The sequence below is a fragment of the Carcharhinus amblyrhynchos genome, chromosome 2, assembly GCF_965287045.1.
Source record: "Carcharhinus amblyrhynchos chromosome 2, sCarAmb.v2.hapA, whole genome shotgun sequence".
In the NCBI taxonomy this organism is placed as follows: domain Eukaryota; kingdom Metazoa; phylum Chordata; class Chondrichthyes; order Carcharhiniformes; family Carcharhinidae; genus Carcharhinus; species Carcharhinus amblyrhynchos.
The window spans coordinates 141,528,098-141,672,276 of record NC_137325.1 but is presented as its reverse complement, the minus strand read 5'-3'; the positions used below and the strand labels follow the sequence as shown (position 1 = coordinate 141,672,276).

General features: G+C 48.1%; 1 protein-coding gene across 1 annotated transcript; it reads left to right on the top strand.

The window, feature by feature from the left end:
- The first annotated feature begins 78,702 nt into the window (after positions 1 to 78,702).
- On the top strand, positions 78,703 to 143,005 carry LOC145359915 (vasoactive intestinal polypeptide receptor-like). Its single transcript, XM_080214781.1, is given in 12 exon segments — positions 78,703 to 78,829; positions 86,310 to 86,410; positions 91,904 to 92,001; positions 95,283 to 95,415; positions 105,336 to 105,489; positions 111,347 to 111,407; positions 112,638 to 112,704; positions 114,664 to 114,755; positions 116,848 to 116,977; positions 121,414 to 121,455; positions 126,406 to 126,691; positions 142,830 to 143,005. Coding segments are annotated over 12 exon segments (1,467 nt in total).
- The last annotated feature ends 1,174 nt before the right edge of the window (positions 143,006 to 144,179 follow it).

Below are 144,179 nucleotides of genomic sequence, written 5' to 3'. Positions count from 1 at the left end.
CTCTACACCCTAGTTACGGCTGTAACACGACATTCTGTGCACTCTCCTTTCCTTCTCTACGAGCGGTATGCTTTGTCTGTTTAGCACACAAGAAACTTTTCACTGTATGTTAATACATATGACAATAATAAACCAAATCAAATCAGAATGTTCCCTTTTGTGCTATAACAGCACTTAAAATCCCCCAAAAGTTTATACTTCCCTCATCAAATATATCTGGGTTTTAAGTCGTAACTATTATTCTTAAGTTGAGGGGTGGTAATTATAGGACGGATGTCGGAGGTAGGTTCTTTACTCAGAGGGTAGTAAGGGCGTGGAATGCCCTGCCTGCAGCAGTTGTGGACTCGCCAACTTTAAGGGCGTTCAAATGGTCAGTGGATAGGCATATGGATAACATTGGAATAGTTTAGGTTAGAGGGTCATTAGATTGGTTCCACTGGTCGGCGCAACATCGAGGGCCGAAGGGCCTGTACTGCGCTGTTATGTTCTATGTTCTATGTTTCATGCGTTGGTGCAGACTCGATGGGCCAAAGGGCCTTGTCTGCACTGTGATATTCTGTGATTCTATAAATTCTCCCTCAGTGTACCCAAACAGGCGCCGGAGTGTGGCAACGAGGAGATTGTCACAGTAACTTCATTGCAGTGTCAATGTAAGCCTACTTGTGACTAATAAATAAACTTTAGCTTTACCTTGGACACATTAGAAGGTGAAACACCATCAACCTTTTATATTAATATTGGTTTTATATTAAAAACTATGGAATAATGGGGAAAAATATAATGCACAAATATAAAATTAGTTTTTCGGACGGAGAGCACTTGGCCCATAGCCCTGAATGTTATGATGTGTCAAGTGCTCATCCAGTACTTTTTAAAGGGTGTGAGGCATCATCCCGCCCCCACCACCCTCCCAGGCCACGCACTCCAGACCGTCACCACTGTCGTGCCTGTCGCACAGTCTGTTTTAACCCTTATACGGTGGACAAGTAGCTGTGAGTAGACGTCTTGTTAGTACAGCCAATATTTATTTCAACCCACACAAGCAATAATCACCCACCCAACCAACAATAAGTCATCTTTACAGAGAATATGAGAGTTCAAGTCCAATATTAGACCTTGACTTAACTTTGCGTGACTGGCAAGTACCCAAGTAGATATTGGCCTTTATCTGTGTGTTGGTCTCGGTTGCCCTCTGTGTCGTCTGGTCCTTTGGTCTGGTCTGGCACCCTGGCTCTGGTCTTCCTTCCTTCTCGGGTGTGGTGGCTCTCCTCGTGCTGGTCATTGCGATGGTCACCGGTGTTGTGGTTCGTTCGTGGGGTCAGAGACAGAGACAGAGATACTTGGTTGTGCAGCACCCTTTATACCCCGTTGGGTTTTGCACTCCTTTTGGCCATTGCCCGTCAATCGATCTGGACTTGATCACCCTGATCGATAAAGTCCAATCGGCTTCTGCCACACCGATCTCTGGGTGTGTCTCCAACGGCCATGTCTGCAGGTGCTGGGGGGGGCACAGAGGGTTCACATTTCCCTCCCAAATAAGGGGTTACTCACCCTTATGTCTGGTAAACAACCCAGTTTGACCAGAAAGTCTCTTTCGTCCTGGAGATGACCCATATCCTGTGTATTCACTCACCTGGGTTTCAGCCTGTTTATCTTTTAGGCTCTAGCCTGTCATTTTAGTTCTTGGCCAATTGTCCCAGAGTGCTTTACACATCGCCATTTTAAATGGCCCATTTGGACACAACACTCTCTCTGGGTCAAACAGGCTTTCCTCAACTCCTCCCTAAACCTCCCACCCCTCACTTTTTACTTGGGTCCCCTCGTAACTGACCCTTCAAATAAGGGTCTGTCCACTCTGTCTGTGCCCCTCATAATCTTATACACCTCAATCAGGTCACTCCCTCAGTCTTCTCTGCTCCAGAGAAAGCAACGCAAGTCTACCCAACTTCTCTTCATAATTTAAATGTTCCATCCCGGGCACCATCCTGGGAAATCTCCCCTGTACCCTCTCCTGTGTGTTCACATCCTCCCTATAACGTGGTGATCAGAACTGCACACTGTGCTCCAGTTCGCCAAACTTCTGTACAACTCCATCATGGCTTCCCTGCTTTTGATGGATAAAGGCAAGTGGCCAATCCAAATGCACATCTTTGAACTGTGGGAGGAAACTGGATCACCCAGTGGAAACCCACGCAGACATGGGGAGAATGTGCTGAATGCACGCAGACAGTGACCCGAGCCGGGAATCGAACCCGGGTCCCTGGCACTCAGAGGCAGCAGTGCTAACCGCTGTGCCACCCTGCTGTCCTTATTCCCAAACAAATTATCAAAAGTGCATGATAGTCAGTGTGTTTTACTTGCTGCTTTGCTGTCTGTGAGAACTCCTTAATGTAATTGGCTGCTGGTCTTAACTCATGTTTACTTACAGGGGAGAGATGAAAGGATGGTTCCTACTGTTCCATCCCTCAATGACTGCAACAAGGGGCAGGATTTTCCGACCCCGTTCACCCCAACAGCGCAAAATCCCACCCAAGGTCATTTGCAAGAACATAAGAACATAAGAAATAGCAGCAAGAGTAGGCCATCTAGCCCTTCGAGCCTGCCCCGCCATTCAATAAGATCATGGCTGATCTGTCGCTGCTCAGTTCCACTTTCCCGCTTTCTCCCCATAACCCTTAATCCCCTCTCTTATCAAAAACCCATCAACCCGCGTCTTAAATATATTTAGCAAGGCAGCCTCCACCACTTCAACGGGCAGAGAATTCCAGAGATTCACCACCCTTTGAGTGAAGAAGTTCCTCCTCAACTCCGTTCTAAACCGCCCCCCCTTTATCTTGAGGCTGTGCCCCCTAGTCCTACTGTCCTTTCTGAGCGGGAAGAGTCTCTCCACCTCTATCCTATCCATCCCATTCATCATCTTATACATCTCAATGAGATCTCCCCTCATTCTTCTAAACTCTAACGAGTACAAGCCCAGTTTATTCAGCCTCTCCTCATAGCTCAACCCCCTCAACTCCGGCATCAGCCTAGTAAACCTCCTCTGCACTCCCTCCAAGGCCAAAATATCCTTGCGTAAGTGCGGCGCCCAAAACTGCACACAGTACTCCAGCTGCGGCCTCACCAATGCCCTATACAGCTGCAGCAAGACCTCCCTACTTTTATATTCAATCCCCCTCGCTATGAAGGCCAGCATCCCATTCGCCTTCCTGACCACCTGCTGCAACTGCAAGCTGGGTTTTTGCGACTCATGCACAAGGACCCCGAGGTCCCTCTGCATCGTCGCCTGCTGCAGTTTTTCGCCCCGTAAGTAATAGTCCTTCCTACCATTCTTCCTACCAAAGTGGACCACCTCACACTTGCCAACATTAAATTCCATTTGCCATTTCCTGGCCCATTCGCCCAGCCTATCTAGATCCTTCTGCAGACTCTCCACACCCTCCGCACAATTTGCCGTTCCCCCAATCTTGGTGTCATCAGCAAATTTCGACACCATACACTCGGTTCCCTCCTCCAGATCATCTATATAAATGGTAAAAAGCTGAGGCCCCAGCACCGACCCCTGGGGCAGTCCACCCCACCCCCGCACCTGCTATGATTCCCATTCGGAATTCGGAAAAGTTCTGCCCATGGTGTGTTTCAAAGAAGAAGTGCTTTAACCCCTTGAGTGCTGTGACTGTCAAGAACAAGACAGGTTTTCTCAAATGTTTAAGAAAATTAGTAAATGTATATTTCTCCACTCGCAGAATGTATTCTCAACAGAACCCACTCAACACAGGACACACACATATACACACTAAGGAAAAGTGATTGCAAAAGAGATAGCGTGCATTTAGTTTTTAAACAACTCCATAAGGTCACTATTACACGCGAGCCTTTTAAGATGGAAGCTGGAAGTGTTGCCAGGCTGATGAGTCTCTTGATTCAAAGTGAAACAGGTTGGAAGTTCCTGGTGATAAATCTACAGTGGCTTATCTCTAACAACAGCACATTTCTACTGAATTCACCATCTGCCATGGTGGGATTCAAACCCAGGTCCCCGGAGAATTACCCTGGATCTCTCAATTACAAGTCCACCTCCTTATGTGGACATTCGGACAATAGCAATTGTTAAATCCACTGCACGTTTAATGTCTTCTCAATGGGATGTTCCAATAGGTCAACAGACGAGATGGTTATGTTCCAGCCTTGGGCAGTTTCATATATACAAAGGGAGGAAAAAGGTCAGAAACCTCCCAATTCCATTTTGTTTCGAACTCCATTTCCCTTTCTGTCTTTAAAAGTAATGTGTCCATTTTTTATTGGATTAACTGCGTTGACATGTGACATGTAGCACGCTGGCACAGTGGTTAGCGCTGCTGCCTCTCAGCGCCAGGGATCCGGGTTCAATTCCAGCCTCAGGTCACTGCCTGTGTGGAGTCTGCACCTTCTCCCCGTGTCTACCCGGGTTTCCTCCGGGTGCTCCGGTTCCCTCCCACACTCCAAAGATGTGCAGGTTAGGTGGATTGGCCAGGCTACATTGCCCCTTAGTGTCAGGAGGATTAGCAGGGTAATTATGTGGGGGCTTGGAGGATTGAGCCTGGGTTGGATTGTTGTCGGTACAGATTCGATGGGCTGAATAGCCTCCTTCTGGACTGTAAGGATTCTATGATGCTTCGATTACTGACACAGGGGCTGGTATTTTATGACGAGGTCCATAAAATCCCCCTAGTGGCCAACGGAAAATTCCAAACAGGTGCCGATAAAATTCCGGCAAAGGTCTCTGGCGATCCCATTGACTGGCATCAGATTACTATAATTTTGTGGGAAGTTTTCTTCGAGGCCAGTGGTAAATGGTGGCACTGTTTGTAACTTCCTGTCCAATGTATCAAATCAGCCATGGTTCGGTAAGCGTGGAAGAATATACATTGGCTGTGAAAGACATCTAGCCATCCTGAATCCCTGGAAAACGTCACAAAATTCCAAGTCCGCAGTGTCCTTCTTTCATTCTTTCTCTTACTTACTCTCTTCCTTTCTTTATTGGGTGTAGCGATGACCTGGCTTGGTTGTGATGCCTCCCACAGTCGAACAGTTGTTGTCAGCAAAACTAGCAGCCTGGGCTGAAAGGGTTAATCATTCATACAAATCACACAAGCTGCTGTGGAAGCGACCTTTATCAGAGTCAACCTACCTAAGCATCAAGGCCTAGTTACAAGGGAGGGAACCGTAGACGATGAGGGCTAGGGGGAGAGGGGTTGGGTCGAAGCTGGGCCCTACATGTCCTGGAGACCCGCGATCAGGCTGTGGGAGAGTGAGAGGGCTGGCACTGTGGGGGGTCAAGGGGTTGGCCAGCTATCAGGAGGTCAGAAGTGTGGGAACACTGCGCGTGTGTCAATCTCCGCTATGACAGATCAGCACATGTGCAGTGGCCCGCTCAGCGCTATGCTGACAGGATCTTCCATGGGGATAGATCCCGCCCATTCATTTTCAATGGGATTCACGCTAGTGCACTCTGCAGTGCACAGGATGTGAGATTCATTTTTAAACTCTCACTGAAATTAACAGTGGGATTTACTGCTGTTTTTGCATGAATTTTTCACTTAGAATCTTTTTGAGCCAACCACCCACAATGGGTGGAATATTCCCGTCTCACCCACCACGTGAATCATAGCGGGTACGGGGATAGACCACGCAAACATCCGTTGATCTCAGGCAGGATTTTCCAGTCCTGGTGCAAAGACAGCAGGAAAGTCCCACTCCTTGGGTTCATTTATCTAATAAAAACCCATAGTCTGAGAGAATTTATTAAATACTCGATGGGCCAAGTGGCCTAGTTCTGCTGCTATGTCTTTTGGTCTTAATCAGACATCTGGGCTTGGGAGAAGTAATTGGGACTATCAAATCCAGAAAGTAGCTCGGATGTCAAGGTCAACTTTTAGCAATAATGAATTAGATCAGATAACATGATTAAGTCTTCAAGTTTATTGGATATTATAATTAAGCAAATAGTACTGACTGGTGTTTAATATTTGTATCTTATGCATGATACAAATATTAATCAATAGTTGTGAGCGGATGGAGATAAATCCGAGACGATGATTGATATAAGTTAATTGTTGCAATTGAATTTGAAACTATGTCTGCTTATGTACTCTTGGATTTTGAGCTCTGGTTGGCCACAGCTAACCTTCTTCCATAGTTCCAGCTATATAGCTTGATTAAAAAACTGTTGTGAAAATTCTGTGAGTTTGTCTAACTACTTCAAGGGGGGTAAAGCTGTGAGAAATCAAAAGTCTGGACACCAAAAAGCCTCACAACAAAGCTGAAGAAAAGCAAAAGAAGTTGTTCTTTGAATCAAAATAGCGAGACAATCGGAAGGAGCCAGGCAACAGCTACACAGAGCGAATTTTGTAAAGACAATTTACCGTGGCCAATTTGAGTGATGCCCAGCACTTAAATAAATGCATTAATTCCCCATCAAGCTTAAGGACGAAAGAGTCCGGCAATCGTTTTTCCACAGCATTCCATCCGGTTTGTGTCAACAGAATCATTATCTGTGATCCCTTCCAAACTTTAATGGATTGTGATAAATCTCACACAGGAGAAAGATGTTTTTCATCCAGACCTGACAGACATTCTCAATCATCAGATCCCTATCAGGAGCTGATTCGTGGGTCGGAGACGAATGCGAGAACATGCTAATGCCTCGGGAGGCTGGTGACTTTTGAATCCCTACCGTACAGAAAGAGGCCATTCGGCCCACCGAGTCTGTACTGACCACAATCCCACCCAGGCCCTGCTCCCGTAATCTTCACTTACCCTGCTGATTCCCCTGATACTAGGGCTCAATTTAACACGGCCAATCAACTTAACCCGCACATCTTTGTACTGTGGGAGGAAACCCATGCAGACATGGGGAGAATGTGCGGACCCCCACAGACAATGACTCAAGCTGGGAATCGAGCCCAGATCCCTGGTGCTGTGAGGCAGCAGTGCTAACCACTGTGCCAGATCTGCCTGTAGCTGCTGTGACTCCTGATTCATCTGTACAGTAAGCAATTGTGTCACTGAATCCCTACAGTGCAGCAAGAAGCCATTCGGCCCATCAAGTCTGCACTGACTCTCGAACAGAACATCTCACCCAGACCTTATCACCTTAACCCCACATAATTACCCCACTAATCCCCCTACCCTACACATCTTGTGACAATTTTAGTATGGCCAATCCACCGAACCTGCGCATCTTTGGACTGTGGGAGGAAACCAGAGCACTCGGAGAAAACCCACGCAGACACGGGGAGAATGTGCAAACTCCACACAGACAGTGACCCGAGGCTGGAATTGAACCTGGGACCCTGGTGCTGTGAGGCAGCAGTGCTAACCACTGGACCACAGTGCTGCCTGCAAATTCTTTGAGCTATGAACTGATTGAACCTGGGTTCAGGATTGAGACCATGTTGCAGGAGAGCACTGAGGACGAGAAGCCTGGAGGCTTACCGCTCCCACCAGGGGGAGCCATGATCACAGCGGAGTGGGGGGGGGGGTGAACAATTTATTTTTAACCTTAATTCTGTTGACATCGCTGGGCGTTATTGCCTCAGAATGGTTCCCCTCCAAATCAAACTAGTTTTGACACGACCGAACAGGTTGTTACGTCACTCCAGAGGACAGTTAGGAATCAATCACACTGGTTTAGGGACCTTGGAGGCATGTTAGGTCAGACCGGGTGAAGATGGCAGATTTCCTTCCCTGCTAATTAACCAGTTGGGTTTCGGGGACAACCCAATAGCTTCATTATCGCTTTCGCTGATGCTAGCTTCACGTTTCCCGCAAACTTTCAAACCGCATTTAAATTCTCGGTTGTCCATGCTGAGTTTTCAACACACATTCCCTGGGTGATTAGTCCAGGCCTCTGTCTACACTTCCCGCTGCCTTGGAAAAGCAGCCAGCATCATCAAGGATTCCACGCACCCCGGACATTCTCGCTTCTCCCTTCGGGAAAAAGTCTGGGGTCACGTACCAACTGACTCAAGAACAGCTTCTACCCTGCTGTAGACTTTTGTAGTCTGTAGTCAGACTTTTGAATGGGCTTACCTCGTATTAAGTTGATCTTTCTCTACAACCTAGCTATGACTGTAACACTAGATTCTGCACTCTCTCCTTTCCTTCTCTATGAACGGTATGCTTTGTCTGTACAGCACGCAAGAAGCAATACTTTTCACTATATGCTAATACATATGACAATAATAAATCAAATAACATCAAAATTGTTGATTGTTATAAAAATTGGTTCACTGATGCTCTTTAGGGAAGGAAATCTGCCGTCCTTACCCGGTCTGGCCTACATGTGACTCCAGATCCACAGCGATGGGGTTGACTCTCAGCTGCCCTCTGAAACAGAGGCAGCAAGGGACAGGCGATAATAATTCGAATCAAAGCATTTTCCAATCTTGTTTCAGATTCCAGCATCCGTAGTATTTTGCTTTTACCCCACCCCTGTCCCATGGCTGGCAAGTTTACTTCCATCAAGCCACCCTCTTTTTTGAATTCATCGATCCTCCCCACCTCCGCCACCCTCCTGAGCAGCTAGTCCCAGCTTATCGCCAATAGCAACGTCGAAAATTCTTCCTCACCGTCCCGGCGTCTTGCTCCTCCCCACCCCACCCCACCCGGCCGCACCCACCCCCCCGCCCCCCCCCTCCTCCACACCCACATCCCCTCCACCCCCACGCCACCCCACTTCATAGCCAAAGTCTTCAAACTGTGCCCTCTCGTCCCTGTACTATCAGTGAATGGGATCTGCTACTCCTTGTCCTCTGCTGTGTAGAGTGACCCAATTCGGAATAACGCGGAATAACCGATACCCCTCCACAAGCCCAGCATCGACGTGATTCCTGGCCGGGGTGAGGAGAGGGAGTGTGGGGGTGGGGTGGGGTGGGGTGGGGGGGGGGGAGCGGGGAGTGTGGGGGGGGACGCAGGGGTTGTGAGACGTCTACCGTTTAGCTTGGTGAAAAAGTGAACGCTGTACCTTTCATTCTCTGTGAGACGGATTGCCTCATTACAGACAATAAAAGCTGACACTTTGCCAAGTGCGTCAGCCAAGGTGAGATCAGTGATATGGCTTTCATTCCCGTATAAATCTTACATAGAAAATAGGAGGAGGAGGAGGCCATTTGGCCCTTCGAACCTGTACTGCCATTCATCACGATCATGGCTAATTATTCAACTCAATAGCCTCGTCCTGCTTTCTCCCCATAATCTTTGACCCCATTCGCCCCAAATGTTATATCTATTGAATACATTCAATGTTTTGGCATCAACTACTTCCTGTGGGAATGAATTCCACCGGGTGAAGAAATGTCTCCTCACCTCCGTCCTAAATGGTCTACCCCGAATCCTCAGACTGTGACCCCTGGTTCTGGACTCCCCCCACCATCGGGAACACATGGGGCGACACGGTAGCACAGTGGGTTAGCACTGCTGCTTCCCAGCTCCAAGGTTCTGGGTTCGATTCCCGGCTCGGGTCACTGTCTGTGTGGAGTTTGCACATTCTCCTCGTGTCTGCGTGGGTTTCCTCCGGGCGCTCCGGTTTCTTCCCACAGTCCAAAGACGTGCGGGTTAGGTTCATTGGCCATGCTAAAAATTGCCCCTTAGTGTCCAGGGATGCATAGGTTAGAGAGGATTAGTGGGTACCATGTATAGGGATATGGGGGTAGGGCCTGGGTGGGATTGTGTTCGGTGCAGACTCGATGGGCCAAAGGGCCTCTTTCTGCACTGTAGGGTTCTATGATTCTAACATCCTCCCTGCATCTACCCTGTCTAGTCCTGTTATGCAAAGAGGATATCCCCAATGTGGGGAGCCCAGAACCAGCGACCACTGTCTGAGGATCCGGGGTAGACCGTTTAGGATGGGGGTGAGGAGACATTGACTGACAGGTGACAGTGCGGATTTTTGAATGGGAGATTTTGTTGACTGCACTGTCAATTATACAAGGCATTGGTGAGGCCACACCTGGAGTATTGTGCACAGTTTTGGTCCCCTTGTTTGAGGAAAGATGTAGTGACACTGGAGGCAGTTCAGAGGAGGTTCACTAGATTGATTCCAGGGGTTTGTCATATGAAGAGAGATTGAACAGTTCAGGCCGATACTCTCTGGAATTTAGAAGAATGAGGAAAGATCAGATTGAGGTATTCAAGATGGTAAAAGGTATGGATAGAGTAGACGTGGAGTGGATGCTTCCTCTTGTGGGACATTCTAGATCATAGTCTTAGGATAAGGGGCAGCAAATTTAAAACAGAGTTGAGGAGAAACTACTTCTCCCAAAGGATTGTGAATCTGTGGAATTCGCTGCCCCAAAGTGAGGTGGACACTCGGACAGTGAGTAAATTTAAGGAAGAGTTAGACAGATTTTTAATTGGTAAAGGGTTGAAGGGTTATTGGGAGAGGGCAGGAAAATGGGGATGAGGAGCATATCAGCCATGATCGAATGGTGAAGCAGACTCGATGGGCCAAATGGCCTAATTCTGCTTCTATATCTTCAGAAGTTACCAACAAAGGTCTTGTTTCGAGCTAGTCTTTGACGGGCAGCAAAGATGGGCCTTCCTGTTCCTCAGGGCGGCACCTTCCATTCATCTCGGTTTACAGGGAGTGATCGGGGGCAGCTCCAGTGATTAATGTGTCTCTGGCTGGGATATTCCAGCTACGCTAGCACCCAGGAGATTCCCACTCAAGGTCAACGGACCTTTGCATGGTTCGCCCCTGCCCGCTATGATTCCCATGGCAGGCGGGATGGGAAAATATCGCTTTTCTCCAATACACAGTAAGAGCCCACTCTTCAATCTCAGGGTAAAGGGGTTGCCCAGAGATGAGGAGGAATTTCTTCTCTTGGAGGGTAGTGAATCTGTGGAAATCTTTACCACAGAGGGTTGTAGGGACTGGGTCACTAAGTAGGTTCAAGGCTGAGACAGGAATTTTTAGACAGGAAGGGAATTGAGGGTTATGGGAATAAGGTGGGAAAGTGGAGTTAAGGATTATCACATCAGGTCAGTCATGATCTCATTGAATGATGGAGTAGACTCGAAGGGCTGAATGGGCTACTGCTCCTAGATCTTACAATCGTAGAATCCCTATAGTGCAGAGGGAGGCCATTCAGTCCATCAAGTCTGCACCGACCACAATCCCACCCAGGCCCTATTCCCACGACCCTACATATCCACCCGGACAGTCCCCCTGACACTAAGGGTCAATTTAGCAATGCACCTAGCCCGCACGCCTTTGGACTGTGGGAGGAAACTGGAGCACCCAGAGGAAACCCACGCAGACACGGGGAGAACATGCAAACTCCTCACAGGCAGTGACCAAGCCAGGAATCGAACCCAGCTCCCTGGCGCCGTGAGGCGGCAGTGTTAACCACTGTGCCACCGTGCCATGCTGTGGGTGGACAGTGCACAGACTCTGTAAAACAGAAGGTCTACACGGGTGCAGGAAAAGTTAATCCCAGCAATGAGAAAAATCAATTAGGATAGATCGGAGGAGACCTTGAACTGTCTGTGTGGAGTCTGCACATTCTCCCCGTGTCTGCGTGGGTTTCCTCTGGGTGCTCTGGCTTTCCTCCTACAGTCTGAAAGACGTGCTGGTTAGGTGGATTGGCCACAGTATATGTACAGGGTTACGGGGATAGGGCGGCAGGGTAGGGCCTGGGTAGGCTGCTCTTACAGAGAGTTGATGTAGACTCAATTGCTAGTGCTGTTGGGGAGGGTTTAAATTAATGTGGCAGGGAACCGATTCAGGAAGTCAGTGGGACAAAGACAAAAGACAGTAAGGGGAAAAGTGGAAAGTAAAGAAATCAAACACAAAATTAAAAAGAGCCATAGTACAGAGTACAGAGACTGTGGGGAACTCAGTGAATGGGTCCAGTCAGGCTAAGAGAAATAAAACACAGGGAAACTGCACAAAACATGACAGATTGTCCAAAGTGTGTTTGCTTTAACACTAAGAGTATGGCAGGTAAGGCGGATGAACTTAAAGCTTGGATTACTACATGGAACTATGATGTTGTGATAATTATGGAGATCTGGATGAAAGAACGGCAGGTCTGATAGTTTAATATTCCAGGATTTAGATACTTCAAGTGAGATAGAGAGGGTGACAAAAGAGGTGGGGGGGTGGGTTATTTTACTGATTAGGGAGAATGTCACAGCTAAACAGGGGGAGGACACCTTGGTGAGATTATGCAATGAGGTCGTATGGGTAGAACTCAGGAACAGGAGCGGTGCAGATACACTGTTGGGGTTGTACTACAGACCTCCCAACAGCCAGTGTGAAGTGGAGGAACTGATATAGCAGCAGATTATAGTGAGATGTAAAAACAACATGGTGCTGTGATGGGTGATATTAACTTCCCCAGTTGGGCTTCCTTTCGTGCCAGGGGCTTGGATGGGGCAGAGTTTGTTCAGTGTGTCCAACAGTGCTTCTTGAGGCAATATGCAGATAGTCCAACTCGGGAAGGGGCTATCTGAGACCTGGTTTTGGGAAACGAGCCTGGACAGGTGGACAAGCACTCAGATCCTACGCGGATCAGTTGGCGGGGATACTCACAGACATCTTCAACCTCTCTTTGCAGCAATCCGAGCTCCCTATCTGCTTCAAGAAGACAACCATCGTTCCAGTACCTAAGAAAAACCAAGCAGTGTGCCTTAATGACTATCAGCCAGTGGCTCTAACATCCATCATTATGAAGTGTTTCAAAAGGCTAGTCATGACACGAATCAATTCCAGCCTCCTGGACTACATTGATCCACTACAGTTTGCCTACCACCGCAACAGGTCCATAGCCATCTCCCTGGCCCTGCACTCAACCCTGGAACATCTAGATAACAAGGACACCTATGTCAGACTCCTATTTATTGACCACAGCTCAGCCTTCAACACCATTATTCCCACAAAATTCATTTCCAAACTCTGTGGCCTGGGCCTCGGCTCCTCCCTCTGTGACTGGATCCTGAACTTCCTAACCCACAGGCTACAATCAGTAAGGATAGGCAACAACACCCCCTCCACAATCATCCTCAACACCGGTGCCCCACAAGGCTGTGTTCTCAGCCCCCCTACTATACTCCTTATACACCAATGACTGTGCGGCCAAATTCCCCTCCAATTTGATTTTCAAGTTTGCTGGTGGCCTGAAGTGGGTCAGATTTCAAACAATGACGAGACAGAGTACAGGAATGAGATAGGGAATCTGGTGAACTGGTGCAGCAACAATAATCTCTCCCTCAATGTCAATAACAGGAAGGAGATTGTCATCGACTTCAGGAAGTGTAAAGGAGAACATGCCCCTGTCTACATCAATGGGGATGAAGTAGAAAGGGTCAAGAGCTTCAAGTTTTTAGGTGTCCAGATCACCAACAGCCTGTCCTGATCTCCCTATGCCGACACTATAGCTAAGAAAGCCCACCAATGCCTCTACTTTCTCAGGAGATTAAGGAAATTTGGCATGTCAGCTACGACTGTCATCAACTTTTACAGAAGCACCATAGAAAGCACTCTCTCTGGTTGTATCACAGCTTGGTATGGGCTCCTGCTCTGCCCAAGACCACAAGGAACTACAAAAGGTTGTGAATGCAGCCCAATCCATCACACAAACCAACCTCCCATCCATTGACTCTGTCTACACTTCCCGCTGCCTCGGAAAAGCAACCAGCATAATTAAGGACCTCACACACCCCGGACATTCTCTCTTCCACCTTCTTCCATCGGGAGAAAACTACAGAAGTCTGAGGTCACGTACCAACCGACTCAAGAACAGCTTCTTCCCTGCTGCTGTCAGACTTTTGAATGGACCTACCTCACACTAAGTTGATCTTTCTCTACACCCTAGCTACATTCTACACTCTCTTTTCCTTCTCAATGAACAGTATATTTTGTCTGTGTAGCACGTAAGAAACAATACTTTTCACTGTATGTTAATACATGTAACAATAATAAATCAAATCAAATCATAAGTGACTGATGTCTCAATGGGGGACCATTTTGGGAACAGTGGTCACAATTCTATAAGTTTCAAGATACTTGTGGAAGAGGGTAGAAATAGTCCCAGGGTGAAAGTAATAAATTGGGGGAAAGGTTAACTACAATTGTGTTAGGCAGGAGCTAGGCAATGTAGACTAAGGGCGGCTGTTTGAGGGTAAATCCATATCTGAAATGTGAGAGTCTTTTAAAAGTCAATTGTTAACAATTCAGGATAAGTATGAAGGAGGCATACATAAATTTCAGGAAATGGAAAATGGATAAGGTTCTTGCGAAATACAATCATAACAGGAAAAAGCATAAACAGCGACTTAGGAGGCCAAAAAGGGGCCATAAAATGACCTTGGCAGGCAGGAGTAAGGAGAATCCCAAGACGTTTTATGTGTATATAAGGAAGAAGAGGGTAGCTGAGGAAAGTGTAGGTCCACTCAAGGACAGTGGAGGGAATTTGTATGTGGAGCCAGATGAGGTGGGTGAGGTCCTTAACAGATACTTTATATCAGTTTTCACACAGGAGAAGGATGTGGTGAGTGCAGAAAGGAGGATGTTGACATTCGAAGACATGTTGAGATAAAAAGGGAGGAGGTATTAGAGGTTTTGAGAAACAATTAAAGTTGACAAGTCCCCAGAGCCAGATAGGATCTGTCCCAATTCTGGTTGTCAAACTACCAGAAGGATGTGGAGACTTTAGAGAGGGTACAAAAAATAGCAACATAGAAAGTAGAAGAAAGAGTAGGCCATTCAGCCCTTTGAACCTGTTCCGCCATTCATTACGATCATGGCTAATCATCAAATTCAATATCCTGATCCCCCCCACCAACCCCCGTCCTCCCATATCCTTTGACCCGTTTAGCCTCAAGTTTAGCTATATCTAATTTCTTCTTGAAATCAGCCAATATTTTGGCTCCAGCTACATTCTGTGGGAGTGAATTCCACACATTCACCGCCCTCTAGGGTGAAGAAATTTCTCCTCACCCTCAGTTATAAGGATGTTGCCTGGTTTGGAGGGCATTGGCTATGAGAGGTGATCGGACAAACTCGGTTTGGTTTCACTTGAACGTCAGAGGCTGAGGGGAGACCTAATAGAAGCCTACAAAATTACGGTGGCATGGATAGAGTGGATAGTCAGAGTCTTTTTCCCAGGGTAGAAATCTCAACTACTGATTTAAGGTAAAAGGGGGAAAGTTTAAAGGAGATGGGAGAGGCAAGTTTTCGACACAGAGGGTGTTAAGTGCCTGGAATACGCTGCCAGAGAAGGTGGTAGAAGCAGATACAATAGCAACGTTTAAGAGGCAGATTGACAGATACATGATTAGGCAGAGAATAGAGGGATATGGATCACATGGAGGCAAAAATGTCTTTAGTTGAACAAAACGTCATGTCTCAGCACAAGCCTGGTGGGCCAAAGGGCCTGTTTCTGTGCTGTACTGTTCTTTCTTCTTTGTTATTTCACTAAATAAAGCAAAGAATTAGTTTCATTGCCCCATTTCTTTGCCCTTTCTCCTGAAGGAAGGAAAATGGTGACAAAGGGTAGGGAAGACAGTGTCAGAGGCAACAGGGAGGCGATGGCTGAGTGGTATTGGAGCTAAACTATTAATCCAGGAGCTCAGCTAATGTTCTGGGGACCCGGGTTCGAATCCCACCACAGCAGATGGTGGAATTTGAATTCAGTGAAAAATATCTGGAATTAAGAATCTACTGATGACCATGAAACCAGTGTCGGAAAAACTCATCTGGTTCACTAATGCCTTTTCGAGAAGGAAATCTGCCGTCCTTACCCGGTCTGGCCTACATGTGACTCCAGAACCACTGCAACGTGGGTGACTCTCAACTGCCCTCCAAGGGTAACTGGGAATGAACAATAAATGCTGGCCAACCCACGTCCCACGAATGAATAAAAAAAAGACTCATTAACATCCACATTTAATCGTACAACTCTGATAGTTTAAATAATAATCAGAGGGGATTATTTTCACAGAATCATAGAATCCCTGCAGCGCAGGAAGAGACCATTTGGCCCATCAAATCTGCACTAACCACAATCCCAGACCCTATTCTCATGACCCTGCTGTTCCCCCTAAGACTAGGGTTAATTTAGCACGGCCAATCCACCTAACCCGCACATTGTAGGACTGCGGGAGGAAACCGGAGCATCCGGACGAAACCCACGCAGACATGGGGGAAATGTGCAAACTCCACACAGTAAAAAGTCTGACAACACCAGGTTATAAAGTCCAACCGATTTATTTGATAGTAAACTCACAAGCTTTCGCGGTTTGTCCCTTCGTCAGGTGAATGGAGAGTTCTGGCCTCAGGCAGAGCATATAAAGCTCTGACCTTCGGGTAAGCATTCTCCAAGGCGGCCTTCACGACACACGACAGCGCAGAGTCGCTGAGCAGAGACTGATAGCCAAGTTCCGCACACATGAGGACGGTCTCAACAGGGATCTTGGGTTCATGTCGCACTATCTGTAACCCCAGTGACTTGCCTGGGTTTGCAAAACCTCATTTACTGTACTGTCTGGAGACAATACACATCTCTTTAACCTGTGATCAGTGCTCCTTCCACTCACATTGTCAGCCACTTTAGGACTTGAACAGCAGGTTAGGTATAAAGATTCGCATTCTAATCATTAATTTGTAAACTGTCTGTGCTGTTATATGCTCTGCCTGAGGCCAGCACTCTCCATTCACCTGACGAATGGACAAACCTCGAAAGCTTGTGAGTTTACTATCAAATAAATTGGTTGGACTTTAACCTGGTGTTGTCAGACTTCTTACTGTGTTTGCCCCAGTCCAACGCCGGCATCTCCACATCATCAAACTCCACACAGGCAGCGAGCCGAGGCCGAGGCAGCACGGTGGTGCAGTGGTTAGCACTGCTGCCTCACAGCACCAGGGACCCGGGTTCAATTCCGGCCTCGGGTCACTGCCTGTGTGGAGTTTGCACATTCTCCCCGTGTCTGCGTGGGTTTCCTCCTGTTTCCTCCCACAGTCCAAAGATGTGCCGGTTAGGTGGATTGGCTGCGCTAAATTGACCCAAGTGTGAGGGGGACTAGCAGGGTAAATGTGTGGGGTTACGGGAATAGGGCCTGGGTGGGATTGTGGTCGGTGCCGGCTCGATGGGCCGAATGGCCCCCTTCTGCACTGTAAGGGGGTTTCTACCAACCCAGGCTCCTGGTGCAGCGAGTTTCCTTCCCTGGAGGGACATCAGTGAAACATTAATAAGCAGAAATCTTCAAACAACAGGGAAACAGCCACCGAGCTTAATCGCAACAAACAATGATTCATTAAACATCATCCACGTTTAATTGCACAGCTCTGACAGTTTAAATAATACTCACTGGCCACTGATTTCCTTCACTTTGATAAGGGATGCGGCAGCAATTGGACTTTTCCTGCCTTATGGAGCTCGGCATGCCGTGTTTCCTGGTGCTGGATTAGCAGTGTTGTTCAGTTCTCGAGCTGCTGTCTGGTAGTGTCAGATACCGCTCAGAGGGAAACACGTGTGCCTGGAGAGGGTCCATTCCATCCAGCCGTAATGAGGGGCTACTGATGATCACTGGTTTACGCGCTAACACACCAACAGATAAAGAAAGAGGCACCAGGTAAAGCCCTGCGCTGCCCATTTTAACATTCAGTGAATGCCTCATTCCAATCCTCCTTCTACCTGGGACTTTTGTCTACGCCTCTTGGGTGCAAATTTAGGGAATTATATGCGCGCCAGATTAAGGGAGGTCTAATTTAGGGACAATTTGTTGCACCAATCAGCCTGGGGTGTAGGAGGGAACCGGAGCACCCGGAGAAAACCCACGCAGGCACGGGGAGAATGTGCAAATTCCTAGAGTAAAGCTTAGACTAGCATTTGTTTGGCGTTTATCGTGAGCCCTAGCCACTAAATATGGTCCTTTTCGATCCACATTAAGCCCACGGCAGACGGGTGAATGCGACGCTTCCCTCATCCTTTCCCAACATCACCCCATTCTCAGACTTGACAAAAGCAGATTACTGCGGATGCTGGAAACTGGGCGGCACGGTGGCACAGTGGTGGGCGGCACGGTAGCACAGTGGTGGGCGGCACGGTAGCACAGTGGGTCAGCACTGCTGCTTCACAGCTCCAGGGTCCTGGGTTCGATTCCCGGCTCGGGTCACTGTCTATGTGGAGTTTGCACATTCTCCTCGTGTCTGCGTGGGTTTCCTCCGGGTGCTCCGGTTTCCTCCCACAGTCCAAAGATGTGCGGGTTAGGTTGATTGGCCGTGCTAAAATTGTCCCTTAACGTACTAGGATGCTTAGGCTAGAGGGATTAGCAGGTAAAATGTGTGGGGTATGAGGGTAGGGCCTGGTCAGTGCCGACTCGATGGGCCAAAGGGCCTCCTTCTGCACTGTAGGGTTCTATGATTCTATGAAACCGAAAGAGAAAGCGCTGGAAAATCTCAGCAGGTCTGGCAGCATCTGTAAGGAGAGAAAAGAGCTGACGTTTCGAGTCCAGATGACCCTTTGTCAAGCTTGGCAATTATGCTGGAATTTTACCACCTCATCCACCCCAGGCAGAATGGCATTCTCTGTTGGCCTCGGATGGGAGTTTACCAGCCTCGGGTGGGCGAGGTGGTAAAATACCAGCCTAGTGTGATGCCAGAGACCAGGGAAAATAAAGTGGCAAGGAAGCTAACTCAGTACATAATTATTAATGCTCGCCTGTTCGATTAAATATGAAATATTGGACAGCAATGGGCCAGAACAAAGAACAAAGTATAGCACAGGCTCTTCAGCATCTCCAGACCTGCGCCCGCCATAACTAAACTAAGAAAAAACCTTCTGCCCTCACTCAGTCCGTACCCCTCTACTCCCTCCCTATTCATGTTCCCATCCAGATGCCTCTTAAATGTGCCTGCTTCCACCACCGCGCTCCAGGCACCCACCACTCTCTGCGTGAAAACCTTCCCCCCACACATCTCCCTCCAACCTCCCCCCTCTCACCTTGAACCTGTGCCCCCTTGTAATTAACACCCCCACCCTGGGAGGAAAAAAGTTTCTGACTATCCACCCTGTCCACGCCTCTCATAATTTTGGTAGTAGCCTAGCTGCATTAATCGCGAGGCTATTCATCCAGAAACTCAGCTCATGTTCTGGGCACCCGGGTTCGAATCCCGCCACAGCCGATGGCAAAATTTGAATTCAACAAAATATAGGGGACTTCCTCCTTACCCCACACCGCGACCTGGCCCTCCAGCTGGAGGAGGGAGGGGGCGATGGAGGTGAAGCCTCTCAATCTGGACTTGCAAGCTCCTAGCTCGGAGACTGGCACCGTGTATATCTGAGAGACGGTTGGGTCTATAACACAATGCCTTGGTCCCTGCCTGTGGAGAGGCGACCACATCAGCATGGCATTCAAACTTCCCAGCACTAGATATCTCCAACATTGCTAAACGCAACTGGCTCAGGTCCAAACGTAAGGACATTTGTACTTGGTTTTGTTTGCAAGCTCCCGCTGGGAGTTGACTAAACTCACTGGCATCTTGTACATTCAGCACAGAGCCAGAGAATGTTCAGGCCCAGGGGTCAGAATTGATGGGACAGCAGAATAATCACAGACTCTACGGTGCAGAAGGAGGCCATTCAGCCCATCGAGTCTGCACCGGCCCACCCAGGCCCCATCCCCATAACCCCACATATTTACCCTCCTAATTGCCTAAGTGTCAATTTAGCATGGCCAATCAATCTAAACCACACATCTTTGAGGTGTGGGAGGAAACCGGAGCAGCCAGAGAGAACCCACGCAGACACGGGGAGAATGTGCAAACTCCACACAGGCAGAGGCCCGAGCTGGGAATTGAACCCGAGTCCCTGGCGCTGTGAGAAAGCAGTGCCACCATGCTATTCACACTTTCCCCCTGTCTACACATGCCCCATCACCCCAAAATTGTAAGATCTTCCTCCAACAGGGCTTTGATTTTGATTTATGGTCATAGATGTTTACAGCATGGAAACAGGCCCTTTGGCCCAACTTGTCCATGCTGCCTTTTTTTTTCAACTCCTAAGCTAGTACCAATTGTTCGCGTTTGACCCACATCCCTCTATACCAATCTTACCCATGTAATTGTCCAAATGCTTTTTAAAAGACAAAATTGTACCTGCCTCTACTACTACCTCTGGTAGCTCGTTCCAGACACTCACTACTCGTTGTGTCCCTCTGGACCCTTTTGTATCTCTTCTCTCTCACCTTAAACCTATGCCCTCTAGTTTTAGACTCCCCTACCTTTGGGAAAAGATATTGACTATCTAGTATCATCTTAGTACATCTTTTCTGCACTCTTTCTAGTTTAATAATATCCTTTCTATAATAGGGTGACCAGAACTGTACACAGTATTCCAAGTGTGGCCTTACCAATGTTTTGTACAACTTCAACAAGACGTCCCAACTCCTGTATTCAATGTTCTGACCGATGAAACCAAGCATGCTGAATGCCTTCTTCACCACTCTGTCAGCCTGTGACTCCACTTTCAAGGAGCTATGAACCTGTACCCCTCGATCTCTTTGATCTGTAACTACTTAAGGGGTGGTAGTTATAGGACGGATGTCAGGGGTAGGTTCTTTACCCAGAGGGTGGTGAGGGATTGGAATGCCCTGCCTGCTGCAGTTGTAAATGCGCCTAGTTTGGGGGCGTTTAAGAGATCCGTGGATAGGTTTATGGATGGAAAGGGATTGGTTTAGGTTAGAGGGTCATTGCTTTTTAACTGGTCGGCGCAACATCGTGGGCCGAAGGGCCTGTTCTGCGCTGTAATGTTCTATGTTCTATGTTCTGTCCAACCCCCTACCATTAGTGAGTCCTGCCCTGCACCAAAATTTGATTTGATTTGATTTATTATTGTCACATGTATTAGCATGCAGTGAGAAGTATTGTTTCTTACGCACGATATACAGACAAAGTATACCGTTCATACAGAAGGAAATGACAGGGTGCAGAATGTACTGTTACAGTCATAGCTAGGGCGCAGAGAAAGATCAACTTAATGCGAGGTGGGTCCATGTGACAAATCAGCAAACTGTCAGAAGAACAGAAGACCTCTAGAAGGTGGGAGTGCAAAGAAATGTCAGTCAGCTCATCATCTTGACATTTCAGTCCATTGACAACCACTTCAGTTCATTTCCACCCCCCCGCCCCGCCTCACTGATAATAATGTGCTGTTCTGCAAAATATATAATTACGCTAAACCCTTCAATTAGATGTTACAGGATTTGAGGATAACTTTGGGGAGAGTGCTGAGTCTCGCAGCTTGCAAAGGCGGTTGACCAAAGCACTTTGTCCTCCTCTTCTGATCGTTTGTCTGTCTGTAAGCGACTCAGGGGCCACAGCTTTGAGCTGTCGAACAATGCCCTGAAGGTCTTGCTTGAAGGGAAAGACCGTCCGGTCTTCTGCAAAGACTGTGTCAGGGAGAAAGGTTCTGTCAATCAAACTCCCCATTCATAAATCAGATTGCACTCCGTAAAAACAAAATGAAGCAGCAACTTCTATCAAACTAAACTGAGGAAAATAACCTGGCAATTGTTTGCGTTTGGCCCATATCCATCCATACCCATCTTACCCATGTAACTATCTAAATGCTTTTTAAAAGACAAAATTGTCCCCGCCTCTACTACTACCTCTGGCAGCTCATTCCAGACACTCACCATCCTCTGTGTCCTTCTGGACCCTTTTGTGTCTCTCCCCTCTCATCTTAAACCTTTGCCCTCTAGTTTTAGACTCCCCTACCTTTGGGAAAAGATATTGACTATCTAGTATTATCTTAGTAAATCCTTTCTGCACTCTTTCTAGTTTAATGTTATCCTTTCTATAATAGGGTGACCAGTGCTGTACGCAGTATTCCAAGTGTGGCCTTACCGATGTCTTGTACAACTTCAACAAGGCGTCCCAACTCCTGTATTCAATGTTCTGACCGATGAAACCAAGCATTGGTTGGTTGTGAGAAGAAAGACTTACAGAGACTTAATAAGAAGTCTCACAACACCAGGTTAAAGTCCAACAAGTTTATTGGGAATCACAAGCATTCGGAGTACTGTTCCTTCCTCAAATGATGGAGGAGCAGTGCTCCAAGAGCTCGTGATCCCAAATAAGAACATAAGAAATAGGAGCAGGAGTAGGCCATCTAGCCCCTCGAGCCTGCCCCGCCATTCAATGAGATCAAATAAACCATTCGAATAAACCTGCTGGACTTTAAGCTGGAGTTGTGAGACTTCTAACTGTGCCCACCCCAGTCCAATGCTGATATCTCCACGTTATAGAGATGCCAATTAATTTAATTTAATTTATTTAATTAATTAACTTAATTTGAAACTAAATTAGAAATTAGAAGCAGGAGTAGGCCATTTGGCCCTTCGAGCCTGCTCCACCATTCATTTTGATCATGGCTGTTCATCAAATCCAATATCCTGATCCCTCCCTTCCTCCCATATCCCTCGATCCCTTTAGCCCCGAGGGCTAAATCTAATTTCTTCTTGAATTCAGACAACGTTTTGGCCTCAACTCCATTCTGTGGGAGTGAATTCCACACATTCACCACCCTCTGGGTGAAGAAATTTCTCCTCACCCTCAGTTCTAAAAGGTTTACCCCCTTATCCTCAAACTATGACCCCCTAGTTCTGGATTCTCCCCACCATTGGGAACATTCTTTCTGAATCTACCCTGTCTAACCCTGTTAGAATTTTATGGGTGCGTTACATTGCATTTGCACAGCCCCTCAGGATGTCAGAAAGTGCTTTACATACAATGAAATACTTTATTGAAGCGTGGTCACTGTTGTGATGCAGAGAGCATGGCGGACAATTCACGCACAGCAAGATCCCATAAACAGCAATGTGGTAATGAATGATCTTGCGATGTTAATTCAGGGATAGAGATTGAGAGAGTGATTGTTGAAGGTGGCAGATGGGTGTCGTCAAGCGGGGCTGCTTTGTCCTGGATGGCGTTGAGCTTCTTGAGTGTTCTTGGAGCTGCACCCATCCAGGCAAGTGGGGAGTATTCCCTCACACTCCTGACTTGTGACCTTGTAGATGGTGGACAGGCTCTGGGGAGTCAGGAGGTGAGTTACTCCCCGCAATATTCCTAGCCTCCGACCTGCTCTCGAAGCTACAGCATTTATATGGTTGATCCAGTCCAGTTGGTCAATGGCAACCCCCAGATACCGATCACATTAGAATCATAGAATCCCTACAGTGCAGAAGGAGGCCATTTGGCCCATCAGGTCTGCACTGACCACAATCCCAGCCAGGCCCTATTCCACAGATTTACCTGAGCTAATCCCCTGGCACTAAGGTTCAATTTAGCATGGCCATATCTTTGGACTGTGGGAGGAAACCGGAGCACCCGGAGGAAACCCATGCAGACACAGGGAGAATGTGCAGACTCCACACAGTGACTCAAGGCCTGATTGAACCCGCGTTCCTGGCGCTGTGAGGCAGCAGTGCTAACCACTGTGCCACCATGCCGCCTTAGATGAGCTAGGTGGTGAGGTGGCTAATTTGAAGCACGGATACCAGCATGGACTAGATGGGCCAAATAGCCTGTTTCGGTGCTGTACATTGTATCTCACTCTAACAGTGAGGTATTTAATGTCCCTCCTTTCGGTTCTCATCCTTCAATGAAAACATTGCACACGCAACAGCAGAAATGTCTGAGAGTTACGTCCAGAAGGACAGCATGTGCTCTGAAGGAGAGGATTACTCAGAGAAAACCTTCCACGTTTACAGGGTGGTCCCCAGTGTTTCACAGTCAGAGAATCATTTTTGAACTGGTGTTAAGCGAGCATTCTATGCAAGGCACAGCTTCAGGGGAAGAAAGGAGATAAGTGACTCCATCAGCCTTTTTTTAGCAATATTGATTCAGGAAGAATTGGGAAGGGAGAGTCGGAGAATCCTTACAACACTACAGGGGCTTGATTCTGCTTTCCTATTAATAGCAGTGTGGACTTTATGCTTTTACACCCATCGCCACAGGCAGGCGGCGTGATGGCACAGCGGGTTAGCACTGCTGCCTCACAGCGCCAGGGACCTGGGTTCGATTCCCGGCTTGGGTCACTGTCTGTGTGGAGTTTGCACGTTCTCCCTGTGTCTGCGTGGGTTTCCTCCAGGGGCTCTGGTTTGCTCCCACAGTCCAAAGATGTGCGGGTTAGGTTGAACGGCCGTGCTAAATTGACCCTCGTGTCAGGAGGATTTGTCGGGTAGTTCCAGAATAGAGCCTAGGTTGGATTGCGGTCAGTGCAGACTCGATGGGCTGAATGGCCTCCTTCTGCCCTGTAGGAATTTTGCGTTCTAACCTCTCAGCCGACAGATAAGAACGTGGGAATGCTGGGATATGGGCTAGGAATAAGCCAATTGGGCCCCTCAAGCCTGAAACTCTTGTGAACACAGAACCAGTCGACCCAATCTCCCCTCACAAGATAATCCCACCAACCCCAGTATCAACCAAAGAACAGTCCAGCACAGGAACAGGCCCTTCGGCCCTCCAAGCCTGTGCCCATCATGATACCCTAACTAAAGTAAAATAACCTTCTGCCCTCACTCGGTTCGTATCCTTCTACTCCCTCCCTATTCACGTACCCATCCAGATGCCTCTTAAATGTTGTTAATGTACCTGCTTCCACCACCTCCTCTGGCAGCACGTTCCAGGCACCCACCACTCTCTGTGTGAAAAACCTCCCCCCGTACATCTCCCTTAAACTTTCCCCCCTCTCACCTTGAACCTGTGCCCCCCCGTGTAATTGTCACTCCCACCCTGGGGAAAAAGCCTCTGACTATCCACCCTGTCTCATCATTCTGTAGACCTCTATCAGGTCTCCCCTCAGCCTCCGTCTTTCCACTGAAAACAATCCTAGTTTATTCAACCTCTCCTCACAGCCAACACCCCCGAGACCAGGCAACATCCTGGTGAACTTTCTTTGCTCTCTCTCCAAAGCTTCCACATCCTCCTGGTAGTGTGGTGACCAGAACTACACGCAATACTCCAAATGCGGCCTAACCAAGGTTTTATATAGCTGATTTCTCAACTCTTGTGCTCAACGTCCCAACTGATGAAGGCAAGCATGTCATAGACCTTCTTCATCACCTTGGCCACCTGTATTAACAATCTTAGGGATCTGTGGATCTGCCCAGATGCCTTTGTATGTTAATGTTCCTAAGGGTTCTGTCCTAATAAACATCTGCCACACTCACTCTATGTCAAGCATAACCTTTCTTAGGGAGGGAGACCAACACTGCACACAATACTCCAGATGTGGTCTCACCAAGGCCCTGTATAACTGCAGTAAGAGATCCCTACTTCTGAACTCAAATCCTCTTGCAATGAAGGCCAACACACCATTTGCTTTCCTGAGTCCTTGCTGCACTTGCCTCTCCACTTTCGCTGACTGGTGTACAAGGACACCCAGATCCCTCTGTACATCCACACTTCCCAATATATCACCACTTACATAATACTCTTCCTTTCTGTTACCCACACTGAAGTGGGATAACTTCGTATTTACCCACGTTTTACTGCATCTGCCATGTGTTTGCCCACTCACTCAACCTGTCTACATCAACTTGAAGCCTCCTTACAATTCCACCCCATTTTGTGTCTTCAGCAAACTTGGAAATATTACACTTGGTTCCCTCATCCAGGTCACTTATGTGTATTGTGAACCGCTGGGGTCTAAGCACTGATCCCTGTGTTATCTCATTAGTCACTGCTTACCACTCGGAAATAGCACCATCTATCCCCACTCTCAGCTTCCTGTCTGTCAACCAATTCTCGATCCACGCCAATACATTACCCCCAATCCCACATGCTTTAGTTTTGTCCATACCCTTAGTTTCTTTATTACGTAGTAATCTATTAATCTCTGCCTTGAACGTAGAACATTACAGCGCAGTACAGGCCCTTGGGCCCTTGACGTTGCGCCGCCCAGTGGAACCAATTTAACCACCCTCTAACAACAGATTCCACAGCCCGTCTGGAGCAGAGAATTCCAAAGACTTACCACCCTCTGAGTGAAGAGATCCCTCCTCGTCTCAGTCCCAAGTGGCCAGCTTTTCATTCCCCGACTATTCCTCCTGGTGACAGCACATCATTCCCTCGGAACCGCTCACACAACACAGTGTGGGGGGGGCGCGTCTCAAACTCACAACCCTCTGGCTCCCACTCTGACTGAGAAGTGGCACCTTATGTGGCCCGGTGTCCCAAAGCATTTCACAGACAATGAGTGAATTCGAGACGAGGTCATTGCTGTAGTGTAGTAAACACGGCAGACAATGCGTACACAGCAAGCTCCCACAAATAGCAACATGCTAATTGTAATAACTTCAAGGAAGTGATGGATTAGTAGTATTATCATGGTTGGTGGTGGAATTCAAATTCCATATTAAAAATATCTGGAATCGGAAGTCTACAGAAGACCATGAAACCATTGTCAATTGTCGGGAAAACCCATCTGGTTCACTAATGCCCTTTAGCGGAGGAAATCTGCCATCCTTACCCGGTCTGGCCTACATGTGACTCTGATCCAAAGAGTACAAAGAGCAACCCAGCACAGGAAACAGGTCCTTCAGCCCAACAAGCCCGCGAGGCCACCTCAACAAAGCATTTTCCTACACCAATGGTACCCCTAATGTAGCCAGATTCAGGGGAGAATAGTGTAGGGTCAATTTGGTACACCAATCAGCCTGAGAGCACGTCTTTGGGGTGTGGGAGGAAACCGGAGCGCCCGGAGGAAACCCACGCAACCACAGGGAGAATGCGCAAACTCCCGCAGACACAGGCCCAAATCCATGTATCTGCACAGCTAGCAGTGATAGTCACTGAGCTGCTGTGGTGCCCATCTGCTGGTCCAGGTTTAAGCACACACACCGACACGAAGTCCTAGGCCACTCTCGAAACATCCAAGAGCAGCCCACGCACTGCCCACCGTGAGCATGCCCCTCGTTTGACAACAAGGTGGGCCGACACCTGTGGATTAAAAGATACAAAACATTAACATGTAGTATTACATTTCCAGTATCGACCCGAGGCTCTGACCCTATTTAATACCCCCTACTATAACCCTCCATCCCTGTTTCGCTCATGTGTCTGTCTAAGTAAACCTTAAACAAGTCCAACGTGCCTGCCTCCACCACCTTACTTGGTAGCGCGTTCCATACCCCCACGACCCTCTGCGTGAAAACCCTTCCTCTCATATCCAAATTATACTTCTCCCCCCTCACCCTTAGCTCGTGACCTCTCGTAATAGTTGTCCCCAATCTAGGGAAATGTCGTTGACTCGCAACTGCCCTTGGGCAACTAGGGACGGGCAATAAATGCTGGCCAGCCAGCGACGCCAATGTCCCGCAAATGAATAAATAGACTCCAACAGTAAACACAATGATTTATTACAGCTACAAAAAACTATTTACAGAGAGTTTTAAATTGTCTTTCTATGCTCAGCTCTGGGATCCAATTGCAGGGTCAAGTCTGCAGTCCGATTCCAGTGAAACTCTATCTCCGTGTGGACTGGTTTTTTACATGACTCCTCCCCCAGAGAACATCCCTCCGAGGGGCTCTTGCTACAGTTAAGACCAGATTATTTGCTTTGTGATGTTGGTTGAGGGGCAAACATTGGCCAAGATGCCAGCGGGAAAGCCTGTCCTCTGCTTCAAATGGCCTTCTTGGGTCGTCTACCTCCATCTTTGATGGTAGACTTCCGATTAACGCCTCATCCAAAATGGCTGCACCTCCAACAGTGCAGCACTCCCTCCGTGCGACATGGGAACATACAAATTAGGAGCAGGACCTTTCGAGCCTGCTCCAACACTCAGTAAGATCATGACTGACCTAAGCATAGAAACATAGAAGATAGGAGCAGGAGGAGGCCATTTGGCCCTTCATGCCTGCTCTGCCATTCACTACGATCATGGCTGATCATCCAACTTAATAGACTAACGCTGCTTTCTCCCTCGCACATCTCCTCTAAACTTTTCCCCATACATCTTAAACCCATGTCCCCGAGTACTTGACTTTTCTACTCCAGGAAAGAGCATCTGACTATCCACTCTGTCTCTGCCTCTCATAATCTTGTAAGCCTCTATCAGGTCTCCCCTCAACCTCCGTCGCTCCAGTGAGAACAAACCAAGTTTCTCCAACCTCTCCTCATAGCTAACACCCTCCATACCAGGCAACATCCTGGTAAATCTTTTCTGTACTCTCTCCAAAGCATCCACATCCTTCTGGTAGTGTGGCGACCAGAATTGAACACGATATTCCAAGTGCGGCCTAACTAAGGATCTAAAAGCTGCAACATGACTTGCCAATTTTTATACTCAATGTCCCGAACGATGAAGGCAAGCAAGCCTTCTTGACTACCTTTTCCACTTGCGTTGCCACTTTCAATGATCGGTGGACATGTAGGCCCAGATCCCTCTGCCTGTCAATACTCCAAGATGTTGTAGGACTCCCAAATCCTTTTGCATTTCCAGTTTGACAGGTAGCTGAAAGAAACGGGGAAAGAGGATTGGGGCAACAGAATGGGAACGTGAAGAGGATGAACGCAAACATGGACTGGGTGGGCCGAAGGGCCTGTTGTCCATCACCGTGTTGCTTGGCAGCAGTTATTGCCGTTTACGTCAGGTTTGGAGTGTCAAAAATATGACAGAGTGAGAAGTTAGCAAAGGTTAATTGCAGGCCGTACAGTGAGAGCATTTGCTTTGAAATTACTTTGAGTGGAGAAGCATTAACCTTTTATTTAATGAGCCATTGGGACTGTCTCTTGCTCACAGCAGCCAGCCTGCCCACCTGATTGATAGCGTCAATGCCAATACTTGGAGACCATGTTTATGCTTTGGGCAGATGCCCATCGCAGATTACACTGGGACTCCCCAGGTTCATTTTCTCAGCCTATTACGCAGAGAAAAGGTGAAACGGAAGACATTCGCAATGTTCTGAGGGTCAAACAGGCCGCGGGAGAGGTGGCATTTCCGTTTTGAGGCCTTCTCCAGAACTCAAAGGTGTGACAGAAAAACAGGACTTGAAAATCCAGAAGGATGTGGAGGCTTTGGAGAGGGTACAGGAAAGATTTACCAGGATGTTGCCTGGTATGGAGAGCATTAGCTAGGAGGGGAGATTGGAGAAACTTGGTTTGTTCTCACTGGAGCGACAGAGGTAGAGGGTCTACCTGATAGAGGGCTACAAGATTATGAGAGGCATGGACACAGTGGATTGTCAGAAGCTTTTTCCCAGGGTGGAAGAGTCAATTACTCGGGGGCACAGGTTTATTGTGCGAGGGGCAAGGTTTAAAGGTGTACGAGGCAAGGCTTTTGCACAGAGAGGCGGCACGGTGGCACAGTGGTTAGCACTGCTGCTTCACACCTTCAGGGTCCTGGGTTCGATTCCCGGCTCTGGTCACTGTCTGTGTGGAGTTTGCACATTCTCCTCGTGTCTGTGTGGGTTTCCTCTGGGTACTCCGGTTTCCTCCCACAGTCCAAAGATGTGCGGGTTAGGTTGATTGGCTGTGCTAAGAAATTGCCCCTTAGTGTCCAGGGATGTGTAGGTTAGAGGGATTAGTGGGTATAATATATGGGGGTAGGGCCTGGGTGGGATTGTGTTCGGTGCAGGCTCGATGGGCTGAATGGCCTCTCTCTGCACTATAGGGTTCTATGATCTAGGTGCAAGTTGTCTTTAGATTAATATATTTAATCCAACTGTCTCACAGCCGAGAGCGGAATCTTAAGGGGTTTAGGTGAAACCTCTTGCGGCCTGTTTATTAATTCATTTTATTCTCAGTAAAATTAGCAGAAAGTGGGAAATGATTGACTGAGTCTTTAAAATGTTTGGAACAGGGTGGCACGGCAGCACAGTGGTGCCAACGCTAATGTTACAAGTGCCCACCTGAAGGTTTTGTACCTGAGTGCTCAGGGCACTCGAAACCAGGGATCAAGGGATACGGGAGGAAAGGGAGGAATCAGGATATTGAGTTTGATTATCAGCCATGATCAAAATGCAGGTTCGAATAACCTCCTGCTGATTCTAATTTCTGTCCACACAGACTTTCTTCTTCGATAGAATCCAGAGATTCCTGCAGTGTAGAAAGAGGCCATTCAGCCCCACTGAATCTGGACCAACTTTCTCAAAGGGCGCATTACCCAGGCCCACCCCTCTGTACTATCCCCCCTTGACCATTTACCATGGCTGATCCCCCTAACCTACCCATCTTGGGACACCAAGGGGCGATTTAGTCTGGCTAATCTTTGGAGTGTGAGAGGAAACTGGAGCACCCGGAGGAAGCCCACGCAGACACGGGTTATTGAGTTTTACAGCCCCCCCCTGCCAGGGGGATGGGGGCGGGTGAGGGGCATGGAAGGGTCCGCTGACCTGGATTTTACAGTTTCGGGAAGTGCGAGGCCATTAAATCCCGTCAGGAATCATAAAATCCCTGCAGTACAGAAGGAAGCCCATCGACTATGCACTGACCACAATCCCACCCAGGCCCTATCCCCATAACCCGACACATTTACCCTGCTACTCCCCCTGAAACTAAGGGGCAATTTACACGGCCGATCAAGCTGACCCGTAAAACTTGGGGATACGGGAGCAAAGGGAGGAAATCCACACAGACAGTGATCCGAACCCGGAACTGAACACGGGTCCCTGGCACTGTGAGGGACACAGACAGTGATCCGAACCCGGAACTGAACACGGGTCCCTGGCACTGTGAGACACACAGACAGTGATCCGAACCCGGAACTGAACACGGGTCCCTGGCACTGTGAGACACACAGACAGTGATCCGAACCCGGAACTGAACACGGGTCCCTGGCACTGTGAGACACACAGACAGTGATCCGAACCCGGAACTGAACACGGGTCCCTGGCACTGTGAGGGACACAGACAGTGATCCGAGCCCGGAACTGAACACGGGTCCCTGGCACTGTGAGACACACAGACAGTGATCCGAGCCCGGAACTGAACACGGGTCCCTGGCACTGTGAGACACACAGACAGTGATCCGAACCCAGAACTGAACACGGGTCCCTGGCACTGTGAGACACACAGACAGTGATCCGAGCCCGGAACTGAACACGGGTCCCTGGCACTGTGAGACACACAGACAGTGATCCGAACCCGGAACTGAACACGGGTCCCTGGCACTGTGAGACACACAGACGGTGATCCGAACCCGGAACTGAACACGGGTCCCTGGCACTGTGAGGGACACAGACACTGATCCGAACCCGGAACTGAACACGGGTCCCTGGCACTGTGAGACACACAGACAGTGATCCGAACCCGGAACTGAACACGGGTCCCTGGCGCTGTGAGACACACAGACAGTGATCCGAACCCAGAACTGAACACGGGTCCCTGGCGCTGTGAGACACACAGACAGTGATCCGAGCCCGGAACTGAACACGGGTCCCTGGCACTGTGAGACACACAGACAGTGATCCGAACCCAGAACTGAACACGGGTCCCTGGCACTGTGAGACACACAGACAGTGATCCGAGCCCGGACCTGAACACGGGTCCCTGGCACTGTGAGGGACACAGACAGTGATCCGAACCCAGAACTGAACACGGGTCCCTGGCACTGTGAGACACACAGACAGTGATCCGAACCCGGAACTGAACCCGGGTCCCTGGCGATGTGAGGCAGCAGTGCTAACCACTGTGCCGCGCTTTGATGCTGTTCCAATCTTCTAAAAAGACTTCAGTCGATCATTTCCCACTTTCTGTCAATTGCACTGTGAATAAAATTAAATAATAAACAGTCCACAAGAGGTGTTAACTCATTTTCTTAAGCGTTCGCTTCAGGATGCGAGGCAGTTGGATTAAATATATTAATCAATGCGTAAATTGCACCTATAATGACTGTCATTAGGATTTGCAGAAGCAACATATCCTTCTGTTCCTTTATCCCCTCTCTGTGCTCTGCTTAAAAGCTTCGATCGTTCTTGTGGTAGCAAGTTCCAACCACTCTCTGTATAAAGAAATTTCTACTCACTTCCTGTTGGATTTATTTCTGCGTATCTCACATTTGCTGGATTAGATTTGCCCCCACAAGGAAGCATCTGCTCTATGTTTCCCCCACTCCCCCCCCGATCAAACTCTTTGGTAGTGTCGAAAGCAGTTCGCCAACCCCAGCCCCCTACCCCCACCCCCAGAGAACGGACCCTGTTCAAAGTCTTGAAGCCGGAATTATCCTACAAAGGGGTTACAGCAGAATAAGAGGCGAAAAGCTTTCACCTGCATCGTGCTTTTAGGGTTATATTCGCCGGAGTTGAGGGGAGGGGATCTCATAGGAACTTATAAAATTCTAACAGGATTTAGATAGGGTGGATTCAGAAAGAATGTTGCCAATGGTGGGGGAGCCCAGAACTGGGGGAGTCATAGTTTGAGGATAAGGGGTAAACCTTTTAGAACTGAGGTGAGGAGAAATTTCTTCGCCCGGCGGGGTGGCGAATGTGTGGAATTCAGTCCCACAGAAAGTAGTAGTGGCATCAAAGTGGGGGATCGCGAGGATGATTACATACTTGCTGCACTCCAGACTCGGCGCGTTTAGGGTCGCTTTGGGGTTGCCAGCAGGGGTTAGGTGGGCACTGCCAATGAGAGTTGCATCGGGGCTGCTAGCTAGTGTTGGCGAGGTTGGGGGGGGTGCGTGCAGGGGGGTGGTAGTCATCATGCGCGATTTTCCATCTGCGCTGGCCCCAAAAGCCGGAAAAAATATTTGGATGAGCACTTGAAATATCTTAACATCCAAGAGTATGGGACAAGTGCAGAAAACTGGGATTGGCATGACTTTAGTGGTAGATTTGTCAGTGCGGGCCGAAGGGCCTTTTCTGCATGGTATAGCCCCATAGGTAGAATTTTCCTGTCCCACCTTCCACAGGAATCGCGGTGGGTGGGACACTGACCACGCAAAGATCTGTTGACCTCAGGTGGGATTTTCTGGCTTTGGGGCCAGCGCAGATGGAAAATCACCTTGATGCCATTCTTCCATTTTCTCTTCAAACCGCTTGCAGTTTGGAATGGAGCTAACACAGCGTTAACTCTCCAGTGTACATAATTTTGGCTCAAATCTTCAGCCCTTGTCAAAAGGGCCTCTTCCTGCGCTGTACTGTTCCTTTCTATATTCACTCATGTGACATTCTCCCCTTAATCTGGCTTCCAATGGGGGGGTACCATAAGCATAGACATGGGTCAAGGGTGGAGGAGGAAAAACACATTGTTAAGATGGCGGCGTGGGCTCGTTGGGCCGAAGGGCCTGTTTCCCGTGCTGTGTTGTCCTTTGACATGGGCGTCACTGGCTGGCCAGCATTTATTGCCCAACCCTAGTCACCCTTGTCCAGGGCAGTTAAGAGTCAACCACATTGCCGTGGCTCTGGAGTCACATATAGGCCAGACCGGGTAAGGATGGCAGATTTCCTTCCCTATAGAGACATTAGTGAACCAGATGGGTTTTTCTGACAATTGGTGATAGTTTCATGGTCATCAGTAGATTCTTCGTTCCAGATATTTTTTATTAAATTCGAATTCCACCATCTGCTGTGAAGGGATTCGAACCCAGGCCCCCAGAACATTAGCTGAGTTTCTGGGTTAATAGCCCAGCGATAATCCCACTGGGCCATCACCTCCCCATGCATCAGTGCAGGCTTGGTGGGCCGAAGGGCCTGTTCCTGTGCTGTACTGTTCTCTGTTTCTTTCTTATCTCCAGTGTCAGAAGGGTTGGAAGCCAAAAAAACACAGAGATAAAATAATTGGCAATAGATCAAGGGATAAGACAAGGAGAGTTTTTTTTTCCATAACTAATGGCTGTGACTTGGAACAGACAGCCTGAGATAATGGTGGAAGCAAATTCAATAAGTTTGAAAAGACAATTGGATAAATTCTTGAAGAGCAAACAGTTGTGAGGGTAATTAGATAGTTCTTTCCAAAGGACAGCACTGACTGATTGTCTCTACACACTGTAACATTCAACAGTAGACTTCTTTCCAATATTGTTCCATGGGCGCTAACCATTGCTGGCAAGGCCAAAGTTGTTGCCTATTCACAGGTGCCCTTGAATCGACTGACTTGCCAGCCCATTGCACAGGGCAGCCAAATGAACCTGAAGGCACGTGTATTTTAGGCCCAGATAAGGCGATAGATTTCCTTTCCTGAAAGATTTGGTTAGGCAGATGGATATTTACAACAATTGATGATGGTTGTCCAGGTTTCCATTGCTGAGAATTGCTTTATATTCAAGATTTATGTTGTAAACAGCAGAGCACTTCGGAACATTGACATACAGAGGGATCTGGGCGTGCAGGTCCACAGTTCCCTAAAAGTGGCAACACAGGCAGCCAAGGTGATGAAGAAGGTCTATGATATGCTTTCCTTCATCAGCTGGGACACTGAGTACAGGAGTTGGGAAATCATGTTACAGCGATAAAAAAAGCCTTGGTTAGGCTGTATTTGGAGTATTGCGTGCAGTTCTAGTGACCACACTACCAGAAGGATGTGGAAGCTTTGGAGAGAGAGCAAAGAAGGTTCACCAGGATGTTGCCTGGTCTCGAGGGTGTTGGCTATGAGGAGAGGTTGAATAAACTAGGGTTGTTTTCGCTGGAAAGACGGAGGCTGAGGGGAGACCTGATAGAGGTCTACAGAATGATGAGACAGGGTGGATAGTCAGAGGCTTTTTCCCCAGGGTGGAAGTGTCAATTACACGGGGGGGCACAGGTTCAAGGTGAGAGGGGGAAAGTTTAAGGGAGATGTACGGGGGGAAGTTTTTCACACAGGGAGTGGTGGGAGCCTGGAACGCGCTGCCAGAGGAGGTGGTGGAAGCAGGAACATTAACAACATTTAAGAGGCATCTGGATGGGTACAGGAATAGGGAGGGAATAGAGGGATACGGACCGAGTGAGGGCAGAAGGTTTTCTTTAGTTTACTTAGGGCATCATGAACAGCACAGGCTTGGAGGGCCGAAGGGCCTGTTCCTGCGCTGTATTTTTCTTTGTATTTAATAATAAAACCTCATTGGCTGTCACAAGCTGAGTTGGACAGATTTTTGATGGACAAGGGAGTGGAGGTTTATTACAGATGAGCAGGCTGGAGTGTGGAGTCAGATCAGCCGTGATTATACTGAATGGCAGAGCAGGCTCAAATCTCCAAATGTCCTGTCCCTGCTCTTATTTCATACTTTCCTATGTACCCGTTAGGTGAGGTCAGAGGTTAAGAGTTCACACTCGGCATGGGTCATAGAGATTGACAGCATGGAAACAGGCCCTTCGGCCCAACTTGTCCATGCCTCCCCTTTTTTTTAACCCCTAAACTAGTCCCAATTGCTCCCATTTGCCCCATATCCCTCCATACCCATTTTACCCCTGTAACAGTCTAAGTGCTTTTTAAAAGACAAAGTTGTACCTGCCTCTACTACTGCCTCTGGCAGCTCGTTCCAGACACTCACCACCCTCTGTGTGAAAAAATTGCCCCTCTGGACCCTTTTGTATCTCACCCCTCTCACTTTAAACCTATGCCCTCTAGTTTTAGACTCCCCTATCTTTGGGAAAAGATATTGACTATCTAGCTGATCTGTGCCCCTCATTATTTTATAGACCTCCATAAGATCACCCCTCAGCTTTCTACGCTCCATGGAAAAAAAGTCCCAGTCTATCCAGCCTCTCTTTATGACTCAAACCATCAAGTCAAAGTTCAAATGGTATCTTCTTAAGAAACCTCACTGAACAATATCGATCAGTGTCAGAGTGCCACTAAGGGTTAACAAGGAGAGACGGGGAGAGGAGTAAAATCTGGTATTAGTCATTAGATGAGGCTGAGATCTGCATTCTGAAAGCTCGCTGTTACAGAGTGGAAAGCCACCAATTGTATATCCCATCAGCTTCACAGCTTGGCTTGCTTGATATCATTCGCCAATTTATGCAGATTATAGGTTTAACATTCTGCGCATATATTAAAGAAAGATGTTATCTTTTAGATCTCACCTTAATTTGTGGCCTTTTTGGGACCTGGAGGTTTTGGAGGGAGTACAGAAAAGGTTTACCAGGATGTTGCCTGGTATGGAGGGCATTAGCTATGAGGAGAGATTGAATAAACTGGGACCGTTCTCCCTGGAAAGACGGAGGCTGAGGGGGCGACCTGATCGAGGTTTATAAAATTATCAGAGGTAGACATAGGGTGAGCAGTTGGGAGCTTTTTTCCCAGGGCAGAAATGACAGTTACAAGGGGGCACAAGTTCAAGGTAAAGGTGAAATGTTCAGTGGAGATGTGCGGGGGAAGTTTTTTTACACAGAGGGTGGTGGGGACCTGGAATGCACTGCCAAGTGAGGTGGTTGAGGCAGACACGTTAGCGACTTATCTGGATAAACATATTAAGAGACAGAGAATAGAGAGATATGGGCGGTTAATCTAGATAGAACGATGTGATCAGAGTAGGTTTGGTGGTCAGAAGTGCCTGTTTCTGTGCTGTACTGTTCTTTGTTCTTTGTTTTCTCACTGTAGAGAGTGGTGGGTGCCTGGGACGCGCTGCCAGAGGCGGTAGTGGAATATTAGCAACATTTAAGAGGCATCTGGATGGGTGCATGGATAGGGAGGGAATAGAGGGATACAGACCAAATGTTAGAGGAAGATCTGCAATGAGGCACCATATTTGATATCCTTTGTGTGGGCTGAGGCAGATTTTTTGCTTGATTTATTATTGTCACATGTATTGGGATAAAGTGAAAAGTATTGTTTCTTGCACACTATACAGGCAAAACATACCATTCATAGAGTACATTAGGGAGAAGGAAAAGAGAGGGTGTAGAATGTAGTGTTACAGTCATAGCTAGGGTGTAGAGAAAGATCTGCTTAATATATGGCAGGTGCATTCAAAAGTCTGACAGCAGCAGGGAAGAAGCTGTTCTTGAGTCAGCTGGTACATGATCTCAAACTTTTGTATCTTTTTCCCGACGGAAGAAGGTGGAAGAGAGAATGTCCGGGGTGCGAGGGGTCCTTAATTATGCTGGCTGCTTTACCGAGGCAGCGGGAAGTGTAGACAGAGTCAATGGATGGGAGGCTGGTTTGAGTGATGGACTGGGCTACATTCACAATTCTTTATTGTTTTTTGCGATCTTGGGCAGAGCAGGAGCTATTCCAACCTGCGACACATCTGGACCTTTGACCCGGAAGCAATATAGTAAGGAAAATCTAATTCCGTTTAAATGGCTGTGGAATCTGTTGTTGCTTTTACGAGTGTTTGAAAAGGACTTTGAAGAGTTTGCATCAATTTTAAAGAGATCAGTTGTCATTTACTTGGATAATCAGATTCACTGATGCATGTGGCCTAGCAACCCTTGCCCTCAAGGCAATACCAACAGGAAATCAGGGATGCCATGTTGTTAGACACAAAGGAGAGCTGAAGAAGAAGGTGATCAGGATGCAGACACCAACACAGTGACGACTGAAATAGAAATTGCTGCTATAAAGAAGCCACGATGTGGAGATGCCGGCGTTGGACTGGGGTAAACACAGTAAGAAGTCTCACAACACCAGGTTAAAGTCCAACAGGTTTATTTGGTAGCAAACGCCACTGGCTTTCGGAGCGCTGCCCCTTCGTCAGGTGAGTGGAAAGCAGCGGCAGGGGAAGAACAGAGACGGCACATTCATACAGATCTGTGTGTATGACACAGTTAAAATGGACAGGCAGAGGACAGGCTCAGAGCAAGGATTGTGAAAAGGACAATTCCACTGATTTGCTTCAATCTTAGTAAGAAGTCTCGCAACACCAGGTTACAGGTTTGGGGCAAACCAGGTTTGGGGCAAACCCCAAAATCTTGTGGGTTTACTATCAAATAAACCTGTTGGACTGTAACCTGGCGTTGTGAGACTTCTTACTGTGTTTACCCCAGTCCAATGCCGGCATCTCCACATCATGGCTTCAATTTTGCCAGAGCTGTTTAGTGAAGTTTCTGAAAAGGTTAGATAAAGGAGTCTCTGGGGAATCTGTGCAAACAAAACTGTCATGATTCTAACTAAGGAGGTTTGGGTGACAACCGTCTCCAGGGAACTCGAATGATTGAAGTTATTGCTGAAGTTAACTCAAGGGCAACATGCACGGTGGCACAGTGGTTAGCACTGCTGCCTCCCAGTGCTAGGGACTGGGGTTCAATTCCAGCCTCAGGCCACTGCCTGTGTGGAGTCTGCACATTCCCCCCATGTCTGCGTGGGTTTCCTCCGGGCGCTCCAGTTTCCTCCCACAGTCCAAAGATGTGCGGGTTAGGTTGATGGGTCACGGTAAATTGGCCCTGGAATCAGGGGATTAGCAGAGTAAATATGCGGGGTTATGGGAGCAGAGCTTGGGTGGAATTGTGGACGATGCAGGCGCGATGGGCCGAATGGCCTCCTTCTACACTGTGTGAGGAAAAGCAAGAGATCTGACGTACCGGAGGCTGAGCTGGAAAGGCTGTGAGACTGCACGTGGCATCGCATTTGTGGCGGGGGGGAGCGATGGGGATTTATTCATTTACAGGATTGTGGGCAAGGCTGGCATTTGTCGCCACCACTAATTGCCCCTTGAGAAGGTGAGCTGCCTTCTTCAGCCAGTGCAGTGGGAGGCAGTGGTGTTGCCTCTGGACTAGTAATCCAGAGACCCAGGGTAACGCGCTGGGGACCCGGGTTCGAATCCCGCCATGGCAGATGGCGAAATTTGAGTTCAATAAAAATTCCGGGATTAAAGGTCTAACGTTGACCGTGAAGCCATTGTTGTAAAAGCGCAAGTGGTTCGCTAATCTGGAGAAACAGCCTGTTATTCCATGACTAATTTACAGACCACACGGGCTGTAATTTGCATTGTTAATAAATGTCTGGTTTGGATGTGTCAAAGTGAAAGTTGCAGTCTGATTGGTCACATCTCCATTTGGTTATTTTGGTTTGCGGTTCCCCCCACAGGGCAGTCGTAACGACGTCCAAGAGCCATCTAATTAGAACATCATGCTCTTCCCTCAGTTACAACGCTTTAATTAACCTGTACAGTCAGAGGCACAGATGCTCCCAGCTTCAGGCAGACTGCCAGTGACAGGCAGCTTTGAATATGAAGCTGTCGCAACGTCTTACCGTTTGCCACGGGGAGGCAACCAGCTGGAAAATCCTGGGTTCCGGGAAACCAAAACAGTGGTTAGCGCTGCTGCCTCACAGCGCCGGGGACCCGGGTTCGATTCCGGCCTGTCTGTGCGGAGTCTGCACATTCTCCCTGTGTCTGCATGGGTTTCCTCCGGGCGCTCCGGTTTCCTCCCACAGTCTGAAAGACGTGCTGGTTAGGGCGCATTGGCCGTGCTAAATTCCCTGAGTAGGCGCCGGAGTGCGGCAACTAGGGGATTTTCACAGTAACTTCATCGCAGTGTTAATATAAACCTACTTGTGACGTGAATAAATAAACTTTTCTTCCACTTTTAAAACTATCGTTCTTTAAAGAAGATTGCCGATTAGACCTCAGCTGGCATCTGCTCAATTCTGGGCTTCAAACTTTAGGAAGGATGCCAAGGATAGGGAGATGAGGCAATGGAGTGAATGGCCTCCTTCTGCATTATAGGATAAAGAAACGTTTGGAGGGTTATAGGGAAAGGTGAGGGGAGTGGCTGTTTCAAAGAGCTGGCACTGGTATGATGGGCCAAATGGTCCATTTCTGTACAATCCTGTGATTTCCTAAGGCTATTGTGTCAGATGTCCCTTCAAGGTCACAGCTGTTGGGAGAAATAATTATCACAGAGTCTATACAAAGTAGAAGGAGGCCATTCAGCCCATCGAGTCTGCACCGACCATAACCCCCACCCAGACTCTATTCGCGTAACCCCACACATTTACCCTAATCCCTTGACACTGGGTTCAATTTAGCATGGGCAATCCACCTAACCCGCTCATCTTTGGATCATGGGAGGAAACTGGAGCACCTGGAGGAAACTCACGCAGACATGGGAATCGAACCCGAGTCCCTGGCGCTGTGAGGCAGCAGTGCTAACAACTGTGCCACCGTGCCACCCAGGAAAATGAAGGTGGAGATCGAGTTTTTGGAAGACGCTGTTCGAATAGCCTTAGTGAGTTGGTGCAATGGATCTTGAAGATGGTACACACAACTGCCATCATACAGTGGGTGGCACGATGGCACAATGGTTAGCACTGCTGCTTCACAGAGCCAGGGACCCAGGTTCAATTCCCAGCTTGGGTCAATGTCTGTATGGAGTTCTCCCCATGTCTGCATGGGTTTCCTCCAGGTGCTCCAGTTTCGTCCCACAGTTTGAAACACCTACTGGTTAGTGCCTTGACAGGCACCAGATTGTGGTGACTAGGGGAAATTTCACGGTAACTTCATTGCAGTGTTAATGTAAGGCTTACTTGTAACTAATAAATAAACTTTACATAGGGTTCAATTCCCAGCTTGGGTCACTTTGTGTGTGCGGTTTGCACATTCTCCCCGTGTCTGCGTGGGTTTCCTCCGGATGCTCCAGCTTCCTTCCAAAAGACATAAGAACATAAGAACATAAGAAATAGGAGCAGGAGTAGGCCATCTAGCCCTTCGAGCCTGCCCCGCCATTCAATAAGATCATGGCTGATCTGTCGTGGCTCAGTTCCACATTCCCGCCCTCTCCCCATAACCCTTAATCCCCTCTCTTATCAATAACCCATCAACCCGCTTTTTAAAAATATTTAGCGAGGCAGCCTCCACCACTTCAACGGGCAGAGAATTCCATAGATTCACCACCCTTTGAGTGAAGAAGTTCCTCCTCAACTCCGTTCTAAACCGCCTCCCCCTTATCTTGAGGCTGTGCCCCCTAGTCCTACTGTCTTTTTTGAGCGGGAAGAGTCTCTCCACCTCTATCCTATCCATCCCATTCATCATCTTATACGTCTCAATGAGATCTCCCCTCATTCTTCTAAACTCTAACGAGTACAAGCCTAGTTTATTCAGCCTCTCCTCATAGCTCAACCCCCTCAACTCCGGTATCAGCCTAGTAAACCTCCTCTGCACTCCCTCCAGGGCCAAAATATCCTTGCGCAGGTGCGGCGCCCAAAACTGCACACAGTACTCCAGCTGCGGCCTCACCAATGCCCTATACAGCTGCAGCAAGACCTCCCTACTTTTATATTCAATCCCCCTCGCGATGAAGGCCAGCATCCCATTCGCCTTCCTGATCACCTGCTGCACCTGCAAGCTGGGTTTTTGCGACTCATGCACAAGGACCCCGAGGTCCCTCTGCACGTGCCTTGACTGTGCCAAACTCTCCCTCAGTGTAACCCGAACAGGCGCCGGAGTGTGGCGGCTAGGGGATTTTCACAGTAACTTCATTGTGGTGGCGGAGGTTGTGAATATTGATGGTGGCGGGTGAAGCAGACTGCTTTGTCCTGGGATGGTTTAGCGCTGCTGGAACGGCAGCCCATCCCGGCGAGTGGAGTGGAATGATCTGGATATTTCCCCGCTTTCTCGGTGGACCAGGTGCGCTGGAAAGATAATTCACTTGGCTTCCAATAATCACAGCTCGGAAAATGATGCTATTTGTTACTGTGGCCCAGCCACGGAGAGTGAGCGAGCCAAGAGAAAAAGAAGACCCTGAGGTGAAATAAGAAGTATCAATAACCATCTCCTGTGAGGGCTGGGAGAACGAGAGCCAGTTTGTCGCACTGTGCCAGAGTGATCACCATCACTCATTATAACACTTTGCGTTACAGCACCTGCACAATGCCAAAAACAAACAAATCCCAAACTTATCCTCTGTCCGTTTTTATCCCACTCCTCTCCTGAACATAAGAAATAGGAGCAGGAGTAGGCCATCTAGTCCCTCGAGCCTGCCCCGCCATTCAATAAGATCATGGCTGATCTGAAGTGGAAGGCACTGGGTGAGATTCTCCAGCCTCCCACTGTGTGTTTCCCGCCAGAGGGAGGTGACACATTGTTCAACGCTACTATTCCCCTCTCCAAACTCCGTGGCCTTATCCTCGGTTCCTCCCTCTGCGACTGGATCCTGAACTTCCGAACTCACGGACCACAATCAGTCAGGATAGGCAACAACACCCCCTCCGCGATCATCCTCAACATCGGTGCCCCACAGGCTGTGTCCTCAGCCCCCCTACTATACTCCTTATACACCTATGACTGTGCGGCCAAATTCCCCTCCTATGCAATTCTCAACTTTGCTGATCACAGTAGTGGGTTGGATCTCAAACAATAATTAGACAGAGTTACAGGAATGAGATAGAGAATCTGGTGAACTGGTGCGGCAACAATAATCTCTTCCTCAATGTCAACAACAGGAAGGAGATAGTCATCAACTTCAGGAAGTGTAAAGGAGAACATGCCCCTGTTTACATCAATGGGGACCAAGTGGAAGGGGTTGAGAGCTTCAAGTTTTTAGGTGTCCAGATCACCAACAACCTGTCCTGGTTCCCCCCCCCATGCCTTTAATGGGACAAACCCCAGCACCAAGGAGCTTCATGTCAATGTCTTCAAGACGAACTTTGGCACCAAGCCACCCAGGGGGATATTAGGACAGGCCTTCAAATATTTGGTCAAAGAATGTGCTCTTAAGGAGTGTCTTAAAGGAGGAAAGCAAGGCAGTGTGATAGAGAGGGTTAGAGCAGCAATTCCAGAGCTTCAGACTAAGACACCTGATGGTACAGTCACCAACGGCGGAGCAACGAAAATCAAGGCTGCTCAGGAGACTAGAACTGGAGGAGTGCAGTTATCCCAGACAGTGTGAAGCTGCAGGAGATTACAGAGTTAAAGAGCGGCACGGTGGCACAGTGGTTAGCGCTGCTGCCTCACAGCGCCAGATTCGATTCCAGCCTTGGGTGACCCTCTGCGTGGAGCTTGCAGGTTCTCCCAGTGCTTGCGAGGGTTTCCTCCGGGTGCTCCGGTTTCCTCCCACAGATGTGCAGGTTGGGTGGATTAGCCATGTTAAGTTACCCCTTAGTGTCTAAAGATGAGAGATTAGGTGGATTGGCCACGCTAAATTTTGATTCGACTTATTACTGTCATGTATTATCAACCGGTGAAATGTATTGTTTCTTGTGTGCTATACAGACAAAACATACTGTTCATAGAGAAGGAAACAAGAGAGTACAGAATGTAGTGTTACAGTCATAGCTAGGGTGTAGAGAAAGATCAATTTAGTGCAAGGTAAGTCCATTCAAAAGTCTGACAGCAGCAGGGAAGAAGCTGTTCTTGAGTTGGTTGATACATGACCTCAGACTTCTGTATCTTTTTCTCGATGGAAGAAGGTGGATGAGAGAATGTCCGGGGTGCATGGATTCCTTAATTTTGCTGGCTGCTTTTCCCGAGGCAGCGGGAAGTGTAGACAGAGTCAATGGATGGGAGGCTGGTTTGAGTGATGGATTGGGCTACATTCATGACCTTTTGCAGTTCCTTGCGGTCTTGGGCAGAGCAGGAGCCCATACCAAGCTGTGATACACCCAGAAAGAATGCTTTCTATGGTGCATCTGTAAAAGTCGGTGAGAGACATAGCTGACATGCCAAATTTCCTCAGTCTTCTCAGAAAGTAGAGGCATGGGTGGGCTTTCTTAACTATGGTATTGGCATGCAGGGGGTGGGGGGGTGGGGGCGGTGGGGAACCAGAACAGGTTGTTGGAGATTTGGACACCTAAAAACTTGAAGCTCTTGAATATTTCTACTTCATCCCTCTGAAGTCGATGACAATCTTCTTCATTCTGTTGACATTGAGGAAGAGATTATTGTTGTCGCACCAGTTCACCAGATTCTCTATCTCATTCCTGTACTCTGTCTCATCATTGTTTGAGATCCGACCCACTGTGTTGGTATCACCAGCAAACTGCCCCTTAGTGTCCAAAGATGTGCAGGTTAGGTGGATTGTCCATGGTAAATTGGCCCTTAGTATCCAAAGATGTGCAGGTTAGGTGGATTGGCCATGCTAAATTACCCTTAGTATCCAAAGATGTGCAGGTTAGGTGGATTGTCCATGCTAAATTACCCTTAGTATCCAAAGATGTGTAGGTTAGGTGGATTGGCCATGCTAAATTACCCTTAGTATCCAAAGATGTACAGGTTAGGTGGATTGGCCATGGTAAATGTGTAGGTTTATCAGGATAGGGTGAGGGAAACGGCCTAGGTGTGGTACTCTATCAGAGAGAGTCGGTGCAGACTCGATGGGCCAAATAGCCTCCTCCTGCTCTGTAGAGTTTGTCTAAATCCCCTTGAAAACAACAGCAAGTATTTGGGGGGGAGGAAAATTAACACGTCTCCAACACAAGGGGTGCTACCCCTCCCCCAGATTTTCAATAATAATGTCCCACCAACACTTTAATTTTCAGACGAAAACTTTGGAAAAAGGGTTGGGTTAAATTCAATTCTTTTCTGCAGATTCACTCATCTTCTTGCAGACCTTAAAATGGGAACACTCATTCCAGCCACCTCAGCTTCTGAAATCCGCTTGTATTTATTCTCTGCTCCATTAAAAAAAAATGATTAAAGCTTTATTTATTGAACAACTACCCGTGGCTTTTAGCGTGAAATTCTGTTGATTAAAAACAAATTTAAAAGTAAAGGTAGCTGTACGGAAACAATTTAATTGTGCTGGAGGCACATTTAAACCTGGCGATGAGTAGGTGCAGCTCAAAGGTGGTTTGCTTTTTTAACATTTCTTTTATAGAATGTGGGCGTCACTGGCTGGCCAGAATTTATTGCCCCTCGAGAAGGTGATGGTGAGCTGCCTCCTTGAACCGCTGCAGTCCCTGCGGTGTAGGCATATCCAGTAAGAAGTCTCACCAGGTTAAAGTCCAACAGGTTTATTTGGTTTCAAACGCCACTAGCTTTCGGAGCACTGCTCCTTCATCGGGGAAGGACTCACCTGGACTTTAACCTGGTGACTTCTTATTGTGTTTACCCCAGTCCAACGCCGGCATCTCCATACCGTGTAGGTATGTCCACAGTGCTGTGAGGGAAGAAATATGACCCAGCGACAGTGAAGGAATGGCCGATATATTTCCAAGTCAGGATGGAAAGAAAAGCTTACTTATTCGTCACAAGTGAGGCTTGCATTAACACTGCAATGAAGTCACTGTGAAAATCCCTCAGGCGCCACACTCCAGTGTCTGTTCGGGTACACTGAGGGAGAATTTAGCATGGCCAACCCACCTAGCCAGAAACCAAAAGAGAAGACGCTGGAAAATCTCAGCAGGTCTGGCAGCATCTGTAAGGAGAGAAAAGGGCTGATGTTTCGGGTCCAGATGACCCTTTGTCAAAGCTGGGCAGGGGAACGAGCACATTGTCAAAGTTTTGACAAATGGCCACCCGGACTCAGGACATTAGCTCTTTTCTCTCCTTACAGACCTGCTGAGATTTTCCAGCATTTTCTCTTTGGGTTTCAGATTCCTGCATCCGCAGTAATTTGCTTTTATCCACCAAACAGCACGTCTTTCGGACTGTGGGAGGAAATCAGAGCACCCAGAGGAAACCCACACAGATACGGGGAGAATGTGTAAACTCCACACAGGCAGTGACCCAAGCTGGGAATTGAACCCAGGTCCCTGGTGCCGAGAGGCAGCAGTGCTAACCACTGTGCCACCTGACAATGATGGAAGATGCTGTTGAAGGAGCCTTAGTCAGTTGGTGCAGTGCATCTTGAAGGTGGTACACATGGCTGCCACCGTGCGTCAGGTCCAATTCCCACTGTGCCACCCAGTGGCTTGGAGTGGAACTTGCAAGGTGGTGTTTCCATAGAATCCTAGAATCCCTACAGTGCAGAAGGAGGCCATTCATCCTATCGAGCCCATGCTGACAACAATCCCACCCAGGCCCTACCTCATAGCCCCATATATTTACCATGCTAGTCCCCCTGACACTAAGGAGCAATTTTGCATGGCCAATCCACCTAACCCACACATCTTTGGAGTGCGGAAGAAAACGGGAGCATCCGGAGGAAACCCACACAGACACGGGGAGAATGTGCAAACTCCATACAGACAGTGACCCAAGCCGGGAATCGAACCTGGTCGCTGGCGCTGTGAGGCAGTAGTGCTAACCACTGTGCCACCGTGCTGCCCTTATGGAGGACAAGTACTCTGTAACGTGTCAGTTGCAGCCCTGTTACTAACAGTCTCACCTCGGAGACTAAAGATTTTGGGTTGGAGCGCTGTGGGAGTACACTGTCTTGTCATTGGGGTGAGGTGTTGTACTGAGACCCGGTCAATACAACGCCCTCTCTCTCATCTGTCTCCCCTTTCAATGCATTCCTGCTACATCATCGTAACTACACCACGTGCCAACTTTGCTGCAGATTCTTCCCGTTTGCTGGGTCAAGATGATTCTCCTGAACTCCCATCGGACTTATTAAGCAATAAAATAAATGAATACATTCAGCAGGTCTGGAGGCAGCTGTGGAGAGAGGAACAGAATTAATATTTCCAGTTCAAATGATCCTTCTACAGACCTGATTTATTGGGTGGAGTTTACGAGAAAAGTTCTAAGTGTCCAGCTAGCTGGAAATGGGAGAGTCGCAGATCTGGTTTTTGGGTGAGTGTTTACTCCCAATCTTGTGCACACAGTGCATGAAAAAATAGGTTAGACTGCTTCTAGCTTTTACAGGCAGTGGCAGCGTTAAACTTGGCAACTCGCGTCTTCAACCAGCGGAGGAAGCTATTGCTCATGTGCGAATCTCTGTGTCTGCACATGCGCAATTTCAGCAGCAGAGGCCTGACAGAGAGAGAAAGAGATAACTTGTCAGGCCTCTGCAGCTGCAGATAGCCTCAACTCAGCCTCCTCTTCTATGGCCGCTTGCAAGCCCCACGTCGCCTGGAAATATCACCCCCTCCGTCCCCTGCCGTTCAGATGGATCGCGATGCAGAGAGATAGCAGGACCCCCTCCCTCCCCCATCCCCCCAACCGATCACATGCAGAGCAGCAGCGGACTTACCCACCCCCACATCGATCGGGCCACCCTGGCCTGGATCTGACCCCTCTAGGCTCCGCCCCATATGCCCTGCCCCATTAGACTCAGTCCCTTCAGTTCCCGTCCCCTTCATGACCCCACCCTCTGACACTGCCTGGTGGGCAGTGCCATGGTGCCCGGGGGGCATTGCCAAGGTGCCAGGCCGGCAGTGCTAGGCTGGCTGTGCCCAAGAGTCACCTCCCTTTGCCCTCGTCCTCCCGAGGGGGCCTCAATGGCCTCAGTTGTCCCAGTGAGGCCAACATGACTATTCCCTGTTCATGGGAAGCAGGTGTTTTCCTTGCCGGACAGAACATCTCCCAGCCAGGCCATAAAGGCAAGCAAACCCGGACGACTGAACTCACTAGACATCTGGAAAACTTAATTTTAATAAATTTGAATAAATTATTCAGCCTCTCACCGGAAATGGGCGAGAGGTTGACCGCGCCAGAAATCCAGTTCTGGCAAGAATACGTGAGGCAGGAAATTGGGCGTGATCCTGGTTTCTCGGCCCTCCGCGCTACTTTACCAGCTTGTCCCACCCATTGATGGACAGGGCAAAGCAGTAAAATCACGGCCATTAAGTGACTATCTAATACTTACATGTTCTCGGCCAGAATTCTCCATTCTCACCCTCGGCTGGGATTCTCCAGCCCCGCTGCGCTTACTGGAGATTTGGCTGAGAGCCAAATGAGCAGTTCTCACTGGCAGGGGGTACAACACCAATGAAACCCACCCTGGCCTTGCCCGCAAAAATCTTTGCTGCATCTACCCAATCAATCCCTTTCACCATCGTGAAGAGCTTTGCCAATCCCTCAGTCGTCCCTTCTCCGGGAGAAAGTCTTCGCGATGGGTATAAGCTATTGATTCCGGCGTCATTCCAGTGAATCTTTTTATTTTTGCAATGCCTCAATGTCACTTTTGGAGACCAGAGCTGTTTGTGACGTTGTCTGTGGGATCTTGCTGTGCTCAAATTGGCTACTTTTTTTTCCCACAGCATTGCAACTGTTAGCCCACTTCAGAAATAATAAATTGGTGATAAAAACATTTTGGGGCACTAGGAGACTCAAAGGAATGGATGGATCATGGGGAACTCATTCAGAAATCCCTGAAAGCAGCAGAACAGGTGAGTAGGGTATTTAAGAAGGCATTTGGGACACTTCATTGTAGAAAGGACGTGATTGCACTAGAGAGGGTACAAGGGAGGTTCACCAGGATGTTGCCATGTGTTATGGTTCAGGTGAGAAACTCCAAAGCACTTTATGGAACCCGCTTTATGAGATGTTTCACTTCAGGTACGATTCAAATGACCCACTAGGGAGCTTTTATCAAACAAAGTTTATTCAGTGAGAAGTCTCACAACACCGGGTTAAAGTCCAACAGGTTTATGTGGTAGCACGAGCTTTTGGAGCGCTGCCCCTTCATCAGGTGAGTGGAGAGTTGGATTCACAAACAGGGCATCTATAGCTCATCCGCTTCATCCTGGACCCTTCACCGTCAACAATCAATTCTTTATCCAGACACACGGAACAGCCATGGGGACCAAATTTGCACCTCAATATGCCAACATCTTCATGCACAGGTTTGAATAAGACTTTTTCATCGCACAGGACCATCGACCGATGCTATACACTAGATACATCGATGACATTTTCTTCCTTTGGATTCTTGCCAAACAATCATTGAAACAACTACATATGACATCGACCACTTCCACCCCACCATCAGACTCACCATGGACTATTCTCAGGAATCAGTCACATTCTTGGACGCACACATCTCCATTAAGGACGGTCACCTCAGCACCTCACTGTACCGCAAGCCCACAGACAATCTCACAATGCTCCACTTCTCCAGTTTCCACCCTAAACATGTTAAAGAAGCCATCCCTTACAGACAAACCCTCCGTATACACAGGATCTGCTCAGATGATGAGGATCACGACAGACACCTATAGACTCTGAAAGACGCCCTCATAACAACAGGACATGGCGCTCGACTCATCGAACGACAGTTCCGACATGCCACAGTGAAAAACTGCGCCGACCTCCTCAAAAGACAAACATGGGACACAGCAAACAGAATACCTTTTGTTGTCCAGTACTTCCCCGGAGCGGAGAAGCTATGAATCTTCTTTGGAGCCTTCAACACGTCACTAATGAAGACGAACATCTCACCAAGGCCATTCCTATACCTCCACATCCCTACTATTTGCCTTCAAACAACCGCACAACCTCAAACAGACCACTGTCCGCAGCAAACTACCCAGCCTTCAGGAAAATGACACCACACAACCCTGCCACAGCAACCTCTGCAAGATGAGCCAGATCATCAACATGAATGCCATCATCTCACATGAGAACACCATCCATCAGATACACGGTGCATATCTTACAACGTGGCCAAACTTGTCTACCAAATACGCTGCAGGAAAGGATGCCCCAAGGCATGGTACATTGGGGAGACCATGCAGACGCTACGACAATGGATGAATGAACATCGCTCGACATTCACCAGGCAAGACTGTTCCCCTCCTGTTGGGGAACACTTCAGCGGTCAAAAGCATTCAGCCTCCAGTCTTCGGGATAAGCATTCTCCAAGGTGGCTTTCACGACACACGGCAATGCAGAGTCACTGAGCAGAGACTGATAACCAAATTTCAAACACATGAGGATGGCCTCAACCGGGATCTTGCGTTCATGTCACAATTCCTATAACAATTTGCCTGGGCTTGCAAAATCCTCCTAACTATCCTGGCTTGAGACAATTCATGCCTCTTTAACCTGCACTTAAGCCTCTTTCCACTCATATTGTCTGTACCTGAAAAGATTTGATTACCTGTTAAGACTCGCACTCTAACCATTATCTTGTAATTGAGTCGGTGTCTATCTATGCCCTGTTTGTGGAACAAACACTCCACTTACCTGATGAAGGAGCAGCGCTCCAAAAGCTCGTGCTACCAAATAAACCTGTTGGACTTTAACCTGGTGTTGTGAGACACCTCACTGTGCCCACCCCAGTCCAATGCTGACAACTCCACATCAAGGTTTATTTAAAAATATAGTTAACATATATGGAGCAAAAATTAGTGAGGACTTTTATCAATTACATGTCAAAATAAAACAACCGCAGTAATGTATAACCTTTAACCAATATATATTAGATGTTCCAATCAAGCCAATCCCATAGACAAAAATTTTCACAGGTTTAACACAGGCTAATGCTCACGTGATACTGGAAATCCAGTTTCCTGGAGCAATTGCAGATTTCAAATTATCTTGAAAACACAAAGCAGTTTGTAGTCAGATCAGCTCCCTAAAACACAGATAACTAGGCTTGTACTCGTTAGAGTTTAGAAGAATGAGGGGAGATCTCATTGAGACGTATAAGATGATGAATGGGATGGATAGGATAGAGGTGGAGAGACTCTTCCCGCTCAAAAAAGACAGTAGGACTAGGGGGCACAGCCTCAAGATAAAGGGGAGGCGGTTTAGAACGGAGTTGAGGAGGAACTTCTTCACTCAAAGGGTGGTGAATCTCTGGAATTCTCTGCCCGTTGAAGTGGTGGAGGCTGCCTCGCTAAATATTTTTAAGAAGCGGGTTGATGGGTTCTTGATAAGAGAGGGGATTAAGGGTTATGGGGAGAGGGCGGGAAAGTGGAACTGAGCCACGACCGATCAGCCATGATCTTATTGAATGGCGGGGCAGGCTCGAAGGGCTAGATGGCCTACTCCTGCTCCTATTTCTTATGTTCTTATGTTCTTATGTTCTTTACTGCAGCATGGCAGCAAGCTTTTCTTTCAGCTAACTGGGAAATCTTCAAAGGAAAACAGAGAAAAATACAGACCTCTTTTCCAGCTTGCTCCTAAGACGACCTCTAACACTGCAGCCAAATTGGTTTGGCAGCTGAAAAACATTGGTCGCCTGACCTGTCTACAATGACATCGCCCAAGGATGTGTCCATGATTAAAAAAAAACTTGTAAAGAGACACTGGCATCACCCTGGGATGGAGCATTCGAGCTGTACAGAGAGAATGCACAGAGTTGGGTTGTTTTCCCTAGAGCAGAGAAGGCTGAGGGAGGACATGACTGAGATGTATAAGATTATGAAAGGCATGGACATGGTGAAAAGGTAGCAGTTGTCTCTTTGGTTGAGGGGTCAGTCATGAGGTGGCAGAGTTTTAGGACGAAGGGCAGGAGAGGGAATTTGAGAAAACATTTTTTCACCAGTGGGAATCTGGAATGCACTGCCAGGGAAGGTAGAACATAGAAATCCTACAGTGCAGAAAGAGGCCATTGGGCCCATCAAATCCACACCAACCACAATCCCACCCAGGCCCTATCCCCATATCCCTACATATTTACCCACTGATCCCTCTAACCTATGCATCTCAGGACACTAAGGGGCAATTTTTAGCACGGCCAATCAACCTAACCCACACATCTTTGGACTGTGGGAGGAAACCGGAGCACCCGGAGGAAACCCATGCAGACACGGGGAGAATGTGCAAACTCCACACAGACAGTGACCCGAGCCAGGAATCGAACCCAGGTCTCTGGAGCTGTGAAGCAGCAGTGCTAACCACTGTGCTACCGTGCCGTAGCAAAGGCTGGAAAATCTTACAATCTTTAAAAAGTATTTGGCTGCAACATCATAATATTCAAGGATATGGGACAAGGGCAGGAAAATGGGATTAGTGCGGTTTTAGTGGCAGTTATTATCGGTGCTGACTCGATGGGCTGAAGGGCATTCTCTGCGCTTTACGACTCAATGGCATTGTGGAAGGCGCTATATAAATGCAAGTCATTTCACTCATGCTGTTGACTCACCGAGGCCCATGTTTAAAGTTTATTTATTAATGTCACAAAAAGGCTTACATTAATGCTGCAAAGAAGTTACTGCGAAAATCCTCTAGTCGCCACGCTCCAGTGCCTGTTTGGGTACACTGAGGGAGAATTTAGCACGGCCAATGCATCTAACCAGCACGTCTTTCAGACTGCGGGAGGAAACCGGAGGAACCCGTGCAGACACGGGGAGAACGTGCAAACTCTACGTAGATAGTGACCCAAACTGGGGACTGAACCCAGATCCCTGGCACTGTGAGGCAGCAGTGCTAACCACTGTGCCTCCATGTCGCCCAATGTGGGCCACTATGTGCTCCGAACGTTAAACAATTTGAGATCTTCCTGTGCACAAATTGACTGCTGTGCGCTCTTCCGCAGAAAACAGTTTGAGGCCAAAGGAATTAGATTTGGTTCTTAGGGGCTAAAGAGGTCAAAGGCTATGGGGGGAAAAGTGGGAACAGGTTACTGAGTTGGATGATCAGCCACAATCTTAATGAACAGTAGAGCAGGCTCGAAGGGCCGAATGGCCTACCACTGCTCCTATGTTTGTATGTTCCTATGTTGCCTCCATTACATTTCAAAGCAAGCATCTTCTTAGCATAACCAAAAGAGATTCCAGATTTCAGATTCCAGCATCCCCAGTTATTCTGTCTTATCCACCTTCTTAGCGTATCCTGAAGACGTACAAATTCAGCTCACAGCATGGTGGCACAGCGGTTAGCACTGCTGCCTCACAGTGCCAGGGGCCTGGGTTCGATTCCCAGCTCGGATCTACGTGGAGTCTGCACTCTTTCCCTGTGTCTGTGTGGGTTTGCTCCAATTTCCTCCCACGTTCCAAATGATGTGTGCGTTAGGTCCATTGACCATGTTAAATTGCCCCTTAGTATCAGGGATTAGTAGGGTAAATATAAGGGGGTAGGGCCTGGGTGGGATTGTGGTCAGTGCAGACTCGATGGGCCAAATGGCCTCCTTCTGCGCTGTAGGGATTCTATGACGTCCTTTAGTTCTTTTGGCATTTGCTGACAGGTTTTGTTATTTTCTTGTGCTATTTTATTACTGAAAATCTCTTTCCTCTAGCTCCTGGGGCTGCCTCCCACATCTCCGGGCAGCAGACTGATTGGGAAGGTGATGTGCCAGATCGCTGCAGTATTGAAGCAATGCCTCGGACAGGTAGCTCCCCTTGTGGTGTGCTGTGTGAGTCACACAGAGCAGGCAGAGTTTCAGCTACAACACCTGATCTAACACTGCATCAGCCTGAACGCAGGCTGCATCAGCAGGCTGGGAACCAGCACGATTCAGTGAAGTGAATACATTGAGTATCAGCCACGAGGCTGTAATTCTCACGAGTACCAAGTGAGGAGGCTGGAAGTGTGACAGAAAGGCTATTAGAAAAAGCGGCCAGAAGCTGGGTCAAAAAAAAGAGGTTTTAAGGAGCGTCTTCAAGGAGAAGTGAGGCAGAGAGGTCTAGTTGTTCCTTTTGTTTGTTTTCTTCAACCACGCCATAGAATCGCTACAGTACAGAAAAAGGCCATTCAGCCCATCAAGCCTGCACTGATTCTCATAAACAGCATCTTACCCAGACCTGCCCTGCTCTCAATCTCCATATCCCACACATTTCCCATGGCTAATCCATCGAATTTATACATCTTGGGACGCTAAGGACAATTTATCATAGCTAATTCATCTAACCTATATATCTTGGGACACTAAAGACAATTTATCAAGGTTAATCCACCTAATCTGCATATCTTTGGACTGTGGGAGGAAACTGGAGCACGCGAAGGAAACCCATGCAGACACAGGGAGAACGCACAGACTCCACACAGTCAGTGACCCAGCACAGGAATCGAACCCAGTTCTCTGGTGTTGTGAGGCAGCAGTGCTAACCACTGTGCCACCGTACCAGCAAGTACTGTGCCAAGTTATAGAGTGGAATTATTTAGCTGTACTCACTCCAAGACCTGCCCAAGGTCAACAGATCTTTGCATGATCTTTGCCCCCCCACCCCCCCCACCCCCAACCTGCTACAATTTCCATGGCGGGGGGGAATGGGAAAAATCCAATTATAGAGTTTTACAGCACTAAAAGAAGGCCATTCGGCCTATCATGTCTGTGCCAGCAATCAAACACCCATTCATTCTAACCCCATTTTCCAGCACTGGATCCGCAGCCTTAGGTAAACACCCAGAGGTGACTGAGAACAGAAAATGCTGGGTAAACTCAGCAGGTCTGGCAGTATCTGTGGAGAGAGGGACAGTGTTTACATTTGGGCTCCAATATGGCCCTTCCACAGAACTGCATCAGCAGTATCTTGTTTGCATTCTGAGCTGAACGAAGCTGATTTCTGAGCTGTGATCTCAGAGTGGAGATCTTGGCCACTTAATATCTGAAACACAACAGTCAAACAAGGGCACATTCCCCTTGGCCAAGCCACCCAACCTGCACATCTTTGGACACCAAGGGGCAATTTAGCATGGCCAATCCACCTAACCTACACATCTTTGGACACTAAGGGGCAATGTAGCATGGCCAATCCACCTAACCTGCACATCTTTGGACACTAAGGGGCAATGTGGCATGGCCAATCCACCTAACCTACACATCTTTGGACACTAAGGGGCAATTTAGCATGGCCAATCCACCTAACCTACACATCTTTGGACACTAAGGGGCAATGTGGCATGGCCAATCCACCTAACCTACACATCTTTGGAACAAAGGGAGCAACTTAACATGACAAACCCACCTAACCTACAAATCTTTTTATGCTGTAAAACTATATGGGCGGCATTTTCCCATCTTGACCACCACAGGAACCAAAGCGGGGAGGGGTGGGGGGGGGGGGGGGGAGTGAGGTGGACCATGAAAAAGTCTGTTAACCTTGGGTGGGATTTTCCTGTCTTGGGGAGAGTGCAATTGGAAAATCCCACCCTATAACTTGGCACAGTGTTAGGACAGCACGGTGGCACGGTGGTTAGTACTGCTGCCTCACAATGCCTGGGACCTGGGTTCGATTCCCAACTTTGGGATAACTGCCTGTGTGGAGTTTGCACATTCTCCCTGTGTCTGAGTGGGTTTCCTCTGGGTGCTCCGGTTTCCTCTCACAGTCTGAGAGACTTGCTGGGTTAGGTGCATTGGCCGTGCTTAAAATTTCCCTCAGTGTACCCAAACAGGCGCTGGAGTCTGGCGACAAGGGGATTTTCACAGTGGCTTCATTGCCGTGTTAATGTAAGCCTACTGGTGACACTAATATATATAAAACTTTTTTGAAATCTTAGCAGGCTCAGTGGGCTGAATGGCCTCCTTCTAAACTATAGGGATTCCAGGATTCTTTTTACAAAGCAGGGAAAGTGTATCCCATTTATTAATGATCCCGCCCTCCGCAACTGTTATTGGTGAGAGGGGAGGCAGGTCTGCTTCCTGGTTGGTGTTTAGCATTGACAATCAGGAACAGGGACTGCATACAAGGGTGAAGAGTATCAAAGCTGGGCTCAGATCACAAGAGGCAGCTTTCAACACAACGGGAGGTTGAGAAACTTTATCCTGGCAAGGCAGTCCCTCCTCCGCTGCAAAGGTCAATTTCTTTTGCTGAGAGGTTGCTTCGGGAGGATGTTCCCTCTTTATTTGCCAGCTGGAGTGTCACCTTTGCAGAGGGGAGGATGATCAGCCGGGAGTGCAGGAGCATCATTCCCCCCACCCGCCTGAAAGCGGAAAGCCCGGCGAGCGGCGGCGGCGGCGCAACCGGAGCGCAATGAAGTTGGCCCAAGTTTCCGTGCTGGTCGCGGCGCTGCTGACCCAGGGTGGCATCCCGCGGGTAAGTCAGACCTTAACCCACCTTGCCAACCCTACCTGCCACCTCCACTGGGCTACCATTTAGCCCCTGTTAGCCTCAAACGCAGGGAGATGAGACAGAAAACCAGTGAACGTAGAAGTTTGGGCGGTAGCGCAGTGGTTAGCACTGCTGCTTCTCAGCATCTAGGGTCCTGGGTTCGGTTCCCGGCTCGGAGTCACTGTCTGTGTGGTGACAGTGCACGTCCTCTTCGTGTCTGCATGGGTTTCCTCCAGGTGCTCCGATTTCTTCCCAAAGATGTGCAGGTTAGGTTGGTTGGCCATGCGAAGAAATTGCCCCTTAGTGTCCAGGGATGTGCAGGTTAGAGGGATTAGTGGGTAAATATGTACAGATATGGGGGTAGGGCCTGGGTGGGGTTGTGTTTGGTGCAGACTTGATAGGCTGAAGGGCCTCTTTCTGCACTGTAGGGTTCTATGGTATGATATGGTACACTTATAGGGGTTTTCGCAGTAACTTCATTGCAGTGTCAATGTAAGCCTACTTGTGACGCTAGTAACTACAATACCTGCTATCACCTGAAATTTGGCTATATATAGTTGGAAATTTATTTGGGGCAGGCAAGAATTTTATGTATATCGTTTTATTAACCATTATTCTGCACGGTTGGTCAAATATATTTGTGTCCCTGGTACTGTGAGACAGCAGATTTAACCGCTTTGCCTCGGTGCTGCCCTTGTGTCTCCCGTGCCTGCCCTCTGAGCGCTCCCACAGTCCAAAAGATGTGCTGGTTAGGTGCATTGGCCATGCTAAATTCTCCCTCAGTGTAAGTATGTTTACATTCACACGGCAATGAAGTTACCATGAAAATCCCTTAGTCGCCACACTCCCGCACCTGTTCGGGTACACTGAGGGAGAATTTAGCTTGATCAATGCAACCTAACCAGCACGTCTTTCAGACTGTGGGTGGAAACCGGAGCACCCGGAGGAAACCCACGCAGACACGGGGAGAATGCGCAAACTCCGTACAGACAATGACCCAAGTCGGGATATGAACCCGGGTCCCTGGTGCTGTGAGGCAGCAGTGCTAACCGCTGTGTCACAGTGCTGCCCTGTGTCTCCCTCTGTCTACGTGGGTTTCCTCCGGGTGCTCCAGTTTCCTCCCACAGTCTGAAAGATGTGCTGGTTAGGTGCATTGGCCGTGCTAAATTCTCCCTCAGTGTAACCCGAACAGGTGCCGGAGTGTGGCGACTAGGGGATTTTCACAGTAACTTCATTGCAGTGTTAATGTAAGCCTACTTGTGACACTAATAAATAAACTTTAAAAGCAAGTGGTTTGTATTTTAATTACATTGTAACTGAATTTACTCCCTATCATTTCTTTTAATTGTTTCACTGTTGATAATTTTTTTTTCTGTTAGAATTGGTGGGTCCCACCTATATTCCCCCGAGGATAACTCTGGCTTTATGGTTTAAATCCCGATTGAAGCCTTTTCCCAGTTGGATTATTGGTTTGAGTGCCTCTGGGGTCAGAGCAACAAAGAACAGCTTGCATTGATATAGCACCCTCCCTGGCTGGAAACACAACAAGTGCTTCAGAGGAGAGTGCAGCATCAAGTCAGACAGCTGAAGGATCTTACAGCAGGAAGGTGAGATGGAAACACTAAGGGAAGGGAATTCAGAACTTGAAGCCCTTGCCAACTGATGTCACGTCCACCGGTGGTGCAGCAATGAAAATCAGGAACGCGTAAGAGGCCAGAATTAAGGGAGCTTAGAGATCTTGGGGGCATTTACAGAGCTGGAGGAGATTACAGAGACAGGGAATGGGATATCAGGAGAGCAGTCCCTGCACCATAGCCCCTTCCTGATTCCATTCCAAAATCCACCCATCCCCTTTACAGGAGAATACAAGAGTGAGGCTCCCACAGTGGAATAGCTTACTATGCAGGATGGACACTTCAGAGAGCTATGCAGACCTGCAAATTGCCCTTCCCAAGGGTAATTATAGAATCCCTGCAGTGCAGAAGAGGGCGTTTGGTCCATCGAGACTGCACTGACTCTCTGACAGCAAATCTTACCCAGTCCTCCTTCCCCCGCCCTATCCCCGTAACCCCACACACAATTACCCCGCCACACATCTTGGGATAATAAGGGGCAATTTAGCACAGCCAATGCACCAAACCTGCACATCTTTTAGATAGAGGTTTATAAGATGATGAGAGGGATTGATAGAGCGGATGCGCAGAGACTGTTTCCTCGGGTGGATGTAGCTGTTACTAGGGGGCATAACTATAAGGTTGATGGTGGGAGGTATAGGAGGGATGTCCGAGGTAGATTCTTCACTCAGAGAGTGGTTGGGGTGTGGAATGGACTGCCTGCTGTGATAGTGGAGTTGGACACTTTAGGAACTTTCAAGCGGTTATTGGATAGGCACATGGAGCACTCCAGAATGATAGGGAGTGGGATAGCTTGATCTTGGGTACGGACATAGCTCGGCACAACATTGAGGGCCGAAGGGCCTGTACTGTTCTATCTTTGGACTGTGGGAGGAAACCAGAGCACCCGGAGGAAACCCACGCAGACACGGGGAGAATGTGCAGACTCCACACAGACAGTGACCCAAGCCGGGAATTGAACCCTGGTCCTGGTGCTGAGAGGCAGCAGTGCTAACTAGTGTGCCACCGTGCTGAGATGGGCAATAAATGCTGGTTTAACCAGCAATACTGACATCCGATGCGTCATAGAACCCTACAGTGCAGAAGGAAGCCATTTGGCCCATCGAGTCTGCACTGACCGCAGTCCCACCCAAGCCCCATCCTCCTAACACCCATACACTTACCCCAGCTAGTCCCCCTGACACTAAGGGTCAATTTTAGCATGGCCAATCCACCTAACCCGCACATCTTTGGACTGTGGGAGGAAAGTGGAGCACCCGGAAGAAACCCATGCAGACATGGGGAGAATGTGCAAACTCCACACAGGCAAGCCGGGAATCGAACCCAGGACCCTGGCGCTGTGAGGCAGCAGTGCCAACCACTGTGCCGTCGTCCACAAAATACATTTTAAAAAGCTACCCGAGAAGCCAGTTGGTAATTTCAAGGAAGATAAGGAGAAAATCAAACTAAAAAGATGAAGATTGAACTCTGTGAGCGCGGGGCACATTTCCCTTTGGAAAGCGATCTGTCTCAGTGTGGGCTTTCAGTAGACATATTTGAGACAGACACCTATTTTTGGAATTGTTGGTGGGTATGTAACTGGGTTAATTGAAGGGTTAAGCTGAGTGATGCACGCGGCCTGCAGAGTGAATTTTGCACAGCGGAGGCAGGTAAAGCTAGGGATTGTTCAGGTTCATGAAGAATCCCTCAGCGCAGAGGGAGACCATTCAGCCCATTGTACCCGGAAGGACTAGCCAATAAATCCCCTGCCCTTACCCTATCGCCTGCAAATATTTCCCCTGCGAGTCTAAATGCAAATCCCTATCTGAAAGTTATTGTTGACCCTGCTTCTGCTGGGGATGAAGGGTTTGTTGTCCGGGCAAAGGTGGAGCAGTTTGGGCCTCTATCCGATGGAGTTTAGAAACACAGGAAATCGGAGCAGGAGGCCATTCGGCCCTTCGAGTCTGCTCCATTGCTCATTACGATCATGGCTGATCGTCCAGCTCAGTAGGTAGCCTGATCCCACCCTTCCCCCGTATCCTTTGCCCCAGGTGCCACCTTTAGCTGCTTCTTGGAAACATACAGGGAAGGATTTTTCCAATCGCCCCAAAACCGGAAAATCCTGCCCAAGGTCAACGGACCTTTGTTTTGACATCTGGTCAGCTCTTTCCTCGCCTTACAGATGCGGCCAGACCTGCTGAGATTTTCCAGCGTCTTCTCTTTTGGACCTTTGCATGGTCCACCTCCCCCCTGGCATCGCCCGCTATGATTACCGTGGCGGGCAGGACAGGAAAACATAATGTTTTGGTCTCATCTCCATTCTGTGATAGCAAATTTCACACATTCACCACCCTCTGGGTGAAGAAATTTCTCCTCACCTCAGTTCTAAAAGGTTTACCCCTTATCCTCGAACTATGACCCCTAGTTCTAGACTCCCCCACCATCGGGAACATTCTGAGATTGAGAGGTAATCTTATTGAAACATATAAGATCCTGAAGGGCGGATGTTGAAAGGATAATTCCTTTTTTAAGTTTAAGTTTATTTATTAGTGTCACAAGTAGGCTTCCATTAACACTGCAATGAAGTTACTGTGAAAATCTCTTTGTCGTCACACTCCGGCGCCTGTTCGGGTCCACTGAGGGAGAATTTAGCCTGGCCATTGCATCAAACCAGCACATCTTTCGGGCTGTGGGAGGAAACTGGAGCACCCGGAGGAAACCCACGCAGACACGGGGAGGATGTGCAGATTCCACGCAGACAGTGACCCAAGCCGGGAATCGAACCGGGTCCCTGGCACTGTGAGGCAGCAGCACTAATCTAGAACTAGGGGAGAGTGACGACAGTTTAAAAATAAGGGGGGCTCCCATTTAATGCAGAGATGAGAATTCTTTTTCTCTTAGAGGGTCATGAGTCATAGAATCATAGAATCTACAGCACGGAGACAAGCCCTTCTATGGTCCATGCCAACTAAAATGTCCATTGAAGCTAACCCCATTCGCTTGCATTTGGTCCATATCTCTCTGAACCTTTCCCATCCATGTATCTGTCCAAATATTATCAATGTCCCTACCTCCACCACTTCCTCAGGCAGCTCATTCCACACATGTACCACCCTCTGTGTAAAAAAAAAAAAAATTGCTCCTCAGGTTCCCATTAATCCTTTCCCCTCTTAATTCAAATCTATGCCCTCTAGTTCTCGATACCCAAACCCTGGGAAAAAGACTGAGCGCATTCGCCTTATCCATGCCTCTCGCAATATATTCCTCTGTAAGATCACCCCTCAGTCTCCTACGCTCCAAAAAAGTCCCAGCCTGTCCAATCTCTCCCTATAACTCAGTCCCTTGAATTCTGGCAACACCTTTGTAAATCTCTTCTGCCCTCTCTCCAGTTTAATAACATCTTTCCTATCGCAAGGTGACCAAAACTGAGTACAGTGCTCCAGGTGTGGCCTCACCAACGTCCTGTCTTTCAAACTCTCTTCCCCAGGGAGGTGGGAGTCACTGAATTTGTTTAAGATTGATAGATTCTTCACGAACAAAGAGATCAGTTACAGTCGGGACATAATGTAGTTTTATAAGACCCTGGTCAGACCTCTCTTGGAGTACTGTGCTCAGTCCTGGTCGCCTCTTTACAGGAAGGACGTGGAAGCTATTGGAAGGGCGCAGAGGAGGTTTACAAGGATGTTGCCTGGATTGGGAGGCATGCCTTATGAGGATAGGTTGAGGGAGCTCAGTCTTTTCTGCTTAGAGAAACAGAGGATGAGAGGCGACCTGATAGAGGTTTATAAGATGTTGAGAGGTATAGATAGGGTGGATTCTCAGAGGCTATTTCCCAGGGCTGGAATAGTCACTACGAGAGGACACAGGTTTAAGGTGCTGGGGAGCAGGTACAGAGGAGATGTTAGGGGTAAGTTTTTCACTCAGAGGGTGGTGAGTGAGTGGAATCGGCTGCCGTCGGTGGTGATGGAGGCAAATTCGACAGTCTTTTAAGAGACTTCTGGATGAGTACATGGGGCTTAATAGAATTGAGGGTTATAGGTAAGCCTAGTAGGTATGGATATCATCGGCGCAACTTGTGGGCCGAAGGGACTGTTTGTGCTGTAGTTTTTCTATGTTCTATGTTCTAAAAGATATTAGGGGCAGCTGGTACGTGGGTTTGAGGTCTCGATTGCATGAGCAATGATCTTTCTGGCGAGGGTGATAGATCCTGTGGTGCTATCCATTTTTTCAAGGGAGATTCTACTTACAGATCATTGAGGCGCCACAATTTGTGGGATCTTGCTGTGCCCAAATTGGTTGCTGTGTTCTTTATCACAAAAAAAACCAGTTTGAGGCCAAAAAACTTGTGTACGTTTCCAAGGAGTTAGATATGGCTGCTTGGGAGAACTACAGCACAAACAGTCCCTTGGGAGAAAGGGATCAAAGGATATTGGGGGGGGTTGGGGGTGGGGGGAGGAATGGGAACAGATTATTGAGTTGGATGATCAGCCATGAGTGATAGAGCAGGCTCGAAGGGCCGAATGGCCTACTCCTATTTCTAATTCATCCTAGAACCTTGGAATAGTATTGTGATACTGTACAGAAGAGGCTCCATCGAATCTGCAGCAAGAAACCTGCACCAAACCTTGGCTCATCCCACTTTCCAGCTTAGCCTGGAATGTTGTGACGTTTCAAATTCTCACCCACGTACTTTGTGAAGGTTCTGAGATTTCCCGCCCCTACTAAAGGTAAAGGCAAAAGTTGCCACAGTCCCAGAAGTTGCTCTCGCCTTTGAGCTTTGGGGGGGGGGAGCTGACTGGTGTTGGTTTAACCTGAGGATCACCACACCTCAGGTGAGGGACAAGCTTGCGATGGCGGGGCCTTCATTCATAACCTCTACCCTCCCAGGCAGCGCATTCCACACTCCCAACACCCTCTGGGTGAAAGAGTTTTTCCTCAAATCCTTTCCTGCCCCTCATCTTAAAAAAAATTATACCCCCTCGTTATTGACCCCTCAACCAAGGGGGACAGCTGCTTCCGACTCATCCTGCCCATACCCCTCATAACTCTGTACACCTCAATCCAAAGATGTGCGGGTTAGGTTGATTGGCCATGCTAAAATTGCCCCTTAGTGTCCTGGGATGTGTAGGCAAAAGGGATTAGCGGGTAAATGCGTAGGGATATGGGGGTAGGGCCTGGGTGGGATTGTGGTCAGTGCAGACTCGATGGGCCGAAGGGCCAGTTTCTGCACTGTAGGGTTCTATGATTCTATGAGTCAATCATCTCGACCTCCTTTGCTCTAAGGAAAATAACCCCAGCCTAACCAGCCTCTCTTTGTAGCTGAAACACTCCAGCCCAGGCAACGTCCTGGTGAATCTCCTCTGCATCCTCTCTAGAGGAATCACTTCCCTCCTATAATGTGGTGATCAGAACTGCACATAATATTCTCGCTGTGGCCTCACCAACACTTCGTACAGCTCCAACATTATTACTTCCTCGCTCTTGTACTCTGTACCACGACTGATAAAGGCAAGTGTCCCGTATGCCTTCTGAACTCCCCTATTCCTCTCTCCTGTCGCCTGTATGTTCTTGTGTTGTGGAGATGCCGGCGTTGGACTGGGGTAAGCACAGTAAGAAGTCTCCCAACACCAGGTTAAAGTCCAACAGGTTTATTTGGTAGCACAAGCTTTCAGAGTCCTGCTCCTTCATCAGGCGAGTGAAGAGTTGTGTACACAAACAGGGCATATACAGACACAAACTCAATTTACAAGATAATGGTTGGAATGCGAGTCTTTACAGGTAATCAAGTCTTAAAGATACAGACAGTGTGACTGGAGAGGGAGTTAAGCACAGGTTAAGGAGATGTGTATTCATAGAATCCTACAGTGCAGAAAGAGGCCCATCGTCTGCACCGAACACAATCCCACCCAGGCCCTACCCCCATATCCCTACATATTATACCCATTAATCCCCTCTAACCTACACATCCCTGGACACTAAGGGGCAATTTCTTAGCATGGCCAATCAACCAAACCCACTTATCTTTGGACGGTGGGAGGAAACCACAGCACCCAGAGGAAACCCACGCAGACACGTGGAGAATGTGCAAACTCCACACAGACAGTGACCAGAGCCAGGAATCGAACCCAGGGCCCTAGAGCTGTGAAGCAGCAGTGCTAACCCACTGTGCCACCGTGTCTCCAGCCAGGACAGCTAGTCAGATTTTGCAAGCCCAGGCAAGTGGTGGGGATTACAGATAGTGTGATATGAACCCAAGATCAGCCTCTGATCTTCGGGTAAGCGTTCTCCAAGGCGGCCTTCGCGACACACAATAGCGCAGAGTCGCTGAGCAGAGACTGATAGCTAAGTTCCGCCCACATGAGGACGGCCTCAACCAGGATTTTGGGCTCATGTCACAGCTTGCACTGCCAAATAAACCTGTTGGACTTAAACCTGGTGTTGTGAGACTTCTTACTATTCTAGTGTTCACATGCCCTTTGAAACAGGGATTTCCTGAGTCTTGCAATTTAGTAAGCTTTCCATGGGTGGCAGGGTGTCGCAGTGGTTAGCACTGCTGCCTCACAGTGCCAAGGACCTGGGTTTGATTCCCGGCTTGAGTCTGCACATTCTCCCCATGTCTGCGTGGGTTTCCTCCGGGCGCTCCAGTTCCTCCCACAGTCCGAAAGACGTGCTGGTTAGGTGGATTGGCCATGCTAAATTGGCCCTAGTGTCAGGGGGATTAGTAGGGTAAAGGCATGGCGTTGCAGGAATAGAACCTAGGTGGGATTGTGGTCAGTACAGACTTGATGGGCCGAATGGCCTCCTGTATTGTAGGGATACCAGTCGAGACCCAACCTCGGCAGCTTTTTGTCGGGGAGGGTTCCAGATTTCCTCTGATTTGTGTGGAAAAAGTAGTTTCTCGCATAATTCACTCCTGAAGTACTAAAGCGGGCTGTACGGTAGCAGTGGTTAGCACTGCTGCTTCACAGCTCCAGGGTCCTGGGTTCGATTCCCGGCTCAGGTCACTGTCTGTGTGGAGTTTGCACATTCTCCTCAGGTCTGCATGGGTTTCCCCTGGGTGCTCCGGTTTTCTCCCACAGTCCAAAGATGTGCGGGTTAGGTTGATTAGCCATGCTGAGAAATTGCCCCTTGGTGTCCAGGGATGTGTAGGTTAGAGGGATTAGTGGGTACAAAGTATAGGGATATGGGGGTAGGGTCTGGGTGTTCGGTGCAGACTCAATGGGCCGAAGGGCCTCTTTCTGCACTGTAGGGTTCTATGATGAACTTGATAAACTCTAATTGAGGATATGTGCCGGTTATTCTGAACTCTGCTATGAGCGGAAATGGTTTCCATTCATACCCTATCAAATCCTTTGATCACGTGTATCTTATCAATTCAGCTATGAACCCTTGGAATTGAGGTTGGGTTTATGCATCGACCTCCTGTACTGTAGGGACACTTTACTACCATGATCATAGGCACCGGGAGGCCCCGGGAAGTTCCGAAACTCCTGTGAGCACCATCTGTACCCAGTGTGGGCCGGCGGTGAAATTAGCGGACGTAGAAACAGGAAGATCAGCTTGCAACTGCAGCCTTTAGAAAGATGCAGCTTCTGATGGGTCTGTCATGTCTCCAGGTCTTGTGTACGCACTCAGACTGCGACATCGTACAGGAGATCACACGGCGACAAGAGGAATGTCACCAACAGCACAGCACGCACAATCAGAGCTCCGAGACAGGTGAGCATTGGGACGGACTGTTGCCCCTAAATGCCGTCACTCTTACAATGTGGGAAAAGTGGCAGCCATTTTCTGCACGGGATGATAGTGTAGTGATTTTGACTTGATTTATTACTGTCACGTGTAAGAACATAGAGTGAAAAATATTGTTTCTTTGCATGCTAAACAGACAAAGCATACCGTTCATAGAGAAGGAAAGGAGAGAGTGCAGAATGTAGTGTTACAGTCATAGCAAGGGTGTAGAGAAAGAGCAACTCATTGCAAGGTAAGTCCATTCAAAAGTCTGACAGCAGCAGGGAAGAAGCTGTTCTTGAGTCGGTTGGTACGTGACCTCAGACTTTGGTATCTTTTTCCCAATGGAAGTTTTTTTTTCCCGCTCAAAAAAGACAGTAGGACTAGGGGGCACAGCCTCAAGATAAAAGGGGGGCGGTTTAGAACAGAGTTGAGGAGGAACTTCTTCACTCAAAGGGTGGTGAATCTCTGGAATTCTCTGCCCGTTGAAGTGGTGGAGGCTGCCTCGCTAAATATTTTTAAGACGCGGGTTGATGAGTTTTTGATAAGAGAGGGGATTAAGGGTTATGGGGAGAGGGCGGGAAAGTGGAACTGAGCCACGACAGATCAGCCATGATCTTATTGAATGGCGGGGCAGGCTCGAAGGGCTAGATGGCCTACTCCTGCTCCTATTTCTTATGTTCTTATGTTCTAAGAGAGAATGTCCGGGGTGTGTGGGGTCCTTGGCTGCTTTGCCAAGGCAGCAGGAAGTATAGACAGAGTCAATGGAAGGGAGGTTGGTTTGAGTGATGGATTGGGCTACATTCACAACCTTTTGTATTTCCTTGCGGTCTTGTGCAGTGCAGGAGCCCATACCAAGCTGTGATACAACCAGAAAGAATGCTTTCTATGGGGCATCTGTAAAAGTTGGTGAGAGTCGTAGCTGACATGCCAAATTTCCTTAGTCTTCTGAGAAAGTGGTGGTACTATGATTGGACCAGTCATCCAGCAATTCAGGGCAATGTTCTGGGGACATTGGTTCAATTCCCACCATGGCAGATGGTGGAATTGAAATTCAATGAATAAAATCTGAAATTTCAAAGCCAGCGTTGCAACTGTGAAGAGGACAGTGTAGAATTTCAGAAGGACAGAGACAAGTTGGTGGAGTGGGCAGAGAGGCGGCCGGTGAAGTTCAATGTGGAGAAGTGCGAGGTGATGCATTTTGGTAGGAAGAACATGGGGAGACAATATAAAATAAAAGGTAAAATTCTAAAAGAGCTGCAGGAGCAGAGGGAGCTGGGTGTATATGCGTAGAGCATTGAAAATGGCAGGACAGGCAGAGAGAGCAGTTAGTAAAGCGTATAGTATTCTGGGCTTTATTAATAAGAACATAAGAAATAGGAGCAGGAGTAGGCCATCTAGCCCTTCGAGCCTGCCCCGTCATTCAATAAGATCATGGCTGATCTGTCGCTGCTCAGTTCCACTTTCCCGCCCTCTCCCCATAACCCTTAATCCCCTCTCTTATCAAAAACCCATCAACCCGCGTCTTAAATATATTTAGCGAGGCAGCCTCCACCACTTCAACGGGCAGAGAATTCCAGAGATTCACCACCCTTTGAGTGAAGAAGTTCCTCCTCAACTCCGTTCTAAACCGCCCCCCTTTTATCTTGAGGCTGTGCCCTCTAGTCCTACTGTCTTTTTTGAGCGGGAAGAGTCTCTCCACCTCTATCCTATCCATCCCATTCATCATCTTATACGTCTCAATGAGATCCCCCCTCATCTTTCTAAACTCTAACGAGTACAAGCCTAGTTTATTCAGCCTCTCCTCATAGCTCAACCCCCTCAACTCCGGTATCAGCCTAGTAAACCTCCTCTGCACTCCCTCCAAGGCCAAAATAGTACAACAGCAAGGAGGTTATGCTGAATTTATGCAGGACACTGGTTAGACCTCAGCTAGAATACTGTGTACAGCTCTACGTGCCACACTATAGGGAAGGTGTGAACACATTAGAGAGAGAGTGCAGGAGAGGGTGACAGGAGTGGTTCCAGGGATGGGAAACTTCAGCGATGAGGTTAGATTGGAAAGGGTTGGGATTGTTCTCCTTGGAGTGAAGAAGGTTAAGGGGGGATTTGATAGAGATATTCAAAATTCATGAGGGGGCTGGACAGAGTAGAGAGGGAGAAACTGCTCCCACTCGTAAAAGGATCGGGAATGAGAGGGTACAGATTGAAAGTGATTTGTGAAAGAAGCAAATGTGATGTAAGAAAGAACAGTGAGTGGTTGGGGTCTGCAATGTGCTGCCTGGAAGTGTGAATCTTTCAGGAGAGCGTTAGATGGTTACCTTAATGGAACCAATGTGCAGGGATATGGGCAGAAGGCAGGAGTATGGCACTAAGTCAGAATGTTTGTTTGGTGAGCCAGTATAGACACATTGGCTGCAATTTTACCACCCTGCTGCCAGGGAATCAGAGTGGGCGAGGAGCAGACAATGGGAAGGTCCATTGACCTCAGGCGGGATTTTACAGTTTTGGGATGAGCGAGGCCATAAGCTCCCACCCTATGGGCCAAATGGCCTCTTCCTGCACCGTAACAATTCTGTGATAGAGTCATAAAGGTTTACAGCATGGAAACAGGCCCTTTGGCCCAACTTATCCATGCCACCTTTTTTTTTAAAACCCTAAGATAATCCCAATTGCCTACATTTGGCCCATATCCCTCTATACCCATCGAACCAATGCTCTATCTAAATGCTTTCTAAAAGACAAAATTGTACCCTACTCTACTACTACTACCTCTGGGAGCTTGTTCCAGACTCTCACCACCCTCTGTGTGAAACAATTGCCCCTCTGGGCTCTTTTGTATCTCTCCCCTCTCACGTTTAACCTATACCCTCTAGTTTTAGACTCCTCTACCTTTGGGAAAAGACATTGACTATCTAGCTCATCTGTGCCCCTCATTATTTTATTGAACTCTATGAGGTCACCTCTCAGCCTCCTGCACTCCAGAGAAAAAAGTCCCAGTCTATCCAGCCTCTCCTTATAACTCAATCCATCAAGTCCCAGTAGCATCCTAGTAAATCTTCTCTGCACTCTTTCTAGTTTAATAATATCCTTTCTATAATAGGGTGAGCAGAATTGCACACAGTATTCCAAGTGTGACCTTACCAATGTCTTGTACAACTTCAACAAGACATCCCAACTGCTGTATTCAATGTTCTGATCAATGAAACCAAGCATGCTGAATGCCTTCTTCACCACTTTGTCCATCTGTGACTCCACTTTCAAGGAGCTATGAACATGTACCCCGAGATCTCTCTGTTCTGTAACTCTCCCCAACGCCCTACCATTAACTGAGTAAGTCCTGTCCTGGTTCAATCTACCAAAATGCAACAGCTCACATTTATCTAAATTACATTCCATCTGCCATTCGTCAGCCCGCTGGCCCAATTGATCAAGATCCTGTTGCAATTGGAGATAACTTTCTTCACTGTCCACTATGCCACCAATCTTAGGATCATCTGCAAACTCACTAACCATGCTTCCTATATTCTCATCCAAATCATTAATATAAATGACAAATAACAGTTGACCCAGCACTGATCCCTGAGGCACACCACTGGTCACAGGCCTTCAGTTTGAAAAACAACCCTCTACAACCACCTCTGGCTTCTGTCAAGAAGCCTATTTTGTATCCATTTAGATACCTCACCCTGGATCTCATAAGATTTAAACTTGTGCAACAACCTATTATGCAGAACCTTGTCAAAGGCCTTGCTAAAGACCATGTAGACAACATCAACTACACTGCCCTCATCTACCTTCTTGGTTACCCCTTCAAAAAACTCAATTAAATTTGTGAGACCCGATTTTCCACTCACAAAGCCATGCTGACTGTCCCTAATCAGTCCTTGCGTCTGTAAATGTTTGTAGATCCTGTCTCTCAAAATACCTTCCAACAATTTACCCACCACAGATGTGAGGCTCACTGGCCTGTAGTTCCCAGGCTTTTCCCTGCAGCCCTTTTTAAACAAAGGCACAACATCTGCCACTCTCCAATCTTCAGGCACCTCATCCGTGACTATCGATGATTCAAATATCTCTGTTAGAGGACCCGCAATTTCCTCCCACAATGTCTGGGATACATTTCATCAGGTCCTGGAGATTTATCTACCTTGGTGCAGTTTAAGACTTCCAGCACCTCCTTCTCTGTAATATGTAAACTCCTCACGACATCACTATTTATTTCCCTGAGTTCCCTAACATCCACGCTTTTCTCAACAGTAAATACTGATGAGAAATATTCATTTAGAATCTCACCCATCTCTTGTGGATCTGCACACAGATGACCTTGTTGCTCCTGAAGAGGCCCTACTCTCTCCCTAGTTACTGTTTTGCCCTTTTATGTATTTGTAGAAGCTTTTTGGATTCTCCTTTGCCTCATCTGCCAAAACAATCTCGTGTCCCCTTTTTGCCCTCCTGATTTCTCTCTCAACTCCACTCCTACACCCCCTGTACTCTTCAAGGGATTCACTTGATCCCAGCTGCCTGTCAAGTGCCTCTTTCTCCTTCTTGACCAGGGCCTCAATATCCCGAGTCATCCAGAGTTCCCTACTTCTGCCAGCCTTCACTCTAAGAGGAATGCGTTTACCCTGAACACTGGTTAACTCACTTTTGAAAGGCTGCCACTTGCCAGACATCCCTTTGCCTTCCCACAGACTGCCCCAATTAACTGTTGAAAGTTCCTGCCTGATACCATCAAAATTGGCCTTGCCCCAATTTAGAATTTTAATTTTTGGACCAGACCTGTCATTCTCCATAGCTTTCTTAAAACCAATAGAATTATGGTCACTGGTCCCAAAGTGATCTCTCACTAACACTCCTGTCACCTGCCCTTCCTCGTTTCCCAAGAGGAGGTCAAGTTTTGCCCCCTCTCTAGTTGGGTCATTCACATATTGAATGAGAAATTCCTCCTGAATACTCAACAAATTTCTCTCCATCCAACCCCTAATACCTCTAATAGTGTAGCTTCCCAGTCAATGTTGGGAAAGTTAAAATCTCCGACTATTACCACTCTATTTTTCTTGGAGCCATCTGTAATCTCCTTACATATTTGCTCCTCAATTTCCCGCTGACTATTTGGGGGTCTATAGTACAACCCTATCAAAGTGATTTCCCCCTTCTTATTTCTCAGTTCTACCCATATGGACTCAGTGGCCGAACCTTTGATATATCCCCTCTCAGTACGGCCGTGATGCTTTCCCTAATCAAAAATGCAACTGCCCCTCCTCTCTTACCTCCTGTTCTATCTTTCCTATAGCATCTGTACCCTGAAACATTGAGCTGCCAGTCCTGTCCCTCCCTTAGCCGTGTTTCAGTAATAGATATAATATCCCAGTCCCATGTGTCCATCCATGTCTTGCTGCAGCTGTATAGGGCATTGGTAAGGCCGCAGCTGGAGTACTGTGTGCAGTTTTGGGCGCCGTACTTACGCAAGGATATTTTGGCCTTGGAGGGAGTGCAGAGGAGGTTTACTAGGCTGATGCCGGAGTTGAGGGGGTTGAGCTATGAGGAGAGGCTGAATAAACTGGGCTTGTACTCGTTAGAGTTTAGAAGAATGAGGGGAGATCTCATTGAGACGTATAAGATGATGAATGGGATGGATAGGATAGAGGTGGAGAGACTCTTCCTGCTCAGAAAGGACAGTAGGACTAGGGGGCACAGCCTCAAGATAAAAGGGGGGCGGTTTAGAATGGAGTTGAGGAGGAACTTCTTCACTCAAAGGGTGGTGAATCTCTGGAATTCTCTGCCCGTTGAAGTGGTGGAGGCTGCCTCGCTAAATATTTTTAAGACGCGGGTTGATGGGTTTTTGATAAGCGAGGGGATTAAGGGTTATGGGGAGAGGGCGGGAAAGTGGAACTGAGCCACGACAGATCAGCCATGATCTTATTGAATGGCGGGGCAGGCTCGAAGGGCTAGATGGCCTGCTCCTGCTCCTATGTCTTATGTTGCCCGTCAGACCTCTTGCATTGAAATAAATGCAGTTTAATCTGGATTCCCTTGCTGTCTTGCTTTTGCCTGATCTGTCTGATACTAGGATTACTGCCTTTACTAATTAATGTGCTCTCTTTAACTTCTGTGCTGTCCTCAATCTTCTCTTCTGTCTCCCTACTGCTTTGGATCCCACCCCCCCCCGCCAAACTAGTTGAAACCCTCCCGAGTGGCTCTAGCAAATCTTCCCTCAAGGATGTCAGTCCCTATCCAGTTCAGTGACAGTCTCAGTAATAGTGAGCGTGTAATGATTGTTGCAAAAACCCATCTGGTTCACTAGGGAAGGAAATCTGCTGTCCTTACCCGGTCTGGCCTATGTATGACTGCAGAGCCACAGCAATGTGGTTGACCCTCAACTGCCTCTTAAAATGGAATAGCAAGCCACTCAGTTTAAGGGCAATTAGGGATGGGCAGCGATGGATGCCCACATCCCATGAAACAATTTGTAAAAAGCCAATATTTGCACAGCAAACAGCGACGCAATAATGATCAGATAACCTGTTTCAACGATTTTAGTTGAAGGATAAATCATAGAATCTCAACAGTACGGAACGAGGCCATTTGGCCCTTCGAGTCTGCCCCAACTCTCCAACAGAGGATGTTACTCAGGCCCTATCCCAGTCACCCCATTCATTTTCCCCCTAACTTACACATCCTGGGGAAATTTGGCATGACCAATCCACTTAACCTGCACATCTTTGGACTGTGGGAGGAAACCCACACAAACACGGAGAGAACGTGCGGACTCCACACGGACAGTGACCCAGGATTGTTGTTGGTGCAGACCCAGCGGGTCCTCCTTCCACACTGCAGGGATCCTATGAGGTTCTCTCTTCTCCCCTAACCCTGTAGCCCCACACAGGTACCATGTCTAATCCCCCTACATCTTGGGACACTAAGGGGAACTTTAGCATGACCAGTCCACCTAACCTTCAACAGTTTAGGCTCGACTCTCTGAAATTTACAAGGATAAGGGGAGATCAGATTGAGGCATACAAAACGATAAGAGGTATGGATAAATTAGACGTGGAGCGAATGCTTCCTCTTGTGGGGCATTCTAGGACGAGAGGTCACAGTCTTAGGATAAGGGACAGCAAATTTAAAACAGAGTTGAGGAGAAACTACTCCCAAAGGGTTATGAATCTCCGGAATTCGCTGCCCCGAAGTGCAGTGGATGCTGGGACAGTGTGTAAATTTAAGGAGGAGTTAGATGGATTTTTAATCGGTAATGGGTTGAAGGATTATGGAGAGAAGGAAGGAAATTGGGGGGTAAGGAGCATACCAGCCATGATCGAATGGTGAAAAAGGGATCCGATGGACTAAATGGCCTCATTCTGCTCCTATATTTCATGGCCTTATGAACCTGCATGTCTTAGAACTGTGGGAGGAAACTAGGCCATCCGGAGGAAACCCACGCAGACACAGGGAGAATGTGCAGACTCCACAGAAACAGCGACCCAAGCTAGGAATCGAACCCGGGTCCTTGGTGCTGTGAGGCAGCAGTGCTAACCACTGCCACCCATAAATGTTGGCCAGGGCACAGGGTGGAACTCCCTTGTTCTTCTACAAAATAATGCTGTAGGTTCCTGGAGTTCAGTCAAAAATTTCACCCAGCACCACTGCCAGTGCAGCACTCCCTAAGAACGGTTGGCAGATCTCTGTCGCAGACATTTCTGAAGCTTGGGATAGTTTCACTTCCCAGTAACACTCTGAACTTCCAGGTTAACGGGACTCACTTTATTTTTTGAATTGATTTATTATTGTCACATGTATTAACATACAGTGAAAAGTATTGTTCCTTGCGCGCTATACAGACAAAACATACCGTTCATAGAGAAGGAAAGGAGTGCAGAATGTAGCGTTACATTCATAGCTAGGGTGTATTGCTCTCCTTATTTAAGGAAACGTGGAAATGTATTGGGAGCAGTTCAGAGAATGTTTACTGGACTAATACCAGGAATGGGTGGGGTTGGCTTATGAGGAAAGGTTGAAGAGGTTAGGCTTGGACCCACTGGAGTTAAGAAGAGTAAGGCGACTTGATCAAAGCCTTTAAGATCCTGAGGGGTATTGGCACGGTGAATGTGGAGAGGATGTTTCCTATTGTGGGAGAGTCTAGAACAAGGGGTCACTGTTTAAAAATAAGGGGTCACTCATTTAAGATAGAGAGGAGGAGAAATTTTCCTTCTCAGAGGATTGATTCTCTGGAACTCTGTTCTGCAAAAGGCCTATGAATATTCAAAGACTCTGCTTCCACTGCCTTTTGAGGAACATAGTTCCAGAGATTCAATCCTCTGAGAAGGAAAATTTTTTTGTCCTCTCTATCTTAAATAAGCAACCCTTTATTTTTAAACAGTGACCCCTTGTATATTGTTAGAATACCCCTTGTAATATTGTTAAGACAGATCAACTTTTCATTAACAAGAATGGGGAAATGTGGGGTTGGGGTCACTAATCAGGTCAGCCACGATCTTATTGAATGGTGGAGCAGGCTCGAGGGGCCAAATGACCTTCTTCTGCTCCTGATTGGTGTGTACGCTTGTAGGGCGATTAGGGATGGGCAATAAATGCTGGCCCACTTCCCATGAATGAATGAATTAATTGCAGTCAACTACAAACAGTTGGAGGTCTTATGGCTGAGTGGGTTAGTGTCCCTGCCTCTGAGCCAGAAGCTGCGGGTTCGAGTCCCAGCCCAGGACCTGATGGCCAGGGAAGGTGTGTCCGTAACGTGACCAAACAGGTCGAGTGTCAACCTGTAAATCCATCCAATGGCAGGTAGCGAGAGCAGGAGAGATTCCTGGTCAGCCATGTGGTGGAGAGAAAGTTGGAGCCTCTGCCATCACCATCCATGGATCCAGACTACAACATCTATATATAACTCGGACTCCCTGAACTGTAGGGCAGGCTCGAAGGGCTGGATGGCCTACTCCTTTTTCTTATGTTCTTATGTTCTTATGTAGCACACCAGCAGCAACAGCTGGCTGGCACGTGATGTACTGTTCCAGGAGGGTTTCATACCTATTACAGAGAAAGCAAAATCCTGTTCGCTTTAAGAGATTTTATATAGAATCTCTACGGTGCAGAGCGGCACAGTAGTTAGCGCTACTGCCTCACAGCACCAGGGACCCAGGTTCAATTCCCGGCTTGAGTCACTGTCCGTGTGGAGTCTGCACATTCTCCCCGTGTCTGCATGGGTTTCCTCTGAGAGCTCCTGTTTCCTCCCACAGTATGAAAGACGTGCTGGATTGACCACGCTAAATTCTCCCTCAATCTACACGAGCGGGCGCCAGAGTGTGGCAACCGAGGGACTTCCACAGTAACTTCATTGCAGTGTTAACGTAAGCCTACTCGGGGCTAATAAACCAACTTTACTTTTTTGAAGGAGGCCATTTGGCCCATCGAGTCAGCCCCGACCACAATCCCACCCAGGCGCTATCCCCCGTAACCTCACGTAATTACCCTGCTAATCCTCCTGACACTGGGGTCAATTTAGCAACGGCCAATCAACCTGACCTGCACATCTTTGGAGTGTGGGAGGAAAGCGGAGCACCCGGAGAGACCCACACAGACACGGGGAGAAGGTGCAGACTGCACACACACAGTGACCCAAGCCGGGAATTGAACCCGGGTCCCTGGCGCTGTGAGGCAGTAATACTAACCACCCATATATGTAAATATTCACACTGTTATGCACATACACAGTTGTTTGTCTAACCATGCAACTGATACTGCCGCCGCTCTTTCGCAATAGCCCTGGAGATATTTCCTGACAACCAGATGAGTTACTGGGGACGTCCAAAGAGCCCCAATAATTCTTGGGATGCTGCTTGAGAACATTGCTGCCTCCCACGGATTGTGAAGTGTCGGGCATCTGTTTTTTATTAGCGAGCAGTATTGATCCGAGTGACAGACTCCAGACCTTTCATTGCAGCCGCAGTAAACAGAGTGCGGCTCGAATTCGGGACTCGGATATTAGCACAAAGAACAGTACAGCACAGGAAACAGGCCCTTCGGCCCTCCAAGTCTCACTGGTCCATCTAGACCATTCTTCTGTATCCCTCCATTCCCAGTCTGCTCATGTGACTATCCAGGTAAGTCTTAAACAATCCCAGCGTGTCTGCCTCCACCACCCTGCTTGGCAGTGCATTCCAGGCCCCCACCACCCTCTGTGTAAAATACGTCCCTCTGATATCTGAGTTAAACCTCGCCCCTCTCACCTTGAGCCCTGTGACCCCTGGTGATCGTCACCTCCAACCTGGGAGCAAGCTTCCCACTGTTCACCCTATCCATACCCTTCATAGTTTTGTACACCTCTATTAGTTCTCCCCTCATTCTCCGTCTTTCCAGGGAGAACAACCCCAGTTTACCCAATATTGCTGACCTCTCTGGGATTGAACACTCTCTGTTTTTGTTCAAATTTAAGGGGAGTTATCTCTGAGCACATGGTAGATGAGTGACTGCTTTCTAGGTTTTAAAGTTTGTTTATTTATTAGTGACACAAGAAGGCTTACATTGCGATGTTGTGAAGTTACTGTGAGAATCCCCCAGTCGCCACACTCCGGCGCCTGTTCAGGTACGCTGAGGGAGAACTTAGCACGGCCGATGCACCCTAACCAGCATGTCTTTTGGACTGAGAGGAAACCAAAGCACCCAGGAGGAAACCCACGCAGACACGGGGAGAATGTGCAGACTCCGCACAGACGGTGACCCAAGCCAGGAATCGAACCCCACTCCCTGATACTGTGAGGCGGCAGTGCTACCCTGAGGAGAACGTCCCTGCTACTCTTCGAATTAGCGCCATGGGATCTTTTGCATCCCCCTGAACAGGCACTTACCATCTCAACTGAAGGCAGTGCCTCTGACAGTGCGGCACTCCTGCAGTACTGCACTGGAGGCGTGTTAAACCCAGAGGACCCAGTGGTGCTACAAACAGCACATACTGAGGCCATTGTCTCTCTAGTGTTCATAGCAGATCTGGAATTGTCTTGTTGCTGCACAGTGCAAAGCTGGCTTTCATTCAATGTTACCCCTGCTAATCCAGTAAGACACATATTTATACAATCATCGATCTACGGCACAGAGACAAGCCTTTTGGCTCAAACTGGTCCACCCTGACCAAAATGCCCATCTAAGCTAACCCCATTGGCCTGCATTTGGCCCATATCCCTCCAAACCTTTCCCATCCATGTATCTGTCCAACTGTTATCAATGTCCCTACCTCCACCACTTCCTATGGCAGCTCATTCCACACACGTACCACCCTCTGTGTAAAATAAAAAGTTGCTCCTCAAGTTCCCATTAATTCTTTTCCCTCTTAACTTAAGCCCTCTAGTTCTCGATTCCCCAACCCTTGTAAATTTACCCCATCCATGCCTCTCATGATCTTACACACCTCCTATAGGATCGCCCCTCAGTCTCCTACGCTCCAAAGAAAAAAGTCCCAGCCTATCCAATCTCTCCCTATAACTCAGTCCCTTGAGTCCCTGGGAACATCCTGGTAAATCTCTTCTGCACTCTCTCCAGTTTAATAACACCTTTCCAATAGCAGGGCGACCAAAACTGGACAATACTCCAGGAGTGGCCTCACCACCGTCCCATATAACTGCAACATAAGTTCCCACCGTCTATACTCGATGCTCTAACTGTTGAAGGCCAGCATGCCAAAAGCTTTCTTCACTGCCCCATCTGCTACCTTTACAGAACTGTGAACCTGAGCTCCCTCTGATCCACGGTACACCCATTCACCGTGGAAATCCTATCTTGGGTGCAACCTTATGGCCTGTCGCGCCAGCGGAAGTTTCTGGTCCCACTGCAGAGAATAAAGATTTGGCTGGACGCCAAATTCTCCATCCTCGCCGGCACCTGAGCGGCACAGCGGTTAGCACTGCTGCCTCACAGCGCCAGGGAGCCGGGTTCGATTCCCAGCTCGGGTCACTGTCTGTGTGAAGTTTGCACATTCTCCCCGTGTCTGCGTGGGTTCCCTCCGGGCGCTCCGGTGTCCTCCCGCACTCCAAAGACGCGTGGTGGATGGGCCACGCTTAAATAGTGTCGGGGGGGACTAACTAGGGTAAATGCACGGGGTTACCGGAATAGGATCCGGATGGGGTTGTGGTCGGTGCAGACTCGATGGGCCGAATGGCCTCCTTCTGCACTGTAGGGATTCTATGAACAGCCAGTAAGATTGCGCCCATTGTTTGTGTGTCTTTGTGCGCCTGTGTGTGTGTGTGTGAGAGGGAGTGGCAGGAAAGGGTTAAGCAGTGGAATAGCCTCGAGGCTGAGGACCAGTGCAAGCAGCAGCCACACTTGAGCAAGTAACTGGGAGCTGGCCGACCGCCAGGGAACTGTGCCCCAACAGAGCAACTCCAGCACAGCAACAGGGAAACGGTAGAACACCAAAATACAGGGTTGGGCTGGCCTCCTCTCTCTGCTATTGACATTGGGAGGTGTCCTGCGCCTGTTTGCTATGTTGATACCATTGCGCAGCTTGTTGGGAGAAATAAGTACGTAACACAGAATAATTACTGTCCCTCCTTATCTGCTGAGCAAATTTATAGGTCTGTCTAGGCTGTGGGGTCGCTGGCTGGTTTGTGATTCAGCATCTTGTGTTATCTGCCAATGCTCGTGTTCCCCTCTCCTCAGTAACTAGCATTTCCAGTGTTCAGTTTAATAATCACCTCTCTCCCTAATCAAAAATCCCACTGTTAGAACGTAGAAAAACTACAGCACCAACAGGCCCTTCGGCCCACAAGTTGCGCGGATCTTATCCCTACCTACCAGGCCTATCTATAACCCTCAATCCTGTTAAATCCCATGCACTCATCCAGAAGTCTCTTAAAAGACCCCAGCGAGTTCGCCTCCACCACCACCGACGGCAGCCGATTCCACTCACTCACCACCCTCTGAGTGAAAAACTCACCCCTGACATCTCCTCTGTACCTGCTCCCCAGCACCTTAAACCTGTGTCCTCTCGTAGCGACCATTTCAGCCCTGGGAAATAGCCCCCGAGAATCCACCCGATCTATACCTCTCAACATCTTATACACCTCTATCAGGTCATCCTTCATCTCCTGAAGGCTCATCCTTCATCTCTAAGGAGAAAAGACCGGAATCTCTCAACCTATCCTCATAAGGCATGCCTCCCAATCCAGGCAACATCCTTGTAAATCTCCTCTGCTTCCTCTCAATGGATTCCACATCCTTCCTGTAATGAGGCGAATTGGACTAGGTGGATTGGCCTGTTGATGCTTCTGCCTTGGCAAATCTTTGCTCCATCCCCAACCTCCCTTTCCTCTCCGCCCTTTGAGCACATTGGCACAGTGGTTAGCACTGCTGCCTCATAGCGCCAGGTACACGGGTTCGATTCCTGGCTTGGGTCACTGTCTGTGCAGAGTCGGCATGTTCTCCCCGTGTCTGCGTGGGTTTCCTCTGGGTGCTCCGGTTTCCTCCAGGGCGTTAAGTTGATCTTTCTGTACACCCTCGCTATGACTGTAACACTACATTCTGCACTCTCTCCTTTCCTTCTCTATGAACGGTATAGCAGTTAAAAAAACAATACTTTTCATTGTATGTTAATACATGTGACAATAATAAATGGGATCAAATCAGCCAGCTTTTCCACCGGGAACACACGGATTATATCCTGGAGAACAGATCCCAGAGTTTAACATCTTGACAGCCAATGTTTAGGCTGGCGTATTTCGAAGTTAAAGAATTGGTGTCTGATTATTTTAAGAATGGATGTTTCATTTGCAGGGTGCCAAACCACGTGGGACAACCTCAACTGCTGGCCTGCTACCCGGGTTGGGGAGACTGTGGTGTTGCCATGTCCGTTGTTGCCAACCATATTCCTGGACACCAAAGGTAGGTTTGTGACTCTCACTGTCTTTGGCAGCCCTCACGCAAACTCACACCGCTGCTGGTCAGCATTGGATTTACAAAGAACAGGACAGCACAGGAACAGGCCCTTCGGCCCTCCAAGCCTGTCCCAATCATGTTGTCCTATCTAGACCTGGTTCTCTCTATTCCCCGTCTGTTCGTATGTCTATCCGGATAAGTCTGAAAAGTTGCTAATGTGTCTGGGATGGATAGGATAGAGGTGGAGAGACTCTTCCCGCTCAAAAAAGACAGTAGGACTAGGGGGCACAGCCTCAAGATAAAGGGGGGGCGGTTTAGAACGGAGTTGGGGAGGAACTTCTTCACTCAAAGGGTGGTGAATCTCTGGAATTCTCTGCCCGTTGAAGTGGTGGAGGCTGCCTCGCTAAATATTTTTAAGACGCGGGTTGATGGGTTTTTGATAAGAGAGGGGATTAAGGGTTATGGGGAGAGGGCGGGAAAGTGGAACTGAGCCACGACAGATCAGCCATGATCTTATTGAATGGCGGGGCAGGCTCGAAGGGCTAGATGGCCTACTCCTGCTCCTATTTCTTATGTTATGTTCTTATGTTTCAACTACCTCACTTGGCAGCGTATTCCAGGCCCCCACCACCCTCTGTGTAAAAAAAAAACTTCCTCCGCACATCACCACTGAACATAAGAACATAAGAAATAGGAGCAGGAGTAGGCCATCTAGCCCTTCGAGCCTGCCCCGCCATTCAATAAGATCATGGCTGATCTGTCGTGGCTCAGTTCCACATTCCCGCCCTCTCCCCATAACCCTTAATCCCCTCTCTTATCAAGAACCCATCAACCCGCTTCTTAAAAATATTTAGCGAGGCAGCCTCCACCACTTCAACGGGCAGAGAATTCCAGAGATTCACCACCCTTTGAGTGAAGAAGTTCCTCCTCAACTCCGTCCTAAACCGCCCCCCCTTTATCTTGAGGCTGTGCCCCCTAGTCCTAAACCTTTGCCCCCTTGGAATTGTCATTTCTGCCCTGGGAAAAATCTTCCAACTGTTCACCTTATCCATACCTCTCATAATTTTATAAACTCTTATCAGTTCGCTCCTCAGCCTCAGTTTTTCCAGAGAGAACAATCCCAGTTTATTCAACCTCTCCTCATAGCTAATACCCGCCATACCAGGCAACATTTAGAAGTATGAGGGACAATCTCATTGCGGTCTACAAGATTAGGAAGGAGTTTGATCAGGTGGCAGCTGAAAGATTGTTTCCTCTGGTTGGGGAGTCTAAAACTGAGGGAGCACGGTCTCAGGATAAGGGGCCAATCACTTAGGGACAGCACGGTGGCACAGTGGTCAGCACTGCTACCTCACAGCGCCAGGGACCCGGGTTCAATTCCCGGCTTGGGTCACTGTCTGTGTGGAGTCTGCACATTCTCCCCGTGTGTGCGTGGGTTTCCTTGGGGGTCTCTGGTTTCCTCCCACACTCCAGAGATGTGCAGGTTATATGGTTTGGCCATGCTAAATTGGCCCTGAGTGTGAGGGGGAGCAGCTAGGGTAAATGCATGGGGTTGTGGGGATAGGGCCTGGATGGGATTGTGGTCGGTACAGACTCGATGGGCCAAATGGCCTCCTTCAGCACTGTAGGGATTCTGTGATTTCGCATGAGGAGAGATCGGATAAGTTCGGATTGTTCTCACTGGAGGCTGAGGGGAGACCTGATAGAGGTCTACAGAATGATGAGACAGGGTGGATAGTCAGAGGCTTTTCCCCAGGGTGGGAATGTCAATTACACGGGGGGGCACAGGTTCAAGGTGAGAGGGGGAAAGTTTAAGGGAATGACTAGGGAAATTGTTTTTAGACAGATGGTGGTGGGTGCCTGGAACGCGCTGCCAGAGGAGGTGGTAGAAAGCAGGCACATTAGCAACATTCAAGGCGCATCTTGGGAGAGAAATGAACAGGAGGCGAACAGAGGGATAGAAACTGCACATTGGCCCAGGTTTGGTGGGCCAAAGGATCTGTTCCTGCGCTATATTCTTTATCCCTTGACTGAGATGAGGAGAAACCTCTGCACTCAGAGGGCTGTGAATCTTCGGAATTCCCTCTCCCAGATGGTTGTGAGTTCTCGGGCGTTGAATATCACCACAGTGGTTAGCACTGCTGCTTCACAGCGCCAGGGACCTGGGTTCGTTTCCCACCTTGGGTCACTTGTCTGTGCATTCTCCCCGTGTCTGCGTGGGTTTCCTCCGAGTGCTCCGGTTTCCTCCCAGAGTCCAAAGATGTGCGGTTAGATGGATTGGCCGTGCTAAATTGTCCCTTCGTGTCAGGGGCACTCACTAAGGTAAATACATGGGGTTGTGAGCTTAAGGCCTGGCTGGGATTGTGGTCGGTGCAGACTCAATGGGCTGAATGGCATTCTCTGCACTGTAGGGATTCTATGATTTTACGATTCTATATTTCAGGCTGTGAGATTGATAGATTTTTTTGGTCTCTCAGGGAATTAAATGATATGGGGAGTGGGTGGGAAAATGGGGGTGAAGCCCAAGATCAGTTATGATTGTACTGAATGGTGGAGTAGGCTCGATGGGCTGAGTGGTCGACCCCTGCCTTTCTAAAATAAGGAGGAACAGATTTAGGACTGAGTTGAGGAGGAACTTCTTCACACAAAGGGTAGTGAATCTGTGGAATTCCCTGCCCAGTTGAGGCTACCTCATTGAATGTTTTTAAGGCAAGGATAGATAGATTTTTGAACAGTGAAGGAATTAAGGGTTATGGTGAGCGGGTGGGTAAGTAGAGCTGAGTCCACAAAGAGATCAGCCATGATCTTATTGAATGGCGGGGCAGGCTCGAGGGGCCAGATGGCCGACTCCTGCTCCTAGTTCTTATGTTCTCAAAAGGTGACTGAGTGCATTTAACTACCTCTCATAGAGCTCCTTTCCTGTAAAGTACCTCTCCCATTATAGAATTACCCAAACACAAGCTACCATCCAGTCTCCCCAGGCCCTCTTGACACATTTTGACTGCTGCCCTGGTTCACCAATGTTTCGAACACGTCAGGATCCATCTCTACGTAAAGAAATGTCTTCCAAATTGAACCTTAAATTTGGAATGAGTGGGAAATTTGGATCCTCCTGTTCTCATTTCACTGGGAAAGAGCCAATCACTCTCACCCTCATCATTAATTCTTTAGTTTGATTTTCTCAGCTGTTCAAAGAGAAAAATGGATTCTGTGCCTGTGATTTTTCAACATGGCTGCCCAGACACAAGACTGATTTTGTCAATGGGTTTTACGTCATAGAACCCACTCTCTAACAGTCAGCTGATTCACAACATAAGAACATAAGAAGTAGGAGCAGGAGTCGGCCATCTAGCCCTTCAAGCCTGCCCCGCCATTCAGTAAGATCATGGCTGATCTGTCGTGGCTCAGTTCCGCATTCCCGCTGTCTCCCCACAACCCTTAATCCCCTCTCTTATCAAAAACCCATCAACCCGCGTCTTAAAAATATTGAGCGAGGCAGCCTCCACCACTTCAACGGGCAGAGAATTCCAGAGATTCACCACCCTTTGAGTGAAGAAGTTCCTCCTCAACTCCGTTCTAAACCGCCCCCCCCTTTATCTTGAGGCTGTGCCCCCTAGTCCTACTGTCCTTTCTGAGCGGGAAGAGTCTCTCCACCTCTATCCTATCCATCCCATTCATCATCTTATATGTCTCAATGAGATCTCCCCTCATTCTTCTAAACTCTAACGAGTACAAGCCTAGTTTATTCAGCCTCTCCTCATAGCTCAACCCCCTCAACTCCGGTATCAGCCTAGTAAACCTCCTCTGCACTCCCTCCAAGGCCAAAATATCCTCTGATCCACATTGGGACACCGTGTTGACATTTTACCTGTCGTTCCAGTAACGTGGTCATCACAGGCTAGATCAGCGTCTATTACCCACCCCTAATGTCCCCTCGAGAAGGTGGTGGCGAGCTGCCTTCTTGAACCACTGCTGTCCATGTGGTGTAGGTACACTGCAGTGCTGTTAGGGAGGGAGTTCCAAGATTTCCCAGATCCAAGTTCCAGCGCCAGTGAAGGAACGGCGATACGTTTCCAAGTCAGGATGGTTAGTGACTTGGAGGGGAACTTCCAAGCGGTGGTGTTCCTAGGTATCTGCTGCTCTTGTCCATCTAGGACACAGGGGTCGAGAGTTTGGAAGGTGCTGTCAGAGGAACTTTGGTGAGTTGTTTCTGTGCATCTTGTAGATGGTACACACTGCTGCCATTGTGCATCGAGTGTGGAGGGAGTGAATGTTGAAGGTGTTGGACGGGGGTGCCAGTGAAGCGGGCTGCTTTGTCCTGGATGGTGTTGAGCTTCTTGAGTGTTGTTAGAACTGCACCCATCCAGGCAAGTTTAAAGTTTATTTATTAGTGTCACAAGTAGGCTTGCATTAACACTACAATGAAGTTACTGTGAAAATCCCCTAGCCACCACATTCTGGTGCCTGTTCGGGTACACCGAGGGAGAATTTAGCATGGCCAATGCACCTAACCAGCTGTGGGAGTAACCTGGAGCACCCGGAGGAAACCCACATGCACACAGGGAGAATGTGCAAACTCCGCACAGACAGTGACCCAAGCCGGGAATCGAACCCGGGTCCCTGCCGACATGAAGCAGCAGTGCTAACCACTGTGCCACAGTGCCACCCCAGTGGAGAGTATTCCATCACACTCTTGTTTTATGCATTGTGGATGGTTACCCTACAGACTGCAAGACTGTCAGATACTGTTACTCCCAACATGGAGACTCTGAAGAAATGATTATTGATAATTATTTCTCCGTTCAAATAATCCGAAGGAGAGAGCCCCAAACTTTACAGGAGTCCGTATCAAGTGAGGTACACTGGAATCAGAATGTTTTGAGATTGATGTCTCGAGGCTACGAGTGCAGACAGCTGAGAAGGTTTTTAGTTATGTAGGTTACAACTCGAACACAATGGCTTTTCACAACAACGAGACAAGGACAAGACCCGGAACATTCTGGAGCGTTCTGACAGAAAGGCCTCTGAAGAAGCTCAGAAACGGCTGAAGATGGGAGAGGAGGATCGAAGGGCAATGATCCCGGACTTACGGGAATATTGGGCAAGTGGGAACAAGAGAAGCTGGAGGACCAGGAGGCGGAAATCGTGGACGAAGAGAATTTATTCTTCTCAAGTGACCACAGCGCCCGGGAAATGCAGCAGCTTGATTACAAGAAGAACCTGGCGTTAACCGATGGCACTGGGTTGTTGTTGTACATGTGCGTTCCTCACGAGAGTTGCCGCAGTGTTAGCCACGGATCAGCTGCTGAGTCAGAGCGGGAATGATTTAAGTCCTGCTCTCATGGTGGCACAGTGGGTTAGCATTGTTGCCTCACAGCGCCAGGGACCCGGGTTCGATTCCCGGCCTCGGGTCACTGTCTGTGTGGAGTCTGCACGTTCTCCCCGTGTCTGCGTGGGTTTCTCCACCCCCCCCCCCCCACAGTCCAAAGATGTGCGGGTTAGGTTGGTTAAGCCATGCAAATTGCCCCTTAGTGTCAGGGAGGTTAGGAGGGTCAATGAAGGTTACAGAATCAGGGCCTGGGTAGGATTGTGGTCGGTGCAGGCTCGATGGGCTGAATGGCCTCCATCTGCACTGTAGGGATTCTATGATTCTGAGTCTTAAGCGCAAAGATTTAGGCTGATGCTCCTGGCACAGTGCTGAGGGAGTGCAGCACTGTCAGAATGCCCTAGTTCAGGAGAGACATTAAACCGATGCCCCATCTGGTGACTCAGGTAGATGGAAAGGATCCCATTTACCGCTATTTTGTAGGAAGACATTGGATGAAGCTCCGAAGGAAAAGCGATGGGGATTTTTATTCAATTACCAGGGAGTAAAGGGGGAGCTTATATTTCCTTGTTCCTTCACCATGACAACACCTCACCTCAGAGTGAACTTGCCAACCAGTAAGCACTCTTTTTCACCTTTCGTGAGAAGAATGATTGAAATTTGGTATTTTGATTTATTATTATCACACGTACAGGGATGCAGTGTTAAGCATTGTTGTTTCTTGTGCGCTATACAGACAAAGCATACTGTTCATAGAGTATGTAGGGGAAAAGGGTGCAATATATTTACCGGGAAGGGGGTCGGGGGGGTACTATTGCAAAGGTCTGTTGACCTTAGGTGGGATTTTCCAGGCTTGGGGCCAGCGCAGCTGGAAAACTGTACCTGTAGTGTTGCAGCTACAGTAGGGTGTTGAGAAAGATCAGCTTAATGAGAGGTTGGACCATTCAAAAGTCTAACCCCAGCAGGGAAGAAGCTGTCCTTGAGTCAGTTGGTACATGTCCTCAGGATTTTGCATCTTTTTCCCATTGGAAGAAGGTGGAAGAGAGCAAGTCCAGGGTGCGTGGGGTCCTTAATTATCATAGAAGCCTACAGTGCAGAAAGAGGCCATTTGGCCCATCAACTCTGCACTGACCACAATCCCCCTCAGGCCCTATCCCCATGCATTTACCCTGCTAGTCCCCCTGACACTAAGGGGCAATTTATCGCGGCCAATCAACTTGACCTGACCTTTGGACTGTTGGAGGAAACTGGAGTACCTGGAGGAAACCCACGCAGGCATGCGGAGAACATGCAAACTTTGCATAGACAGTGACCCAAGGCGGGAATCGAACCCAGTTCCCTGGCACTGTGAGGCAGTAGTACTAACCACTGTGCTGCTGTGGCTGCTTTTCCAAGGCAGTGGGATGGGTAGACACAATCAGTGGATGGGAGGCTGGTTTGTGTGATGGATTGGGCTACATTCACAATCCTTTGTGGTCTCTTGCGGCCTTGGGCAGAGCAGGAGCCCATACCAAGCTGTGATACAACCAGAAAGAATGCTTTCTATGGTGCATCTGTAAAAGTTAGTGAGAGTTGTAGCTGACATTCTTGTGTTTGTCCTGATGAGTGTAAAATTAAAAGCTTCAGCAACATGTCTCTCTTTTTGACAATACAACTGTCTGTTTTCCTTTATAAAATGTTGAGAGGAATAGATAGGGTGGATTCTCGAAGGCTATTTCCCAGGGCTGAAATGGTCGCTACGAGAGGACACAGGTTTAAGGTGCTGGGGAGCAGGTACAGAGGAGATGTCAGGGGTAAGTTTTTCACTCAGAGGGTGGTGAGTGAGTGGAATCGGCTGCCGTCGGTGGTGGTGGAGGCGAACTCGCTGGGGTCTTTTAAAAGACTTCTGGGTGAGTGCATGGGATTTAATGGGATTGGGGGTTATAGATAGTTCTATGGCCTGGTAGGTATGGATATGATCGGCGCAACTCGTGGGCCGAAGGGCCTGTTTGTGCTGTAGTGTTCTATGTTTACCACTCTGATCAAACTATTTGTCTTATTGTTGTACTGTGAAGTATCTTGGGACATTTTTTTTCATGTTGAAGGGTTTGTATAACTGCAGATTACTGTGACGTAATTCAGTCCAGAGTTACAAATAAACACAAAATGTTTGCCTTCCAGCCAACGTCAGTCGGAAGTGTACAAGTCAAGGCTGGGCTAATCTCTCCCTCCCCTACGTTCTGGCCTGTGGCTACAACAACAGCACAGCATCCAGTCACGAGGTTTGTCATCTTCCTGTTACTGTTCTTCAGGTTAAAGTCCAACAAGTGTTGCGGGACTTCTTACTGTGCTTACCCCAGTCCAATGCCGGCATCTCCACATCGTGTCTGTTCTTCAGCACATGTTCCCATCAGCCCCAGTGGGTGGCGCACGCGGTCATTCAAAATGGCTGCCTGTGAGTGCCGATCTCCCCCGGCAACAGCCAATGGGGGAAGTGTCAGTGGGCCCGGATTTTCCCTCCATTCGGTGAATAACCTGACTTTCAAAAATGCGAACCTGGCAACGGCCTTCATTTCTGGAAAGGAAAAGCAAAGCCTTGTGTTACTTTGCTTAGGCCTCACTTGGAGAATTTTGGGCACAGTTTTAGGCACCATATTGCGAGAAGGATAGAGAGACACCAGCAAAGGTTCAAAACAGAAACACAAGGGTGATTTTTAAAGGTTCATTGACAAGATGTGGGTGACGCTGCCTCAGCCAGCATTTATTGCCCATCCCTAATTGCCCCTTTTATTTGGTTTGATTTATTATTGTCGCATATATTAACATACAATGAAAAGTATTGTTTTCTGCGTGCTGTACAGATGAAGAATACCGTTCATAGAGAAAGAAAGGAGAGGGCACAGAATGTAGTGTTACAGTCATAGCTAGGGTGCAGAGAAAGATCAACTTAATGCGAGGTAGGTCCATTCAAAAGTCTGACAGCAGCAGGGAAGAAGCTGTTCTTGAGTCGGTTGGTACGTGACCTCAGACTTTTGTATCCTTTTCCTGACAGAAGAAGGTGGAATAGAGAATGTCCGGGGTGCGTGGGGTCCTTAATTATGCTGCGGGAAGTGTGGACAGAGTCAATGGATGGAAGACTGGTTTGAGTGATGGATTGGGCTACATTCATGACTCTTTGTAGTTCCTTGTGGTCTTGGGCAGAGCAGGAACCCATACCAAGCTGTGATACAACCAGAAAGAATGCTTTCTATGGTGTATCTGTAAAAGTTTGTGAGAGTCATAGCTGACATGCCAAATTTCCTTAGTCTTCCGAGAAAGTAGAGGTGTTGGTGGGCTTACTTAACTATAGTGTCATCATGGGGGGACCGGGACAGGTTGTTGGTGATCTGGACACCTAAAAACTTGAAGTTCTCGATCCCTTCTACTTCATCCCCATTGATGTAGACAGGGGTACGTTCTCCACTACCCCTTCCTGAAGTCAACCCAGGTGTACAAGATTATGAGGGACATGGATAGAGTGGATAGGGAGCAGTTGTTCCCCTATGTTGAAGTGTCAATCACAAGGGGACATAGGTTCAAGGTAAGGGGCGGGAGGTTTAGGGGGGATGTGAGGAAAAACCTTTTTACCCAGAGGGTGGAGAGGGTGTGGAGTATGCTGCCTGGGAGGGTGATGGAGGTGGGATGATGCCTCACATCCTTGAAAAGGTACCTGGATGAGCACTTGACACATCATAACAAGGCCTTAGGCCAAGTGCTCGCCAACGGGATTAGATATTTAGGGAGTTCAGGTGTTTCTGTTGTGCCGGTGCAGACCTGATGGGCTGAAGGGCCTCGTCCGCATTTACAATCCTGTGATTCTATGAATGTCCACTTCAGTTTAGAAGAATAAGAGGTGATCTACTGAAAATATAACATCCTGAGGGGATTTGACAGGGCAGATGCATGGAGGATGTGTTTCCTCTTGTGGGAGAGACGCAGTTTAAAAATACGAGGTCTCCCTTTTAAGACAGAGATGAGGAAAAATCTTTTCTCCCAAAAGGTTGCTGGTGCGTGGAATTCTCTTCAGGGGGTATTGGCGACTGGGTCTCTCAATTTATTAATAAGAGCGTAGGAATTAGGAGCGAGGGTTGGAATTCAGCCCTTTTGAGCCTGTTCTATCACCCTAACCCGATCATGGCTGCTCTCCATCTCATCCTAACTCCCCTTCCCTGCCTTTTCCCCATGGCCCTTTCTCCCAACATTTGACCAAATATCTATCTATCGCTTTCTTGAATCAATCAGGGAAAAGTTAGGGTGGCACGGTGTTTGGCAATACCGCCTCACAGCTCCACGGGACCTGGGTTCGATACCTGCCCCGTAACATGCTTCTTTTTCAGCTAACAGTCTAATTCCCTTTTCAATGCCTCAAAATAAAGAATAATAATTTTTTTAAAAAATCCTGAGGGCTGATTCAGCGCGCACCAGCCGGGAGAGAAGGCGTGGAAAACCCGGGCCTACTCTGAACGGCGAAAGCCTCACCTCAAAGGCCAAAAGATTCTTCACAGGCAAAACAATAATAAAACAAAACCCAGCCAGCTGAGTTTTTAAGTAACGCTCGTCAAACGATTTACTGCCATGTCAAGCTTTTCCCAAGTTGCCTGGCAGGAAGCACTTACGCACAACTCTATGGAGTTTATATGTTTATGGATTAGCCAGCCAGACACACCTTCGAACAACCACACAGGCAATTCCTGCTGATCCCTGTCACGGAGAGAGTCCGGAATGTTCTCACCGCAAACTGACAGCTGTTCAGAGGGAACGTACATTACTCTTCCTTTGTGTTCAACTGACAGCAGCGAGAGGCAATCTCGATCCGAACCGTTTCGACAGCAATTGTCACCATTATACATAACAACGCTCATTATTAAACTGGAAGAGATTGACTAGGACGCCAGCGGGGCTTGATGGCTTGAGATATAAGGAGAGGCTGGATAGACTGGGACTTCTTTTCTCTGCAGGCTGAGGGGTGATCTTATAGAGGTCTACAAAATACTGAGGGGCACGGATCAGCTCGATAGTCAATATCTTTTCCCAAAGGTAGGGGAACCTGAAACTAGAGGGCACAGGTTTAAGGTGAGAGGGGAGAGATAGAAAATTGTCCAGAGGGGCAATTTTTCCACACACAGGGTGCTGAGTGTCTGGAACAAGCTGCCAGAGGTAGTAGTAAAAGCGGGTACAATTTTGTCTTTTAAAAGCCTTTGGACAGTTACGTGGGTATCTTGGGTATAGAGGGATATGGGCCAAACTGGGCAATTATGACTAGCTTCGTGGTTTGAAAAAAAAGAGCAGAATGGACAAGTTAGGCCTAACTCTATGACTCTAACACCTTCCGTTCAATGGTGAGGTCAACTTACATATGAGTGTGCATTGGGATTGCCAACTTTGGTTGCCATTTTCCTGGCGGTTTCATCACGTGACCTGCCATCTCCCACCCTCCTGTTCCAGCGTTTATTGCCCATCCCTCATTGTCCTCCAGCTGAGTGACCTGCTGGGCCATTTCAGAGGGCAGTTAAGAGTCAACCACGTGCCAGAACTTCAAGAGAGTCAGAGGTAAATGTAGTGGCCATCGCTAAGGAGAAGGTGCTGTGGAAGCTGGGAGGTCTGAAGATGGATAAATCACCTGGACCGGATGGACTACATCCCAGGGTTAGAACATAGAAAAACTACAGCACAAACAGGCCCTTCGGCCCACAGGTTGCGCCAATCATATCCCTCCCTACTAGGCCTACCTATAACACTCAATCCTGTTAAATCCCATGTACTCATCCAGAAGTCTCTTAAAAGACCCCAGCGAGTTCGTCTCTACCACCACCGACAGCAGCGGATTCCACTCACCCACCACCCTCTTACTCCTGACATCTCCTCTGTACCTACTGCCCCGCATCTTAAACCTGTGTCTTCTTGTGGCAGCCATTTCAGCCCTGGGAAAAAGCCTCCGAGAATCCACCCGATCAATACCTCTCAACATCTAATAGAGGTTCTAAAAGGGATAGCTGAGAAGATTGTGGAGGCGTCTTACAGCAATCACTGACGGCAGGGAGGGTCCCAGAGGACTGGAAAGTAGCTAATGTTTAAGAAAGGAGGGAGGCAGAAGATGGGAAACTATAGGCCAGTTAGCCTGACCTTGGCCATGGGTAATGTCTTGGAGTCCATTATTAAGAATGAAATTTCAGAACACTTGGAAATGCGTGGTGAAATAGAGCTGAGTCAGCATGGCTTCATCAAAAGGAGGCCATATCTGACAAATCTTTGAGGAGATAATGAAGTTAGACAAAGGAAAGCCAGTGAATGTGATTTAATTGGATTTCCAAAAAGCCTTTGACACGGTGCCTTACAGGAGGCTGTGAAATAAGCTAAGGGTTAATGGTGTTAGAGGCAAGATACTGGCATGGATAGAGGATTGGCCGACTGGCAGAGAATGGGGATAAAAGGGGTCTTTCTCAGGATGGCAGACACTGACTGGTGCTGGGACCACAGATTTTCACAAATGTATAATAATGATCTGGAAGAAGGAACTGAAGGTTAAATTTGCTGATGATACAAAGCTACGTAGAGGGACAGGTAGTATTGAGGAAGCGGGGGGGGCTGCAGAAGGACTCGGACAGGTTGGGAGAGCGGGCAAAGAAGTGGCAGATGGAATACAATGTGGAAAAGAGTGAGCTTATGCACTCTGGAAGGCAGAACAGAGGCACAGACTATTTTCTATGTGGGGAAAGGACGTCCGAAGCACAAAGGGACTTGGGAGTCCTGGTTCAGGCAAGGTACTGGGTAGATAGAGTGGATAGAATTCACTTGCCCTTGGCAGAGGGGTCAGTAATCAAGCAGAGGGGTGGGTGGGGGGGGTTACTCAAATAAAACCACAGGCACAAACCCTCGACGCTCTCAAAGTATCTAGAGATGGGCTTGAAGTACCTCAAGAGCTCGGGTTTGAAAAGCGGGATTAGAACAAAGAAAATTACAGCACAGGAACAGGCCCTTCGGCCCCTCCAAGCCTGCACCCACCATGTTGCCCGACTGAACTAAAACCCCCTACCCTTCCGGGGACCATATCCCTCTATTCCCATCCTATCCATGTATTTGTCCAAATCCACCCCCCTTAAAAGTCACTATCGCATCCGCTTCCACTACCTCCCCTGGCAACGAGTTCCAGGCACCCACCGCCCTCTGGGTAAAAAAAAACTGGATGACTCTTTTTTATTTGGCCATTACAGATACGGTGGCCCAGATTTTTTTTTTTAATTCATGGTATGTGGGTATTGTTGGCAGGGCCAGCATCTGTTGCCCACCCCTAATTGCCCTCAAATAGGGCGTCTTGCTCAGCTATTTCAGAGGGCAGTTGAGACGCAACCACATTGCAGTGGCTCTGGAGTCACATGTAGGCCAGACCGGGTCAGGACGGCAGATTTCCCTCCCTAAAAGGACATTAGTGAACCAGATGGGTCTTTTCAACAATGGTTTCACGGTCATCAGTAGATTCTTAATTTCAGATTTTTTTTATTCAATTCAAATTTCACCATCTGCCGTGGTGGGATTCGAACCGGAGTCTCCGGAGAGCTAGCCCAGTGACAATACCTCAAGACCACCATCTCCAGTGAACGTTTTCTGTGTCCAAGCCTAACTCGGTTGCTGTTGTGTCAAGCATGTCCCGGAATGGTGGCGTGGGAAGCAGACTGTTCCCATGTGTCGGCAGAATGGAAGACAATATGACTGAGTGAATCCTTGTTTCTCCCCCTCAGAGAGAATTCTACGGAGCAGTGAAGACCAGTTACACCATCGGCTACAGCTTGTCTCTCTTCTCCCTGACGGCTGCTATGATCATCCTTTGTATTTTCAGGTAAGAAAGTTTTTGGTGGCCCTCCTTTCCGATATTACAACAGTGATCAGTGCTGCGTGCATTCTGGGGACATCCTGAGGCTGTCAAAGGTGCTATACAAATGCACACCTTTTTGTTTTATTCCTTCATGGGACATGGGTGTCGCTGGCTGGGCCAGCATTTATTGTCCATCCCTAGTTGCCCCTTGAGAAGGTGGTGGTGAGCTGCCTTCTTGAATCGATGCAGTCCATGTGGTGTAGGTACACCCACAGTGCTGTTAGGGAGGGAATTCCAGGATTTTGACCCAGCGACCGTGAAGGAACGATGATATATTTCCAAGTCAGGATGATGAGTGACTTGGAGAGGAATCTCCAGGTGGTGATGTTCCCTGGTATCTGCTGCCCTTGTCTCTCTGGACGACAGTGGCTGTCAGTTTGGAAGGTGCTGTTAAATTTCGGGCGGTGACACAGTGGTCAGCAGTGCTGCCTCACAGCTCCAGGGACCTGGGTTCGATTCCCGGCTCGGATCACTGTCTGTGCAGAGTTTGCACATTCTCCCCGTGTCTGCGTGGGTTTCCTCTGGGTGCTCCTGTTTCCTCACACAGTCTGAAAGGTGTGCTGGTTAGGTGGATTGGCCGTGCTAAATTGCCCTCAGTGTACCCGAACAGGCGCCGGACCGTGGCAACTAGGAGATTTTCACCGTAACTTCATTGCAATGTTAATGTAAGCATGACTTGTGACCAATAAATAAACTTTACTTTTTTAATTTCCTCCCCAATCTCTGGCAGAGGTTTCCATTGAGAGGGGCACATAGAGATTTACAGGAAACAGGCCCTTCGGCCTAACTTGTCCATGCCTCCCAGTTTTACCAGTTTTGCCAGCTAGTCCCAGTTGCCCGCTGGCATCAAGCTCAGTTTTGAAACCAGTGTGAAACTGACTGTTCCTTTTCCAACAGAACAAATTAAAATTCCATTTAATGATCGGGAACTCACTTAGTTGACAAATCAGGTGTCAGGATTCATTGTGTGATAAGGAGATAGGCCGCAGAGCAAGTCAGAGTCTCCTTCACTCCTGGCCATGTTTTATTTGTGGGCACAGTAAAAAGTCTGACAACACCAGGTTTTAGTCCAACCTATTTATTTGATAATATTCTCACTAGCTTTCGAGGGGACTGCCTCTTCGTCAGGTGAATGGAGAGTTCTGGCTTCAGACAGAGCATATAAAGCACAGACAGTTTAGAGATTACTGATTAAAATGCGAATCCTTACACCTAACCTGCTGTTCAAGACCTGAAGTGGCTGACAATGTGAGTGGTAGGAGCACTGATCACAGTTTAAAGAGATGTGTATTGTCTCCAGACAGTACAGTAAGTGAGGTTTTGCAAACCCAGGCAAGTCAACATATCATTGATGAAGACGAACATCTCGCCAGGGCCATCCCCACACCCCCACTTCTTGCTTTCAGACAACCACACAACCTCAAACAGACCATTGTTCGCAGCAAACTACCCAGCCTTCAGGAGAACAGTGACCACAATACCACACAACCCTGTCACAGCAACCTCTGCAAGACATGCCGGATCATCGACATGGATACCATCATCACACGTGAGAATACCATCCACCAGGTACATGGTAAATACTCTTGCAACTCGGCCAACATTGTCTACCTGATACGTTGCAAGAAAGGATGTCCCGAAGCATGGTACATTGGGGAGACCATGCAGACGCTACGACAACGGATGAATGAACATCGCTCGACAGTCACCAGGCAAGACTGTTCCCTTCCTGTTGGTGAACACTTCAGTGGTCACGGGCATTCAGCCTCTGACCTTTGGGTAAGCATTCTCCAAGGCGGCCTTCACGACACACGACAACGCAGAGTCGCTGAACAGAGACTGATAGCCAAGTTCCGCACACATGAGGACGGTCTCAACAGGGATCTTGGGTTCATGTCGCACTATCTGTAACCCCCGTGACTTGCCTGGGTTTGCAAAACCTCACTTACTGTCCTGTCTGGAGACAATACACATCTCTTTAAACCGTGATCAGTGCTCCTTCCACTCACATTGTCAGCCACTTCAGGTCTTGAACAGCAGGTTAGGTGTAAGGATTCGCATTCTAATCAGTAATCTCTAAACTGTCTGTGCTTTATATGCTCTGTCTGAGGCCAGAACTCTCCATTCACCTGACGAAGAGGCTGTCCCCTCGAAAGCTGGTGAGAATATTATCAAATAAATAGGTTGGACTAAAACCTGGTGTTGTCAGACTTTTTACTGTGTTTACGCCAGTCCAACGCCGGCATACCCACATCATATTTGTGGGCAGTCAGGTGGAGACGCGTGTAGGCTGGACTGTGATGCTCTACACAGTTAAATAGCCGCCCAGCCGTGTGGGCTGGCTGACGCAGAATGACCGTTGGAGCGAGGTACTGGAGGGTGTCGCTCACTCTCAGGAGAGCTGGGATAGAAAGCAGAATCAGAGGCCTTGCAGCCACCACAAGCCATCACAGCCAGCGTTCTCCCATCTCACCCACCCCCAGTGCCAGCGGAAAAAGAGAATTCGGCCCTCCAAAACTCCATTCACTGCAGCGGGACTGGAGAATGCCAGCCACGGGCGAGACTGGAAGATGCCAGCCACGGGCAAGGCCCACCACAAAGGCCAATTATGGGAAAGATGGGCAGGGCCTTCACCAGTCTGTGTGAGACACGACCTTTGACTTTGGGCAGTTTGGAGTTGAAAGCGGGAGGTGACGGGGCCATTTGTTCCGATATTACGCTCTCACTTAAAATCAACGTTACCCCACAGAATTACAGGAGCAGGGGAGGCCATTCAGCCCTTCGAGCCTGCTCCGCCATTCATCACGATCCTGGTTGATCGTCCAACTCAATAGCCTCATCCTACTTTCTCCCCGTAACCTTTGATCCCATTCATCCCAAGTGCCTTATCCAACCGCCTCTTGAATACATTCAATGTTCTGGCATCAACCACTTCGTGTATAGAAAACAGGCATAGATGGTGGCCATTCCACCCATCAATGCTATGCTGGCTTTGTGTGGAGCAAGCTACAGTCCCCTACTCGATCCTAGTAGCCTGGCAAGTTCATTTCCTTCAAGATCCCATCTAATTTCTCTGTAAAAGCACTGATTGTCTCAGTTTCCACTATCCTCCTGGTTCTGGTTTGCTCGCTGTCGTTCCCTGTTCACTCGCCCTGTTGTGTTACGGAGCTGTGGTTGTTTGACGATGATCCCCTCCATCCTGGCCACTAATGCAATCACCCCTCTTGGTTTTTTTTTTCCTGCAGGAAGTTGCACTGTACACGGAATTATATCCACATGCATTTATTCATGTCCTTCATCCTGAGAGCCACCGCCGTCTTCATCAAGGACTTTGTCTTGTTCAAAGCTCATGAATCAAGCCCTTGCCCAACAATCTCGGTGAGTGCAGGCTGTAGTGGGGAGTAACAGAGGGGTTTGACATTCTGGCTCAGGGCCTGTCCCAATCCTTTCACTCGATCGACAGGGTAGCACAGTGGTCAGCACTGCTGCTTCACAGCTCCAGGAACCCGGGTTCGATTCCCGGCTCGGGTCATTGTCTGTGTGGAGTTTGCACATTCTCCTCATGTCTGCGTGGGTTTCCTCTGGGTGCTCCGGTTTCCTCCCACAGTCCGAAAGATGTGCGGGTTAGGTTGATCAGCCGTGTTAAAATTGCCGCTTAGTGTACTAGGATGCTTAGGTTAGAGCGATTAGGAGGTAAAATATGTAGGGATATGGGGGTAGGGCCTGGGTGGGATTGTGATCGGTGCAGACTCGATGGGCCGAAGGGCCTCTTTCTGCACTTCTATGATTCTATTTTTGCACATCTTTCTCACCTCAGGAGCTGACAAACAAATTTCAGAAAGATAAAGTTTGGCACAACAAGAAACTGAATTTCAAAAGTTAATCTGAATCTAAATGGCAGGCTTTCAGAAGTGTGTTAACCAGGGTTCAGGGTGAACACATTCCTCTTAGAGTGAAGGGCGGAAGTAGGGAACTCTGGATGACTCGGGATATTGAGACTCTGGTCAAGAAGAAGAAAGAGGCACTTGACAGGCAGCTGGGGTTAAGTGAATCCCTTGAAGAGTACAGGGGGTGTAGGACTGGAGTTAAGAGAGAAATCAGGAGGGCAAAAAGGGCACACGAGATTGTTTTGGCAGATAAAGCAACGGAGAATCCAAAGAGTTTCTACAAATACATAAAGGGCAAAAGAGTAACAAGGGAGAGAGTAGGGCTTCTTAAGGATCAACATGATCATCTATGTGGATCCACAGGGATGAGTGAGATCCTAAATGAATATTTCTCATCAGTATTTACTGTTGAGAAAAGCATGGATGTTAGGGAACTTGGGGAAATAAATAGTGATGTCATGAGGAGAGTACATATTGCAGAGGAGGAGGTGCTGGAAGTCTTAAAGCTCATCAAGGTAGATAAATCCCTGGGACCTGATGAAGTGCATCCCAGGACCTTGTGAGAGGCTAGGGAGGAAATTGCCGGTCCCCTAGCAGAAATATTTGATTCATCGATAGTCACAGGTGAGGTGCCTGAAGATTGGAGAGTGGCAAATGTTGTGCCTTTGTTTAAAAAGGGCTGCAGCAGAAAGCTTCGGAACTACAGGCCAGTGAGCCTCACATCTGTGGTGGGTAAATTGTTGAAAGGTATGTCGAGGCACAGGATCTACAGGCATTTAGAGACACAAGGACTGATTAGGGACAGTCAGCATGGCTTTGTGAGTGGAACATCATGTCTCAGAAATTTGAGTTTTTTGAAGGGGAACCAAGAAGGTAGATGAGGGCAGTGCAGTTGATGTTATCTACATGGACTTTAGCAAGGCCTTTGACAAGATACTGCATGGTAGATTGTTGCATAAGGTTAAATCTCACAGGATCCAGGGAGAGGTATCTAAATGGATACAAAATTGGCTTCTTGACAGAATCCAGAGGGTGGTTGTAAAGGGTTGTTTTTCAAACTGGAGGCCTGTGACCAGCGGTGTGCCTCAGGGATCAGCGCTGGGTCCACTGTTATTTTTCATTTATATTAATGATTTGGATGAGAATATAGGAGGCATGGTTAGTAAGTTGGCAGATGGCACCAAGATTGGTGGCATAGTGGACAGTGAAGAAAATTATCTTGGATTGCAACAGGATCTTGATCAATTGGGCCAGTGAGCTGACGAATGGCAGATGGAGTTTAAGTTAGATAAATGCGAGTTAATGCATTTTTGTAGATTGAACCAGGGCAGGACTTGCTCAGTTAATGGTAGGGTGTTGGGGAGGGTTACAGAACAAAGAGATCTAGGGGCACATGTTCATAGCTCCTTGAAAGTGGAGACACAGATGGACAGAGTGGTGAAGAAGGCATTCAGCAAGCTTGGTTTCATTGGTCAGAACATTAAATACAAGAGTTGGAATGTCTTGTTGAAGTTGTACAAGACATTGGTAAGGCCACACTTGGAATACTGTGTGCAATTCTGGTCACCCTATTATAGAAAGGGTATTATTAAACTAAAAAGAGTGCAGAAAAGATTTATTAGGATGCTACTGGGACTTGATGGATTGAGTTATAAGGAGAGGCCAGATAGACTGGGACGTTTTTCCCTGGAGCGTAGAAGGCTGAGGGGTGATCTTATAGAGGTCTATAAAATAATGAGGGGCACAGATCAGCTAGATAGTCAATATCACTTCCCAAAAGTAGGGAAGTCTAAAACTAGAGGGAATTAGGTTTAAGGTGAGAGGGGAAAGATACAAAAGAGCCCAGAGGGGCAATTTTTTCCACGCAGAGGGTGGTGAGAGTCTGGAACAAGCTGCCAGAGGTAGTAGTAGAGACAGGTACAATTTTGTCTTTTAAAAAGCATTTAGGTAGTTACATGGGTAAGATGGGTATAGAGGGATATGGGCCAAATGCGGGCAATTGGGATTAGCTTAGGGGTTTTAAAAAGAAAAGGGCGGCATGGACAAGTTGGGCCAAAGGGCCCACCACCCTCTTCTTTGGTGATGTGAGTCTCCCTTTGTTTGTATGAATTGGAAGTAGCCACTGGCAGAAGACTGCGACCGGATTCACGTGTAGTTTTCTTTACGGATGGTGGTTTGGGAGGGGTGGTGATCGGAGGGAGGTGAGGAGAGGGAAGATTACACCATTCCATCGCAGTGATTGGAATATCTGGGCAGCTTTGCGCAGGGAATGTTTTATTCCTTTCAGCTGTGGGTAACTCAATCTGGTGTTAATGTGCTGTAATGTGACATTTTGGCAAGGAGAGAAATTCCAAGTCGAGAACATTATGCTTATTTTTCTATGTCTGACGAGCAGCCTTGTACCTGTTACTTTCTTAACCCTGTCCAGACCCACCGCTGGATGTAGTCCGAACATGCTCAGCCCAGGGATAGTATGTCTTCTTGAGTTGTGACAACAAGTACTGAGCGCAGTGCTGCAGTGGGATCTGATCCCGAGGCGACAATCCATGGCATGCTAAATGGAATCGGGATATCCTTGTGTTTTCCTGTCTATTGGATACTTAGTTTTTGTTTTGGGAGAATCCTGGTCCAGATTTTTAAAATTTAAATTTCACCATCCGCCATGGTGGGATCTGAACCCAGATTCCTGGAATATTACCCTGGGTTGCAGAATCCCTACAGGGCAGAAGGGGGGCCATTCAGCCCATCGGGGCGGAGATAAGGTCATAATTTCCCAAAGGTAGGGGAGTCTAAAACTAAACGGATAGGTTGAAGGTGAGAGAGGAGAGATACAAAAGGGTCCAGAGGGGCAATTTTTTCACACAGAGGGTGGTGAGTGTTTGGAACGAGCTGCCAGAGGTGGGTACAGTGCTGTCTTTTAACAAGCATTTAGACAGTTACATGGGTAGGATGGGTATACAGGGATATGGGCCAAATGCGGGCAATTGGGATTAGCTTAGGGGTTAAAACTGAGCGATGGGAGACAATGCAACATTCTTACACAGCTCGATAGGGTGTCTCCAGGAAGGGTGTTCCCCCTGGTTCGAAGGGGCATGTGGAAATTTAAGGGACACGGTGTCAGGATAACAGGTGGAACGTCTAGGACTGACACGAGGAGGAATCCCTTCCCTCAGAGGGCTGGCGAGCCTTTGGAATTCTCGACCCCACTGGGGCTGTGTGGAGTCTCAGTCTCTGAGTACGTTCAAAGCAGAATGTGATAGATTTCTAAATGTTGAAAGATCTCGAGAGATGCGGGAGGATACTGGGGGAAACTGGCATCAAGGTAGAAGGGCAGCCATGACCATGGGATGTCTCCAAGCGCCTTACAGCCAATGAAGTACTCCTTATGTTGAGCCACTGGTGTAACCTAGGAAACGCAATGCAGCAAAAGTGTGCACAGCAAGCTCCCAGAAGCAGCAATATGCTAATGTCCAGATAAACTGTTTGTTTGAGGGATAGATTCTGACACTGCATAGAACATAGAACACTACAGCACAAACAGGCCCTTCAGCCCACGAGTTGCGCCGATCACATCAACACCTACCAACCTACAGACCTATCTATAACCCCCAATCCCATAAAACCCCATATACTCATCCAGAAGTCTTTTAAAAGACCCCAGCGAGTTCGCCTCCACCATCACTGACGGCAGCCGATTCCATTCACTCACCACCCTCTGAGTGAAAAACTTACCCCTGACATCTCCTCTGTACTTGCCTCCCCGCACCTTAAATCTGTGTCCTCTCGTAGCGACCATTTCAACCCGGGGAAATAGCCTCCGAGAATCCACCCTATCTATTCCTCTCAACATTTTATAAACTTCTATCAGGTCGCCTCTCAACCTTCGTCTCTCCAGGGAAAAGAGTCCCAGCTCCCTCAACCTATCTTCATAAGGCATGCCTCCCAATCCAGGCAACATCCTTGTAAATCTCCTCTGTACCCTTTCAATAGCTTCTACATCTTTCCTATAGTGAGGCGACCAGAACTGCGCACAGTACTCCAAGTGAGGCCTGACAAGGGTCTTATAAAGTTGCAGCATTACCTCCCGACTCCTAAACTCAATCCCTCGATTTATGAAGGCCAGTACACCATACGCCTTCTTAACCACATCCTCCACCTGCGAGGCCGATTTAAGAGTCCTGTGGACCCGGACCCCAAGATCCTTCTGCTCTTCAACACTACTAAGACTCCTGCCCTTGATAGTGTACTCGTTCATCCCGTTGGTTCTGCCAAAATGGACGACTACGCATTTATCCGCGTTGAAGTCCATCTGCCACTTCTCCGCCCAGTCCTGCATCCTATTTATGTCCTGCTGCAACTTTTGACGTCCTTCCAGACCATCCGCAACACCACCGACCTTCGTGTCTGCAGATGGTCCCCGTTTGAAAAAGGCTCAGTTGTATATAACCAAGAATTTAACATCACATCCAGAAGACAGTGTAGCAGTAGGGGGAGGCAGTGGCAAGGTGACCTCCTCATCCCATGACGCAGAGTAATGTTCTGGGAATCTGGGTTCAAATCCCACCATGGCGGATGGTGAAATTTAAATTTTAAAAATCTGGACCAGGATTCTCCCAAAATAAAACTAAGCATCCAATGGACAGGAAAGCGCAAGAATTTCCCACCTGTTTTTTTTTTAGCGTACCTACCAGAGTGAATCTCCCACACTCTGAGCACTGCAGAGTTCCTCAGCGGGAAAATCAGAGCGGGGAGAAGCCTATTCCTGCCCGAGAGGCCGGCAGCATAGCATGGAGTGGGCCACTGCGCGTGTGTCACCAGAGCAGAGATTGGCGTGTGCGGATTGCGCCCCCCACCCCCCCCCCCCGCCCAACGACTGCCGGTCTCCCGATCGCTAGCCCGCAGTCGCTGGCCAGCCCCGCAGCCACCCCTTCCCCCCTCGATCGGCGGCCTTCCAGAACCCCCCATCTGCCCGATCGCTGACCTTCCAGACATCTCCAGGCCAGCCCCGATCTGCTGACCTCACCCCCAGCCAGCCCCACCCCGATGACCAGCCCTGATACTGACCCTACAGCCAGACCCGATCGCCTCCTCCCTCCCTCTCCCACTGCTTTTCATTTTGGTGGGACAAACTTGAATGCGGATTACAGGGTCAACGGCAGGGTACTGAGGAATGTGGAGGAACAGAGAGATCTTGGGGTTCATATCCACAGATCTCTGAATGTTGCCACTCAAGTGGATAGAGTCATGAAGAAGGCTTATAGTGTGTTAGCGTTTATTAACAGGGGGTTTGAGTTTAAGAGCTGTGGAATTATGCTGCAACTATATCGGACCTTGGTGAGACCACATTTGGAATATTGTGTTCAGTTCTGGGCACCTCACTATAAGAAGGATGTGGAAGCATTGGAGAGAGTGCAGAGGAGATTTACCAGGATGCTGCCTGGTTTGGAGGGTCGGTCTTATGAGGAAAGGTTGAGGGAGCTGGGGCTTTTCTCTTTAGAGCAGAGGAGGATGAGAGGCGACTCAATAGAAGTTTATTAGATGATGAGGGGGATAGATAGAGTGGACGTGCAGAGACTATTTCCTCGGGTGGATGTAGCTGTTACTAGGGGGCGTAACTATAAGGTTGATGGTGGGAGATATAGGAGGGATGTCCGAGGTAGGTTCTTCACTCAGAGAGTGGTTGGGTGTGGAATGGACTGCCTGCTGTGATAGTGGAGTCGGACACTTTAGGAACTTTCAAGCGGTTATTGGATAGGCACATGGAGCACTCCAGAATGATAGGGAGTGGGATAGCTTGATGGTGGGTTTGGACATAGCTCCACACAACATCGAGGGCCAGAGGGCCGAAGGGCCTGTACTGTGCTGGAATGTTCTATGTTCTATGCTCCCACTTGCAGAATGGCAGCGGGTTTCCCGCCCACCCTACTGATCCCCACCCCCTCTGGCCCTGCTGCCTTGGTACTGCTTGGTGCCTGGTGGGCAGTGCCAATTTGCCCCTTGGGCGGTGCCAGGGTGCCAGTCTGACAAAGTCCAAGGGGTACCTCCCCTCTTGCCTCTGATCTCCTGTGGGGGGGGGGGCCTCAATGACCTCCGTCCCCACTGGTGAGGAACACTATTAATGGGGATCAGTTGTAAACTCCTAAGTTGGGAACCACTCCTGGCGGTGGGCTGTGGGCAGGGGGGATGTGAGCAATCCCTGGGAAGAACATTCCAGTCCTGGTACTCCGGAATCAGCTCCGCACTGATTGGCGCTTAAAAGAAAAGGGCTTGGAAGACTCGTGACCAACTGAACTTTGACCTGCAAGTAACTATGACAACCCCGGGGCCATTTTCTTTCTCCTGTCAAACATTGAGAAGCGTGAAGCAGAGAATTAAAAATTGGCTCGCAAACCAGGCAAGAGGGACGGCTCGTTGGCCGAGGACGAATGAGGTTAGTTAAATATTAACCTCGTCAACAGCTCCCTGGTTCGGGATCTGTCAAAAATGCAGGAAAATTATTCTCTTTGTTCTCCTGAAGGGCTAGTCAAACAGTCAAAATTCCCAAGTTTGATGTCCCAGATGAAACCGTGGAGAGGGAGATCAAAGTAGGCCATGGTTCCTTTTATCACGGCATGGTGCCTCAAATTAATTGATATTATCGACACAGAGTTGTTGACCCCTGTGCAGCCCATACCTCTGGGAGGTTATCTTTATGCATCATTTACCACCCAAGTAGCCTCTATCAAACATACTTCCTAGCGTGAAGTAGATAAGAAGGAGGCCTTTCGTTCCATTGGCCCTTTGGAAGAGCTATCCAATTAGTCCCCTGAAAATCCTTTCATGTATCCCTTCAAAACTCCTTTTGAAGGGATCTACTTTACGCTCATAAAATATAGGAGCAGAATTAGACCACTCAGCCCATCGAGTCTCCTTCCCCATTCGATCATGGCTGATATCTTTGACAAGGTACCACATGGTCGATTGTGTGAGAAACGCAGCTCACAGTCAAACAATTTTAGTCGAGTCAAGTTCCGAAGGAGCAAGATATTTTATTCAACGTTCCTGCAAGACCGGGTGTCCAAAAAATAGGCACACCTTACATCGATTTGCAGCACATTTTTATACTTTTTTTACAAGCATTGTAATGGCTTTGCAATGTGTTGTTCTCCCCTAATTGGTGATCCCTGTCCCATCTATGTGTTGTCATTGCCCTATTGGCTCGAGGTGCCCCAAGTTCCCATCCCCTCTACTCCCCATCTAACAATGTCTCCTGTTATCACAAGAGTGCATTAACAAACTCATCCGTCTTATCTAACACTGTTACATGTCTAGCTCAGATTGGCGGTAATCAACCTTTTGCCATCTTAATCACTGCTGTCCCGACTATCTCAGTGACCTGGGAGTATGCTCAGTTGTAGAAACAACACATCTTGCATACCATTTGTTGTTACAGCCTGGACCTTATACATTCCTACAGAGTGTGGTGTATGTGCCTCACTGCACACAGCATATCTGGTGTTATTCTTACACCACAGGCAGTCTCTTTATTGTCCCTGACTATTGCTCTGTTCAGCATCACCGAATTTTATGTCCTGTGTTTGTGACTAAAATCACAGTTGTTCCCATAATGTGGGTTAGCAATGTGCCTGACTATATCCAGTCTACCTAACTTTAGGCTATTTCTCTATGGTGTACAGATATGTGTTAACAGCATCTTTACCTGTTGCTCACAATTGTTGCATCTGGTTAAATCTCACGTGATCCAGGGAGAGGTATCTAAATGGATACAAAATTTAGCTTCTTGACAGAATCCAGAGGGCGGTTGTAGAGGGTTGTTTTTCAAACTGGAGGCCTGTGACCAGCGGTGTGCCTCAGGGATCAGTGCTGGGTCCACTGTTATTTGTCATTTATATTAATGATTTGGATGAGAATATAGGGGGCATGGTTAGTAAGTTTGCAGATGACACCAAGATTGGTGGCATAGTGGACAGTGAAGAAAGTTATCTCCAATTGCAATGAGATCTTGATCAATTGGGGCCAGGGGGCTGACGAATGGCAGATGGAGTTTAATTTAGATAAATGTGAGGTGATGCATTTTGATAGATTGAACCAGGGCAGGACTTACTCAGTTAATGGTAGGGCGTTCGGGAGAGTTATAGAACAAAGAGATCTAGGGGTTCATAGCTTCCTGGAAGTGGAGTCACAGGTGGACAGAGTGGTGAAGAAGGCATTCAGCATGCTTGGTTTCATCGGTCAGAACATTGAATACAGGAGTTGGGACGTCTTGTTGAAGTTGTACAAGACATTGGTAAGGTCACACTTGGAATACTGTGTGCAATTCTGGTCACCCTATTATAGAAAGGATATTATTAAACTAGAAAGAGTGCAGAAAAGATTTACTAGGATGCTACCAGGACTTGTTGGATTGAGATATATAAGGATATATATAAGGATAGACTGGGACTTTTTTCTCTGGAGTGTAGGAGGCAAAGGGGTGATCTTATAGAGGTCTATAAAATAATGAGGGGCACAGATCAGCTAGATAGTCAATATCTTTTCCCAAAGGTAGGGGAGTCTAAAACTAGAGGGCATAGGTTTAAGGTGAGAGGGGAGAGATACAAAAGTGTTCAGAGGGGCAATTTTTTAACACAGAGGGTAGTGTCTGTCTGGAACGAGCTGCCAAAGGTAGTAGTAGAGGTGGGTACAATTTTGTCTTTTGAAAAGCGTTTAGACAGTTACATGGGTAAGATGGGTATAGAGGGATATGGGCCAAATGCAGGCAATTGGGACTAGCTTAGGGGTTTTTAAGAGAAATGGGTGGCATGGACAAGTTGGGCCGAAGGGCCCATTTCCATGCTATAAACCTCTATGACTCGATATGCTCCTCATCCCCATTTTCCTGCCTTCCCCTCTGGAATCTTTCAACCCATTATCAATTAAAAATCTGTCTAACTCCTCCGTAAATTTACTCACTGTCCCAGCATCCACTGCTCTTTGGGGTAACGAATTCCACAGGTTCACAGCCCTTTGGGAGAAGCAGTTTCTCCTCAACTCTGTTTTAAATTTGCTAACCCTTATCGTCAGACTGTGACCTCTCGTCCTAGAATGCCCCACAAGAGGAAGCATCCGCTGGTGGGGCATTCTAATCACCCTTTCAGCTGGCACATTCTAGTTCCGGCATGGTGGCACAGTGGTAAGCACTGCTTCCCTCAGTGCCAGGGGACCCGGATTTGATTCCACTGACTGTGTAGCGTTTGCACATTCTCCCCATGCCTGCGTGGGTTTCCCCCAGGGTGCTGACAGTCGGGGGGCTCAGCAATGGCAGTGTCATTGAATGATGAGGGGCGGTGGTTTGATGGGCATTGCCTGGCACTTGTGTGGCACAAACGTTACATCCTCCCGTTTATGATCCACTTCTCTTGTTCACCTCAGGTTGGTTGTAAGGCCGCAGTGGTGTTCTTTCAATACTGCATCCTGGCAAACTTCTTCTGGCTTCTCGTGGAAGGTCTCTACTTGCACACGTTGCTTGTAATATCGTTCTTCTCGGAGAGAAAGTACTTCTGGTGGTACATACTCATCGGCTGGGGTAAGGGCAAGAAATCAGCCTGACCTATTCTCCCATTTTTTTTGTTTTATTCATCTGTGGGACATGGGCATCGCTGGCTGGCCAGCATTTATTGCCCATCCCTAGTTGCCCTTGGAGGGCAGTTGAGAGTCAACCACATCGCTGTGGCTCTGGAGTTACATGTAGGCCAGACCGGGTAAGGATGGCAGATTTCCTTCCCTAAAGGTCATTGGTGAACCAGATGGGTTTTTCCGACAATTTGGTCGTCAGTAGACTTTTAATTCCAGATATTTTTTATTGAATTCAAATTCTGGGTGCTCCTTCCACAGTACAAGGATTGGCCCTTAGTGTCAAGGGAACTAGCTAGGGTAAATGCGTGGGGTTGTGGGGATAGGGCCTGCGTGTGATTGTGGTCAGTGCAGACTTGATGGGCCAAATGGCCTCCTTCTGCATTGTAAGGTTCTATGATTCTATCTGCCGTGGTGGGATTCGAACCCGGGTCCCCAGAACGTTAGTTGAGTTTCTGGATTGCTGGTCTAGCGATAATACCATTAAGCCATCACATAAGAACATAAGAAATAGGAGCAGGAGTAGGCCATCTAGCCCTTCGAGCCTGCCCCGCCATTCAATAAGATCATGGCTGATCTGAAGTGGATCAGTTCCACTTTCCCGCTTTCTCCCCATAACCCTTAATTCCCTTGTCTATCAGAAACCTATCTACCCATGACTTAAATATATTTAACGATGTAGCCTCCACCACTTCAACAGGCAGAGAATTCCAGAGATTCACCACCCTTTGAGTGAAGAAGTTCCTCCTCAACTCCGATCTAAACTGTCCCCCCTTTATCTTGAGGCTGTGCCCTCTAGTCCTGCTGTCCTTTCTGAGCGGGAAGAATCTCTCTACCTCTACCCTATCTATTTTCTTATGTCTTATTATCTTATTATCTTATATTCATTATCTTATACTTCTCTATAAGATCCCCCTCAGCCTTCTAAACTCCAACGAGTACAGACCCAGTCTGTTTAGTCTCTCTTCATAGTCCAATCCCCTCATCTCCGGTATCAGCCTAGTGAACCTCCTCTGCACTCCCTCCAAGGCCAATATATCCTTCCGCAAGTACGGCGACCAAAACTGCACACAGTACTCCAGCTGCGGCCTCACCAGTGCCCTGTACAGTTGCAGCAAGACCTCCCTGCTTTTATATTCAATCCCCCTCGCTATAAAGGCCAGCATCCCATTCGCCTTCTTGATCACCTGCTGCACCTGCAGACTGGGTTTTTGCGACTCATGCACAAGGACCCCCAGGTCCCTCTGCACCGTAACATGCTGCAGCTTTTCACCTTTTAAATAGTAATCCCTCCTACTATTATTTCTCCTCCGCTTTGTGTTACTTGAGCCTGGCTCAGTTGTATGTGGTTGATGTGTACAGGATTGGAGGAGGCATCAGACCCTCAGGGAATGCCTGAAGCCTAAAGATGGATACTTATTTGTGAATGAGTGCGGCAGCGTGGCAGCTATGCTACTGGAGTAAATAATCCAAAGAACACAAGTTCAAATGCTCACCGGAGCCAGTTTGAACTTTTGGGTTCAGTTCTGAAATAAGTCAGCAGAGGCCGGTGTCCCTTCACCAGGTTCCCTTTTATTTACAAACTCTTGTAAAGTTCATAGAATGTTACAAGCTCTGAGTCAGCAGTGCGGGGAGATCTGACAGTCCCAGTTATATACAATGAACATTACAGCACAGCAACAGGCCCTTCGGCCCTCCAAGCCTGCACCGATTACATTGTTCTATCTAGACCAACCTCCTGTATCCCGCTATTCCCCCTCTATTCATCTCGATAGTTTTTAAATGTCACAAGTGTGTCTGCCTCAACCACCTCACTTGGCAGTGCATTCCAGGCCCCCACCACTCTCTGTGTGAAAATCCATCCCCTGCACATCTCCACCGAACCTTTCGTAGAACATAGAACATTCCAGCACAGTACAGGCCCTTCGGCCCTCAATGTTGTGCCAAGCTTTGTCCAATCCCAAGATCAAGCTATCTCACTCCCTATCATTCTGGAGTGCTCCATGTGCCTATTCAATAACCGCTTGAAAGTTCCTAAAGTGTCCGACTCCACTATCACAGCAGGCAGTCTATTCCACATCCCAACCACTCTCTGAGTGAAGAATCTACCTCGGACATCCCTCCTATATCTCCCACCATCAACCTTATAGTTATGCCCCCTAGTAACAGCTACATCCACCCGAGGAAACAGTCTCTGCGCGTCCACTCTATCAATCCCTCTCATCATCTTATAAACCTCTATTAAGTCGCCTCTCATCCTCCTCCACTCTAAAGAGAAAAGCCCCAGCTCCCTCAACCTTTCCTCATAAGACCGACCCTCCAAACCAGGCAGCATCCTGGTAAATCTCCTCTGCACTCTCTCCAATGTTTCCACATCCTTCTTATAGTGAGGTGCCCAGAACTGAACACAATATTCCAAATGTGGTCTCACCAAGGTCCGGTATAGTTGCAGCATAATCCCACAGCTCTTAAACTCAAACCTCCTGTTAATAAACGCTAACACACTATAAGCCTTCTTCACGACTCTATCCACTTGAGTGGCAACATTCAGAGATCTGTGGATATGAACCCCAAGATCTCTCTGTTCCTCCACATTCCTCAGAACCCTGCCGTTGACCCTGTAATCTGCATTCGAATTTGTCCTACCAAAATGAATCACCTCACACTTATCAGGGTTAAACTCCATCTGCCACTTTTCGGCCCAGCTCTGCATCCTATCAATGTCTCTTTGCAGCCTGCAAGAGCCCTCCACCTCATCCACTACTCCAACAATCTTGGTGTCGTCAGCAAATTTACTAACCCACCCTTCAGCCCCCTTCTTCCAAGTCATTGATAAAAATCACAAAAAGCAGAGGACCCAGCACTGACCCCTGTGGTACACCGCTAGTAACTAGCCTCCAGTCTTTCCCTCCTTACCTTGAATTTGTGATGATTTCAGTCAGGCAAATGCAGTTGGCCTGTTGGAGTATGAGCTCCCTGATTAAGCCCTTGCCCAAAAAGTTGTCCCTGACTGAGCCCTAATGGATGGCCCAATCAGGGAGCCTCATGTTCCCGATTTAAAGCAGGTCTGTCAGTTTCTCTGCCTGCTGAAGTAGGGAGCACGCAGAGAGCACTCTGTTGTATGGCATATCTTGTAAATAAAGGAGCTTTTGGTGACAGGACCTTCACTTCAGTGGATTCGTTACACCTCGTAATTATCACTTCTGTCCTAGGAAAAAGCTTCCAACTGTTCACCCTATCTATGTCCTTCATAATTTTATAAACTTCTATCGTCCCTCAGCCTTCGTCTTTCCAGGGAGAACAATCCCAGTTTATTCAATCTCTCCTCATAGCTAATCCCCTCCATACCAGGCAACATCCTTATAAACCTCTTCTGTACTCCAAAGCCTCCACATCCTTCTGGAAGAATGAGGAGAGATCTCATTGAGACGTATAAGATGATGAATGGGATGGATAGGATAGAGGTGGAGAGGCTCTTCCCGCTCAGAAAGGACAGTAGGACTAGGGGGCACAGCCTCAAGATAAAGGGGTGCGGTTTAGAACGGAGTTGAGGAGGAACTTCTTCACTCAAAGGGTGGTGAATCTCTGGAATTCTCTGCCCGTTGAAGTGGTGGAGGCTGCCTCGCTAAATATTTTTAAGATGTGGTTTGATAGGCAAGGGGATTAAGGGTTATGGGGAGAGGGCGGGAAAGTGGAACTGAGCCACGACAGATCAGCCATGATCTTATTGAATGGCGGGGCAGGCTCGAGGGGCTAGATGGCCTACTCCTGCTCCTATTTCTTATGTTCTTATGTTCTTTAGTGTATGTACACTATAATAAGCTCAATCAAGGAGCTCGTATTCTAAGAGGCCAACCTCAGTGGCCTTAGTGAAGTCATTATAGGTTCGAAAAGTCTTCAGCGAAGGTGCTGATTAATCAGAACTGAGCTGGGAGAAGCCACCTGGTTCACTTCAGGTAAGGAACTCTGCCATCGTCACAGCGACCAGGCCTATATGTTACTTCAACCCCCCCACACCAATGTGGTTGACTCTGAAGTGTCGCCACAGCCCACTCAGTTCTATCAGAAGAACCATCGCTATCTTGGGGTAGATATGAGGCTGGGCAATAGGTGCCAGTCTTGCCAGCGATGCCCACCTCCCAAGAATGAATGGGAAAAGGGGCAGCATGGGCAAGCTGGGCTGAAGGGCCTGTTTCCAAGATGTAAACCTCGATGAACGAAAGGGCGATAGGATCTGGAGAGTTCAAATGATTATCGGGGCCCACCTGGGGAGATGCTGGTGTCGTGGTAACGTTGCTGGGCTGGTAATCTAGAGACTCTGGCTAACGCTCTGAGGGCACAGGTTCAAGTCCCACCAAGGCAGCTGGTGGAATTTAAATTTTAATTCAGTAATGGTACCTGTGGAACCTATTGTCGATTGTCATAAAAACCCAGTCCCTTCCATTGCTCAGTCAGGTTACTCAGTCTCTGTGCTTGGATTGTGGTTTTGAGGGCACGCAGTTAAGAGTTGTGTTGGGAAATAAATGTAATTCCAACGCCGGAATCCTATCACCCCGCCCGCAATCAAATCGGAGCGGGCAAGGGGTGGACAAAGGACATTTCTGTTGACCTCAGACAGGAATTTCCAGTCTCACTCAAACGAGGTCATAAAATCCCACCCCTTGTCTTTATACGGAATCCCTACAGTGCAGAAGGAGGCCATTCAGCCCATTGAGCCTGCACCGACAACAATCCCACCCAGGCCTGAGCGTAACCCCATATATTTAACCTGCTAATCCCCCTGTCACACTAAGGGTCAATTTAGCACAGCCAATCAACCTAACCCACACATCTTCGGACCGTGGGAGGAAAACTGGAGCTCCCGGATGAAACCCACGCAGATACGGGGAGAACATGCAAATTCCACACAGACAGTGACCCAAGCTGGGAATTGAACCTGGGTCCCAGTGCTAACCACTGTGCCACCGCAAAATTCCACCATCTGCCCATGGCTGGATTCGAACCTGGATCTCCAAAACATTAGTTGAGTTTCAGTATTAATAGTCTAGCGATAATACCACTAGGCTGTCGCCTCCCAGGATGGAAATGTCACCGCGCCAGGGACTCAGATTCCATTCCAGTCTCGGGTGTCTGTCTGTGAAGAGTTTGCACATTCTCCCCGTGTCTGCGCGGGTTTCCTCCAGGTGCTCCGGTTTCCTCCCACACTCCAAAGATGTCAGGCTAGGTTGATTGACCATGTTAAATTGCCCCTTCGTGCTGGGGAATTAACAGGATGAATATGTGAAGTTACAGGGATGGGGCTTGGGTGGGATTGTTGGTGCAGATCCGATGGGCCGAATGGTCGCCTTCTGCACTGCAGGGATTCTATGGACATCTCTGGCAAGGTCAACATTTATTGCCCATCTCTCATAGAGGTGGTGATGAGCTGCCTTTATGAGCAGCTGCAGCCCATGTAGTGTAGGTACACCCACAGTGCTGTCAGGGAGGGAGTATTTTGACCCAGCGACTGCGAAGGAACGGCGATATATTTCCAAGTCAGGATGGTGAATGGGTTGGAGGGGAACCTGCAGGGTGGTGGTGTTCCCATGTATCTGCTGCCCTTGTCCTTCTAGGCGTAGAGATCAGGGGTTTGGAAGATGCTGTCTAAGGAGCCTTGTTGCAGTGTGTCTTGTAGATGGTGCACTCGGCTCCCGCTCTTCTTCAGTGGTGGAGGGAATGGTGATTTAAGGATGTGAACGCCATGAAGATTAAAACAGCCGGTTTTGACTTGGATGGTGTCTGCAGTAAAGCCGTCTTGAACTTTTTGACAGGGACTCCGCTGCTGTTAATTGTCACTTGGACCGTCACCCGAGTCTATTACGATGATGTTGGGTAAGTTCAGAATGAAACTCTCAGACCCACGGCGGCTTTTAAAAATGTAAGCGTAGAGCGGCGTTCCATTTCCGTCTGCAATGTTTGTCAAGAGGCCTAAACCAGTTCTGAAAAAGTAGGGGGCGCAAGGAGCGGGCGACAGGGGGGGGGCACCAAGCTGGGCAAGTGGGGCACCCCACTGCCCCTCGCTGATTGCGAGAGCTTGGAACATTTTGTTGACTCAGTTCACTGAAGCAGCGAGCGTGTTGGAGAATTAGCATTGGGGAGGGAGGGGGTACACTGCGGGAGGAGGGGGGAGTGGGGAGGGCTGTTGGGGGTGGGCAGCAGGGGAAGCAAGGTACAGGTCACTGGATTTCCATAGAAGGTTCCTGCTGTGAGTCTGTCCCTGCAGGTATAACATGATGGCGCAGTGAGAATGTCACTGGACAAGAAACGCAAGCTTAATACTCTGAGGACATGGCTTCAAATCCCACCACGGCATCTACTCAAATTCAAATAATAAAAAACTGGGACTAATAGCTAGTATAGAATAGAAACATAGAACTCCTACACTGCCCAAGGAGGCCATTCGGCCCATTGAGTCTGCACCGACAACAATCCCACCCAGTTCCAATCCCTGTAACCCCATGTACTTACGCTGCTAATCTCCCTGACATTAAGGAGCAATTTAGCACGGCCAATCAAATTTAGCAGTACATCTATGGATTGGGGGAGGAAACCGGAACACCCGGAAAAAACCCACGCAGACAACATGCAAACTCCACACAGACGGTGACCTGAGTCGGGAATCGGACCAGGGTCCCTGGCACTGTGAGGCAGCAGTGCTAAGCACTGTGCCTACTTACTAAGGCAAATAGCGTTGCGAAGGGGTTGGGGTACAGGAATAAAGAATTCTTGTTACAGTTGTGGAGCTGGGCGTGGCGTGCAGAGAAAGGCCTGTGTCAGAGAGTTCTGCCTGTGGCATGGATGGAAAGAATATGTACTCAACTTGACTCAATAGCATTTGAGAGGCATCGGGACAGGTACATGAATAGGAAGGAAATAGATACGGACTGAGTAAGGGCAGAAGGCTTTTTTTAGTTTAGTTTGGGCATCATGATCAGCACAGGCTTGGAGGGCCGAAGGGCCTGTTCCTGTGCTGTACTGTTCTTTGATCTTAGCCTCAGGTGTGTATTGCTGCTGTGCTTCTGCCCTTTTAGCCTAACTATTGGATCATCCTTTACCTTTCAGATGCTGGCAGAGTATTGAGTCTCCGTACTGGTGGATCATTCGTACCCCCATTCTCATCTCCATTCTGGTAAGGAAGCACCATTTTCTAAAGGGAATTTTAACTCTTGTATCCAAGTCCTTGGGAAGGCAGGGAACCCTGGGCCCCTTCACTTCCCACTCCCCAGCTGTTCTCCTCAGATAGGCTTCACTGGGACCTACAAGGATAGAGTGGTGAGGCAGACGGAGTGAGGGCTGGAGAGTGGGAAGGAGGCGAGATGTGGCAGTGGTCCAAATCTTCCCTTTGGTGAGACTGAGACGAAGGGTCCCTCTTGCTCCCCCAGGCCTCAGAGAGGTCATTTGGTTTGATTTATTATTGTCACATGTATTGGGAAAAGTATTGCTTCTTGCGTTCTATACAGACAAAGCGTACTGTCCTCCACTTTCACCGAGTTTCCATCTGGTTGGAAGGGTTAAAATATTGGAACATAGTACATTACAGCGCAGTACAGGCCCTTCGGCCCTCGATGTTGCGCCGACCAGTGGAACCAATCTAATGACCCTCTAACCTAAACTATTCCAATGTTATCCATATGCCTATCCACTGACCATTTGAACACCCTTAAAGTTGGCGAGTCCACAACTGCTGCAGGCAGGGCATTCCACACCCTTTCTACCCTCTGAGTAAAGAACCTACCTCTGACATCCATCCTATAATTACCACCCCTTAATTTAAAGCTATGTCCCCTCGTGTTAGCCATCACCATCCCAGGAAAAAGGCTCTCACTGTCCACCCTGTCCAATCCTTTGATCATCTTGTATGCCCCTTTAACTCACGTTCCAAGTGATGTTAATCTTCCCACCAGCCTTGATGCCCAGGATAAGTCTCCTTATGCTCGCAGGAGGAGATATTGAATTAGCTTTCTCCTCTCTGTCCATTAAAATGGAGTTGGTGAATCTCCGGGAATAAATCATAGAACATAGAACACTACAGCACAAACAGGCCCTTCGGCCCACAAGTTGCGCCAATCATATCCCTACCTACCAGGCCTATCTATAACCCCCAATCCCATTAAATCCCATATACTCATCCAGAAGTCTTTTAAAAGACCCCAGCGAGTTCGCCTCCACCACCACCGACGGCAGCCGATTCCACTCACTCACCACCCTCTGAGTGAAAAACTTACCCCTGACATCTCCTCTGTACCTGCTCCCCAGCACCTTAAACCTGTGTCCTCTCGTAGCGCCCATTTCAACCCTGGGAAATAGCCTCCGAGAATCCACCCTATCTATTCCTCTCAACATCTTATAAACCTCTATCAGGTCACCTCTCAACCTTCGTCTCTCCAGGGAGAAGAGACCGAGCTCCCTCAACCTATCTTCATAAGGCATGCCTCCAAATCCAGGCAACATCCTTGTAAATCTCCTCTGCACCCTTTCAATAGCTTCTACATCCTTGGAATTTGATTTGATTTATTATTGTCACATGTATTGGGATACAGTGAAAAGTATTGTTCCTTGCGCGCTACACAGACAAAGCATACTGTTCATAGAGAAGGAAAGGAGTGCAGAATGTAGTGTTACAATCATAGCTAGGGTGTAGAGAAAGATCAACTTCATGCAAGGTAAGTCCATTCAAAAGTCTGACAGCAGCAGGGAAGAAGCTGTTCTTGAGTCGGTCGGTACGTGACCTCAGACTTTTGTATCACTAGGGGGCCACGGGTCACTCGACAGGTTCTTGATCAACGTCTAGGACCGAGCTGAGGGGATATTCCTTCATTCAGAGGGTTGTGAGTCTTCGGAATTCTCTCTCCCTGAGGGCTGTAGGAGCTCCATCGCTGAATATAGTTAAGGCTGTGGATTAGGCAATATAATTAAGGCTGTGGGATAGACAGTCTCTTTGGGAATTGAAGGATATGGATAGGGGAAAATGAAGTTGAACCCCAGGATCAGCCATGACCATGTGAATGGCAGACTCGATGAGCTGTATGATCTACTCATGCTCCGATTTCCTGCGTACTTTAATTCTAACCTCATTTTCCCTCTTCAGGTGAATTTCATTCTCTTTATCTGTATCATTCGAATTCTGATTCAGAAACTCCATTCACCGGATGTCGGACTGAATGATTCCAGCCAGTACTTGTAAGTGCTCTTTTAAATAGTCCATTGTGTTCAGTAGCAGGGTAATAAACAGCATCCATCCATCATCATTGATTAGACTTGCTCTCGTCCGTTCAATCTCGACTGTGATTTATGTTGTAATTAGTTGGAATTGGGGGGCTGATATCGCTACAAGGACAACCAGCCGCCTGGGACCCCAGAGGCACTGCCCAAATTCATCAAAGATCCTGAGACAGCACCTTCCAAACTCACAAACACTTCCGTCTAGAAGGATGAGGGCAGCAGATAACTGGGAACGCCGCCCCCTGCAAGTTCCCCTCCCAGACACTCGCCATCCCCACTTGGAAATATATCACCGTTCCTTCGCTGTCGCTGGGTGAAAATCCTGGAATTCCCTCCCTAACAGCACTGTGGTTGTACCTACGCCACGTGCACCACAGTGTTTCAAGAAGCACGGGGTGGCACAGTGGTTAGCACTGCTGCCTCACAGCGCCAGAGACCTGGGTTCAAATCCCGGCTCCGGTCACTGTCTGTGCAAAGTCTGCACATTCTCCCGTGTCTGTGCGGGTTTGCTCCAGTTTCCTCCCACAGTTCATTTGAGTGTAATATATCCTGCGCCTGCGCCTGTGATATATTCCTGACGAAGGAGCAGCACTCTGAAAGCTTGTGATTTCAAACAAACCTGTTGGACTATAACCTGGTACCATGTGAGCACTCAACAATTAACAGATGAAGGAATGAGACTCCACACTTGTGAATAGTTGACATTCAGTATTAACAGTAGTTAACGCTTGGCATATGGTTGAAATTACCTCGACACCTGATTCAGGCCTAATTAAATATGTGCAGGTTAAGTTGATTGGCCATGTTAAGTTGCCCCTTAGTGTCGGGGGGACTAGCTAGGGTAAATGCATGGTATTACGTGAATAAGGCCTGGGTTGGGATTGTGGTCAGTGCTGCCTCGATGGGCTGAATGGCCTCCTTCTGTACTGTAGGGGTTCTGTGTTTTAAGTGTTTCACCTTCTCCAGGACCATTAGGGATGGGTAACAAGTGCTGGCCAGCCAGCAACACCCATGTCCCACAATTGAATAAAAAATAAACAGCAAGAACCCGGAAATCTGCGAAACACTGGATCGGGTTGAATATCTGTAAAATCAACAGCACAAGGACAGAGAAAGAATTATAAATTTGACTGGGAGATTTCAATGCCAAACAATGTGGGGAGAGAAATAAAGAGAGAGGAACTAACAGTCCAAAGATGTGCAGGTTACACAGAAATATAGAAAAACTACAGCACAATACAGGCCCTTCGGCCCACAAAGAACACAAGATTACTAGGCTTACCTATAAACCTCTATCTGACTAAGTTCCATGTACTTATCTAAAAGTCTCTTAAAAGACCTGATTGAATCCACCTCCACCATCGTTGCCGGCAGCCGATTCCACTCACTCACCACCCTCTGAGTGAAAAACTTACCCCTGACATCTCCTCTGTACCTGCTCCCCAGCACCTTAAACCTGTGTCCTCTCGTAGCGACCATTTCAGCCCTGGGAAATAGCCTCCGAGAATCCACCCTATCTATTCCTCTCAACATCTTATAAACCTCTATCAGGTCACCTCTCATCCTTCGTCTCTCCAGGGAGAAAAGGCCGAGCTCCCTCAACCTATCCTCATAAAGCCTGACAGCAGCAGGGAAGAAGCTGTTCTTGAGTCGGTTGGTGCGTGACCTCAGACTTTTGTATCTTTTTCCCCGATGGAAGAAGGTGGAAGAGAGAATGCGTGGGGTCCTTGATTATGCTGGCTGCTTTTCCAAGGCAGCGGGAAGTGTAGACAGAGTCAATGGATGGGAGGCTGGTTTGAATGATGGATTGGGCTGCATTCATGACCCTTTGTAGCTTCTTGCGGTCCTGATAGCCTTATATAGACTTCAATACCCAGAAAGAAAGAGAGAGGAAAAAAGCTACTGCTCTGATCAAATTCAAACAGCAACTGCCTGCTTTTCCTGTCTGTAAGCCTAGTGTTATGAAATGAAGGTTGTTTCCCTTTTGAGAAGTAACGGCAAATCCCCCAATATACCAGCTGACCGATGACTTCATTTCCCCTTTAACCAGGAGACTGGCAAAGTCAACTCTTCTGCTGATTCCTCTGTTTGGCGTCAATTATATTGTCTTCGCATTTTTCCCGGATAACTTCGAAGTAAAAGTCAAGCTGGTTTTTGATCTCGTCCTCGGATCTTTTCAGGTAAGAATTCCTCACCACCCACACTTTCATAAACTGAACTTGTTGTTTGTATCCTAGCGCTCGTTCACACATCACCCCCCCCCCCTCCCTACCGATCACCCTCAGCACCTCCACAGCAAATTCCTCATCCTTCAGGTCCCTCCAATACCCTATCCCTCCCTATCTTTGTAACGCCCTCCACCCCATCGAGAATTTTTAAAAGTTCTTCCAAGAGATGAGGACGCCGTTGGCAAGGCCAGCTCTTGTTGCCCTTGCACTTGAGAGACTTGCTCGGGGAACTTGTCCATCCCTTCAACTCTGACCTCCTGACCCTCCTCCTGTGCAGCACCGCTGGTGGCCGTGCCTTTACCCGCCTAGCTCCCAGGCTCTGCAATTTCCTCCCCCAACCTCTTTCCCCTCCCATCGCGACACTATTTAAAGCCCGCTTCTTTGACCAAGTATTTGGTTGCCTACATCTGCAGCTTCGCTACATTGAAGGCACTTTGTAAATGCAAGTTGTTGTTGTTGTCGTCTACCAAAATCCATGGTAGATTTCATTGGTCGCTCGGTGGAAACAAATTCCCAAAGACAACAAGAAAGGAACAATAAATCTCGTCATTGCATAACCCAGGGAAAAATAATATAGATGTATGTGCTGTAACCAGCAAAACATCTGCAGTGAAATTAGAATCTTTACTGTAACACTTTCTTTAATTGCACATCTCAAGCCATTCCATCTTTCTCATGAGTTCCCTCTCAATATAAACCCTTCTTAATCCTTTTTTCCCTCTAATCCCCATCCCACTCCTTTTTCCAGTCCCATTTGTTCGGGGCCAGATCAGAAGCACCAAGATATATTGTGAAGTTAGCCTAAACCATAACCTTTGCATTTCATTTTGGCATTAGTGTGAGCTTAGCGTTATTATCACTCCAGGTGTGATTCTATCGACCCACTAGGAATCATAGGATTCCCACAGTGCAGAAGGAGGCCATTCAGCCCATCGGGTCTGCACCGACCACAATCCCAGGCCCTATCGCCCTGATACTAAGGGGCAATTTAGCATTGGCAATCAACCTTACCTACACACCTTTGGACTGTGGGAGGAAACTGGAGCCAGAGGCACGAGGAGAATGTGCAAACTGCGCACAGTGACCTGAGGCTAGAATTGAACCCAGGTCCATGGTACCACGAGGCAGTAGTGCTAACCGTTATGCCGTCCCTAAAAGGAAGCTTTTATTTAAACAAACTTTATTTAACAACACAGTTAAAACATAACAAAAAGAATTGGCATGAATTGTTACCAACTGAAATAGTTAAGCATGACAAGGTATAATTCTTAATTGCTAGCTATTTCTATTAGTTCCAATTTAAGCAGTATCCCCATAGACATAAATCCGCTTCAGAATCAGTTAAAAAGACACACAGGCTTACATGGGTTGCTAGTCTTCCAGCCTTTTAACATGTTTGGACAGAGATATAGAGAGTCACTTGTCTTCTCAAGCAGCAGAACTCCATAGAGAGAAGGGGAGAACATGGGTTGCTAGTCTTCCAGCCTTTTAACATGTCTGGACAGAGATATAGAGAGTCACTTGTCTTCTCAAGCAGCAGAACTCCATAGAGAGAAGGGGAGAAAGCACCTCTTGCTCTCTGGAGAGAGATACCTATTTTCTAGCAGGTCCCAAACTTCATTGCCTAGAAAGAAAGAGAGAGGAAAAAAGCTACTGCTCTGATCAAATTCAAACAGCAACTGCCTGCTTTTCCTGTCTGTAAGCCTAGTGTTATGAAATGAAGGTTGTTTCCCTTTTGAGATGTAATGCCAAATCCCCCAAAGAGGGATACCTTGCCTCATAATCTGTTAAAGGCATGTGGGAAAGTGTGAGCTCGTCTTCAGTAATGTTTAGTGATAAACCTAACAAAAATACCTGACACTCACTTTAAGATGAACATTTAACAGTTTATATTTAACTAATGGGGAACCTTAACTAAACAAGTAACATTCCAAACAAACTAAAATTTTCTGGAATGCTGTTCAAATAAATACAATATTTGTTCATCAACCAAAAAAGGTAATAATAACATTTAGTCACTCTCAAAAAAAAACAGCCAGGTTTTGTGTCTTTCAGAATCTTCTGGAGTTTCCCAGTTGATTTTTCTGTATGTGAGTTCTTTTTGATTTGGTACTTCTCACTGGTTAGGTGGTGTGTTGTCTTCAGATGTATATAAAGCTGGCAGGGTGGAGGGCTGCTCTCTCCCTCTCGAGACCTGAGAGATGGCAGTTGCTAACTCCCTGTTTCTCCCCCTTGCACTGTCTTTTGTGCCTGCGATGACCTATCAATTTCCCTACAATAGAATTGGTCTGCTGTTGTCAACAACATCAAATTCAAATCTTATAGGTTTTTGGTAGCTGCTTTAAATGGATTGGGCAAAGTTCAAAGATAAACAGGTTATCTTTGTCAAAACGACTGCTTGAATTTTTAATATAGATGTTTCCGTCTGGGACTCTGGATGTACTTTGCATTCTAAACCTCCAAGCTCTAAAACAAAACACCGGCTTTTAAAGGGGCCACGCAATGTTATTCCCCTCTAAATTTTTTTTAACATTCTTTACATCTTTGCAAACTCAACTTTGCAACATTTAACTTTCACTTGACAATCAGCCTAACTAAACCCGACTCTGAAACCCCAGGGGACGAATTTAAGAGTAACAAAAAATACATTTAGCATAGATTAAAACAAACACTCCAAGAATTAGGAGCAATTATCCTTCGGGGGCTTAGACAATTTGGCACTGTTAACAGAGCTGTCTTATAAACACAGCCTTTTGCCAGAAACACGATTGAAAAATACATTTCATAAAGTCCCAGTGTTGTCGCACATCCTATTCCTCCCCCCCTTCCAGATCTCCCACATCATGCCTGCTCCTCTTCGTTGACCATGGTTGTTACGTCCATGCGTAACAACCTCCATGGTTGGAGGTTGTTACGCAAAGCCCATCTTTTTCTCTGCACCTCCCGGCTGATCAGCCAGAGAGTTTAAAGCTGTAATGTTTGGGTCCTGAGTATAACCAGGCGCTGCCCATCGAATAAGTCCCCCAGCGGGTGCACCCTTTAAACTGACCAATCAAGGCGGCCCACATCGATAAAACTGCAGTCGCATATGGAGAGAAATCTTAACTTTTTCACCTTCACCCCTCTGACCTTCACTCCACAGGTCGTGTGAGGGAGTTTATGTCAAACACACAGTTAAAATTGAATTGACCTGCTAAAATCTTCGATGCAGTTATTGATACAGCTGTATCTCTTGTTTGGTGGTTTGCACTGTTGCCTCACAGCACCGAGGACCTGGGTTCGATTCCCAGCTTGGGTCCCCGTCTGTGCAGAGTTTGCACATTCTCCCCATGTCTGCGTGGGTTTCCTCCGGTTGCTCTGATTTCCTCCCACAGTCCAAAAGACGTGCTGGTTAGGTGCACTGGCCGTGCTAAATTCTCCCTCAGTGTACCCAAACAGGCACCGGAGTGTGGCGATTAGGGGATTTTCACAGTAATTTCATTGCAGTCATAGAAATCACAGAATGGAAACAGACCCCTCTGCCCAACTTGTCCGTGCTGCCCTTTATTCAACCTCTAAGCTCTTCCCAATTGCCCGTGTTTGGCCCATATCCCTCCATACCCATCTTACCCATGTAACTGTCTAAATGCTTTTTAAAAGACAAAATTGTACCCGCCCCTACTGCTACCTCTGGCAGCTCGTTGCAGACACTCACCACCCTCTGTATGCTCTGCTGTGCGGACACACGGATTTGGGCCGGTGTCTGTGGGAGTTTGCGCATTCTCCCCGTGCTTGCGTGGGTTTTCTCCGGGTGCTCTGGTTTCCCCCCACACCCCAAAGATGTGCTATTAGGCTGATTGGAGGTAATAAATTGTCCCTAAATTAGTTTTCCCTCAGTGTGGAATGCCATGAACAATAGATAAGGGTCATGGGTGGAGGGGGGGACTGGTAATGTTAAAATGGGGGCCCGGGCTCGTTGGGCTGAAGGGCCTGTACCCCGGGCTGTTTTTGGTCATTGTTCTTTGTACTGTGTGAAAAAATTGCCCCTCTGGACACTTTGTATGTCTCCCCTCTCACCTTAAAGTGATACCCTCTAGTTTTAGACTCCCCTACTTTTGGGAAAAGATATTGACTATCTAGCTGATCTGTGCCCCTCGTTATTTTATAGACCTCTATAAATCTTAAGCCTCCTAAGCTCCAGGGGCAAAAGCTTACAGTAGGCTCACATTAACGCTGTGGTGTTAATGTAAGCTTACTCGTGACACTAATAAATGAACTTAAACTTGTTAAATCATCTTTATTATCAGCGTGTGTTAGATTCACAATATTGAGTAGTGGATTGTACCTTGCTCAAACAGTGAAAAACAGCCCTTGCAATAACTTTGGATTCCACTTGTTCTTTTCAACAGGGTTTCATTGTAGCTGTGCTGTACTGTTTCATGAACGGAGAGGTAAGAGAAACAATGGCTTATCTATATATACACGTATGTGTACTGGTCGGCTAATTCAGCTGGCTAAACAGTTGGCTCATAATGCAAAGCGACTCCAACAGCGTAGGTTCAATTTTTTTTTATTTATTAGTCACATGTAGGCTTACATTAACACCGCAATGAAGTTACTGTGAAAATCCCCCAGTCGCCACACTTTGGCGCCTGTTCGGGTACACTGAGGGAGAATTTAGCATTCTCCCTAAATTCTTTGGACTGTGGGAGGAAACCGGAGCACCCGGAGGAAACCCGCGCAGACACGGGGAGAATGTGCAGACTCCGCACAGACAGTGATCCAAAACAGAAAGAAATCCCGCGACACCAGTTTAAAGTCCAAACAGGTTTATTTGTAGCAAAAAGCCGCAAGCTTTCGGGACAGGCTGTCCCGAAAGCTTGCGGCTTTTGCTACAAATAAACTTGTTTGGACTTTAAACTGGTGTTGCGGGATTTCTTTCTGTTTTACCCTAGTCCGACGCCGGCATCTTCACATCATGACATCGCAGTGATCCAAGCCAGGAATCAAACGCTGGTGCCTAGCACTGTGCCATATAGCCACCCTGCACTGGTTGAGGTTATACATAAAAGTCCCTTCTCAACTTTGCCCCTCACCTGAGCTGTGGTGATCCTCAGGTTAAATCACTACCAGTCACCTCTTCCCCCTCAAAAGGAGAGAGCAGCCTATGGTCCTCTATGGAACTCTGGCGACCTGCAGTACTGTGTCCTTATCTGAGGAAGGATGTCCTTGCTATAGACGGACCATAGCAAAGGTTTACCAGGCTGATTCCTGGGATGGCAGGTCTGTCATATGAGGAGAGACTAAGTCGGTTAGGATTATATTCACTGGAGTTTAGAAGAGTGAGAGAGGAATCTCATAGAAACTTATAAAATTCTAACAGGGTTAGACAGGGTAGATTCAGAAAGAATGTTCCCAGTGGTGGGGGAGTCCAGAACTACGGGGTCATAGTTTGAGGATAAGGGGTAAACCTTTTAGAACTGAGGGTGAGGAGAAATTTCTTCACCCAGAGGGTGGGGAATGTGTGGAATTCACTCCCACAGAATGGAGTTGAGGCTGAAACATTGTCTGATTTCATAGAACATAGAACACTACAGCACAAACAGGCCCTTCGGCCCACAAGTTGCACCGATCACATCCCTACCTACCAAGCCATAGAACTATCTGTAACTTCCAATCCCATTAAATCCCATGTACTCAAGCAGAAGTCTTTAAAAGACCCCAGCGAGTTCACCTCTACCACCACCGACGGCAGCCGATTCCACTCACTCACCACCCTCTGAGTGAAAAACTTACCCCTAACATCTCCTCTGTACTTGCTCCCCAGCACCTTAAACCTGTGTCGTCTCGTAGCGACCATTTCAACCCGGGGAAATAGCCTCCGAGAATCCACCCTATCTATACCTCTCAACATTTTATAAACCTCTATCAGGTCGCCTCTCAACCTTCGTCTCTCCAGGGATGAGGCCTCGCTCCCTCAACCTATCTTCATAAGGCATGCCTCCCAATCCAGGCAACATCCTTGTAAATCTCCTCTGCACCCTCTCAATAGCTTCCACATCCTTCCTGTAGTGAGGCGACCAGTACTGCGCACAGTACTCCAAGTGGGGTCTGACAAGGGTCTTATAAAGTTGCAGCATTACCTCCCGACTCCTAAACTCAATCCCTCGATTAATGAAGGCCAGTACACCATACGCCTTCTTGACCACCTCCTCCACCTGCGAGGCCGATTTAAGAGTCCTGTGGACCCGGACCCCAAGATCCTTCTGCTCTTCAAACCAGCTAAGACTCCTACCCTTGATAGTGTACTCCTGCATCCCGTTGGTCCTGCCAAAATGGACCACTCACATTTATCCGCGTTGAAGTCCATCTGCCACTTCTCCGCCCAGTCTTGCATCCTATCTATGTCATGCTGCAACTTCTGACGTCCCTCCAGACCATCCACAACACCTCCAACCTTCGTATCGTCGGCGAACTTACTAACCCATCCCTCCACTTCCTCATCCAGGTCATTTATGAAAATAACAAACAGCAAGGGTCCTAGAACAGATCCCTGGGGCACTCCACTGGTGACTGACCTCCATTCAGAAAAAGACCCATCCACAACCACTCTCTGCCTTCTGCAGGCAAGCCAGTTCTGGATCCACAAGGCCAAAGGCCCTTGGATCCCATGCCCTCTCACCTTCTCAAGAAGTCTTGCATGGGGGACCTTATCAAACGCCTTGCTGAAGTCCATGTACACCATGTCCACTGCTCTTCCTTCATCAATGTGTTCAGTCACATTTCAAGAAGGAATTAGATATAACTCTTGGAGCTAAAGAGATCGAGATTATGGGGGGGGAGGGGAGTGAGGATCAGAATTTGATGATCAGCCATGTTAGATTAATGGCGGAGCAGGCTCGAAGGGCCGAATGGCCTACTTTGAGTTTCTTTGTTTCTATGACTGGGCCTAAGGCCTTGGAAAGCGTCCGGCCTACCTGGAAAATCCAACCTTTTGTTTCACTCCCTCTGGGCAACAATGTCCTTCCTTGGGTAAGTTTTAAAATATTCTTTGAACAAGAATCTTCATACTCAAAGATGACCCTATGAAGATGAAGAATCTTTTGTATGCTATCTTATAGGTGTGTACGTGAATAGTAATTAGTATTTGTGCTTTCGGTATTCCTGGTTTGAGTATATTTTAAAATTAAAATTTAAGGTTTTTTTAAAGATTGAAGTTAGTATCACAAGTAGGCTTATATTAACACTGCAATGAAGTTACTGTGAAATTCCCCTAGTCTGGGATCGGAGGGATACAAACAAATAGTCTAGTTGGAAGCATGAGCGGTGCAGGCTTGGAGGGCCGAAGGGCCTGTTTCCTGTGCTGTGTTCTTTGTTCTTTGTAGTCACCTCACTCCGGCGCCTGTTCAGGTACACTGAGGGAGAATTTAGCACGGCCAATGCACCCTAACCAGCACGTCTTTTGGACTGTGGGAGGAAACAGGAGCACCCGGAGGAAACCCACGCAGACACGGGGAGAATGTGCAAACTCCACACAGATAGTGGCCCAAGCCAGGAAACGAACCCGGGTCCCTGGCATGATGAGGCAGCAATGCTAACCACTGTGCCATCGTGTCACCTCCTTAAATTTTAAATTTGTAAATCTGCGCAGGCTGTACTTGCTAAAAGAAAGGCTTGCATTTATATAGCACCTTTCACAAATACCTGGTGTCTCAGAGTACTTAGACCAGGAGGATATGCCACTCTGACCTGATGTGATAATCCTTAGCTCCAGTGTCCCACCTTATCCCCATAACCCTCGACTCCCTAACTGATTAAAAATCTGTCTATCCCTGCCTGGAACATAGGACCCCAGCCCCTACAGCACTCTGCGGTAAGGTGGCTCAAGAAGGCAGCTCACCTTCTGAAGGGCAACTAAGGATGGGGATTAAATGCTGGCCTAGTCAGCAACACCCACACCCTGATCAAACAGAAATTCCACAGATTGTCTGCCCTCTGAGAGAAGATATTCTTCCTCATCTCTGTGTGAAATGGGGGACCCCTTACTTTTTATTTGTCTTACGGCCAATTTAGTGTTTCTGAAATGTGCTTACTATTGTCACGTCGGAAAAGTAGCAGCCTGTTTGTGCACAGCAAGATCCCACAAATGGCAATGTGATAGTGAACAAATGACAGAATAAATGTTTAAGTTTATTTATTAGTGTCACAAGCAGGCTTACATTAACACTGCAATGAAAATACTGTAAAAATTCTCTAGTTTCCACACTCCGGCACCTGTTCGGGTACACTGAGGGAGAATTTAGCACGGTCAATGCACCTAACCCAGCACGTCTTTCGGACTGTGGGAGGAAACTGGAGCGCCCGGAGAAAACCCACGGGAAGAACATGCAGACTCCGCACAGACAGTAAACCAAGCCAGGAATCAAACCCATGTCCCTGGTGCTGTGAGGGAGCAGTGCTAACCACTGTGTCACCGTGCCAACCCTTATTTGTTGAAGTGGGTCTTGAACTCCCAGCCATCTAAATGCAGTGGCAAGAGGAGCTAACAACTCAAAGAACAAAAACAGCCCGGGAAACAGGCCCTTCGGCCCAACGAGCCCGCGCCGCCATTTTAACGTTACCGGTCCCCCCTCCACCCATGACCCTTATGACATTCCACATTGAGGGAAGACTAATTGGAGGTAATAAATTGTCCCTAAATCAGCCTAACAGCACATCTTTGGGGTGTGGGAGGAAACCGGAGCACCCGGAGAAAACCCACGCAAGCACGGGGAGAACGCGCAAACTCCCACAGACACCGGCCCAAATCCATGTGTCTGCACGGCAAACTCAGCCAAATCCTATTCTTGTTGAACTGATGGCGATAGAGATTTACTCAGGAAGAGGTCACCAAGAGACACAGGGAAAAGGGGGTGACAGAGAATTGAGCTGCGCACCTTCTGTGATCACAGTGGCACGGTGGTTAGCGCGGCTGCCTCACAGCTCCAGGGACCCGGGTTCGATTCCTGGCTCGGGTCACTGCCTGTGTGGAGTATGCACATTCTCCCCGTGTCTGCATGGGTTTCCTCCGGTTTCCTCCCACACTCCAAAGATGTGCGGGTTAGGTGGATTGGCCAGGCTAAATTGGCCTTCAGTATCAGGGGGACTAGCTAGAGTAAGCGCATACGGGGATAGGGCCTGGGTGTGGTCGGTGCAGACTCGATGGGCTGAATGGCCTCCTTCTGCACTGTAGGGATACTAATTAAACGGGAGAACAGTTCTGAAAGATCTGGAGCTCTGAACGATTGACTCAAATTCCCTCAGACTGCCTGGGGAAGAAGTGTCAGTCCAGTCGAAGGGAATTGGCGGCAATCTGAATTGTCCCGTTTGCTGATTTGTATCACTGTCCTGCCCGCCTTTAGGTTCAGTCCGAGCTGAAGAGGAAGTGGAGACGATGGCACATTGAGAGGTACGTGGGAGGAGACCCGAAGTATCACCATCCCTCCCTGGGCAGCAACGGCACCAATTGCAGCACACAGATCTCGATGCTCGCCAAGTCCAGCCCCAAGACCCAATCGTCAAGCTTTCACGCGGAGTCTTCCAACGCGTAGCGCCAGGCACCTCACCTTGAGGGGAGGGGTGCTGTTGAACATTCCGAGAAGGAATTTCTTTCAAAGAGAAAAAAAAAACACAACGTCAACTTGATTTGTAAGTCAACGTTCCTGGGAAAAAGAGGCAAAAGTTGCCAAATATTTCCTGTCCACCAGGCTAAAAAGGTCGGCGCATGCATCTTCAGATGGGTCAAGATTAGCAAACCAATGCCAACGGCTATCAATGATTGACTGAATATATTGTGTACCTGCCTGGGACCTAATCGCTGGAAGTCACTTGCTTACACCTCTCTACTGCGCTTTCTCTCTTTAAGACACTCCTTCAAACCTACCTCTCACCAAGCTTGTAGTCACGTGACCTAATGTCTCCTTATATGGCTTGGTGTTGTATTTTACTTGACGATGCCCGTGTGAAGTGTTCTGAGACCTTTCTATCACGCGGGAAGGCACCGTGTAAATATAAGTTATATGTGAAGCGGGTTTAAGATGCCGGTCATTGAAGCAAGGTCCCAGTTTTGTTCTGTTGAGATGTCTTTCTATTTTAGTCGGGAGCTGTTTTTTTTCCCTCCCCGCTGGCACCAGGACGTGTGACATTGGGAGGTGCAGGCTGAAGGCGGGCTCATTCCTAATCAGGGTAATCGTTCCACAATCTCTGGTTGTGGGCTTGGTATCGATTTCACTCAAATTAAACAACAGCAGTAGAAACTAGAAGCAGGAGTAGGCCATCCAGCCCTTCGAGCCTGCTCCGCCATTCATTTTGATCAGGACTGATCGTCAAATACAATATCCCGACCCCCTCCTTCCATATCCCTAGATCCCTTTAGCCCTAAGAGCTATATCTAATTTCTTTTCAAAATCACACAACGTTTTGGCTCAACTATTTCTGTGTTTCTCTCTCTGGCTGCAGAAGTTTCTCCGCACCTCAGTCCTAAAACGTTTACCCCTTATCCTCAAACCATGACCCTGAGTTCCAGGCTTCTCGGAAAAAGTGGGGTGGGGCTGTGTTCCCTTAATGCTCCCGCCTAATTTACTCGGTAATATTGTTTAAAGTTTATTTATTAGTGTCACAGTTAGGCTTATGTTAACACTGCAATGAAAATCCCCAGCTGCCTGTTCAGGTACGCTGAGGGAGAATTTAGCACGGCCAGTGCACATCTTTCAGACCGTGGGAGGAAACTGGAGCACCCAGAGAAAACCCACGCAGACACGGGGAGAATGTGCAAACTCCACGCAGACAGTGACCCCCCCCCAAGCCGGGAATCGAACCCGGGTCTCTGGCGCTGTGAGACAGCAGTGCTAACCACTGTGCCACCAACTTTGGGAATGAAAGGTTAAAACACAGAATTGTTACGGCGCAGAGAAAGGTCATTTGACTCATGGTGATGGCGTGGGCTCTCCAAATAGGCATCATGACTCACTGCCATTCCCCTGCTTAATCCCTGTAACCCTGGTACAGTGCTTCTATTGTACTTCCATGGTTAATTGCCCAGACCCTCTCTGTAAGATCAACACCAGTTTTAGTTACTCTTTTTCCCATTCAAACACTTACTCTCGGTTTTTCTATTACTAGCTACCTCATCTGATTTCTGCCTCTTTATTAAAGTTGTTGGATGAACTATCCGACCTAAAGGCTGACAAGTCCCCAGGATCAGATGACCTGCCTCCTAAGATGTTACGAGGGCTACAAGTTCATAAGATATAGGAGCAGAATTAGGCCATTCGGCCCATCGAGTCCGCTCCACCATTCGATCACGGCTGATGTGCTCCTCGTCCCCATTTTCCTGCCTTCTCCCCATAACCCTTCAACCCATTACCAATTAAAAATCTGTCTAACTCCTCCTTAAATTTACTCACTGTCCCAGCACTTTAGGGCAGTGAATTCCACAGATTCACAACCCTTTGGGAGAAGTAGTTTCTCCTCAAATTCGCTACCCCTTATCCTAAGACAGCTGTCTCCAGAAGGGTAGGGGGTTTTAGTTCAGTTGGGCAGCATGGTTGGTGCAGGCTTGGAGGGCCGAAGGGCCTGTTCCTGTGCTCTAATTTTCTTTAATCTTTAAAAGAACAGGTGACACAGAGATTGTTAGAATCTGCTAAAATTTCTTAGATCCTGGAAGAGTCCCAGTGGATTGGAAAAGGAGTAATGTAGCCCCTTTGAGAAAGGAGGCAGGGAGAAAGGAGGAAACTATAGATCACTTAGCCACACACCCGCCACAGAGAAAGTGCTAGATGGATAGGATAGAGGTGGAGAGACTCTTCCCGCTCAGAAAGGACAGTAGGACTAGGGGGCACAGCCTCAAGATAAAGGGGGGGCGGTTTAGAACGGAGTTGAGGAGGAACTTCTTCACTCAAAGGGTGGTGAATCTCTGGAATTCTCTGCCCGTTGAAGTGGTGGAGGCTGCCTCGCTGAATATTTTTAAGACGCGGGTTGATGGGTTTTTGATAAGAGAGGGGATTAAGGGTTATGGGGAGAGGGCGGGAATGTGGAACTGAGCCACTTCAGATCAGCCATGATCTTATTGAATGGCGGGGCAGGCTCGAAGGGCTAGATGGCCTACTCCTGCTCCTATTTCTTATGTTCTTATGTTATTAAGGAGGTCACAGCAGATTAGATCATCACGATTTGATCAGGCAGAGTCAACGTGTCTTTGTGAATGGGAAATCCCATTTACCTGGTGAAGCTTTTTGACGAGGGATCATCCAAGGTGAATAGAGGGGAACGAGTAGATGTGGTGTTTCTATATTTCCGAAAGGCATTTGATAAGGTTACTGTACGGAATAAGGGCACCTGGTGTGGGGATAACATATTGGCACGGATAAAGGATTGAATAAAAGCGAGTTACTGCGGATGCTGGAATCTGGAACCAAAAGAGAAAATGCTGGAAAATCTCAGCGGGTCTGGTAGCATCTGTAAGGAGAGGGAAGAGCTGACGTTTTGAGTCCAGATGACCCTTTGACAAAGCTTTGACAAAGGGTCATCTGGACTTGAAACGTCAGCTCTTTTCTCTCCTTACAGATGCTACCAGACCCGCTGAGATTTTCCAGCATTTTCTCTTTTGGATAAAGTATTGGTTAACTATCGGGAAGCACAGAGTAGGGATAATTAGTAATGTAATTAGTGAGATGCCACAATAATCAGCGCTGGGCCCTCGACTATTTACAATCAATATTAATGACTTGGAGAAAGGGACTGGTGGAGAAATAAGCTGATGACACCAAGAGAGATGAGAAAGTCAGAGGTAGAGAGTGTGTAAAGCGATACAGACGGATGAAGTGGGGTTGGACAAAAAACTGGCAGATGGGGACATAACGTGGAAAGTGTAAACTTGTCCAGTTTGCAGGAAGAACAGTTGACTATTTAAGTGGAGAGAGACTGCAGACCTCAGTGGTGCAGAGGGACCTGGGTGTCCTGGTGCATGAGTCACAAAAGGTTGGTATGCAGGTACAGTGAGTGATGAGGAAGGTAAATGGAATGTTGTCTGTTATTAGATTAGAAATGGAATATAAACTCGGGGTCATTTTGCCACAGTTGTACAGGGCCTTAGTGAGACCACAGCTAGCAAACTGTGCAGTGTCTCCTTATTTGAAAAGCAGTTTTAGAAGCAGTGCAGAAAAGGTTCACTTGACTCATTCCTGGGATGAGGGGCTTATCTTATGAAGAAAGGTTGAACTGTTTGGGCCATTGGAGATTTAAAGAATGGGAGGTGGCCTTAAAATTGTAGAACCCCTACAGTGCAGAAGGAGATCATTCAGCCCATCGAGTCTGTACCGACCACAATTCCACCCAGGCCTGATCCCCACAACTGCCCCCCCCCGACATTTACCAAAAGAGAAAACGCTGGGAAATCTCAGCAGGGCTTCTGAAAGGAGAGAAAAGAGCTGACGTTTCGAGTCCAGGTGACCCTTTGTCAACTTTATGAATTCCAGGAGGATATTTCTTCTCGTGAGGTAGTGTAGACATAGACTCGGAGACGTAGCTCAAGAATAAGAGGCCTGCCTTTCAATGAGATGAGGAGAATTATTTTCTCTCCGAGAATCATCTGAGCGTGTAATTCTCTTCCCCACATAGTAGCTGGGTCTTTAAATTTATTGGGGGCTGGGTGAGATTTTCATTATGAGGGAGTCGGGGGTTACAGTGGGGGGCGAGGGAGCCAGACAGACAGGAAAATGGAGCTGAAGCCAAGACTAGGTCAGCTATGATCCAACTGAACGGTGAAGCAGGCTCAAAGGGCCTACTCCCAAGTCCCATCTCCCGATGCCCTGCTCCCACTATTGACTTCTGTGGCTCAGCGGGTAGCACTCTTGCCTCACAGTCTGTAGGTTGTGGGTTCAAGTCCCCCTCCTGACCTAATCTCAGCCAGCTCTGCGGTGCAGTACTGAGAGAGTGCCGCACTGCCAGCTGCCTTTAGTTTAATGCCTTTCCGGTAAGGTGTGAAAATCGGATCACTCCTGTGTGCCCCCCCTCATGTGGAGATGCCGGCGTTGGACCGGGGTGGGCACAGTAAGAAGCCTCACAACACCGGATTAAAGTCCGACAGGTTTATCAGGAATCACGAGTTTTCGGAGCACTGCCCCTTCGTCGGTGAGTGATTCCAGCTCCGAAAGCTTGTGATTCCAAATAAACCTGTTTAACCTGGTGTTGTGAGACTCCTTACCGTGCCCCCTCGTGTAGAAGTTAAAGATCCCGTGGCACTGTGTGAAGGAAATGTGTTGCCCTATTGAATATTCACCACCTTGCTGCTTGTGAGAACTTTCTATGTGCACTTAGCTGCCATTTAACAGGGTAGCTGGTCTTTGAATGTGGATCTTCTGTTCTTTATCACCGGAGTAATGCTAGATGTAGCCCATCTCTTATCTTGTGCTGGCATCGAGCAATGCCCTGTACTGCAATACTTCAAACACCAGGGTGACCAATAGACGCAGTCGTGAGTTCAGAGTTATGAGTGAACGGGAACCCTAATTTGTGCCAATGTCAGGTGTTGCAGTTGAGCGAGCTGGAGATCCACACGGAATCTGAGATTGGAAATGCTTCTCTCCGGCAGTGAGTGCCAAGAATAGGCAAGTGTTCCCAATCCCGCGATAGACATCTCTCACCTCGGTGACCGTGACAATGTTCCTCCACGTCATCACAAGGTAGCAGGATCAGTTCGTTTTCTTCATTCTTTCATGGGATAGAACATAGAACACTACAGCACAAACAGGCCCTTCGGCCCACAAGTTGCGCCGATCATATCCCTACCTACCAGGCCTATCTGTAACTTCCAATCCCATTAAATCCCATGTACTCATCCAGAAGTCTCTTAAAAGACCCCAGCGAGTTCGCCTCCACCACCACCGACGGCAGCCGATTCCATTCACTCACCACCCTCTGAGTGAAAAATTTACCCCTAACATCCCCTCTGTACCTGCTCCCCAGCACCTTAAACCTGTGTCCTCTCGTAGCGACCATTTCAGCCCTGGGAAATAGCCTCCGAGAATCCACCCTATCTATTCCTCTCAACATCTTATAAACCTCTATCAGGTCGCCTCTCAACCTTCGTCTCTCCAGGGAGAAGAGACCGAGCTCCCTCAACCTATCTTCATAAGGCATGCCTCCCAGTCCAGGCAACATCCTTGTAAATCTCCTCTGCACCCTCTCAATAGCCTCCACATCCTTCCTGTAGTGAGGCGACCAGAACTGCGCACAGTACTCCAAGTGGGGTCTGACAAGGATCCTATAAAGTTGCAACAATACCTCCCGACTCCTAAACTCAATCCCTCAATTAATGAAGGCATGTGGGCGCCTATTTGTTGTCCATCCCTAATTGCCCTTAAATTGAGTGGCCATTTCCGAGGGCAAGTTGAACCCAAGAATGGAGGGATTTTCTTATGAGGAAAGGTTGAGTGGGTTGGACCTGTGCTCATTGGAGTTTAGAAGAATGAGAGGTGATCTTATTGAGACATATAAGATTCTCAGGATAGATGCTGAGGTTGTTTGCCTTGTTTATGGGAGAGTCTAGAACCAGAGGGCATCACTTTAGAGTAAGGGGTCACATTTAAGGCAGAGATGAGGAGGAATTTCTTCTCTGGGGGCATGAATCTGTGGAATTCTTTACCACAGAGGGCTGTAGAGGCTGGGTCATTAAGTATGTTCAAGGTTGAGATAGACTTTTATCCAAGGGAATTAAGGGTTATGGGGAGAAAGCGGGAAAGCGGAACTGATCCATTTCAGATCAGCCATGATCTTATTGAATGGCGGGGCAGGCTCGAAGGGCTAGATGGCCTACTCCTGCTCCTATTTCTTATATCTTCTTATGTTTAGTCAGTAAGGGAATCAAGAGTTATGGGGATGAGGTGGGAAAGTGGAGTTGAGGATCATCACATCAGATCACTCATGAATGGCGGAGAAGACTCGATGGGCCAAATGGCCTACTTCTGCTTCTATGCCTTTTGGTTTTATGGTCTAATAGTTAAGAATCGACCATATTGTTGTGGCTGTAGAGTCACATATAGGCCAGACCGGGTAAGGATGGCAGATTTCCTTCCCTAAAGGACATTAGTGAACCAGATGGGATTTTCCAGCAACGGGGAATAGTGTCACAGTCACCAGTACTTAGACCAGTTTTCAATTTAATCAGAAGTTGAATGTAAAAAAAAAAGAACATAAGAAATAGGAGCAGGAGTAGGCCATCTAGCCCTTCGAGCCTGCCCCACCATTCAATAAGATCATGGCTGATCTGAAGTGGATCAGTTTCACTTTCCCGCTTTCTCCCCATAACCCTTAATTCCCTTGCCTACCAAAAACCTATCTACCCGTGACTTAAATATATTTAGCAAGGTAGCCTCCACCACTTCAACGGGCAGAGAATTCCAGAGATTCACCACCCTTTGAGTGAAGAAGTTCCTCCTCAACTCTGATCTAAACTGCCCCCCCCACTTTATCTTGAGGCTGTGCTCTCTAGTCCTGATTCAGAGGAATGGATATGGGTGGAAGAAGAATCAATATCCACTCTGAAATGTTTTGGCACATTAACTAAATGCTGCATTTGATCAGTCTATGTGTAAACAGTGGAAGTACCATGGCTGTGGATTCACCCTGTTGTATACAACTGCCATTTTGATTGTCTATTGACATAACTAATTGTCATGTCAATTTGCACTGAATGTTCCTGGTGCGCTGATGACTAGTTGTAAATACCAAAGTAGCGTTCCTTGTGTAAAATCTGTGCATTATTGTAGATTGGGATTTGGTTGGAGATTGCTGGAGTTACGTACCAGCAACAGTTTACTGTATCTTCAGGATTCTGTTGGCAACATAGCCTCGACTTAAAACAGGATGGTAATACCTTCAAGTCAGCCGAGTGTCAGTGCCCGCAGATACAGGTGGACATCTTTTGTTGACTCAAGATGGTGACGCACAACAACAACCAGGGTGTCCCTTCACAACGGCAGCGGAACGTAAAGGCCGTGACGCTCTGCGTGTTTGATCAAACGCCGGCCCAAACAGGACTGAGGTCCCGCCCGCCTTTTGGTTCACGTGCAATCATCAAACGGAATCATCGCTCTTTCGCAAAGACTGCACCCGACTCCTGCTGAGTTATTGGGATCTTTCCACATCCGGGCTGCCCTTGTCGAAGGAAGATTCCAACCCTCGTGGCTGACTTTTCGAAAGGACGTTGCTGAAATATCGTAGCAAACTCCCAATTTCCCAACAATTTTGGAAATGGTTTTTATGAGTTTAACTCGTTGTTTTGCAAAGTGAATTGGTGAATATGAATTTTTATGTGTTCGAACTGCTTAATGAATGGGGGGAGAGATTTGAAGGGGAGGGTGCTGTTGATTGCACTGGTCATACCCCCCCCCCCCACTAAGGTCGTACCTTCTTAACCTTTAAGTCTTTCCTGTAATGAGCGAGCTATGTGAGAGGTTATCGGTTTTAACAAAAAGAAAAGATATGGTTTGCACATGGAGATTCAAAGTAACAGATTTATTCTGAGAGCTCTGACCTGTATAGAGAACAAATTGAGAGTAAAACAGCAGCCTGTACAACACCCTAACGACATCACCATCAAATCATTGATCAGCTCTTCAGGCAACCTGCAACCCTTTTAAATATATAACATCTCGGGAGTACCCCAAGCAATTCACATGTACCTGTGTAGCCATGCCTCTGGGAAGTGATGGTTCCTCGTCCAGGCGACCAGGGAGAGAAACATCTGTCCCGCTGATATGAGCTTGACTTGAATTCTGATCTCATCGGTGATGTAAGTCAGCACGTCAATTGTTTCTCCATCCCAAGTCCATGCCCCTGGAAGCAGGGGGCCTTGCTATCTGGACCACTCATAATTTTATACAATTCAATGAAATCTCCCGCCTCCCCTCCTCCGTTCCAAAGAAAGCAACCCCAGCCTATCCGGGATACAAGCAGAAAGAACTCTTGACGGTGTGCAGGTTAGGTGCATTGGCCGTGCTAAATTGCCCCCTTAAAATCCCGGAATGCATAGATTGGAGGGATTAGCAGGGTAAATATGTGGGGTTACAGGGATAGGGCCAAGGCGGATTGTTGTTGGTGCAGATACGATGGGCTGAATGGCCTCCCTCTGCACTGTTGGGATTCTATGATTCTCTGAGCTGGAAAAGCTCAGCAGGGCTGGCAGCATCTGTGGAGGGAGGAACAGAGGGTGGGGTTTCCTGGCACCCCACCCACCCACTCCCCCGGCGTATCTCCCAGCAGTGGAGGTTGGATGCCATTGGCCAACAACAGGATCTTCTGGTTCTGTCAATGTCTACGTCATTGGGGTCAGCAGGAATGGGGGAGGAGGGGTGGTGGGGTGGGGGAGGGGAGGGGAGGGGGGGGGGACGCAGTGGTGTCACCGTTGGCGTGACCGAAAGATCCCACCAGCAGGGAGGGTCGGGAAGTTAATATTTCTAGCCCACGGAAGGGATTCCTATTTATACGTGCCCCATGCGCTGAATTAAACCATGCCTTTCACTGGTGTGTCTTAATAATGTGACTAACATACAGTTAACAAATTCCTGCACACATTATTCAGATAGGCGGCACAGTGCTGCCTCACAGCGCCAGGAGCCTGGGTTCAAACCCCCCCCGGCTCGGGTCACTGTCTGTGTGGAGTTTGCACATTCTCCCCATGTCTGCGTGGGTTTCCTCCCACAGTCCGCAGATGTGCGGGTTAGGTGGATTGGCCAAAGGTTAAGGGGGATGAGTGGGGTAAAATGTGTAGGGTAAGGGGATAGGGCCTGGGTAAGAGGCGGTGCGGGTTCGATGGGCCGAATGGCTACCTTCTGCACTGTGCCATTCAGCCCGTCGCAATTCAGTGAGAGTACGGCCGGTCTGTACATCAACTCCATTTACCCATCTTTATATCCCTCGTTACACGCACCGCATAAGAGAAATCCAGCCAGCGCAATCTTAATTTCACAAATTGATCCCACAGGTTTTGTGGGGAAGAGAGCGATCCGGATTTCCGCGCCCCTTTGAGTGAAAACACCCTTCCTGCTTTCACTCTTGAATAGCTTCACCTTGCGAGATGGCGTCTGAGGCTCTGGGATCCATTTGAACTGGCCGAGCTCAGTCAGAGACGCTCTCAGCCGTCGCACTGCGTTACGCCTAAACCATTTTGCCCTCCAGTCAGTGGAACGGGAAGCTATTGTAACATTTATTCTGATTTGCAGGACAGTCTGTGAAGTAAATGTGCTTTTCCAAGTGAGCGATGTGTCTTCATTCCTGTGCAGTGCGGTGGGAAGAGGTTTAGATCTCTGGTTAGATTTAATGTCAGGATGTGGAGATGCTGGTGTTGGACTGGGGTAAACACTGTAAGAAGTCTGACAACACCAGGTTTAAGTCCAACCGATTTATTTGATAGTTTACCTGACGGGCAACACGACAGCTCAGTGACTGTCACTGTTTGCTGTGCAGATACATGGATTTGGGCCGGTGTCTGCGGGAGTTTGCGCATTCTCCCCGTGATGGCGTGGGTTTTCTCCGGGTGCTCCGGTTTCTTCCTACACCCCAAAAACGTGCTCTTAGGCTGATTGGTGTAACAAATTATCCCTAAATTAGTCTTCCCTCAATCTTCCCCAATAGGCGTAGACAAGGGTCATGGGTAGAGGAGGGCATAATGTTAAAATGGCAGCGCGGGCCAGTTGGGCCGAAGGGCCTGTTTCCCGTGCTGTGTTGTTCTTTCTTTTAAACTCACAAGCTTTTGGGGTTTCCCTCTTTGTGACGAAGAGGGAAACGCCAAAAGCTTGTGAGTTTAAGAAGAACATAAGAAATAGGAGCAGGAGTAGGCCATCTAGCCTTTCGAGCCTGCCCTGCCATTCAATAAGATCATGGCTGATCTGTCGTGTCTCAGTTCCACATTCCCGCCCTCTCCCCATAACCCTTAATCCCCTCTCTTATCAAAAACCCATCAACCCGCGTCTTAAAAATATTGAGCGAGGCAGCCTCCACCACTTCAACAGGCAGAGAATTACAATTACAGAGTTTACTATCAAATAAATTGGTTGGACTTGAACCTGGTGTTGTCAGACTCCTTACTAGATTTAATGTGCCAGGGTAGGGGAATCGGAAATGAGAGGGCATAGATTTAAGGTGAGAGGGGGAAAGGGGGACCTGAGGGGCAACGTCTTCACACAGAGGGTGGTGGATGTACGGAAGGAGCTGTCAGAGGAGGTGGTTGAGGCAGGAACAATAACATTTAAAAGATTTTTGGATAAGTACGTGGATGGGAAAGGGTTAGAGGGATATGGGCTAAACTGTGGCCAACTGGGACTAGCTTAGTAGTAAGAACTCTATGAGGGCACAGGTTTATGGTGAGAGGGGAGAGATACAAAAGGGTCCAGAGGGGCAATTTTTTCACACAGAGGGTGGTGAGTGTCTGGAACGAGCTGCCAGAGGTAGTAGTAGAGGCGGGTACAATTTTGTCTTTTAAAAAGCATTTAGTCAGTTACATGGGTAAGATGGGTATAGAGGGATATGGGCCAAATGCGGGCAATTGGGACTAGCTTAGTGGTAAAAACTGTGTGCCACAGACAAGTTGGATAGGGCTAGATAGAGTAGAGGTAGAGAGATTCTTTCCACTTAGAACTAGAGGGCACAGCCTCAAAATAAGGGGGGAGCAGTTTAGATCGGAGTTGAGGAGGAACTTCTTAGAGGGTAATGAATCCCTGGAATTCTCGGCCCGTTGAAGTGGTGGGGGCTACCTCGCTAAATATATTTAAGTCACGGGTAGATAGGTTTCTGATAGGCAAGGGATTAAGGGTTATGGGGAGAGGGCGGGAAAGTGGAACTGATCCACTTCAAATCAGCCATGATCTTATTGAATGGCGGGGCAGGCTCGAAGGGCTAGATGGCCTACTCCTGCTCCTATTTCTTATGTTCTAAGTTGGGCCGGAGGACCCGTTTCCATGCTGTAAAACTCTATGAGTCTATGGGCAGGATTCTTTGGTCGCGCTCGCCCCAATACTAGAAAATCCTACCCGGGACCTTTGCACAGTAACCCCTGCACCGCCCACTCCCCCCCCCCCCACCCACTCCAACTCCTGTGGTGGGTGAGGTGGGAAAACATGGCCCTCTGACTCTAAAATTACTAAGAGTTAATCAAGTGTCTTTCACAATGGCCCATTTCCCAAACTCTTTGATGTTGTAATTTAACCCTACTCCTCCACCCATCGCTGGTTTGAAACTTGCCCCTTTCCCATCTCCCCCTGAAGCGAAACAGGTCCTTGTGGATAATCCTCCTTCATCGTTTGAGGGTAACTGAGGGCGAGGGAGAGATTTCCTCACCCAGCAGGTGGTGAATGTGTGGAATTCCCTACCACAGAAAGTAGTTGAGGCCAAAACATTGTCTGATTTCAAGAAGAAATGAGATATAACTCTTGGGGTTACAGGGATCGAGGGATCAGGATATTGAATTCGATGATCAGCCACGATCATAATGAATGGTGGAGCAGGCTCGAAGAGCCGAATGGCCTCCTCCTACAAAGAACATAAGAAATAGGAGCAGGAGTAGGCCATCTAGCCCTTCGAGCCTGCCCCGCCATTCAATAAGATCATAGAACTTAGAACATAGAACACTACAGCACAAACAGGCCCTTCGGCCCACGAGTCGCGCCGATCACATCAACACCTACCAACCTACAGACCTATCTATAACCCTCAATCTCATTAAACCCCATATACTCATCCAGAAGTCTTTTAAAAGACCCCAGCGAGTTCGCCTCCACCACCACTGACGGCAGCCGATTCCATTCACTCACCACCCTCTGAGTGAAAAACTTACCCCTAACATCACTTCTGAACCTCCCTCCCCGCACCTTAAATCTGTGTCCTCTCGTAGCAACCATTTCAACCTGGGGAAATAGCCTCTGAGAGTCCACCCTATCTATTCCTCTCAACATTTTGTAAACTTCTATCAGGTCGCCTCTCAACCTTCGTCTCTCCAGGGAAAAGAGTCCCAGCTCCCTCAACCTAACTTCATAAGGCATGCCTCCCAGTCCAGGCAACATCCTTGTAAATCTCCTCTGTACCCTCTCAATAGCTTCTACATCTTTCCTATAGTGAGGCGACCAGAACTGCGCACAATACTCTAAATGAGGCCTGATAAGGGTCTTATAAAGTTGCAGCATTACCTCCCGACTCCTAAACTCAATCCCTCGATTAATGAAGGCCAGTACACCATACGCCTTCTTGACCACCTCCTCCACCTGCGAGGCCGATTTAAGAGTCCTGTGGACCCGGACCCCAAGATCCTTCTGCTCCTCAACACTACTCAGACTTCTGCCCTTGATAGTGTACTCGTTCATCCCGTTGGTTCTGCCAAAATGGACGACTACACATTTATCTGCGTTGAAGTCCATCTGCCACTTCTCCGCCCAGTCCTGCATCCTATCTATGTCCTGCTGCAACTTTTGCCATCCTTCCAGACCATCCACAACACGACCAACCTTCGTGTCATCAGCGAACTTACTTACCCATCCCTCCACTTCCTCATCCAGGTCATTTATGAAAATGACAAACAACAAGGGTCCCAGAACAGATCCTTGAGGCACTCCGCTGGTGACTGACCTCCATTCAGAAAAAGCCCCATCCACAACCACTCTCTGCCTTCTGCAGGCAAGCCAGTTCTGGATCCACAAGGCCAAAGGCCCTTGGATCCCATGCCCTCTCACCTTCTCAAGAAGTCTTGCATGGGGGACCTTATCAAACGCCTTGCTGAAGTCCACGTACACTACGTCCACGGCACTTCCTTCGTCAATGTGTTCAGTCACATTATCGAAGAACTCAACTAGGCAATGATCTGGAGTGATCTGAAGTGGATCAGTTCCACTTTCCCGCTTTCTCCCTAGAACCCTTAATTCCCCTTGTCTATCAGAAACCTATCTACCCGTGACTTAAATATATTTAGCGAGGCAGCCTCCACCACGTCAACGGGCAGAGAATTCCAGAGACTCACCACCCTTTGAGTGAAGAAGTTCCTCCTCATCTCCGATCTAAACTGTCCCCCCTTTATCTTGAGGCTGTGCCCTCTAGTCCTGCTGTCCTTTCTAAGCGGGAAGAATCTCTCTACCTCTACCCTATCCATCCCCTTCATTATTTTATGTGTCTCTATAAGATCCCCCCTCAGCCTTCTAAACTCCAACGAGTACAGACCCAGTCTATTTAGTCTCTCTTCATAGTCCAACCCCCTCATCTCCGGTATCAGCCTAGTAAACCTCCTCTGCACTCCCTCCAAGGCCAAAATATCCTTGCGTAAGTGCGGCGACCAAAACTGCACACAGTACTCCAGCTGCGGCCTCACCAATGCCCTATACAGCCGCAGCAAGACCTCCCTACTTTTATATTCAATCCCCCTCGCTATGAAGGCCAGCATCCCATTTGCAAGAACAAGAATAAAAATAAAAACAGCATAGAGGTAGGACATTTGGCCCTCCAAGCCTGCACCCAACTGAACTAAAACCCCCTACCCTTCCAGGGAACATATCCTCTATTCCCATCCTATTCATGTATTTGTCATGACGCCCCTTAAAAGTCACTTTCGTATCCGCTTCCACTACCTCCCCCGGCAGCGAGTTCCAGGAGGCACTGGGTAAAAAAGCTCCTCCTTCAAGTTTCTAGGTTTCTAATATTTCCCTGGTGATATTTCTCAGCCTGTGGAGGGGGGGGGGGAGTGTGGGGGGGATTCTCTGGCCTCCACGCAGAGTGTTTCCACAGGACAGGAGGCAGTGCGCTATTCGCTAGAGACAGGATCTCCTGGTCCCGCTGCTGTCAATGGGATTTCTCACTGACTGTACCCCACACCACCGGGTAACGCGTGGCAGCGGTGCAGCAATAGCGGGAGCAGAAGATCCTGCCAGCATGAATAACCGGACCTATATCTTTCCCTGGCTCAGTCTCTTACCTTTGGAGCTCCTCCTTCCATTTCTCCTTGGCCCCCCTCTTCTATCTCATCTACATCTAGTCCATTCTCCACAGAGACGCCCTCAGCTCCCACCTCATTCTCCCCATTGCCCATCTATACCTCTGCCTCTTTCTCTCCACACTTACGCTCCCCCTCTCACTGCATGTTTCTCCTGTTCTTGCCCGCCCTCCCCGTTCCACCCTGTGTTCTCAGACAGGGATAAGGAGGAATTTCGTCTCTCGGAGGGGAGTGAATCTGTGGAATGCTTTATCACAGAGGGTTGTAGAGGCTGGGTCACTGAGTATCTTCAAGGCTGAGACACACGGATTTTTAATCAGGGAGGGAATCGAGGGTTGTGGGAATAAGGCGGGAAAGTGCGGTAGTCAAACCACACCTTCCCCTTTCCCCCTGTGCTCCTCCCGACCTCCATGACCCTGTTCAACCATAGAACCATAGAACATCACAGCTCAGAAACAGGCCTCTTGGCCCTCCTTGTCTGTTGCCGAACCTTTTTTCTGCCTAGTCCCACTGACCTGCACTTGGACCATATCCCTCCACACCCCTCTCATCCATGAACCCATCCAAGTTTTTCTTAAATGTTAAAAGTGACCCCGCATTTATCTGGCAGCTCATTCCACACTCCCACCACTCTCTGCATGAAGAACCCCCTCCTAATATTCCCTTTAAACTTTTCCCCCTTTCACCCTTAACCCATGCCCTCTGGGTTTTTTTCTCCCCTAGCCTCAGTGGAAAAAGCCTGCTTGCATTCACTCTATCTATACCCATCAAAATTTTATACACCTCCATCAAATCTCCCCTCATTCTTCTACGCTCCAGGGAATAAAGTCCTAACCTATTGTTTTTGTTGGAAAGAAGGCGGCTAAGAGGGGACCTTATTGAAACATATAAGATGATTAGAGGTTTAGATAGGGTGGATAGTGATAGCCTTTTTCCTTGGATGGAGAAAACTAGCACGAGGGGGCATGGCTTTAAATTAAGGGGGGGTAGTTATAGGACGGATGTCAGGGGTAGGTTCTTTACCCAGAGGGTGGTGAGGGATTGGAATGCCCTGCCTGCTGCAGTTGTAAATGCGTCTAGTTTGGGGGCGTTTAAGAGATCCATGGATAGGTTTATGGATGGTAAGGGTTTGGTTTAGGTAGAGGGTCATTGCTTTTTAACTGGTCGGCGCAACATTGTGGGCCGAAGGGCCTGTTCTGCGCTGTAATGTTCTATGTTCTATTCAATCTCTCGGTAACTCAGCTTCTCAAGTCCCGGCAACATCCTTGTGAACCTTCTCTGCACTCTTTCAACCTTATTGACATCCTTCTTGTAACTAGGTGACCGAAACTGCACACAATTTCAGAATGTGTTTCTCACTGAGCCGCTGGTAGTTGTCCAGCCACGATGCGGAGATGCCGGCGTTGGACTGGGGGTAAACACAGTAAGAAGTCTCGCAACACCAGGTTAAAGTCCAACGGGTTTATTTGGTAGTAAACGCCACTAGCTTTCAGGGTTTGCCCCTTTGTCAGGTGAGTGGGAGTTCTGATCACAAATAGGGCATATACGAGCGCACACAGTTTACAGATTAGAATGCGAGCCTTTACAGATAAGTCAGATACTGCACTCCAAGGCCCACCATGGCAGGAACATTTGTCATACCCACCTCCAGGCCAAGCAGGCCAAGCGGCAGTATGTCAGACCCAATATCCCAAATGGTCTAATTCAGCCCCAGACCGGGAGAGGGATGGATTGGAATGCCGGGCAATGGCGGAGGCTGAAGGCACTGTCCACAGTGTCCCTCGTACACAATTTGAGGAAATTTCTCCTCATCCGATACAGCATGTCGGACAAGCAGCCTGATAACCGAGCAACCACAAGAGGTGGTGGTGAGGTCGGGGCGGAGATCAGCAGCATACGTGTGTAAACTTAACATCGCGCCTTTGGAGGACACCACCAAGGGACATCACCATAACAGTGGGCCAAGGAGAGATCCCCGGGAGATACAAAAGGAATGATAGAGGCGCAGGGAGAGAAGCCATTGCAGGTGATACCATGGTCACTGTCAGGTAGATAATGGGACCACTTTAGAACCTGCCCACCCAATAGGGCAATAACGAAGAGGCATTGGAGGAGAACGATGTGGTCTCAGACCGGCCGAGAAGGACAAGGAGGGAAAACTTTGTCACAGTCACATAGTGTCTGGAACAAGCTGCCAGAGGCAGTAGTAGAGGCGGATACAATTTTATCTTTTAAAAAGCGTTTAGACAGTTACATGGGTGAGATGGGTATAGAGGGGCCAGATGTGGGCAATTGGGATTAGCTTTGGGGTTTAAAAAAATGGGCAGCATTGACAAGTTGGGCCGAAGGGCCTGTTTCCATGCTGTAAACCCGAAATCTCTAAACATAGTGGGAGGCAGTGGTGTAATGTTATTGTCGCTAGATGAGTAATCTAAGTAAGTTAAGTATTTATTAGTCACAAGTAGGCTTACGTTAACACTGCAATGAAGTTACTCTGAAAATCCCCTAGTGACCACACTCCGGCAACTGTTCGGGTCAATGCACCTAACCAGCATGTACTTCATGGATCATAGATCATCGATCATAGATTTCAGGCTATGATTTCAGTCTATGATTTCAGACTGTGGGAGGAAATCGGAGCACCTGGCGGAAACCCATGCAGACATGGGGAGAATGTGCAGACTCCACAGAGGCAGTGAACCAAGCCAGGAATTGAACCTGGGTCATTGGCGCTTAGACTTAGAACTTAGAATCTCTACAGTGCAGAAAGAGGCCATTCGGCCCATCGAGTCTGCACTGACCACAATCCCACCCAGGCCCTATCTCCATATCCCTCCATATTTACCCACTAATCCTCTAACCTATGCATCTCAGGACGCTAAGGGGCAATCTTAGCATGGCCAATCAACCTAACCCACACATCTTTGGACTGTGGGAGGAAACCGGAGCACCCAGAGGAAACCCACACAGACATGAGGAGAATGTGCAAACTCCACACAGACAGTGACCCGAGCCGGGAATTCGCTGTGAGGCAGCAATGCCAACCACTGCGTCATCGTGCCACCCTAGAGACCTCGAGACCCAATTGCAGTGCCCTGGGGACCCAGGTTCAAATCCCCACCATGGCAGATGGTGAAATTTGGAGTTAATAAAAATCTGGAATTAAAGGTC